Source organism: Argiope bruennichi, chromosome X1, assembly GCF_947563725.1.
Source record: "Argiope bruennichi chromosome X1, qqArgBrue1.1, whole genome shotgun sequence".
Classification (NCBI taxonomy): domain Eukaryota; kingdom Metazoa; phylum Arthropoda; class Arachnida; order Araneae; family Araneidae; genus Argiope; species Argiope bruennichi.
Window position 1 is genome coordinate 124,646,915 of NC_079162.1, and position 144,179 is coordinate 124,791,093.

The following is a 144,179-nucleotide window of genomic DNA, read 5'->3' on the forward strand; positions in this document are numbered from 1 at the left end:
TTTTCCCCACACGCCAAATGAGTATGGGTTCAGTTTTTTTTCCCAACAGTAATGAGGCTAGGCTTAAGATTTTTCGGCTGATTATTTCAAACGATTCTGTTTATTTTCTTAATATTTGAAGCATTTAAAATTAAACATTGTTAATAAATCGATCTTTCAGATTCCTTCTGAAGTACTTTTGAATTAAAATAAAACAGAATAAAGGAAACTAAAAATTTCTAATCTGCATAGCGTTACCCCAACTGGCGTAGAAAAACTCACGCATTTGCGTTACTGTAACTGGCGTTGAAAATTCACGCATACGCATTATGTTCTGATTGTTGACATGACAACCTTTATCAACGGATGATTTAAATTATTTTTAGATTAGTTGCATACTTTTGTAATTAAAGTGTATTTATGTTAGTTATATATTTTTTGTATATGCTTATAGTTTTAAGTACATCGTTTTTTAAGTAGTTTTTTTAACCTGTTTTCAACCGATTATTTTAAACGATTCGTTTTATTTTCTTAGTGTTTGATGCATTTAAAACTAAACATTGTTAATTAATCGATCTGGTAATGATGCATCTGAGAAAAGTTTGTTGACAAATTCTTGAAATATTACATATATTAAGAAAGATATTTTTAGTGCCCATAAAGTTTAAATGCTCAGTGACTGTTTTCAGTAATCATACTACAAAAAAAAATACTTTGTTTCAGTAAAAAAATTATTATATTAATTGCAGATTAATCCTTTTCACTTTAATTTAAAGTATAAATTCTACGGGAGCTAACAGAAAATTAGAGAGATACATATTACATTATGACTGAAGGCGTTTATAATATTATGAGTGAATTATATGACTATCAAAATTTGAAGTTTTAAAATATTTTGATGAAGAAGCTATTAAAGTTGGAATTGCATAAAATATTTAATTATTAAAATTTTAACGAACATTAAGATTGGCGAACCGGCTGGTCGCCAAAGGCGGCTAGTATTAAATAAAAATAGAATTTTTGAAGATTAAATAGATTAACTTTTTGATGAACCAAAATTTCTTCTTTATTAATAGCGCAGGCGTTTATGTACAGCTTAAAAATTGAAATGGTTTTTACAGAATAGGTTTTACATTGATAATGTCTTTTTCATATATTTTGATACGGAATTCAATGATTTCCTGGAATGGAAAAGGAGTCAATTGAACCGTATTTTTTTAAATTGTAACTATAGAAAGAAGAATAACATTTTTGTTGAATCAAGCTGAATTTCAATGACCGCATAAAATTTTCCTATCGCTCTTCATTTATTTGAGCTAATGCACACATACTATAACTTAATAGTATAGGTTTTAAGCACAATATTATTAACAGTGTAGCATACCCTCTAGATATGTACATCTTCTCGTCATTTTAGAAAAGACTTTTTCAATTCGAAGAAACCAAGGCACTTGTGATATATTTTGGTTAACACTGCGAAGGTGAATGCTTTTATAGAGTCTCTTTTAAAATGAAGGAGATCGAAAAATTGTTAATATATCCTTTTGGTTTCAGTACAAAACGCTCCTCGGCATTTACGTAAAGACATTTAAGTTCTGAAATATGCATTGTTCATGAAATAGTTCAAAAAGGTCATATTCTTTTTTGTAAAAAACTGTCGATATATGAGAATAATGCTACTATAAAAGACTGCCTCTGATTCTGTGAAATGTATGGCTAATGTTTAGTTTAGGTGGGGGGAAATGCTGCTTCAACAACAGTCACTTTTTTTTCCTTTCGCGTTTTTGAGCCTGCATATTTTACTTTATCGAAAGTTCTGTATTGCGAATTTATGCTCATGGTTATTTTGAGAAAATCGTTTTGAGCAGCGCGTTGCTAGGAACTCATGAATAACGTATTACCTTTCAGAGTTTACGCTTGCTTACGGCTTTTCTTCTGCAAACATTCAAATCTTCGAAGAGAAAATGTACAAATATTCAAATATTTTCCCCCGCGCGGAAATCACCAAAATAAGTTGTTCATGAAGCATGTGTTTCAGATTTCGGCTATGCAATTACCAAATGAGAGAAAGATTTTAATTGCAAATAAGCCAACAAATAAATGCAGGATGCACTTGGGACGAAATATCCATTCCAAGTAGAAATCGGGTGAAAAATATGAATTTTCAGTCTACAAGGGAAATGGAATAAATTCAACAACTCTCTCAAGCGCACTAAATCGAATTTTTTTAATGCGTTGTGCTAATATTATGAGAGTTAATTTGTGCTCGAACTTTGGAAACGAATGCTAGATAGCATAGCGTAAAATGAATGCTAGAATATTTTCATGGCTGATTTTTATTCATAGCGAGTTCGATATGGATTTCAATTAATCTAAAGGCTCAAACTAAAGCAGTCGCTTTGTATTTCTAATGATGTAAAGCTTTGAAAGTTTCCTAATTTTTTTTTTTTCAAAAGCGGATGAATTTATGAATTTTTTAAAAAGAACATTTTATTATAAAGAAGATATAAAGTAATTCAAGTAATTCTTTTGAACATGAGTTCTAACTGAAAAAAAAAATAAAATTCCTCAAATGATATAATTTTTCTTCCTTCTGCAGATCCAGAGAAAAACTATGAGATCTCTGAAAATTTTATTTGTCATGGTGAATTTCTTTGATTTTAAAGAGGAAAAAAATATTCCTTTCAGACAGAGACGATTATTCTTTCTTTACAATTAATGTCAACGATGAATATAGATAATGACTGATCCTAGTACTTTTCTGAAATGTCTTCTGAATACATATTGAATGTAGCAATTTTTAAAAAGAAATCACTAATAAATGATTTACTGTATCGCAGTTATTGAATCAGCTTTGAAATTGTGATTCAAATATGCATAAAAATTTCGTCATTTTTTTTTATTTTTTGCTTTTTAAAAGTACTTATCTCGTGAATCGTTATTGACCCAATAATTAGAGTAGAATCCATTCCTGAAGTGTTATTTTTTAAAATTAAGTACAAAATACGTATATTGTCCGAGTAAAATTGTGTATTCCGTTGATTATAGTGAAATTTAAAAGTTTAAACGATCAAATTAACAAAAATGAAATGTAACGGGAAAAGCGTTTTCCCCGCCGATTCTACGAAAAGAAAAGATATCACAAGAGCTTGAGTTATCTTTTAAAATTTCTCTGAAACTTCTGGGTATTTTGAAAAGTAATATTATACTTTTTCAATTTTCAAAAATTTAATCGATTGTTCATTTGATTCCTTTAGAAATTAATGAAATCCATGGTGTAAGGCGAAAATAATTTGTCATTTCGAATAGCATATACTTTTCTAGAAAAACAATTTCTTTTCACTGCTACCTTCTTCAAATAATCAGATCTTCTTTCATCAAATAAAATCCATTTATCTGATAGATAAAAAACATGATTCTTGAATCTTTTGACTGCATATTTGTTTTCCGGCTCACAGAGATTTCAATTAAATTCGTTGTTTCTTATTTTTATACTCTGCTGCATTTAGAAAATACATGAAGGTTGGACTGCATTTTTTGCATCTATTTTATAAGAAAAAATAATGCTCCCACGCAACATTTCAAGGAAATTCGATTAAAATACATTTGTCGAGATATGAAATATCGCATAAAATTAATTAAATTTTAAATAAGAATATCATCATTGACAAAAAAATTAAATCTACCACCATGTAAAAAAAATAAGTAAAATTAAAAATACCAATACGCACAGAGTTTTACCGAATAATAAAATTACAGAAAAATTTTTCATCTTTTTTTCTGAATGTTTACTAAGAGATCATTGAAATGATATACGACAAAACCAAATATTGTATACACTTTTGTAAATAATTAATTATTATTATTAATAATTATATTATAAATTATAATTAATTATTGTAAATAATTTGTATACACTCGTTATATTATAATATGTCAGATTTCTTAATATATTATAAATTAATTATTTTAGAATTAAAAAATCCCACTACGCATTATTTAAGAGTTCTATTTCCCTCCCAAAAATGAATAGTGATATAAATATTTATTTAAAAACTTAAACAATTGATATAATATGCATGACATCTGTGAACTTTCTTAAGAACATTTTCAATACTATCAACTTATTTTATATATGTTTCATTTTTTAAACATCTTATAACGGCATTCTTCAATATCGATTGTTTTATGATTAAATAGATTATGAAATTCTTGTAAACGTAATTTAAAAATCAAACGAATATTTATAATAAGGTTTTCTTTCAACTTAAAGCATACTAAAAATAATTTATTCAAATGAATTAAAATAATAATGAAAATCAAATGATTTTCATTCCCCTACAAACACATTCCATACAATTTTGTAAAACTACTTTTCAATTTTTTTTCTTTTTTCTTTTACTATCATAAATTTTGAATCATCTGGCGTCCTGGCATAGGGTTAGCGTGTCTCCCCCCTGATCTGGACGTCCCGGTTCGGACATGGTGGTTCTTCTGTTGTGTTCTATCTGTGAGGTGTGTGAATGTCCCCCCCCCCGTAAAAAGGGGTTGTGCAAGCGAATGTGACGCATGAAGTAGCTAAGTCATACTCTTGGCCCTAGTTGGCGCTACTGAAAAAACAAGAGAAGCTCACTCGGCTTAAATCTCTGACAGATAACTGTCAGCGGGCTTGTAAAGTGACATAAGTCACAACACAACAACATTTTGAATCAAATAGAGATCTTGTAACTTACAAAAATTAATTTAATGGCATACAATACTTCCCAACCTGAATATTATCACATCAAAATTTGAAACGAATTCAAGTTAAATGAAAGTTGATGACAAATCTGAAGTGAGTGCTAGCAAAGACAAAAAGTAAGCTTATTGGAAAATACTTAATTATATTTGTATTTCGAGACCTCTTTTGTGACTAATTTCCCACTTTGTGACAGATAAATGACCTTCAGCATTTTAAGAAATAGTAAAAGTCCATTTCAAATATAAGCAACTACATTTATTTCATAGAAGATTTTTTCATTTTTCCTGATATTTATTTTAATGTCAGCTTGCTTTGTATAGTAATAGAAAACGAGCCTGTTAAATCCCTATTTGGGTTACGAGACACGTCGATCTAAGTACATAACTGAGTGATTTTTTCAAGCATTGAACAAAATAGGAAACATTTTTAAACTGTAATGTAATTAAAATTATGTTATATCCCAATAATTTTCGTTAGTTGTCTTTCACCTGTTATCATTTGAGGATGTTAAACATATAGAAAGATTTAAAATGCGCCAGGAAGTCAAAAAAAGTTTCGCTGCTCTTTTTTTACTCAATGTTTACGAACTTGATGATTTCAGAGTGTTACTTTTAGCAAACTAGGTTTTCCATTGCTATTAAACTCGCAAAGAATAAATTTAATCAGAGGAAGAGAATCATAATTTTCTCCGAAATATTGCTTCTTAATTTCATAAATAGTAATACAAAAACTAATTCAGCTTTAAAGAAGTAATAATTGTTTTCACAGAGTTTGAACTACTTAAACGTGTGTCTCTCGAGAGAGAAACGATTAGAATAATCTTGTCAGAATTTTCCTCTAATAAAATGCAAAACATTTCAACTTGCATATTTATATGTTTACAAATGTATTTCTTTTGTATAAAAATATATAAAAAAATATGAAATGTATAAAAAAGATGTAAATAGAAATATTCGATTAAGATCTAACCTGTGATTAAAACTTGTTAAATAGCTTCCCATAAAGCATGAAAAATAATTCACAATCCTTGAAAGGAATTTATTGTGAACCTGTGTGAATAAAGAAAATGAAAACATCTTTTTTCGTGTATAAAAATAAAAACAGTTTTCAGGATTTTTATTAAATCTAATCACACTATAGGATGTTAGAAGAATAATGTGTTTACCTCGTATGTTCTAGTGGACAATTCTACGAAGTAGGTGAATTCTTCAGATATCAAAAATAGTGCTCATACATGTGTGTATGTATATATGTATAAGTATGTAATAATATCTCTCAATCTAATTTTAAGTTTTAATTAATATCCTAATTTTTAACCTAATTTAACCCATATTAACTTCATTCTAAAATGTGCTCGTATTTCCTGATCCAATTCCCACTTTTTATTTAATTAATTCTGCAAGCACTCTGAAAACTGCTGAATTCAGCTAGCTTTCATACTCCAAGTGAAGGGATAAAAATCCTTAATGCTTGCCTCATTCTTTTTAAATTTCCCTTTCTTAAATGGACAATATATATATAGGGCGTTAGTATACTCGATTATTACCAATGAGTTCAGAATTCTATCTTAGATACGTTCAATTATTTTTATAATTATTTCAAATTAAATTAATTTACAACAATTTTTAATTAATATAATATTTACTTTTTATACGAAAAACAAATTTAACAGTAAGATAAAATGAATTAAACAGTAAGATAAATATAAAAGTAACTTTAATATGACAAATATTATCTATAATTACTCACATCATAAGAAATTTTTTTAACTAATTCTCGAAATCATGTTCTACTTTTATGAAGTTTTAATAACATACAAGAACCAGAATGATAAGTGTCAAAAGATAATTGGAAACAAAATAAAATTTGACATCATGCACAGTTAGTAGGATTATTTAAAAGAGCAACCTTTCTTTAAGATATCTATTAGAAAAAAAAATCTTATTTACTTTCAAAAATATAATTATTTCATCAAAAATTTGGATAGTATATAAAGCAAATCGGATCATCTTATTCAAAATAGCGATGACAATTGATGATAAACAATTTTCTGTATTTTAATACAGCCTTCGCAATAACCTATTCTTGAGCAGTTCTAACAAATATACAGAATTCTGCTTAAGATTTACTCACCTGTCTGTAAAAATAAATGCCACATGGCATAAGAATTTCAGTCACTTTGTACCACTTCTTTACTATTTTCTTTCGATCAGTAAACGCGGGATTATCTGCTTAGGTATTTAATAAATTATCATCAGCTTTCCGCAATTTCCGGAATGAAAACGGTCTCTTGGAGTAAGAACGAATAATTTGTTACTTTTAAGAGCTAATAATTTAAATTTTGTGATGACTTTAAGATAAAAAAGTAATTTAAGTTGTTATTTATTAGCATTAAAGATGTATTTAATATTATTTAACCGTTCGGGTAAGGAGGAAATTTTAACTATAAAAAAAGTATCATATAAATAAGAATTTTTTTTGCTGAAAAAATGAGTAACATTTTAATATCGACTAATGATAAGGATGAAAGTGTGTGTAGATGTGTGTTAACTTTCTACAGGCTAGGCCGTTTGGCATACTGCTACTAAATTTGACTCATGTACACCTTCGCGGGTGGAAATGTGATCTCGGAACGATTTTTTTAACTTTTTAATTAGAATCTTAATTAATTAAAATAAAACTGAATTATGTCGTTTTCCATTTACTTTCTTCATAACATCCGGAAATATTATTGTACATATATTATTTTTACACAATTTTAAAGTTTTAAAAAATTGTCTTTTTAATTACATCAACTTAAAAGTCGCTTAAATTTTTAGTGAATTTTGGCAATATTTTAAGAAATATTTTTTTACCTAATTTCTAATAATAGATTACATTGTTGCCTTGAAATTCAAACCATTTTCATTGTTAACCACATATTAAATCACGTGTTTTTTCTTCTGTTGTTGAAAGCTAAAGTGAAGAGATTTTGTTTAATATCTATATAACTTATAAGACAAATAAAAATGATCAGTCACAATATCGAGAAATTTAGAAGATATATGAACCGAACAATTATGTTTTTAACAGCGCTATAACGTTATGGCATTTTCTCCTTTATAAAGTTCCTCGTGCGCTATAAACAGAGCTTAAGTAAGACAGTTAAAATAACATGGCTTTAATGTCAGATAACTTAGCGGAATCATGATCATGAAGTTTTATCTAAACGATTTATCTGAAATCAATTATAATCAATATCACCTGTAAACCAGCTGATTACCTGAGGCGATTTGTTAAAAATATTTGTAAATTCTTGATTTAATTTTGAAACAGTTATTAAAAGACGCATTTGGGATCAAACCACCTTGTCTTCCTGCTGAGTAGCTACCATTTCTGCTACTTAACTGCTGAGCAAAAGAGAACAATTATTCTTTTTCATGCCAGCTTAGGTGTCGTCTTCATCGTTTAGACGTGGTTCAAAATTACGAGGTCCATAGTAAAATAACGCTAGAGTTACTTTAAAAACGGGCCGTTAATATAATTCAACATCTACAATATTGCAGGTTTATCACTGTTCGGTATGTTACCTGAACTAAGTCATACCATGTTTAAAAGTTAGAATACATCTCGTATGAGCAACTCAAACTGGTTTCGATTTTTTTTCCTACGATTTCATTCTTTACTTCTTAACTATTTTGATTCCACTACTATCTAAGTAGATGACACTTTCCATTTCGGGGATGTGATGTCCTATAGTTCAACTAAAATCCCACCGAGCACCTTAAAGTGTATTTGGATTATTCATGATTTTTATAAGGAATTAAGACAACTTTGAATAATTGCCCAAATTCCATAACAAGGAAGAATAACAAGTTTAATACCATCGAAGAATAACAAGTTTAATACCATCGAAGAATAACAAGTTTAATACCATCGAAGAATAACAAGTTTAATACCATCGAAGAATAACACCATCGAAGAATAACACCATCGAAGAATAACAAGTTTAATACCATCGAAGAATAACAAGTTTAATACCATAGAAGAATAACAAGTTTAATACCATCGAAGAACAACAAGTTTAATACCATCGAAGAATAACACCATCGAAGAATAACAAGTTTAATACCATCGAAGAATAACAAGTTTAATACCATTGAAGAATAACAAGTTTAATATCATCGAAGAATAACAAGTTTAATACCATCGAAGAATAACAAGTTTAATACCATCGAAGAATAACAAGTTTAATACCATCGAAGAATAACAAGTTTAATACCATTGAAGAATAACAAGTTTAATACCATAGAAGAATAACAAGTTTAATACCATCGAAGAACAACAAGTTTAATACCATCGAAGAATAACACCATCGAAGAATAACAAGTTTAATACCATCGAAGAATAACAAGTTTAATACCATTGAAGAATAACAAGTTTAATATCATTGAAGAATAACAAGTTATACTTCGATGCACATATATTGCATAAGGTAGAATATTCACTACCATAAGCAACACCCAAGTGTCATACTTACATTCTGATTGTACCTAACAATCTATCTACTTAGAAGATCCCTTCTCTACTATAATTAAGATATAGCAAAGAACGGATCATCTAATTATGACAGGTGGTCCGAATATCTGACTTGAGCCGTGGCAATGAACGTGTTAAGGGGTTAATTTTAATAAAACGACAAAATAAAGTTATTACATATTACTATCAGCTCCTTCTTGGATAGCTAATTTTGAAAGTCAGCCGAAGACAAATAATGATTTGACAGATTTAATTGTTGCTTAATTTTCAGAGGATATAACTCCACTGCATGAAACAATAAAGGAATTGTTTCTCTGATAGGAAAAAAAAAACCAGGTAATAATTCAATCAAATAATATGAGTTTGTGGAAAATAAGTCCTATTCTGCTTTGTGGGAAGATCAGCTTGAGAAGGATTTTGTTATTCATAAATATCTTGTTTCCAGTCTAACTGGAATATATTTGTGCTCAAATGAAAAAATGCTATAAATCACTTTTGCTTCATAAAAATACTTAAAGCTTTATTTGATGGAAATTTTAAGATTAAGATGTCACGAAGAAACACATAAGCTGTTTTGTATGATCAAATAGATCAACAATGAGTAGATATCATTACCAATTAATCTTTGAACAATCGTTTCGATGTAAAAAGTTATTATGAATGCATTGGGAAAAAATTAGAAATATTAAAAATTATCTTTTGGCTTTTATGAATAATTTAATTAAAAAATATTTTGTAGGGTTAAATTCAATAAAATGCCAAACGTTTTCGACATGCATTTTTTTCTGTCTATTTCATGTTAAACAATAAATTACTGTCAATTTATATAATTTCTTATTTATTTTTAGTGAATTTTAAAATGAAGAAAAGAATAAAAATCGACTTACAAATGCCGAAAATAGCGTTTCAGTTAAATTATGTTTTATCGAAATATCTAAGCACGTTTAAAATAATGCATCTGGAACATATATGAATCTTTTGAATACTAATATTAATGAAACAAGATTCACATTTAACAATGTATGCGGACTTGCGCATTACTGCGTGCAAGCATTATGCGACTTCAGTTATGCAAATACTTCTCTTCATATACATCAAAGCTGTTGAATGCGTTCGTAGAACTTTGGCAACCACATATAAAAGGTTTATTTCTAATGCGACTTCATTTAAGCGACTACTTCTCTTCATATACATCAAAGCAGTTGAATGTGTTAGTAGAACTTTTGCAGCCACATATAAAAGGTTTATTTGTAAAGCGACTTCATTTATGCGAATACTTCTCTTCATATACATCAAAGCAGTTGAATGCGTTCGTAGAACTTTTGCAGTCACATATAAAAGGTTTATTTCTAAAAATGAGAGATTTTCTATTACTAGATGATTATTAAATTCAGCGGGAGTAGTAACCCCAAAGCCTTCTTGCATGCTTTCCGATAAATATTTTATCACCTCCCACCGCATAAAGTCTTGAACCGTGGGTAAGACCAGTAATATGTTACATGGCATTGATGAACGATAGTTACGAAATACAGATCTTTTACTAAATCTAGCATTTTTACTGGATCTATCTCGAGAATATGCGTTTTGGACGTCTTTTTGACAGCCAGTTGACACAAAAGTTTGACATGAATCTATAGTTGTAATCACAAGATAACAAAGAATTTCATTGATTTAAATCAGTGAGGTTTATGAGTTATGGCGTTTGCATAGGTGCGAAAGTACAGACAGATAGACAGTCAACCATTCGACGTGTTTCGTTCAAAATTTGATAAGTATTTATATTTTAGATGATAAATCTGTGCACCAAATTTTATTTATCTACCTGTTTGCGTTTTATAGTTATATAATTCAATTGTAGTGAAACAGCTGGACATACAGCTTACATATCAATGAATTTAGTTCAAAATTTGATTGAAATCAACAAATTTGGTCGTCAAGTCATATACCAAATTTTCGTCGTCTAGCTCAAAGCGTTTTTAAGTTATTGTGTTCACAGACACACAGGCAGGCATAGTGATAAAAATGTGTTTCTAGAACTCAAGAAGGTCTGAAATGTGGAGATTTTTAAAAATCTCACATTATTTTTTTTACGATTATAATACTTTCTGTATACTATGCACACAGTAAAGTTAAAAAGAACAGAAAACAACTAGTAACAACTAAAAAGTCTACAACAGCTAGCCAGAAAAACCACTGTATTTATTATGAAATTGATTTGTATATTTTAAAATTTATTTGAAACGTATATATATATACATATTTTTTTGTAATTTAGAGTGATTATTAAAGAATACCCAAAATATATTTAATAATCCAAGACAATGGCATCTATATCAATGTGAATTTAGCATCCAAGATAATATAATCTTTTAACGTAGCTTTTAATATTAAATTTATTTACATATTTTTTTTATATTACAATGAACAATATTAGTTAGTCTATATATATGCAGATTAAAAGCTTATTTTATGTTTATGTACAATATTTTGTTTACATATGAAAACATAATAATATTATCAAATATAAAATACTAGCTTAACTTTAAATGAAATATAATTTTAAAAATGACATATTTGCAATAGATTTAAAAATCTTTACAATTTAGAAGTTATTTATTTTATATATAAGATTAAGTTTTAAATACATAAAGTAAAAGAAAGCTAATTGTTTTAGAGTAAATCTCAGCAAACACTAAAGAAATTTTGTTCTCCAAAGAGTTGAAGTATATATGAAGTTCATGTACTATAAAATTCTTTAAAAAAATACGTTTGAAAATGCATTTTTGTTTTGAAACATGCTTCGAAAGTATAATTATTCATCAGTGAAACAAGAAATTTTAAAGATATTCGGGATTATTAAAGTCACCTTTTAAAAATTTTTCGAGCATAAAAATATTCCTAAGTTTAATTATTTATTTTACATGAACAGTTTCAGAATCTTAATTAAGAATTTCTTTGCTCTGAGAATTCAACTAATGGAAAAAGACTTTTTAATAAGTTTATTAAAAAAAAGCCTGAGTTTTAATTGAAATTCTTCTTAAGTATTAACTTTTCGCATATTTTCCTCATATTGATAAGAAGTAGCAGATTTACTTTTTTTAGCTATTCTTTTTTAAATTTTGTATTACTTCAAATTCAAAAAGAGCTGCCTGAATAATAAAAAAAAGTCATGGAATCTTTTCTTTTAGACTTGCATTGATACGTATTTTCTGAATCTGACTTTTTTTTTTCACTTTTGCGAATTCTCAGAATGGAACAATATTTATTAGCTTTCAAAATTTAATTTTTTTATAAGGGTAAATTATAATTTCGAATATTTTTTTTCTTTTAAAGAGCAGTAAACTTTATTTAAAAATGCATTTTTGTTTAAGTGAATATTTGGATGCATTATTATGAAGTCAGTAAAAACCTGTAAAAAAAATGTTAATTCCTTATAAGAGATTTCAAAACAGGCAAGAACAAATCAAATCGATTTTGAAACTACATTCTAACATTCATGGCTAGTTGAGAAGTTTTCTTTTCATAATTTAAATATTTCACATTTTTCTTTTAGTATCATGAACCATAAAAGCTAATGAATACAGAAAAAAAAACACTTAGTTCATTTTCTTATATATGATACAAATTAGAAGTATATTTTTCGCCCATCTTGTGATTTTGAAAAGGGTTTGAAGTCAGAAACGCTTATTTTTCAATGTATTCCTTTCAAAATGTTCGAATTTTGCCTTTGAATTGCATATGTTGAAGGGTCCATTAGTTTCATATATTATCAAAAAAATCCTGCATTTATAATAAGTTTGTTTATTTTTGCATATGCATGTACATGGAGTTCTTAATTAAAGAACTGGTTTTCAGATCTCTGCTACATAGAAAATACTGAACCAAGGGTGACATCCTTTCATATCCATTCTATTTTGAACCATGGGAAATAGGGAAAAAATATCCCTCTAGCAAGAGTAAAAATTTCGCAACAAGCTGAATTTGGATAGTAAAATAGACATAAAAACTAAGTACATGAATGTTTTATGCCGTTGATTACAATTTTACTGGGGAATTTAACCCAGAAAACATTTTTCTAGAAATTTTCTAGAAAAAATTACACAAGTCTTTTCAATGCCTACAACTTATCGTTTTTCTAAAAAAATTGTGAGATTTTTGAGGATGGAAATTTTTCTCAAATGCAGCTAACATCAGATATCTGTTATTTTAAATGGCTTGCATATTCCAGAAATGTGAATGATTTAGTTAGTCTACATAAGAGTCCATAAAACAATCCATTCCAGACAGATCGACAAATACATTCCACATATTGCAGTCGACAGTGTTATTTTGAGAATAATCAGGGTATAAAGTGAGCAAGGAACATATCGAAGACCTTTTGTGAACTAAACTATTAAAAAATATAAAATTATGGAAAATAATCTGGGAATCGAAAAGTCAGGAAATAAATTTCAATGTATAAAAATTCGGTTATATGTTGAAAATGAAATTACCTGCATAAAATTGATTTTTATTCAGAAATATCCACTAAATTTTATTAATCATATGAAACAAACTTTAATTTGTATACCTATTTTACTGCCCAAATCTATCTTGGATTATGGCCTTTGTGGGAAAAATAACATTTTTTAATATTATTATTGATCAATTTTATGTATGGAAATGATGATTTTTATTCATAGAATGTCTTTATATCTGAGGAATGTATTTGATACTCCTATTTTGAAATACCACTTGATTTTTCTCCTGCTCTGTTCTTTATATGGTAATCAATAATACAATTAAATATGCTGTAAAAATTTTGCCAGACACACCTTTTTAAATCAATAACTTATATCTGAATGGGTTAATAAAATTTAATTATGGTAATAAATTAACATAATATACAAATTTTACAAACTTTTTATTTGCTCTATGAAGAAATTGATATATTTAATATGTCTTTTGGTATTTTTAAGATTAAAAGTTACAACTTTTAAATTCATTAACGATTTTCTTAATTTTAGTGTGTTCTTTATAGTTATTCAATGGTTTTAAGACTTAATGTTGAAAGATTTTAAATACTTTGTCTGTTCTAAATGGTCTTCATATTAACTGTATACAAATTTTGCATTCATATTACATTTCTAATCGATCTTGAGCTTTGTTTCTTACAGCTTTTATTTTTGTGTGTTTTTATTCTAAGTGGTTTATTTTGTGTGTGTGTGTGTGTTCTTTCAAATAAATAATTAAATGAAATTTATCATTGCTTAAGTAGTTTATATACAAAATGGCGTTTCTTTACTTTAGTATTTTTTTGCAATTGAACTCTAAACATCTATAATTTAATTATGATTCCCCTCTTTATAATATATTTATTTAAATTTTTTACCTCATAAATACTGTATGCGTTTAGGATTTTAAGTATTATTATTCCCTCTTAACACATATCATAAGAAGAAAGTTAGGGTCCAAAGTAATGTGAAAAGTATAGAGATTGATTTCACAAATAAATGTCGAAAATAATTCATGTTAAAGGTACTTTGCATTTAAATTTTATTAGAATAGTGATATTACTTTATAATGACCTTTAAATTTCGGGTTGATTGCAATGCTTCATCAATGTTGTATGAATTTTTTCCAATGAAGTAGGAGAGTTCTTAGGAATAATAAACATTCGGAAATCTTTTAATTTCAATAATTCACAGACAAAATTTTAATTAAAGAAATTACAATAGCTTCTTGTACTATATCATTCTTTTATCAAATGAATTTATATTTTAGATTTTTACTATTTATTTAAGAATAATATTGATATTGAGGAGGAGCAGATTAAAAACAAAAAGAAGGATTACAACTGGCTCTTTTTGATAAATACAATTCTGTATTTAAAAAAATTAAAATCTCTCTCTCTCTCTCTCTCTCTATATATATATATATATATATATATATATATATATATATATATATACTGAAATTTTTAACTTCGATTTATTTCACTTCCGATGCATAATTTATACAATTAAAAAGCGGTAAGAGATACGTCAGTCTACATCACGACACAAAAACAGATTTTCCCTTCAATGGTTTTACTATGAGATTTTGATAGGGATTTCTTTGATACTTATCGATTTAGGCAAGGCCATTTTTAAAAAAATAAATGTCAAAAAAAATTTTTAAAAATATGGAAAGCATTAAGGATTTTTATCCCTTCGCTCAGAAGAAACGAGAACCTGCTGAATTCAGCAATTTTACAGAGAGTGTGCAGAATTAATTAAATAAAAAGTGGCAATATAATAATGAAAATATGAGTTAAATTAAGATAAAAATTAGACTTAAATTAGATTAGACACACACACACACACACATATATATATATATATATATAGAGAGAGAGAGAGAGAGGGAATAAAACGCAAACAAAAAAAGAAAAACCAAGTAAAATTTAACAACAGAAATAACAAATAAAGTAAAAACCCAAAATAAATCAGAATAATATATATATATATATATATGTGTGTGTGTGTGTGTGTGTGTGTGTAATCACAACTGTTTTTATCAAACACTCATGAATCCACATATCTCAACTGATTTTATCAATTTATATATTCAACAGCATAAAGATTATTTAACAAGCAATTCCATTCCTGTTTATCAGCACCGTATTCATCCGCCTCTACTAACAGAAATATTGCATGGTACAAAAACTGTGTTGTTTCGACAAGCTTTATTACTCCCTTTGAGTGAATCCAAGCGTTTAATGTAAGCTCCCGTTTCGTAGATCTCCGACGGAGCAGGTGCCAATGAAAATCATGTCATTAAACATAATTATTCAGGCTTTATCCGCAGTCAGTGTAGCGGGCTTTTCATAAGACCAGCGCCATTGTTTCTCACTGTATCGTTCCTTCTCCGTATCCATGCGACCTCGTAGCTTTATGCGCAACCTGCTCTCACTAGGAATGGCTTTATACAATGCATGGGGAAACCAGCAGGAGTAGTGTCCCGAAATCTTTTTCGCGTACTGTAATAAAGGACGCGTTTCTTCCCAACCAAATGAAACCAAAATTTGACACAGAACTAAAAGTATAGTCAGAAAATCACATACCAAATTTGACATATTAAAGTCATTTCGATTTTGAGTTACCACATTTGCATGCTTTTGAAAGCACTGACTGACGAACGTTCAAACTCTTCTCTTTGTTTATTTGTTCAACTCCTTGTTGGATTTGGCTCAAAATTGTACAGGTGTCTACAATGTAGATTTAAAATCTATGTACAAAAATACATTCGTCTAGCTCTCTTCGTTTTGTAGTTATCGTGTTAACTTTATTCGAATAGACGTACCTACAGACTTTCTGCTCAAAATTTGATAGAATTTTACACATTTGGTTTAAAGACCATATACCAAATTTCATCCGTCTAACTCAAACTGGTTTTGAGTTATCTTTGCCACAGAGAGACATAGTGAAAAAATGTGTTTTTCGAACACAGGAAACTGAACACAAGGAACACGTGGTGATTGTCAAAATCTCGAATTCGATTTATTTTATTATTTATTATTTATTTATTATTTTATACTTCTTATTCGAGAAAGTAAAAAAGATGAAATCATTAAGGCTTAGTTGAATTATTTGAAATCAAATTAATTTTATTCGCATTCATTAATTGAGTAAAGCTAATTTACAAAGTGTGCTCATTCATTAAAACGGCTCAGACAAATCTAGACACCAGTTGAAACGATAGCGCAATACAGAGCACAGTGCGATTGAGAAATGGAATAAAATACAAGAAAAGAAGTATAAAATGAAATCAAGTACAGAAATAGGAAATAAAAAAGGAGAAAATGTATTTTTTTGAATAATTTAATAATTCTAATCAAACATAAATTATCTTCATTTATATGGTGTGAGTGCATGTAAAAGAAGAGTATTAAAGTTTCCATGTCTTTGTAACTATGCTAAACATTTTTTTTTCACTTTCTCTTTTCATGACAAAAATAAAGTGAGCACTGAGAAAAGAAAACGTGTTTTCATGTTTTTATATTTTTTGCCTTGCAAATGCTTTAGTTATTTTCTGATTAATTTTTAAATCTTTATATAACGAATACAAAATTTTTCATCATGAGGAATGGAAACAAAATTCATTAAAATGAATAAGTCATTTTTTATATTTTTATAAGTAATTGTGATTTCTAATTTAAGGATGTATCTAAATAGAAGGTGAATTCGAATGCATTAATTGAACTTTACATTCAGGTATCTCTGACACATGCAACATTCTGAAAAAACAGGCAAGTTCCCTGGAAGATGAAATGCATCTCATTGTTTTAATTCATGTTAAAAAGATTATTTGAAATCTTAATTGCCTAGTTTAAACTTCCTTTCCATTCAATATAGAAAGATAATTTAAATTACTCGAATTATCGCCAAATCATAACGAACAACTTTTGTAGTAATAATTTTTCAATAACTGATATCTTAGAAGTTAAAGACTGAAACGTGATTTTCCATCTCAACTTCAATTATCTTTTAACCTTATCATGTGGAATCACAATGAGAAGCTCTCATCGATTCAATTTTTCCCACCCTCTTTCTTCCGCATAAATTTAACTCATATGAAATTACAGATAAAAATGGAGGAAGAGGTGCATTTTTCTTTTCCTGATATTTTCGGACAAAAAGAAACGATATTCACTCTCTAATTGGAAGACAGGAAATTTTTGAAGGAAATGATTTGAGATTAGTCAAAATATTCATTTCAATTTCGATATCCTCTTACATTTTTTTATATAATTTTTGCAATGCAACTTCTCTGATATAATTTTTATACCAGAAAGTATCTTTTTTTATACAAAAGTATGATTTTTCTGTTATAATTATTATTCCAATATCGATTTTTGAAACTGAATTATATCTCAGGAGATATAAATGTTATTGTTAATAAAAACATTATCATTTAAAACCGAATAAGAACCTAAATAGCTCAAATGCATTTTTGGAAACAAAGCATTGAGGACGAAAACAAAATTCCAGCTTTACTGAAAGTTTTATAAAATTTTACTTTAACTTTTAATTTACTAGACGTATCTCATTTATTTATAAATTTAAATTATTAGTAAATATATAGAAAAATTGTTTAAAATCCTTAGTGTTGCTTTGAAAATCTCTTTGGGACTTGCCTTTCATTTTTTCATTTGGTCCGAATCATTCTTACACTCCATATTGTTTGAAGCATTAAGCTGCCGGCAATTCTCCGGCAGTAATACGCTCATTTCCACGTATTTTAAAACTCAAATGGGCTCTAAAAACACTTATTTTTTTTAAGTGAAAGAAAGAAAAATAATAGTTGAAATAATAATGTTAAACAAAAGTTTTCTAACTTTATGTAACGAAAATACGTATCTATTTATAATAATAAAAAAATAATAATATTTTTCAGACTTACTATTGACTTATATCCGCCATACAGTTATCTCAAGCACGAGGATGGAATGTGGAATAGATAAGCTGGCTTCTATTTCCAGTTGGTTGCGCAATAGTGGAATTACAGCTGGTAAACATTTGACACCCCTTCCTTGTTAGGATCGATGCTCGTTGTTAAGCTCGTAATGGAGACTTCGTTGCAGTTCCTTTATCATGGTCTACAGCCGACCCGTCATTCAAGTGATATCCAAAGATTAGATGGGATAATTCTCTGTGGTTGCGTTGCACCTGCGTATGAAACGCAATCAGATGTGTGATGAATATCCTTCCAAAACCATTTAATTTAAGGCTTCTGAAACTGGGAGGTACCTCTCTTAGTATAATTTTGAAAATCTAAAAAGGTTCTTTTCTTCCCGATCCTTTAATATCTGAAAGTAAAGATAGTTAAGAAAAACATTTTTAAATATATTCTTTCATTAAAATTTACCAAATAGCTGGTTTTAACTGAATTTCCTTCGGTGAATCCGTCATTGAATCTGTCATTTTTCTTTTTTTTAACTGAAATCTTAGGACCACAAAACAGTTATCCTGATGTTTCAATTGCAACTTTAGAATAGCAACTCAGTTTTTCTGATGTTTCAATTGCAACTTTAGAATCACCACACAGGTTTACTGATGTTTCAATTGCAACTTTAGAATCACCACACAGGTTTACTGATGTTTCAATTGCAACTTTAGAATCACCACACAGGTTTACTGATGTTTCAATTGCAACTTTAGAATAGCAACTCAGTTTTTCTGATGTTTCAATTGCAACTTTAGGATCACAACACAATTATTCTGATGTTTCAATTGTAATTTTATGATCACAAAACAATTTTTCTGATGTTTCAATTGCAACTTCATGATCACAACACAGTTTTTCTGATGTTTCAATTGCAACTTTAGAATCACAACACAATTTTTCTGATGTTTCAATTGCAACTTTAGAATCACAACACAGTTTTTCTGATGAATATGGGGTCATAAAGATTTTATACACTCCAAAAGGGATCTCGATTTGATACTTTAGAAAGCATTTATTTAGAAAGATTTGTTAAAGCATTTGTGTGCCTAATTGTTACGATATACAGCCCCTAAAACTTTGTTATATATCATTTTGATTTAAAATTTTTCGGCAATAAGATATAATTTCATCTTTGGGTCTCCTGAATTTTCATAATTATAGTAAAAATGTGATACAAGAATGAAAACTATTTTAAAGAAATATTTTGACGGTATTTGGTGTTCTATCTATCCATTATCTAACATTTAAAATTAATTCTAAATAATTTAAATTTTTGAAGTCATTTAAGTTATTAAATTTGTATAAATTATTAATTAAATTAAAATTTAAATTTGATATGAGTTTTGATTACAAGACTTTTGCGGTATATTTTTGCTAAGCATGACTAAATTTAACAGGGGATTTGTTCATTCGATTATTCCACACTTTCTTCGTGATCCAACAATTCCCATCCCCATCTCTGTCTGAGTTTCCTTGTAGTTATCATTAATAAATCGATCCTTTTCCATTTTTAATTGCAAATTTAAGATTACAACAGAGATTTTCTGATGAATATGGAGTCATAAATATTTTATCCACTTCTAAAGGGATCTCGATTTGATTTATCTGAAAACATTTATTTAGAAAGATCTGTTAAAGCAGTTTATATCTAATAGTTAAGATTTACAGTCACTAAAATTTTGTTCTAAATTATTTCGATTTAAAAGTTTTCGGTAGTAAGATATAGTTCAGCTTTGGGTCTCCGGAATTTTCATAATCATAGTAAAAATGTGATATAGATGTAAAGTTGAAAGTGGAAAAGAATGAGAGCCATTTTAATGAAATATTTTAACTATATTTAATGTTCTATCTATCCATTATCTAACAAATATTTTTTTTTAATTCTGAAACATTAAAATTTTTGAAGTCATCTGTGTTATCAAGTTTGTCTACGTTATTAATTAAACTAAAATTTAAGTTTGATATGAGTCTTGAATACAAGACTTTTGAGATACATTTTTGCTAAGCATGCCTAAATTTAACAGAGGATTTGCTTATTCGATTATTCCACACTTTCTTCGTGATCCAACAATTTCCAGCCCCACCCCTTGTTGTCAGACGTAATAATGCGGATAGTGTAAAAAATGAGGTCCGATACGCATCTGATTTTTTTACCTGAAAAAAAATTGTGTTGCTGTTTCGAACTGACTCAACTGCTAAATGTTTCAACTCCAATTAAGTCAGGAGTAAATTTTTTAGCGGCCTCCGAAAGCAATGAAGAAACACGAAGCAAGAAAAAAAATCGACATTTTATCCCTTTTATAAGATACCATTCCCCTCTTTTTTTCCCTTCTTCATTATATTCAAATTAGCCCCCTTTCCCCTGGTTGCTATGGATGGAAACAATTTAGTAAGCACAAAAAGCCGTGCAAATCTGACCGTTATTATCGGAGTAGTAATTTCAGGGACTTAGAGGTAATTGCTTTCCAGGGAGGACTATTATTAGATCAAATGCTACTATATGAACGTTTGGGGCCTTTTTTAGTTTCCCCGATACTTTTTTGCATCCTTTGCTTTCTCAATTTTTTTAACTGTTTATTTTCCTTTGTTAGCAGTGCTGTCTGCGAAATTGCTTTTCCTGCCCGTGATTAATTTTGGGGTGCTTTTGAAGGGGGTGTAAACCCTCAGTAGCGACGACTTTTCACTTCCGAAAATCACGCATCCACATATATTCTTTTCGGTTTCATGTGAAAACTTGAAAATGTTACATTCGTCCCTGCAAAGAAAAATATATTTTAAAAGCTAAGAGAAGAAAATAATTTAAAGTAATTATTACGATGCAACATCGTAAAAATTCTTACGAGAATGTTCATGAAATATATTTTATTACTTAAGGTGAAATCGACCAGAGCTTACAGATTTAGTTTCTTGAAAATCTGTAATTAATGACTTTAGAGGGTAGTGTTAAACTGGAAGTTTATCTTGTGTTTTATGAAAGAAATTTCTTCCGCTGCATTTAACTAGAGAAAATTTTTTACTACAGTTTACAGGAGAAACCTTTTTGCAGCAATCTTTGAACATTTCTTTCTTTCTTTCATTAATTAACAATCTTTATTTAAGTATTAGGTGCTTGCATGTATTTTAAGCAGCGACATCTATTGGTAAACATGCGAAATATCTATATGAATGACAATGGTTTTGGGTTTTAACAATTTACTATTATTTTATTGTTATCATTTTAAAAGTTTTCGATTTAGTATTATTGAGTTATTCAATGTATAAAGACCCCAATTATGGAAAGCTCCAAATTGCATTTTCGACATTCATTGCTTTTTATTTGTTTGATTTAAAGAAATCTGCTGCCGAAGCCCCTCAGACACTTTTAGATACTTATGGTGAATGCTGCTCCGTCATATTTCAATTGTCGGTTTTGGTTTCAATGATTTAAAAGTGGTGATTTCGATGTCAATAACAAAGAACGGCCTGGAGAACCAAAAAAATTTCGAAAACCATCATTGCACAGCTTATTGGACGAAAATGGGAAAAAGTTGTAGAAAATGATGGAAAATATTTTGATTGATATATATTGTACCAATTGTTCTCAATAAATGCCTTTTTAAAGTGAAAAAATGATCAAAATACATGCAGGAACCTAATAATTAAATAAAGTCATATGTATAGAAAATTCTGTCTCTTAGCCGCATTGACTTGACATGAAAGATCATAAAATTGAGAATCATGCCTCATCCCCTGAGGAAATTTGTAAGTTTTATCGTCACTAACAAATCAGATCCATATTTTTTGCATGAAAAATAATGCTTAATAATGAACAATAATGCCTGTTTTTTTAATGATGCACCATGGGTAAAACGCAACCAATTTGAAACAAACAGGAAAATCTTTCACATGAACTCCTTAAGCTGCACTGTTTTAACCCTTTAAAGGGCCATTTTTTTCTAGTCATATTATGTTAAAATATTTTTAGGCTTGAAATTAGAATAAGAAAAGGGTTTCATTTAGCTTATTAGATAAATTTAATTTGATAAATTAATTAATTTGGGTAATTAATAATTAAGTAACAAATCAAGACACATCATTTTGTCTGAGATAAAGAACTGAAGCATCTAAGATTCTAACTTTCTAAAAAAATTTGTCAGAACTTATGCCAACCTACATAATTTCATACAAAGATTGATAAATTTGGTGGGAAACATACTTCCCACTGCCCTAGAAAGGGTTAAGTGGTGTTGTTTAACTTGACACTTGAGTAATAAAACGAAGTATATCCAATGACAAAAAGTATTATTGTTAAAAAAATGACTCAATATAGCTAGTTTAATACATAGTAATAAGAGTTATTAAAATTTCAAAACATTGATTGTAAAAGACTGATAAGAAATTTTTCTTCTATTTATGACTTATAAGTGCAGAGCACGGGTTTGGAAATTCAGTTTGGGACGAAACTTTGTATATTCATAGAATTTTTACGGTGTTTTCTTATAAAACATTCCAGTGTATAAGGAAGTGAGTGAATAATTGATAACATAATTCTGTCATTGGAAGCATAAAACAAATCATGTTTACTAAATATGTGTAGAAAATTTTTTAATTTTCCTTTATTCTTTTACATGCCAAATTCAGATAAAACTTTTTTAGGTAATTTTTATGGATATTTCACTTTCTAATGCTTAAATGTAAAGACAGCCATTATTTAAAAAATGAAACTTTTTATATATGGTTTTTATGACGTTCCCAGTTTCAATCATTGGCCACATCTGACTAAGCTCGTTACACTGGGCACAAAAATTGAATTTAGTCACAATCAGACTGAATAATAAGCAAGGTAATGGAAAAAATATTTTTATAACTAAGCACAGATATAATTTGAATTGAAAATTTATAATTCATAATTTTTAAAAAACATAATTTTGCAAAAAAATTCAAAAAATTAAATTTCATAATTTTACTTCAAGTTGCACTGAAAAATCTTTCAAATACAGCCTTTAATTACACGCACTACATTGTAGTCTAGTTTTCTTTTCTGTAGTATGCGTATATACCTTCAGTTGTTGCTACTACTACAGGGTAGGATTATCGCTCTCCCGCTTTGATGTAAAAAGTTCCCTCTTTATCCTGACTGATGTCTATCTTTGATCGTTCTGTATGGATAGGCATCAATACTATAGACATTTTGGATAAAGGAGACTGTACCTTTCAATAAAATTTCTAATAAGAGGTTGGCTATCTACGTTGCGAATGGCTGTACGTAATAGCCACCTGGCGACAACTGCCATGAATAATGATTTGTAAATAAATTTCATACGTCTTTTTATTGTGAAGTTATGACGATATATTCTGAACATCTCATGCAACTTATCAACTCCCTCCATATTAGAATTGTGCCCATGAATCAAATTTCCTAAATCTAGATATACTTTTCCTTTTGTGGCATGAGGATATATTTTATTTACTAAGATCGGAAGAAATGAAAGCTATAATTAACTTTACAAAATTATGTTTCAATAGTACGTAAATACTAATTCATCACATTTCAATCAGTTGCTTCAGTTTATTCAAGAAAATAAATCTTTTTCGCCTAAAGTAAGGATTTTTTTTAGAACAAAGGGGATTCCCCCTTCTGAAATATAGATTATTCTCATTTCTTATTCTTTTTGGTGGGAACTCGTAAGATAAGAAACTCTTTCTTTCACAGAATCATGAGAACTAGATAATGTTCCAAGCTGGGAATATGGAAGTTTAAAGCAATTATAATTTGTATTATTATATCTTAGGTTCTATTAATAATGTGATTTTTTTAATAATATTTAAAGTTTTTTAGAAATTTTAGAATGATTTTCAATTTTAAAAGAATTTTTATATGGAACTCAAGTAAAAACGTAAAAAAAAGCTATTTTTATTAACTTTAGCGCATTGAATATTTTACGGCTAAAACAAAATTTTGGTATCAAAAACTCAAGCTATTTTTCAAATATAAATAACCACTTTTTTAAATGAATATGAAAGAATTTCCATCTTTAAATAACTTTTTAATCTTATGTCTTCACAATTTTGATTCCCAGTCGGTTAATAAATAATTACTCAGGTACTTCTGCACTGATTCTTAATTAAGGAAATGCTTATGTGTTTGAATTTACATTTTTTTAACAAGAAAATATTTATTCTATAATATATTTTAATTTAAATATGATTGAATGTAATCATGTTATCATTTGCCAAAATTCTAACTTCTGTAATTAAAGGAAAACAATAATAAGTAGCCCAAAAGTTTATCCATGTTAAGTTCAGTGAAAAAAGTATCTATTTAATCCTTAATAGTGTACAATTTACATTGTTATTAGATGTGGGATATCTATGTTCTCTGTGGAATGTACTGAATCTAAAGAAACAATCTTTTCAAATGAATCATGTTCGAAGAAATAAAAAAGAATGATCGCTTTAAATGCAATTTGCATTTAATGAAACAATTCAGATCATAATTTGCTTTATTGCATAATAATCCTTATTAAATAGCTTTTTTAATAATTGAATGCAAACGGAAATACCCATGCATTAGACAAACGATTTTATTCCCAAGAACCATAAAATATCCTTACAAGTTATTATACTATTAGATGTTGGATATCTATGTTCTCTGTGGAACGTACTAAATCTATAGAAAAAATTTCACATGAATCATATTCAAAGAAATCAAAAAGAATGATTGCTTTAGATCCAATTTTCATTTAATGAAATAATTTAAATGATAATTTACTTTATTACATAATAATCCTTATAAAATATATTTTTTAATACCTGAAAGCAACCAGAAATATCCATGCATTAAATAAACGATTTTATTCCCAAGAACCATAAAATATCCTTACATGTTTGTTCGACTCTCTTTAATAACAAAACAATCAATATTCCTACCCACAATGCTTAGCAGAAAAGCTTTCAAATAACACTCTACATAACAACAATCTAAAGACGTATAATATAAAAACAGCAGGAATCATATCATCTAAGTCTCGTCGATAAGTTTTTCCAAGATATTGAAATTTCCCAACCAATAAAAAATTAATCATGGTATACGACTTTATCAGAAAAGCGGAAAAACAATACTCGGAAAAATAATCACAGCATCAGTAAGTGATCGCAACTACGAATGCTTTCCATTCAAAATCTTTTTCATGCTTGGCTAAATCCAACGCTAGGTCGGAACTTATAACTACTTTGTTACATATAAAAAGCAGTCACTCGAAAAATTATTGAATTCGATGTTGTGTTTACTCGGTTTCAAAAGATGGCAATTTTTTACTGTTTTTATTTCTCACTGCAATCTGTTAAGCGGTAGAATCGCAAGTAGAATTTTTATTACAAATAAGAATAAATTGAATGCAGGAATTCCGAAGCCTGCCCAAGTTATTCGTTTTCGCCGGTTTAGCATTTTGGTATTATTTGTTGCAAATAGAGGTCTAGTAATTTGACGATGTGTGAACTTTGGAAATTGTGAATCTATGAAGATATTAAAAACGTTGTTTCGATTCGTTATGAATTATTGCTAGTGTGAATTTGTAGATACCAATATTTCACCTGTTTGTTGCTTTAAAAAATGATATACAAATGAAATTTAATATAAAGTTTGGTAGCTAGTAATCTTTAATTTATAAACTTATTTATAATTAATTATTTAGAGAGTTTTATACATAACAACAGGGTGATATAACGCCGTACCTCTTCATTCTGAATGAATAACTATTTGATAACATCATGCATTTTTCTTATTTGGCTTGCATCATTTTTTCGGCACTTTTCCATTTCCAATTTTGAAAATGATTATTCCTACCCATAACATTATAAATTCTAACCCCACTCCCTTACGTTTTGTTTGTAAACACTACACAGTTTATTTAGTTATACATTATTTTGTTAATGCAGAAACTTGTACTTTGTCAATGCCATGTCAAGTTGCACTGATTACTTAGCAGGAATTTGAATTATTTCGATTTTAATTTTATTCAGTATTTTTTGGCATGAATAAAAATTGAAAAAATATTTTTGTTAAATATATCACAATTTTTAATATTTAGATGTAGAATAAAAACATTTTTAATAGCTCAGAAACGAGCAGAAAACAGATTGAAGAAGAAGAATATATTTTGCCTTTTCTAAAATGACACTTAAAATTTAATGTTATGACAATTAGATATCAGATACCTTTATGAAAAATTATACAGGGTAATTCAAAATTCCATTTTTAAACTATTCGAAATTATAAATTACAAATTAAATCACAAATGGCTGAAATCGATTACCCTTGAAGCTGAGTAAGAAAAAATGTGTTACAGAATAAATGAAGATGCAGAAGTTACAAGTCAATAAAGAAAAAAAAAAGCATTTTCGATTCTTTGTATTTGGACAGTAGGAATGCGCATAAGTCCAGTTTCAAAACAACTTCTAAAAGATTATATCATTCACAATTATGAAAGGTATAAGATTTACAGGATTTGAATTTTTTCTAACTTTTTTTCATAGCCATTTGAACTTACGATGCCATTTCCTAACATAAATAATCTTCTTAAAATACCTTTATTTTCTCATCTTTTATCCTCTTGGGTCAGTAAACCAAACATATTTTACGTGATCCTAAGCTGTAGATTTTGAAATGATCAATCATGATTTGAAGTACAACAATCGAAAAAAAAGGAGAAGGATAAAAGGAAAAAAAAATGTAGCATCAAAAGGAAATTGCAGATAGAGAAAAGAAAATGTCACTGAATCGCTAAACACCCATTCATTCAAACATTTCAGCACTGCATTTATCAATTTAGACAATTCTTGTTTTTATGAAACTGTTGAGAATGGCGTAAAATCAAATCCAAACACCAACAAGAATTTTTTTTCCTGATGCACTGGATAACTGGACTCTACTTATTTACTACCATAGTGAATTTTTTTCTTTCTTAATACGTTTTGGTGATCTGATAACAAAGGGGCAGGACCAATCCATCATTTTGTATGGCATTGATTGATCAGTTAGCTGTACATTTTGTCTGTATGCTTTTATATACGTATTTGTATAAGCTATTTTTGTGTAAGTGCATGATAATACCTAGTTGTTTTAAAAAAATCATGCTTTTTAAAATATCTTTACAAAAAGAAAAATACAATTTAAAGGAAAATTATGACATTAAAGCATATTGTAACAATTAAAAACAAATTTTCGACTTACTTAAAAAGGAATACAACTATATAAAATATAACTCATTCATCGTAGATTTTATTCCAGAGTATCCAGAAAAATATGTAAGAAAATATAAATGTTTCATCTTCAAACCAAAATTATAATTTTAATAAAAACATAATCTTTATACAATAAACAGATTATTTTAAATTTTCTTTCAGATGATTTTCTTTAATAATCATGCTTAATACCCTTAAGGGGAAAATGATTTTCAGAATACATAGTAAATATCCTTGCAATACAAAAACAATGTATTAGTGGCATCCGGATGTATCAATTGCAATGAAATCTTTATTGGAATTTTTATAGAGCTTATTTGTTTATCCTGCAGGAAGATACATCATATGAACATTAATGTGTGTATAAAATAAATACATTATAACACAATAATGAATATATAAAATAAATGCACTAATATCAATATACTGTAATACCCTAATCAATATATATTACTAGCAGTGTCTCATGTTTATGCGCTTGGCATGATAAATGTCAGCGAAATCAGAGCCATAATAATTTACACTAAAGCTATGGAAACGGGAAAAAAAATGATTTCATACTTTGATTTTTCTTCGCGATAATGATGGTACTTAGTGAATTAGAGACGATAAAAAGGACGAAATACAGATGATAAACAGATGAAGTAAATGACTGAAAATTAAAACGCTGGAATTAAAAAAGAGAGAGAGAATTAAATTAGAAAGCTTATTGCAAACGATACTATTGGAATTATATAAATTTTATAAAAATGATTTTCGTAATTCTTGAGCTTCTACAAATTGGCTTCGTGCCAAAATCAGGAAAGTAAGGCGGATCAGAAAAATAAAAATTTCTGCTTAAATTTTAAAAATTCGCGCGTTGAGACACATTGAGTTATCATTACGATTATTGGAGTGCCACATTTCATAACTGTAAGCACCGCAGATATAACTGGACTTCAAAAACACCACACACACACACACACACACACAAAAGCCCTTCATTTCATTAGGGTAGATTATAAAAAAATGTTTATTAATGGAGAAAAATAAATTAAGAAGCTTGAACTGAATGAAATTCTTTTGAAATCATACTGATTTCAGAATATGAAGATCAAATTTGTGGCACAATGATTCAAAATAAGTCTCACTTCAAAACAATTTTTTCATATGTTAATTTAATTTTATCTAAAAAAACAGTTTTATATTAAGTATACAGCTATGCGTGTAATTTAAACATAACTTTTGCTTAAAACTTATTTTCATAAAAAAAAAAGTTATTTTAATTATTTTTGAAAAAAAGATTAAAAAAAAGGTACATTAAAATAAGAAATTAAATATACTTCATATCTGAAGCATAATTCATTATATTACCTGTTTTAAAAATATTTTTAAATGTCATTGAATCCTTAGAAGTAGAATTGAATTAAAAGAAAGGAATTTTAGGAGAAGTTTTAATTTTTTTTTTTTTTGACAATCTAAAAAGGTAATTTTAAAATAATATTTCAAATAATAAAAGACTTCGATTTTAGTTTGACTTAAAATTTCTTTCAACAAGATTCCATTTAATAAGTTTTCCAATGAATCTGAAAGAAAAAATTTGATGTGGGTGTAAATTTTTTTATGAAATTAATTACGAAACTTGTAAATTGTACTTATTTGGCTTCACTATTTTAAGAAACAGTGAATTGAGGACACATGATTCAAAGGAACTAAGGACATGGTAATTATGTGGGGAAAATTTATAATTATTTTTTACTTATTAATTAGTAATTAATTATTAATAACTGAATAGAAAAAAGAACCAATTGTTCTATCTATCCATCAAATATGTATTCCCCAGTATTAACAGTAATTATTATTTTTAAGCTAGAAACAGTCACTTATCTTAGAAGTTATAGAAAGCATAGCGTAAGGTTGGTACATTATAAAACTAAAATTAACACGATAAACAAAAAATTATAAAACGATGCTTAAGTGAAAAATAATAAAATAGTGCACTAATTCATTATTAATATTCAAAGACACATTAATGAAAAATGATGAAGATGAACTCAAATGAAAGGTAGTAATGAGCTTGTGTATTATTCATCATTAACTTTCAACATTACATTACTAATATATATATATATATATTGGAATGAAAAGTACACATTTTTTGGACTTCAGATCACCAATTTTCAATACATTTCTGAAAAATTATGTAAGTATGATAAAATAAAAAGCAAGGAATTTATTTACTTATTCATAATTATATAATTATTGGTTTATAATTTAATTCCCAATATTGTCACTGCACATTTTAATGCTATGATTATATATATAGGATTTTTTTTTCAGTTTCGTCTATTTTTCAATTTTAATTTCGAATCTAAATTAATGTCCTGTTATTCATCAATAATACTCTGTCTGTGGGTTTAAACTACTTATTTTATTAAATATATATTCTGAAATATAGAATATTTAAAATCAGAAATTGCTTTATGACTTGGAAGCTCAATGAATTTTCTTCAGACGTGTGACTTGAAGTATTCTAACTTTCTTTCTCCCTTAATATCTTAAAAGAACTGTAACATGCAACATTCAGTCGATTTCTGTAGATGTTTCGAAATTTATGGACGATATTTTAAATTTAATTTAGTTTTAATGTTATTTCAGAAGTAAACCCCCGGGGGGAGAAACTCGAAATGAAGAAGAGAAGCTTCCGACATAGTGGTTGGTTCTCATCACCCTTGAGGGTATACGAAAAGGTGGAATTCTGGCTGCTCCCAAGCGATGACGGGGCGTAATTCCTTAGGGAAGGGTTATACCGTGGCCGGTGATGGTCATGGTCCTTGGGACTCTACAACAGTTCCTGCCAGTGTTCTGTAACGGCTGTACGGTCATTCAGTTTTTTATCCGTGTGTCTTAGGGCGAGTCAAAGAGTCAGTGATATGACTTGTTTGAGAAGTATGTGTGATTAAAAGCTAATAGTTTTAAAGTTTATTGAAGGCCATAAAAAGCATAAAATAAACACCGGTTAAATTATCTATAATCGCTCTTTCCTTTTCGGGGTAATAAAAATATATTTCTGAAAGTTTTTAATATTTTGGAATTATACACGATATTAAGTTCAAAAAGAACAATATGTGAAGTTAATGATATTTTTAAATCTTTAATTTCTTTTCAGCATATCTAAGCTTTTAGACTTTCTTTGCACGTTTTTATAATTTTCATAGTTTAGACACATCACTACCTTAACCTACAGAAAAATAGATTTAATTTTCAATGACCATGGGAAATGTCTTGTTTAAAAAAATCTTATTTAATAATAGATTAGCATACTATCTCTTCATGGCTGAAAACATTTTTCCATTATCGTCACTTTTCATGAATGCCTATTTGGCACTAGCTAATGAGCTTCTACTATCCGCCTGCAAAGATTAGACCACTTTTTAGATATGGTCATCTAGATAGTGAAATTAATTTTTTTACAAGGTAGAACATTTTTATTCTGTATCTCTTTAATTCAGAATTTCTGATCACCGAAGAGTGATTAAGGAAAAAAAAATCTGTTCACGCCGGTCATCTACCTTCTGGGTGCAAAGTTTTTGTGATCGTAGTTTAACATGTGACAATGAATTGACCTTAATAAGTTAAAAGTTAACTCCCTGAGCACACTAATTCTTTCAGGTCTCGATAACCGTTAACCAAATTAACATGCGCTTTTTATCTTTATAATTTTTTATATATAGATTTATCTAGATGTTTTTACAATAACTCAAGATATTATTAAGAATTATTCTAATTACTTTTAACTTAGAAAACAGCAGAGACTGTAATTCATAGATTATCTGAAAAGAGAGTTTTGTTTATTTGTAAATAAATTATTGATAACTGAAAAGAACAGAGACTGTAACTCATAGATTATCTGAATAGGCAGTTTTATTTATTTGTAAATAAATTATTGATAACTAAATAATATTTGAAATATTATACACTATTCGACTTAAAGAGATTTTAGTTTGTGTGCATAATGCAAGGACAAATTATATATTTTTAACATAGATATTTTTATACTATGTCTTTTTTTTTTAGAGAATTTAAAATTACATAAATTTTTTAGCCTTAATTTGCTAAAGAAATGTTATAAGCAGAAAAGATTGATTCTTGATTAAATTGAATAATGTAATTGGAAAACAAAAATAGAAAAAGAAAGCAGGATTTGATTTCTTTGAATTTTGTATTGCTGAGATGTGCCAGACTTAATATTTTTCAGAAGTTGTGAGCTAAAGCTATATTATAAATAGGTTATATCTTGTTAATATATTTTCGGACATTTCTCATATTTTCATATTTTCTGACAGAATTCTGTTCTAATTAGAATAATTTGAACTCTCTTTTTTCTAGTTTTAACGTATAATTTCAAATATTCTGTGACAACATTAAAGTCATTTCCAAAACCTGATTTTGGACTTAAATCTAGATTCACAACAAAGAAATCGATTGGTTACCTCCAAAAAACAGCTGAAATGTTTGTAAGACTTATATAGAGACAACATGTTGGAGGTTAGTTTTAATATACTGTCATAAACGGCAAAAACAATGTTAGCTGAAAATTCTTTCCTTGGGCCACCAGCACTCACCGTTTCAGGTCCCAAGACTAGCACTTTTGGAGGACAGTACTCCTCAAAGGGGTGATACGTAGTAAAATCAGCGCATTTCCGGAATTCTTTGACCTGATTTCTATCTCGTTAGATGCATTTTACTTCAGTTTTTATTCCACTTGTCGCGTTGAGTATAAATACATTAACGTCCCATTTTAAAGCGACGCTAGTGCTATTTTTGGACAGATCTCGTAATTTTGAGCAGCGGTCAGATGGCGAGGACGACACCTGAGCTGGCGCCCCCTTCTCCTAATTTCATCAGCACACCACACCTGGGGAAGGACGTTTGGCCCCGACGGATTTAATGTGCAATAGACCCGCTTACACGACAATTCTTCGGTGGTATCGGGTCTCGAACCTGAACCTCTCCGGTTTCGAAGCTGAGACCTTACTACCAGGCCATCGAGGCTCTTCTTGTCGGTTTGAATCTTACTATTTTTATTTTTATTTGAAATCAATGTAATTATTCCTCATATGACTAGTTCACATGACAATAAAGCGTCCAGGAAGTGTAAGAAGAATATTTTAGACATTGTTATTAATACTGGGATCGAGAAGCAGAAAGCAGGCAATTAATTATTCTGATATCACTTCCTACAATAGGTGCCAGTCAAATTGCCGGTATTTCTATTAACTCCATTAAAAAAATTGCTGAGAAGTAGGGGATGCGAATCCGAATTCTGCTTCTTCAGAAGAAAAAATCTAAAAAGTATATATTTGAAAATGCTTCTAATGATAAATTTAACCGAAGTACTATCAAGCGAATTATGCATATCTTTTATATTAAGAAAGAAAAAAACAAAGCATTTAAAAAAAGGCGAGAAAAAAAAGGGTGCTTTAATAATAAGAAAATGATACTTTTTGTAAAAAAAAACATGAATTAACTAATTTCAATCACAAAACTCTACTGTTTATTAAGATATAATTATACGTTTAGGCCATTTCCTGTACATGAAATTGTTCCAAAGCAGTTTTGTATAAATTTATTTTCTTTTCATACAATTTTCGGGTTATCCGTGGTCACTAACCTACTTAATTTACCAAATAATCTGATTTCACCTTATTGTTAAATGTAAACATCTCCTCCATTATCATTCTCGCCCCTAATTTGGCGAAATCAATTCTTTCTGTCACATGAGCAAAAGCGCAGGATGTTTTCGTACTTGATAATTGGCTGTAGAGTTTGAGTTTTACATTTTCCTGAAATTAGTCCTTAAATTATACATAAAAGCATATGATTTACGGTTATCCGGTTCGAAATAAAGAAGCAAGCCACATGATACAAACATATATCATTTTCAAAAATCATTGATATTATAGATAACATGTTAGTGTAGATATTTTAATAATTATTAAATTTAATTCATAAACATTTACCCGGTTTTTATTGATGTAGCAATAAAAACTGAACTAAAAATTTGAACAGTTCCTTTATGATCATCCCACACGATAATATATTGGGCTTACAAAAATAGATAACGAAGAGCTTTCTTATATGGACGCTTTGCTCACTTAAAATAAAAGAAAATCTTTTTACGATTTAAGAAATATCATTTGTCAGAAAATGCATGCTACCCAGTAAAAACGTTTGAAATTCAGCAACATTTCATATGTTAGCACAATTACAATGCCCATTCTTTGTACATAAGCAAAACGTTTTGTATTTTGTCAAAGGTTTGATACAAGCTTTTAAATCTTCAAGTTAATTCGTGATTACTCGGTACGATAATGTGATAAATTAGGATTAAACATATGATCAATTATTTGATATGGAAGCTGTATGAAGTTTAAAACAGGGAAAAGCATTCATTAAGATCCTATATTTTGTTAAAGCATGTACTTTAATGGAACTTAAAGAGAGACATACCAAATTTTGAGCAAAATCTTCTTCTAAGACTCGAAGTTAATACACATGCTACAGATCTCGGTCAAGATTTTTTATTATTTTCTGGAAAAAGTGAAGGGAAAGGTGCTTTTTAGAAAGTTCTTTTCATTTCAAAGGCAAGTGGAGAAATTATTAGCTACATTAAAAGTACATATGAAAAGATGAGAAATGTCAAAATAATTAAATACTTAACTAATACTTACAATTTCTTTCTTAAGCTTTCTTAAAGGCAAAATTAAACAATATTTTTTTTGGAAATAAATTTGGTTTCATAAATATCTCAGATATCTTCAATACATTTATTGAGAAGAAATTCTTTTATTTTATTCATGCAAAATTGATTCTTCTTTATTAGATGTCAATAATTATTTTATCGCGATGAATTTAATTTTTCTAGAAACAGCCCACGCTTTAAAAATCGATCACTACTTGTCTAACCAATGAAAAACATAATGCGAAAATATGAAAATTATCCATTGTGCCAGGACGATGAGCTAAATCCAGCATTAGCGGAGAAAAATATTGAAACAAATCTTTGCTCAGCTTTCTAAGGATCTTCCCATTTATCTTTGTTCAAACAGAGGAAACTCCAGTATGTTAGGCGCCATAAACAGAAAATGAAAAATTATCCATCCACCGAAACTTACTTATGCATGCGTTGGATGCGGTGAAGGTTTTTGTTCTTGTATTTATTCTGAATTCCAACCAGAAAAACTAAAGTTGTAGCACTGAAACGGAACATAAAGTTCTTTAACTGCTCTGCGCAAAAGTTAAGGAAAAGAAACAGTCGTTAAAACAGCAGAAAAAGTGTCCCAGACGCGAATGATTCATTCTCCAAACAAGCCATAGACTCCTCATTAACATATTCAAAGTGTTTCCAGAATTGATTTTACTTCCACTTTTATTTGCTCACTGTTTTTGTTGTTCGATTTTTTTTTCTGAATCTACCGATTCTCATCATGCTGATGGCATTTTCAGTAAAAGTGGCATGAATCCATTCATGATTAGAAGGTGAAAAGAAAAATTCGGCGAGTTGTTTCGAAAATGAGCTCTATCAGATACATTCTAATACTTATTCGGCAGCTTTTCTTAATTCTCTCTCAACTCCTTTTTTACATTTTGAAACAAAAAGAACTCTCTTGAGATAAGGTATTTAATTTATTTTAGAACTCATAAGGAATGATGGTATACTTAGGAATTTCGATACATTCAAGCAATAATTTTTATTTATATCTTACAAATGATATCCAAATATAATTTGAACTCAAAAACAATTTTAACTGAGTATTTGACAAAGTTAAATAAACATTTAGTTTTATTTTCTTTAAATTCTTTTCCGCAGTACTCTTCATTACTGTTCTAGAAATGTCTAACAGAAGAGAAGATCAAACAGGAATTGATTCTCAAGAAAATATTTAATAAAATACTTAGATCTTACACATTCTTGCTTTTTCAAGAAAAATTTTGATGATAGATATAAATTCTTTTCTAATCTCAATTAATTGCTTGACTTAACAAGACCAAACCTATTCTTTATTTCTTACAAAGGCTGAACAATTGGTTGACTTGCAAATTAAAAACTCCTCGGTTTAGACAAAAACAGTTAGCAAAACTTTCACAATCTAAATGACGTATACTTGAAATATAATATTTATGAAAATCTATTAATTTAACCATTTGAGTATTCAACAAGTGTTTCGGATTTATACCAAAAACCGGATATTAATTGCTCATACATGGAAAAAATAATAAAAGCAGTCATCTAATTAGAGCAATAAAATTAGAGTATCCAATTGGGTAATTTTATGGCTAATTTTCACATTTAATTAAATTGAATTGCATTTTTGACACAATACTAGAAGATCGCGATAGAGCTTTTTCCACTCAAAAAACAATATATTTCCTACAAAATGTAAACAATTAGTATTATGACTGTGAGTTAAAATACTCAGATGCATTAAGTATTTTAAATTAAATTAATTAAAATCGTTTCAAATCATGCAGTATGCATATAGCAAAAGCAATGTCAAGAAACTGGAAATTTTGAGGAAATGAAATATAAAACAGAAAAAATATTTGAAAAATACAATGAAACGTCTCGCTCATTCTCTATTAAAATTAATTATTACCAACATTTTTAATAAAATCAATTATAGCTCGAAGGAAAGAAAAAAATTGAAACAAAGAGATGACGTGATGTATTAAAAAATTGAGATCATTTAGGCAATGATTCCCAGCTCTTTATCATCCATTGTTCACCTTGATTAATCTTTTTAATTTTGAGCAATCCTAATAAAATATTATTAAATGATCACGACCCCCCCCCCCCTCTTCTACACAAAAGTGTTATAATTAATAACTTTAAAGTCTTGACTTAAATGTCAATCGATTGGATTGAATATATAAAATTAATCTGATTTATCTTCGATTATATATTTCATTCCAAAATCTGTAATAGTATTTTTTGATAATAATTGTGATTAATGCTAAGAATTGCTCAGGGTGATAATCAATTATTTATGTCTGTTTATAACCAGATTTTAAATAAAAATATCAAAACAAGAAGTTTCAAGAGAGTTCAGAATTTTTCTGGATAAAACTAACAGAAAAAGAGAAAAAGGTAAAAACATCCATGGTACCTACTGATAAAAACATCCATGAAGCTATACATTTCACCCATTTTCAGATGGTAAACGCATAGTCATGCAATATGACTGATGGAAAGTGGATTTGGTAACATCCAATTATACATTAATTACTAGGTCTTAATCATTTTCTTTCTTTTTCTAATTTCGAAATTAAGCTTTGCGAAATTTGAACAACTTTCTATTCGGACTTGGGGGGAAAATTATTTTATTATTATTTTAATCCCTCGACTTTTGAGTCTGCCACCGTTAGCAAATTCATTTCTGACTGCCTCTAACTGATCCACAGTGTACCTTCAATGGAACGTGTACCAAGTTTGGGCACATCTGATCTAGAGAACGGTGCAGAAAATTCTATTATTTAAATAATCTTTGCATTAAAATACAGTTCTCTCAAAAAGTGAATTCATCATACATGATATACATTTACTAAAAAATACTATTCATACATTTACAGGACTTTTTGTATGACCTCCTAATACACTCCAAAATGAGCATTTTATAATTTATTATTTCCAAAAAAAATGCATATTCAGAAACTATTTGTATGAAAAAAGGCGAAAAAGGGCGAGCTAACATAATATTTTGCAAGTAATTTTTAAAAATTTAAAAATGGACAAAATAAAATGAAAAAGATGTTTCTCATTTATATAAAAGTATCTTAAAAAATAAACACATATCTGTAATGCAGTTTGAGAGAATGTACATGTCATTTAGCCAATTTTAAGTTGCCAGTATAGGCCATACCAACACCCCTGAAACACAGTACAATAAATATCCAGAAAGCAGTGATATAATCCTATAACTTTATGCAAAAATAATCTATGATTTTTTTTATTTTTCTGTAATTTAACAAATTATAACCAAGTTTTTATTATTTTTATTTTCAGTATCAGAAAAACAATCTGTTTTTGAAATTTTTGTTCCATTTAAAAAAAGGAATAATGTTGCAAATTAATAGTTTTTCTCATACATGTTTTTAATTCTTTGAAAGATGAATTTCAAGAATGAAACGCTTTTATTGTTTTCTGGACTTTAAATTGAATTTCAATCTAATACAAAAGCATTTCAAAGAAATAATCCAGAAGAAAATATCAAATTTCTTTAACTGGAAAGGTTTTTATTTTTTTATATATTCCTGAAAAAACACTGCTTTGATGTTTTTCGAATCTTAAATTTATAAGTAGTAATTCAAACGAGTTTCGGATATGTAAAAACGAATTACCTGAGCATGCATTTTTTAATTTCGTTTGAGAAGCATTTATTTTTTTCTGTCTTTGTTATTCATTCGAGGAAAATTTCTTAATTCAAAGTGACTATTTCTAGGAATTCTCATTTAATTTTTCCTTGCACTCAGATTGAATTTAAAGAGATCGAATTGAAACAAAAGCTCATTTTTAATTGCTTTTCTGTATATTTCATCTCCTTATGTTTTAGCTTAAAGTTATTGATTATTAAAAGAAAAAGAAATAATATTATATACAATTTTTATGATGTTAGAAATATTGATCTCTTCTAAAATCATTGTTCTAGACATAAAAACTGAATATAGTGATGACAAATAAGTAAATAATAATAATGATATTTGTAAGCAAAATAATGACGATCTTATATTTATAACCAAGTACAAATATGAATTTCTTTACAAATTTATGAATTTGAATGAGTAAAAAAAGCATAATTTTTTACAAGCACGACAGAAAGTTCAACTTTCTTGCAATACCTACCCAATGGCGCTTTGAAAAGTCTTCCAAATGCAATACTTTTTTCTACACTCATTGTTTACTGTGCAGATTTACTATCAATTGTTGCTGTAAGGTAATGGTCATCTCTTTTCCGTTGCTTACACAAGCTTCATTGTCGTTTACAGGCAATTGCTTATTCACACAATTCCAGAAGTCCATCCGTAGATAAAAAATATTTATTCCAATTATGAACGCAATTGGGAACATTTCTCAGTAAATGAATTATAATGAATATATTTCTCAATTGTATTATTATTTATTTCATGTTATTAATAACACGGACTTTTTAAAATGTACTTTCCCATTTTTAGAAATTTTGGATTGTTTTCTAATTAAATATACATATATAGATAGATAGATAGATTTCGCACAAATTAAAATATAAAAAAGGCCGCAATTATGAATTTTTGTGCATCATGCACTTTATGACTGAAACATTATTTCTACATTAAAAAATCAAACTATCGTTCAATTATAAACTATCATTTTCAGGTAAATACGAAAAATCTTATTTTTAAATGAATTTTCAACTTAATGCTCCCGTTTGTGAATAGTTGCCTGGATAGTGTTAGATGCTATTAATATTTTTCTGGGGGGGGGGGGGGGGGGGGGTTCACACTCCAATTAATTATTGCGTTGAAATGAAGCGAATTCTAAAATATATCTGTAACTTGTAGGCCTATGTGAGTAAAATATAAGTAATCAGGCAATAAGTGTTTTTTTAAATATCAGTTTCTTTCCTGTAACATATATGGGTTCAAATCTGCCTTTAACATTAAAAATTAATTTTAAAACCCTTTAAGATCTAGACACACGGAATTATCTAAGGAATAAAAAGTCAAAGAGCAGTGATTGTGAAAGATTAATATTAATGACTTCAAAATATTAATTATTGCGTTGAAATGAAATGAATTCTAAAGTACATCTGTGTCATTTGTAGTCAGGATAGGCTTATGTGAGCAAAATATATGCACGGTAATTAAAACAACATTATGTTTTAATAAGCTGTTTTTCAAATATCAGTTCTTTAAGGGCAACATATTTGATCAAATCTGCCTTTAACATTGTAACTAATTTAACGAAATTTTCTAATGAATAAAGAGTTACAGAGCAGTGATTGTGAAAGATTAATTTTAATGACGTGAAAATATTTTGAAATTTGCTCCTATGGGTTTATTTTCTTTTTTCGGAAGTCACAGAAGTGTAACACTGAATTCGACAAAATAGGCACCTAAGCCTTCTACTTTACATTGATTAGAGCTGTAATTTGCAAATAATAATAATAATTTGTTGACAATTTTATATAATCAAAAAAATGAGAAAATTCTTCATAAAAATTAAACGATTTCATACAATCAAAAAATATAAAATGAGAAAAATAAAACAATTTTATACAATTAAAAATATAAAATGAGAAATGTCTTCAAAAAGCATCAAATATCATATTAATACGTTGTTCATTCAAAAGTATCGTCATTTCGTAGAGGGGCAAGGGTGTGACATTTTATTTCATTCTTTCTATTATTTACACAAGAAGCATTTTAGACTGAACTCTGAGATCTATAGTAACATTCGCATTCAAATTCTTGAATTTTATATGATTAGCATTACTTAAGGAGGCAGATTACTCTATTAGGCATTTTCGCAAATTTTCACTTAGAGTTATGAAATTGTTTAGGTATATGTATTAAAATATAAATAAAACAAATTTCTTTTTTTTTAAATCTAAAAGGAAATATTATTTTTTAAAAATAAAAAGATGTATAATTTTTTTAAAATTTCAAAATATTTCAGGAGGCTCATTTTTTATTTTTTTTTTATTTTCTATACTATCCACTATAAATTTATTTAAAATAAAATTGCGTATGATTTCGTAATAAAAACTAAATGCTAATTTACTAATGCTGAATTTTCCCAAGAAATTTATGTTTTTCGAAATTAAAATTGAATTTTAACGATCTAAAAAACCTCGAAATATAAAATTCATTTCTTATTTTCTTTTAATATTTAATAGAAATCTCTATGATCAATTCTATTTCATTTCTTCACATATTAAGACTCCTAGAACGTTTCAAAGATATTTAAATCTAATTAATTACAATATCATTTTGAGGAAAGTCATTAAAATGTGAATTTTAAATTTGGCTTTTGAAACATTCATTTTATTGAACAACATGCATTATACCCTTATTTTAGTTGAATATAAACATATAGTTTTGTGGGGAAACAATAAAAATAAAATGTCATGTTTCTGTCGATTTTTGCTTATTTCAAAGTCCACTGTCTCCTTAATAAAGAATCTTCTGAAACTTAGATACGGCGTTACAATATCTCGCTCAGTTTTATAATCAAACTAAACCATTCTGGCTTAAAGTTGCTTCTGTACACCTGTGACTTCATACTCCACTCGGTGGTATGAAATATAGTCAAATTATGCGGGACAATATTATCCTGACCTCCGCGGGTCGCTCATAGAATCCTAAGAGGTTAGAGTCGCTCTAGGTGGTTCGCGGAATTTACGACTCTGAACACCATAGAGGTCACCATTGTCGGGTGGGACTGCATAGATAACTACCTATGAAACCTCGTTGGTTGATTTCTTGTTTAATTTATCCCTCCCCCTTCCAGATCTCTCCTTGAGTTTTGGGATGTTAGAAGAAACATTGTTTTTGGCTGTTGGTACATGTTCACAGGGTCAGGGTGTCAACAGAACACAAGACGAGCCAATGAACTTCGCCGATCGCCCATCTTTCATAATCACGACTTGGGGGTGGCAGAATGATAGTCATCGTTTTCGGCTTTCTAAAAGTAGGAGATTTTATGAATACCTTATTAACAAAGCAACGGGGCAACTTGGTCAATTGAAATGGAAGTGTTAGGTCCTTCATTTGATTTGAAAGCAAAAGAAGACTAGCATCCCGCCTACCATGGCAGACAGGGGAGAAGAAAACAAGTAACCGAAAATACAACGAAGTAAATTATTTTTGTAGGTGGTGGTGGTATATGAGTATGTCGGTAGGGTGGGGGGATTGAAAACAGCACTATTAAAAGTTAAATATAATGAAATCCCTCTGGTAAGTGCTAATTGAATTAATTATCCTCCGTGCTAATCGAATTAAAGATAAGCCCATAGCAATTGATATTTCAGTAGATACTAAAGAGATTTTAAAAGCTTTTTTCAGAGAATAATATATTTACAAAATTATGAGTTAATTTCATATATAAAAAGTATTAATACTATAATTATATCCTCTTTAAAAACTATAATTATATCCTCTATATATCTCAATATTTTATTCTATACCACTTAAAATCTTGTTTTTTCAAATCCAGTACTATGCTTTTCTAAGAATTGAAAATATTTTATTAATGTTTCACGTTAATGAACATATCTTATTAGTTCTTCAAAACTTTAATTTGTTTTTTTTTCTTTTATCATGCTCCAAAATTGCAGAATTATGAAAATAGTAGCTACTATTGATTTCCTACAACTTAAGTACACATCACGAATAGACAATGAAACATATTTAAATTTTAATATCATTGAATCAGTTTGCAATCTTTTTATAATAATAATAATTATATATATATATATATATATATATATATATATATATATATATATATATATATATTTAAAACTTTTCAAATAATTACCTGCAATCAATTTATAAAAATATAAAATCAAATTTCAATACTAGTCAGAATTTTTTTTAATTTGATTTTCCTTTTTCCTTTGGACATATTTTTTGTAGGATCATAAATTTTCAGAATCTGAAGGCGATGCAGGAAAAACTTCCAGAAATTCGGAATAATTACATTGAATGTAATCGATATATATATATATATATATATATATATATATATATATATATATATATATATATATATATATATATATATATATATATATATATATATATAATAAAAATTCTTTGAGCTTTTACATTTTTGTGAGTAAATTTGAGGTATTTTGAGGGCATTAAAATATATAGCTATCTAGTAAAATAGTATTTATTATTTTTACATGTAAGCTGTGACAGACTCGTGGTAACATCTCAGCTTTGAAGTCCAAAAACCATAGTTAAAATATATGACCATAATTACCTTGTGTTAGAGATCAACTCACTTTCAATATGTCCTCTTATGTCTTTACTCTGCTTTGACGATCAAGTCCTAAGAGGTGGGTGCAGGTTCAAGCATCGTCCTCGTTATCTGATGGGAGATCAAAATTCATCTCAGAATAACTGTTACATATGTCTAAAGTGAGACGTTTATATAATTAAGCAATCTAATTTCTGTTTTCTACCCTTGAATTTCCTTTTCAAACGCATGACTATAAGGAAGATAATGAAAATTCATTTTTAATTTCAGTTTTAGAGTCTCTCCTAGTTATTTTTAATTCTTTCCCCTCTTCAAAAACAGCAGAACATTATTTTAAACAATATTTTTGTATTATATATTTTACATCATATTATGTTTTTTCACTTTCATTATCAGCAAGTTGGTCCTTCTATTTTATGAGGTATAAATAATGAAAAATAATTGACATCAGGAAATATATATATTTTTCTGAAAATGTGTGGTCTAGTCTGAATGCTCCATAGTTTCCTTTTCAATTCAACAGAGTGAAAAATGTACATAAATGTTTTTTTCTGAATGGTCAATGTAAAAATTGAAGTATGTTACTTAATTGTTTCATTTGATTAAAAAAAAAACCTAACATTATTCAATAATACTTCAGTCCGTGTTTATGGAATAAATCTAATTAGATCAGAGCCTAAAAGTAAATTAGTTTCATTTACAGAATCTCATGAATCTAACATAATAATATATTTTTCTTTTATTTTCAATAGAACTAACAAGTCGTTTATTTTGTCAAATATCCACATAGTTTACTTTCTGAAAGGACTAATTTTGTAAGAAAACTGACATCTATACTTTTATTAGAACATTACACAGGAAATATTTTCTTGACTGTCTCTCTATCTGCGTTAAAAAAAACCATGGACGATTGTTTTGTTTTTATATTAGTTTTAATTCCAAATAATTCATTTACCATTGAGTTAAGCAAGATTCCGGGAACGGTTTTTAGCAAAGAACTGAAAACCATTATTGCACAGTTTTAAAAATGTTATTTGGAAAATTTATATTAGATATTAAATATCAAGAGTGCTATTGATGGTAGTTTACTCTACTGTCTCATTATTTTTTTCAAATCAAATTCTTCACTTCGATTGCATGAGTCTGTGGTGGCCTGGAGGTAAGGTCTCGACCTCGGAACAGGGGGTAGGTTTCGAGACCCGATTCCATCGAAGAACCGTCTTGTAAGTGGGTCTGGTACACATTATATCCATCGGGGCCAAACTTCCTCCCACATGGTGTGGTAGGGAAATTTGGAAAGGGGGTGCAATCTCAGGTGTCATTCTCTACATCTGACCACGGTTTAAAATTCCGAGGTTTGTCCCAAAATAGCCCTAGTGTTGCTTTAAAAAGGGACGTTAATATAACTAAATTAAACTAAACACTTCGATTTCACAGAAAAGTGTTATACATAAAAAGTATGTTAATGCATTTTAGCACTTTTAATCTGCTAGAACGAGCATTATATCCTTTATTTAAACATTTGAAACATTATTAAATATTCTTTCGATTATTTAATCATAATTTTTCTTAAAAGAAACAGACAGAGCTCTATTGAATAGATTTAGAACATTTTTTAATCTAATCATTCTTCCCTCGTGTTGATGTGAACAGTTGTGGACAAAGTTGGCTTCTACCTGATGGGTTTGGTTTTTTTGACATTGTAAGGCGTCTAATCCAGCGCAAGCCAATTGGATCATTTCTTCCGATTCCACTTCTCTGCGGAGAAAAGTCATTAATCTGTCAAGAGAGCAGTTACTGTCTTGATCTTCCGACGATGAGTCAGTGCTCCTACATCTTTTCTAGGTACGTAAGATGGATTCAAGAAACGCAATCCACCAGTGATTCTAAAAAAATTGTTACATTTTCTTAGGTTCTGCATTGCAATTCAAATGCTTATGAATTTTTGAAAAGCAAACTGTAAAACTCAGAGAGCTCAAATTTAATTTTTTCGCATTTTAAATAGCTAATACGAGTAAGTTTTTGATATTAATTTGAATTAGAAAATATTCTCGCCCAAATCATTTTTTCACTTCTGTACAATTTCTTTTTATAGTTATCATCATGAGTGGAAAACTATTAATCATCCTAGCCGTTTTTGATCCAGTAACACAGGACTGAATTAAATATTGCATTTTATCCTCGTATGGAATATATGAATCACTGCGGATTTTCGGGAATTGCGATCAAAATTAAAAAAAGAAAAAGAGTGCTCCTATATCTTCGCTAGGTACGTAATATGGATTTGAGAAACGCGATTCCATCAGGGTTTCCATAAAATCGTCAAATTTTTCTAATGTTTTATCGTGCAATTCAAATGCTAATGAGTTTTTGAAAAGCAAACTGCAGGATTCAGAGACATCAAACTTAACTTTTCCACATTTTAAATAACTCATATGATTAAGTTTTTGATATTAATTTTAATGACGAAATCTTCTCGCCCAAATCATTTTTTCAATTGTACAATGTATTTTTAGTCATCATTAGTGGAAAACTATTTATCATCCTAGCCGTTTTTGATCCAGCAGCACAGGGTTGAATTAACTAATGCATTTTATCCTCATATGGAATATACGGACCAATGTGAATTTTCGAGAAGAGATCAATTTTTTTAAAGGGGGGGGGGTTTGGTTCACCAATAAATTTCTCCAGTTTCCATTTTGGCGTTTCTAATTTTCGAGTAGCCTTATGTGCAATCCCAGTTTCACTTTGCGGTATATTCACTCTCTGGTTGATTATATATTCTAATACTGCCAAAAATTGCTTCATTTATCTCGATATTTCCCTACTTTTGTAAAGTCACCATTAAAGTCATTACTCATGCTTGCTACAGAAGGCAATCGGAAACTTCTTCTAGAACGGTATCCAGTGTTGTGAATTGATCCATTAGCCATTTTTAAAGGTAGCATAAATCCATTAATGAAGCAGCATAATTTTTTGATGCTTCCTTGATGGAAGGGCAACATATGGTGAAACTTAATCGCTACGAGTTTCGCTTCACTTTCAGACTGTCTATGCCAGTGTTTATAAATCGCGGATCCTGGCAAAAATATAATTGTTGATAAATGATTGAGATAGCAATACTTTGAACTTAATAAGAAAGTTCTAGAAAATAGAGAAAGTCACTAAAAGTTTAATAAATGCGACAAACTTACTAAAAGCAGCATCTAAATCTAAACATTTTATGATCGCACATATACAAAGGAAAAAAAGAGGACAGCATAAAAACTGAAGCTACAATACGAAACTGAAACTGACACAGAATATAGTTAAGTCCCCTTAGTTAAGTGCAAAATATTTTTCTCATTTGTCAAGGTTGAAGTGGCTCAAGAAGCATAAATTGGAAAACAACACTCTGAAAAGACAGTGTATATATGTATTTTTCTTATAATCTTGTATACCCATAAATAAAATAATCTACTTTTGAGAATATTATTTATATTATATCGATCTAATTTTGAACAATAATTCATCTACGAAATTTAGATATATCTGTCATAATGAATATATAGAGATTGCAGATATCAAATTTAAATGTGGCTAAAAATGCATTAGGTTATTTTGTCAAAATCATTCAAAGATCGTGCGAATCAATGTGATTTCAATCTTACAAATGTTATTGTAAAAAACATTTTTTTTTTTTTTTTTGCGGTTATCAGTTTTATGTTTATTACCAATATTAACCTAGATAAGGAGCGAAACTTTTACTCAGAGAAATATAAAAATGTGAAAAAGATTTTTCTTCTTTCATTTTAATTCTAAAGAAAGACTTTATATCTTTCATTCTTTATTCAAATGTGGATGTTGCAACAAATGGACTTAAAGATTAATTAACTAACTCGGTCAAAATCCGATCATTTCATAAGTTCCCGTTGGGTATATGCTTTACTGAAGAAAGGAATCCAAATACGGAAGATGAATGAATACTAATGAGAAGAAAAGTCTTTATTTTCTATAATCTATATAAGAAATTGGATACTTAATAATCTTAATCTTTAACTTCTGTATAATATCTTAAAACTTAAAGGACCATTTTTTTCTAGTCATATTATGTTAAAATATGTTTTGGCTTCAAATTAGAATAAGGAAAGGGATTCATTTAATTTATTAGATAAATTTAATTTGATTAATTAATTAATTTGATTAATTAACAATTAAGTAACAAATCAAGACACGTCATTTTGTGTGAGACAAAGAACTGAAGCATCTAAGTTTCTGTCTTTCTAAAAAAATTTGTCAGAACTTATGCCAACTTACATAATTTCATACAAAGATTGATAAATTTGGTGGGAAGCATACTTCCCACGACCCTAGAAAGGGTTAAAACATAATCGAAAATTTACTCATTTAATGCAGAAGAAAGCATTTTTTTCTTTATGGAAGAATCTATTGCACAATGTATTAACATGATAATTTTAAATTTCGATTTTGCTTATTATTTTTTTCCATTAAAACACTTTTTACAGATTTCTGCACAAAAAAAGGGTAATTTTTGTTATTTTCTTCTTTAGAAATCCGCATTAGTTTTTCGTATTTTGTACTCAGAAAAAAAATAGGGAATGTCATTCTGTACATTTAGACAAAAGTTTAAAGGTAAATAATCTCAGTTTAAGACCGCGATATAATTACTTCAAATTTTTCAAAGCCACTTACTCTAGAATGTTCTGAGATTTTGCCACAAAATCTTAATTTTTTTCTTTAATTGATGAGAAGCAGTATTGTTTTTCCTTTTTTCTTCGGGAATCGGGAATCAACAGTTTATATTTTGTGGGAGATGCATTTTCTGCATTGCCTTGGTAGACTATCTTTCTTTAAATAGTCTTCTGTATAGATATTATTAATGATTTCAATTAAACTATAAAAATATGTTTTCTTTTTTTTTTCTGTAATTTACTTCTATATTTTCTAAATTTTCCTATTTTTATATATATTTTTTTCATGTCTGCTTGCATTGAAATCAAATGGATGAATATTTGTCAGGGAAGCGTCTGTTTTTCCTTTTACTGATCAGTTATCATACACTTCAACTGCTAATGTTCGTACTTTTTTTCTGACATGTTAATGCGAATGAGTACTCAATATCCTAAATTTAGCCACAATGTTTTAAATTCAAAAATTGTTGCTTCATTACAGCCTTCTAGAAACAGAGAATGTTTTTTGACGAATTATTTAGTTTCATTTCTTATTTTGATTTTTTTTTCTGTGTTTGGGAAAATAATAAAAGCTTAACGCTTTCTTTACGAGCTTGCGATTCTTTTGTCCTGATTAATACATTTTCGTATTAAAATGTCAGAGTAAGTTCATTCACTTGAAGCAGTTAATCTGCCGAATCTTTAAACCCCTGCCAATCATCTTACTCCCTCATAAAATAATATCGTCAGATGCACTATATAAATATTCATAGCTAATAAAGAGAAACTCCGGTGGTCGAAAGTGAACAAGAGAATTATTCTTAAATTCTTTGAAAAGTGAGAATGTTCTTTTCTGTCTTGTTCTCCGTTTAATCTCCCATCGATGACGGGCGTACTTCCTTAGGGAAGGGTTATACCGTGGCCGGTGATGGCCCTTAGGACTCAACCACAGTTCCCGCCAGCGTTGCTGTCGCGGTGGTCCGGTCGTTCAAACGTTTCCGTGTACCTTCCTGAGAGTCGGAGTAGTCAGTGTGTGATTGTGGTTGTTCTCTTTTTAAGAATAACATTTTGAAATTCCGATTCAATTTAACTATAAATAAAAATCAAATATTCAAATTTCTGTCCAGAGTAAACAGGTTGGTCTGGGGACTCATATACCTTATCGGATCTAATAGGATCACTTTTAATATATCAGGGATAAGAGAAAGGCAAAATTTCTAGCCTTTTCATAGTGAGCAATAATTTTCATGCACGATTTCATATTTATTATCTAACTTTAAACTTCAGTAATATTTTTCTGCCTATCTGATCTTTAAATTTTTCGGCAAACAGATTTTTCTCACATATTTGCAGATACATATAAATACTTTCATTCAACATTTTTTCACGCTTTCTCTAATTTTGGTACAATTCTTTACAATCCTTAAAAATTGCAAAAGTTTCACTAATATCGACCTGCCTCTACATTTATAAAGTGCCGACATCGAGAGAAATTTTATAGAGTAATCGATTAAATATCGATTGCATTTATAACTTATTTTGCGCAAAAGTTTCCTTATCTTTAAAGGTTTTGAGCGTCAAAGTTAAAAAGTCTCTTGGTCGTGAACCTCAGCATTTTACCTCTTTGTTGGTTTGTACTTGGCGATCCGGTTATTTTATCCGACGAAAATTTTAAAAAAGGAAAAAGAAAACTTAAAACTCTTAATTCAAATAGATACTTTCACTTTCCACTAAGCTTATCGGCTGATTTCAGCAGGGTGGAAAAAAATATATAAGATTTATTTCTTACTTTTGCTTTATTTTTTCACAAAGGCTAGAGCCATCTTGGCAACAAGATATACTCTTCGATAACAATGAACTTGCCGAAAGTTTCTGGTCAAAGATGAGAAAGCCAAGTAATCGACTGAACTAAGCTCACAGGTTTTTCACTCTTTCTCCTTTCTTTTTCTTTTTTAAAAAAATAGAAGTTAAGTACATCATTAATGTTCTCTAACACGTTTTAGCACATTAAGGTTCACAGATTGTATCACTTAAAGAGCTATTTTCGATTTTTCTTTGGTGTATCGGCAATATCTTCTCTCGCCATGTTTCTCAGAGAAGTATGATAAAGTAACAAAAAAATATATATATAAAAAAGAAATAAAGAAGAAAAGAAATCACTCGGCCGTTGAAGAGCCAATATTTTGAAGCATAATGCGAGCGAATTGAAAGGTAAAAAATTAGTTACATTCAAAGGAAAACATTGTCTGAACTAGTTGACCTTATCCCAGCGGGTTTTGCATTCAAACTTACCTACCGTTCGAATCTTAACAAGTAACATCCTTTCAGCCACTTCCCCACAGCCACCTGCATTGTTGATTCAAGTATCATACCTGTCACTTTTCTTTTTCTTTTCAAGTTTTATATACCAACATTGAAAATAATAAAAAGAAAAGTATATATCTGTAAAATTATAGCTCGCGTTTGATAGACAGTTTATTGGGCCTTACCTACCTGCCTGTCCACACCTTTTGACGAGGGGGTTAGTCGCCCTCCCCCCGTAGTTTTACGGCAGGGGCCGCGAGTGAAGCTGTCGGAAAAATGTGTTTCGCTTTTCTTTCTACTTTTTTTCAACTGTGGACCCACCCGTTTTTTTTACAACCCCTAGATTATAGGGAGGGGGATGCTGGATCGTGATGGTATGCTGGGTTATGGGAATGGGGGTTGGAGGAAAGCAGATGGTGTAATGCTGATTAACGCAAGTAACTTGTTCTAGAAATACCTGTTTTCTACCTACTGAGAAGACGTATTTCTCGGCGCCTTAGCTTTAAAACAAATGTTGGAATTATTTTAAAGCAATCACCTGTCTGTCACGATTATTAACGATGTAGGTGACGAAGGACTCGGCGAAATTTTTATTAAACCTGGGGCTAAAAAAGTTATCTGTGCCACCCATTTTTCAGCACTAGCTCTACAGCTATAAAGAAACGACAAAAGGGAAATGTGTTGATCCTCTTTTTTTAGTACAATCGGGTTCTCTACTTAAAGACGAGCAGGGTTTTTTTATTTGTTTTAAATTTCTCATGTAGGAGGATATAAATAATAACTCAGTTAGTGTTTTATGAGTATATAAGTTGTTAAAGTTTGTTGGACAACAAGAAGATATTAAAAGAAAAATGGTTATTATTTTCATTCTAAAGTAATGCCTCGTTAAATGCAATTCCATGCATATTAAATTAACTTCCGATTTAAAATGTATTCTAGCTCTTCTATTAAATAAAATTACTGTGCTTTTTCTTCAATACTGAAAAATTATAGTAGTAGCAACTTTTTTAAAAAGCAAAAGTATCTGCAAAAAATGGAGAGACTGAAAGAGAAGAAAATTTTTAAATGCATCACAGTTGATCACAGTTTTTCATTTTATTTGTGAAAGAAAACTAATTGTACCCTCTAAATATCCATGTAAAAATATAGAAAGCACTTAAGAAACTTCCGGAAGCCTGAAGGTCAAATCTGTCATCTTTTAATCTGTCAAAATTTTAAGCCATATATATTAATTTTAAAACAAAATCTATTCAAAATTTCCAGCATATTTTATTTACCATTTATGAATTCATAAAGATTAGTTCGATTATTATTAAAGAAAGATTTATTAGATTTATATTTTTATCACTTTGGTAATAAACTGACAATAAATTTTTCATTCAGAAATAACTCGTCATAGAAGGAATTTAATTTTTAATTTCAATCTTGGGTATAAGTTTGAAATAATTCAAAAATATTTAAAGCATTAAAATCAAAGAAATATGTATAACTTTAATATAAAACATGACATACTTTAATATGACTACTTTAACATAATAATACGACATATAAAACTTGAATATGCGGAAAAACTTTGATAACAAACACGACCATGTTTCATTAATATCAGTTTCATTTGATTCTAACAAATTCACGATCTTTTATGGAATGTGAAATGGAATTCGTCGACAGTTATCCTCCTACCCATCTATATAAAGAAAAAGGAAATGGAAAATGTTGCTATGTACTTTAATTTCTTTGAAAACTCCAATCATTATGCGGATAAGATTTCCATGTTTAAAAAGTATTCAGAAATTTGTCCTTACGAACAGAATAAATTTGGGATCTTTCCGCAATGTATAAAATACATTAAGCATTTATATAATTATTTTAAGAATTCAGTAAGTGATATTAAATTCTTATAATGCTTTTGTTCAGCACTCAATAATTTCAACTTGTTTACTAGCTAAAAACTTATCTTTATTTCAAATAATCTTTATTTAATTTTTTCATACTATTAGTTTTAAAGGAATACGATACTAATGATACGAATAAATGCAATATAAAAAAAAATTAATGTTTTCAAAATAAATATGAAAGGCAACGTATTTCTGGTTTCATCTGCTTTATCTGACTCTAAATCAATGAAAATGTTTTTTGTCGTGTTTGATTTAATTAAAGATGTTTCATCTTTCCTGGGTTGGTAAACAAATGAATTGCTAAAAATTATCGACCCGAACACAACTCCATCACTCCGAGAAACTGGAATAGAATTTGTTTTTATTTTGTCTCCCAAGGGACGTGGGTGTTATTTCTCTTAGAGTCTTGATTACACATTGGTTTGGTTTATATGACTTATTATGGCTCAAAAGTCTTTATTTCAATTAAATCGTGGTAAACAAAATTTTCTCATTAAATGTATACTGCATAGAGAACGAAATTTAAACATCGTTTGAAGTTCATTAAAGGCGGAAAAATATTAAAAAGAGGTGTGATTTGAAAATGCAATTACAAACCTTAAGACGCGAGTTAAATAACACAATAAAATATAATGAGATTTGAAGACAGACCTGTTGGTTTTTTCCTAGGAATGTAGAAAATTTAACAGAAGTTGTTTGTACAGATTGAATGTGTTGCATAAAGATATGAAAAAATAGCATCAAAAATAGTCGCTCGCGATTATATTATAAAAATTCATTCACCCTGTTTTAGTCATCCTAATTATACCTTGAAACTTATTTATAATTTGTGATAATTCTCCATAAGAGAAGAAATCAATTTTATCCGAATTATCTTGCCAAGATCAAATAAACAGTTAAAAAAGAAAAAAAGAAAGCCTTCACAAGCTAAAATAAAAAAATAAACATTTATCAAACCCAAGTATAGCTATACTACTGCAAAACTGTATCTACTCACTTTCTATTTCAAATTTTCATGCAAACATACAAAATTACAGATGATAAACACACACACACACACACACACACACACACACACACACACACACACACACACACACACACACACACACACACACACACATACACACGCACACGCACACACGCACACACACACACACACACACATACACACACACACGCGCACACACATACACACACACATACACACACACGCACACACATACACACACACATACATACACACACGCACACACATACACAAACGCACACGCACACACACATACACAAACGCACACGCACACACACACATACATACACACGCACACACACACATACAAACACACATACATACACACGCACACACATACACACACACACACGCACACACATACACACACGCACACACACACGCACACACACATGCACACACATATATATATATATGCAATGATATTTGAAAGTTTAATTCAAACTCAATTAATTTCCTAATTCTTAGTTCAATTCAGCACATATCAATTTATTTCTAAAATATTCTCTTATTTCCTGATCTCATTCCACTTTTTCTATTTAATTAATTCAACAGAAGCTTTCTAAAATTGCAGAATCGGCTAAAAGCTGACAAGTTTCCACACTCCGAGTGAAGGGATAAAATATTGCTGACTTACACAAATTCTTCTAAAGATCCCTATGATTCCCTTGCCTGTAATTGACACGTGATGGAAATCCCTATTAAAATATCACAGTATATATTCACAGGGAAAAAAATTTCATTAACTTTTCCTCATTTCGTGTTGTGTCGTTCTGTGTTGTGCTCGTCGAATCTGCTTGGGCAAAAAAATCATGGCACCCGGGACGAAAATAAAACAAAGTTAATATATATATATATATATATATATATATATATATATATATATATATATATATATATATATATATATATATGGGATATTGTCCTCAATCGAAAGAAGACTACACGTTTGTCTTTTCCATATTTTAATAAACGAACACAGGACTACACGAGCATTAAGCAAAAGAACAAAAGTATAGGGTTGGTTGCAGTTCAGGCGAACATAGCATGGCTGTTATCCTTCAACTTCAAAGCTCACACACTCTCGCACCAAGTGTCTCTCTTCTGCCGTTTGCCTCATTTATACTTCTAGTTGGAACACTACTGCCATCTGCCGGCGAGGTAGAGGGAGTAGCATAGGGGCTCATATATAGGGGCTATATATATATAGATATATATATTCAAAAGATTTGTAGCGCATAATTTTTCATATCGGATCAGAACTACGGTGAATAAAAACTCCTCATACTAGTGTTCAATGGAAAATTAGTGAGTAGAATATTTGTTATCCACTTTCAGCTTAAAATTTAATATCATTCTCTATAACACATATGAGAAGTTTAAAAAGAAATCAAATCTAGATTAATTAATTAAGAAGTATATAATTGTATTTATAAGTTTAAATTATTCAAGAAAATACTAAAAAAAGTGAACCATGAAAGAGCTAAAATTAAAAATAGCGGAAACTTATACAAAAAATTGGCACTAAGTGTGGGTATTCATCATTCCTCTCATAGAAAAAAAAACGTCAGAAAGTAAAGTAAAAACTTTCTAATGAGATTAATTTTACAAAATTATTGAGTCATTAAACGATCTTCAAGTTTAGCAGCTGAAATCTTCATTAAAAACTATAGCGGTTTAAGAATGAGTGACTACTAGGGATTGCAATACCAGTATACCGGGATACCGAATACCGGTATTTTGAGCCATTTCTACAATTTTGTAATACCGGTATTCACAAATTTAAATACCGGTTTTTCGGTATTTACTAGAAATTTTTTAAAATTGTCTCCACTATATGTTGAGGTATCGCGAACATAGCAATATAGCATACGTTTTTGTTTTTATGTCTCCCTAATGGACGAAATTAATTAGCTAATTAATGGCTTGATTAATTTCTTAAATCTAAATTAGCGAAACATGGATTATCCCCGAAAGAAAATATTGTATCCATAACGACTGATGGAGCAACAATTATGAAAAAAGTTGGAAAGTTGATTGGTGCGAATCAGCAGTTGTGCTATGCACACGCAATTCAATTAGGAGTAATAGATGTATTATGCCAAAAATATAAAGAACAGAAGAATAAAAATACTGAGGATATAGAAACTTCGGATTCCAACTATATTATATTGAAAAATCGCACAGATGAAAGGCATACTGAAATAGTAAATGTCTTACGGTATTTACATAATTCTAATGATTTTAAAAATGAAAATGAAAATAAAAGAAAATAAACAATTCAAATCTGTTTAAGTTAGAGTAAAGTTTCTCAAAAAATTTTTCCCACAAACCTATCCACATTCAGAACTCGGTTCAATTGTCGAAGATTATGATGTCACTACTGTCGATAGTGAAAAGGAATTGTCTCTTGAATAAAAATTAGAATTAGCAATAAATAAAAAAAATTTCAAAGAACCAAAATACAATACAGAAATCAGCTATATCCAATACCATCCGACGAGAAATCGATTTATTTGAAGATGAGGGATTTAGAGGTAAATACTTGGAAAAAGTACATCGCGCATTGCTAACAATACCACCAACTAGCGTAGATGCCGAAAGACCGTTTTCGACAGCTGGTAATTTTTGCACAAAATTACTTTTCAGGCTTAATGACAGTACAATTGATGCATTATGTTGTTTAAGATCACATTTCAAAAAGTTGTAATAGTACCCCAGACTGAATAGTGATATTTACACCTTTTTGTGATTTAAATAAATAAGATGTTTCTTTACTTTTTTGTGATTATATACTGTTATAATTTATAAGTTGCAAACTATTTTTTGTGATATTTACACTCTCTAACAAAACTGGCAAATAAAACGAAGAAACACCTGTGTTTTCTTTCTTTTTCCAAAATTTCTAATAGTATTAAGATTTAAAAAATACCGCATACCGGTATTGAAATTTTGGTCCGGTATTGCAATCCCTAGTGACTACGTATAATTTACATTTCAAAAATTTTCATTTCTTTCATTTTTAATTATAACAACAAAAAAACCGATTTCACTTTCAATTTCAGAAAAGACTCAAAAAATTAATAACAGCTTATCATATAACGCAGCATTCCACAAAAAATCCCTAGGTTTATGGATTCATAGTATTCTATTTGTTTCATAAAGATTGTTTTAGAATAAAAGAATTGCGATTGGAACAGGAGAAGGAAAAAGAAGTAAATTTTTATTACAAATTTCCAGGGAATTGTAAGTGAAAAAAGTATTACATTTTTGAATATCATATTTTTTTAATGATTTTTTGAAAGATATTTCCCGCTTTGATGATTTTTCTTTCAATTCGCAAAGGATTTTAATATTAATATTGATCAGAATACGAAGTTTATAAAATCATTTTAATCTTTCTGTGTAATCTCAAAAAATATCCAATTCTTTAAATTAATTGAATTTAAAAAATAAGAGAAAACTAATTAATTTTATTTTTCTGCGCTTTTTTTTTTAAGTTCTTTCTTTCTTTTTTTTTAAGTTTCTAGATGAAAATGAATGATGGAGAACAGGAATGCGATTCACCTAGGAATCAGAATCAAAGTAATTTTTTTAAAAAAAATTATAAAATAAAAGAGGAATTTTGCTTGCTCATCTTTTTCTTATTGCTCTCAAGGAAATAGATGGTTTATAGACAAAATAGATAGAAGATAGAATATATAGAAATGAAACAGATAGCAATTTTTATTAAGAAGCACATATATTCAATACTTTTTATTCAATAAATGTCCTATTTTAAAGATATGAGAGTTTAATGGTAGAAAAAGGGTAGCTCTGAACTGTTTTAGAACAATGAGGTATATACACCATATGTCTCCTGACAAGAAATTTGTTTTGTAGCATAGTCAAATACAAGATAAATAAGCATAATCAGATACAAAGGTACGGAACAGATACAAAGGTAGATCGAATGAAGGCGAACCTCAGACAACATTAAATAGAAAACACATGATTCTCCAAAGTTCTAGATTTTGTCACGTAATGTAATTTATTTAGGAAATCTGCTGCAATATAATATGGTTATTGTAATTTTGTTCTGCAAAAAAAAAAAAAAAAAAAAAATTGGCATAATGACGCAGTTTAAAACAGAACGCACCATCTATGTGACATGTTTCTTACAGCCAGACTGTATCCGCAGAGCACTCTAGAATCTGGCAGCGTCAAATTGAAATGAAACTGAAGCTGAAAGAGGATATACGTACTATTTTTCACTCTATTTATATAAGCCAGCGTTTCTCAACCTTTCAGTATTCGTGGCCCAAATTTCAATCATAATTTTCATCACGCCCCCAGCTTACAATAAAATTTATACAACAATAATACATATTGAGTATTTTGGATTCTGTTTTTAAACTATTTTTAACTAACTGCCAAAACAAGAGTAAAAGCGAGCCAACGTTGGCGAGAAACCACATCTTGCATTTTGGATAAGAGTTCGGTGAACAGATGAAGTGAATGAAAGTGGAGAAAATTTAAATATTATATTTGAAATGAAAGCCAAAAGGGAGATAACGTTAAAAGAATATGAAAGTAGAAAAAATCATCAATGAAAGTTAACCTAGACGGGGTGAGCTAAATTTAGAAACTGGGAATACATTTTTTCGAATAATAAAAGAAATAAAACAAAAGCATGACAAAACAAAAGTGAAAAAAATAGCAAGGTTTGTGGAAGGGAATGCACACGACCGATACCGTCTCGAGCATGCGCGGTGCAAATGTTTTCTCATAGGAAGAAGGAAAATATTCGATAAAGCAAGTTTCAATTCCAGCCAGTCTCATTCGAGTCGATCCTTTTATCGCTATCGCATCTATCGTGAATTTATATGCTATACATATTTTCGTGTTAACTGCAATTCACCATATTAAATATTCACGGCAGCAGATTTATGCAGGATCATGAATAAATTTTTAAGCGGAAGTAAGCAAGTATTACACGATAGTCAAGCATCAACAAGTACACAGACGAGCGTGGTTCCGAAAATAAAATCAAGGAAATATTCTCAAGAATACTTAAATTTTGGGTTTGCCAGTACTGAAGTAAATGAAGAAGAAAGGCCCCTGTGTATCATTTGCTCAAAAATGTTGGCCGCAGACAGCATGAAACCTAATAAACTTAAACGGCATTCGGAAACGCTTCATAGTGAGTACGTCAACGAACCCGGAGAATTCTTCGAATTAAAATTAAAATCATATAAAAAGCAAAAATCATTTTTTAAAGAAATTTTGTCTGTAAATAAAAAAAAGCTTTAATTGCATCTTACAAAGTTCATATAATTGTAGAAATCCTCACACCATTGGTGAAGAGCTTATTTTGCCAACAGCAATTGAGATTGTAGAAACTATGTTTAGAGATAATTTTTCAAAAAAATTGCAGTCCATACCTCTTTCAAATGATACTGTTGCCCGTCGAATTGGCGATATAGCTGAAAATGTACAGCGTCAACTTTTCTCGAAGTTTCGTGACAAATTGTTTAATACAGGTTGACGAAGCAATAGATAGTAATAAAGATGCTCATTTAATTGCCTATGTTCGAATTTGTGATAATATGTCAGTAGTAGAACTACTTTTCTGCAAACCAATAGAATTCAAAATATCAGAGCTCGCATTATTTGCTATTTTAAATGATTTTATGAACGAGGCAAACATATAATGGAAAAATTGCATCGGAATATGCGCAGATCGTGCTCGTTCAATGTCCGGAAGATTCCAAGGTATACAAGCACTTGTAAAACAAACGAATCTCAGTGCAACATTGCATGATCCACAGAGAACCTTTGGCTCCGAAAGAAATGAATCCTGGTTTGAATATTGTGTTAACTACGGTTGTAACCGTAGTAAATAAATGAGATCCCTGAAATGAGATATAAAAATGAGATCCCTGAAATCGAGAATCTTTTCCGTACTTTGTAAAGACATGGGTTCAGTACATTCAGCGTTACTATTTTATTGCGAGGCAAGATGGTCTTCACGTGGGAAGTTTTTGCAACGTGTTTATGAATTAAGAGAAGAAATCGCCATTTTCCTGGAAGAAGAAAACAGACAGGAGGCCGAGAATTTTCGCGATAGTTTATTTGTGATGAAATTGAGGTACTTGGTCGACATATTCTAGAAATTAAATAACTTGAATCTTCAACTCCAAGGAGCAAATACACATATGTTGGATACGAGTGATAAAGTTAATGCTTTTTGCAGAAAATTGGAATTGTGGATCAGAAATTTAAAGCAAAAAAACCTAACAATGTTTGTAAATGTGGATGATTGCACTAAAACTTACAAGGCTGAAGAAAAACATGTAAAAATTGTTTTTGTAACTATTGAAAATCATTTAGCCATGCTGGTAAAGAATTTTAAAAAGTATTTTCATGCTGACGACAAACTGATAGCAAGTTACGAGTGGATTAGGGATCCATTTCATAAGACTCCCGAAGGACTCTCAATTGATGAGGAAGAAAAATTCATAGACTTCACGACAAGTGGCGAAACTAATAATCAATTTTGTAATAAATCACTATTTGAATTTTGGGAAGGCGTAAAGTTGATTTTTGTGCACTAAAAACAAGGACATTTCACATTCTATTACCATTCAACACCCTACCTTTGTGAAACTGGATTTTCTGCTGTGGCTTCTTTGAAGACAAAATATAGAAACAGAACTGATAGTGGCTATTTCTAATTCTAAGCCTTTCTTCAAAAAACTTTGCTCTGCAAGACAGGCCCAAGGAAGTCATTAATAATTATTAAATTTATTTTAAATTTAGTATGTTTTGATTAAGTAAGTTGTTTTACTTTAAGAAGTTATTAAATATGTCGAAATGTATTTTGTTTTCTATGTGTATGTGTGCTTTCCTTTCAGTCAGTTAATCAATTTTTTAAAATAATATTTTCTCTTGGATATGCTTGCGCCCTCCCCTCTGGTGTGCTCGCGCCCCCCTAAGGGGGCGCGCCCCACAGGTTGAGAATCGCTGATATAAGCACTATTTTTCTTCTTCAGCGCTTTAAGTTCAGTAAAGTGAACCGTAGAAATGTATGCCATTAATTTTCAATATATTTTGTAGTTCAAAGGACCGTATTCAGCGTTTATGTGATAATGAAATTTAATCCTTTTAATGAAATTTAGTGCAGCCATCCTAAAGACCGCAGTGACCTAGGAGGCAGATATTGACCTCCGGATCGGAGTATACCAGGTCCAAATTTGACTCCATCTCTGATCTACAATCAATTATTAACCGCAAGCTGCGCTGTACCTGAATTGACGTAATCAGAATGTCGTGTATGTGTACATGGCTTATGCTAAATCTGATATCACGGACCAAACATCCCCCCATTGGAGTCCTGCGGAAGCCTTTAGAAGAGGGAGTCTGTCCCGGAATCGTCCTCAACATCTGAATGAGGCTCAAAATTACGTGGTCCATCACAAAACAATCTTAATGTTGCTTTCAAAAGGGATATTAATATAGCTAAACTAAACCAGTGTAAGCGGATGTTGAAGAATAATCAGAACTCCGGGGAAAGATAAAAATGGTAGGCCTATTTTGAGTTGAATATATTTGAATAATATGTCTGCTTATTCTGATGGGGATAAAAAGATGCTTAATACTTTACAAATGTAATATTTTACAAAAACTGACATTGCATATTATTTACAGAATTTTAAAAAAAATTTAAAAATTTTTTATATATAATTTTGTTTATAAACGATACTACAAATATACCAATGCTTTAATTGGTGGACACTTAGAAATTCAAAAATATTTCCCATAAAATCGGTTAGAAAAAATAGACTTTAATGATGTCTTGATACAAAAAAAAAAAAAAAAAATAAAATAAAATAAAAAAAAAAACCAGGAGTAACGTTCTAGTAACAACAGAGATAAATTTTTATATGAATTAAAACATTATAGAATATATTTCTTATAGAATAGTTTTTTTTATTATGCAATAATTTTTATTTTATTCCATGATACAGTAATAGAATAAATTTTGTTTTCAAAATCCCAAAACATCCTTGCAATAAATATGGGAACAAAATTTAATATCAGCCATTTTTTTTTTTTTTTGCTTTAGAACTATGATTTAAAATAAATGATACCATGCAAATAAAAATATTTACAATAGTATCTACAAAATATTATCCATGTATAAATGATAAGAATTAAAATCTTTTAGCTTTCTTTTTACATCTTAACAAACTAAATTATAGTACATCTGATACTGTTAATGAAGTACCGTTCTACAGTGAGGTGACAAGAGTCATCCTAATACCTCCTAATAATGTATCTAACCTCATTTTACCCGGCGAGGTGGAGTAACTCGACATGGCTTGGGCTCAACACGTCGCTGGAAATCACCTGCAGAAATATTGAGCCATGCTACCTCTATAGACTACATAATTGCCAAAATGCTGCCGGTGTAAAATTTTGTAAGCGAATTGACCACTCCATTATATCCGTTAAATGTTCGATAGAATTCATGTCAAGGAATCTAGGTGGTCAAATCATTCGTTGGAATTGCCTAGAATGCTCTTCAAACAAATCGCGAGCAATTATGGCCCGGTGACATGACGCATTGTCATACATAAAAATTCCATCTTTACATCTGTACAAGTAGATGGATGGATGAAAGGGATCTCCAAGTAGCTGAACGTAATCACTTCCAGCCAATCATTGGTTGAGTTGGACCAGAGGATCTAGTCCATTCCAGACAGAAACAGCCCACACCATTAAGAAGCCACCACTACCTTTCATATTGCTTTTTGACAACTTGGGTCCCTGACTTCGTGGGGTCTGCGCCACACTCGAACTCTACCATCAGCTCTCACCAGCTAAAATCGTGACTCATCTGACCAGGCCACAATTTTCCAGTCGTCTAGGGTTCAACCGTTATGGTCACGAACCCAGGAGAGGAACTGAAGGTGATGTCCTGCTGTTTGTAAAGACACTCGAGTTATGCTGTCAGAGTGCAGTAAAGTCCAATTTCGCTGCACTGTTCTCACACGTACGTTGCACATCCTACAATGATTCCAGTTATTATTTCACACAGTGTTGCATATCTGTTAACACTGACAATTCGAAGCAGACGCTGCTGGTCTCGGTCATTAAGTGAAGGCGGTCAGTCACTGCGTTTTCTATGGTGAGAGGTTATACCTGAAATTAGGTATTCTTGGCACACTCTTCACACTGTGGATCTTGGAATGTTGAATTTCATAACGATTTCTGTAATGGAATGTCCTATGTATTTATCTCCATTAAGGACTTTGGCTTTAATGTACTATGGTAGCAGAAGGTCGACTAGAGTGCCTTTGCAAACAGCACGACATAGCCTTCAACTCCTCTCCTGGGTTCATGATCATATCGGTTGAACCCTAAACGATTGTAAAGCAGTGGCATGGTTTGAGGAGTCACAATTTCAGTTGGTAAGGGCTCAAGGTAAGACTTGAATGTGGCGTAGATCGTCTTGGCTTGGACCCAAGTTGTCAAGAAGACACTGTGCACGCTATTAGTGGTTCCATGATGGTGTGGGCTGCTTTTACATGGAATGGACTGAGTTCTCGTGTCCAACTGAACCAATCACTGATTGGAAATGATGCTTACCTGACAAATTCTTTAGGTATATACTCAATATTGTAACTTCAAATGTTGTGTTTACCACATGAGAATTATATAATTAAAATATTCTGAAGACGTCATATTTGTTTTTAGCCCAATATACTTGTTAATATATACTTTAATATTTCTGTAAATATTATGGTAAGTTTGGTATGGTAATGGTAATGATACATTGCATCACATTTTTGCACTTTTAAAGTAGAAAGTAACTGGTGTATACTCCATTCTGAGACCCACTGTATATCGTGTTCATAAACCATATATAATATATACAGGGTGGTTATAATTAAACTTCCTCTATAAATAGCATCTCACAACGCAAAAAGGTGAACGGATTGTAAAGAAATTTGGTATATAGACTATACACGAGATGCGCTCACGGAATTTCGAAAAAAACTTTTAGTTCCAAAATGTCCACCAGAGGGCACCTTTTCCGGAAAAAAATTAATTTAAACAAAATAACCGACAAAGACAGAATATAGAAACAATATTAATTTTTATTGACTAGTTTCTGATCACCTTATCGAACAGTATTAAGTAAAGATAAGGACAAAAATAACAGCTGTTTGAGAAAAACAGGTCAGTTTGCAGAAACAGGAACAGATTTGGACAAAATTGCACAAGATGTTAGTTGCACAAGATTGCACAGTTGTTAATCATATCCAGGATGATGAAGGAAAGGTGCTCCATGTGACCACCTTCATTCACCTGCAAAATTTCAAGTCGATGAACAGTGCGTTCAACAGCAGATCGTCAGATCGTAACTGATCAGTTGTGATGCTTCTTACACAAAGCGTTATGGAGTTGTTTAAGTCATTCAATGTTGCAACAAGATGCCGTCATCGTTACAGCCGGAAACTTCGACATAAAACATGAAAATTACTGCAAACGTTTCTTATCCTAACCTTTTTTTCATAAAACTTCCTCTTCTCTGCAAGCTTGCAATTCTCGATATTTTTTTCCTAGAATTGACAGCTTTTCCTGGTTTTACATTTTATTACTCATAATTCTTCTTCTGAATTGTTAATATTGTTTCTGTATTCTGTTTTGGGCGTTTATGTATTAAAATTAATGTTTTTTCGGAAAATGCGCCCTCTAGTGGACATTTTTAAACTTTTTTTTTTTCGAAATTCCGTGAGCGAATCCCGTGTATAGCCTATATACCAAATTTCAGTGCAATCCTTTCATCCATTTGCGTTGTAGGATGCTGTTTATAGGGGAAGTTTAATTATAATCACTTGTGTTTTTTTTATATTGCCCCGTTTCATCTGATATTTTCTTTTCTAATTGAGATGCTTATCATTTCCCACTTCTGGAAATAAGGTCAGCTAGCTTTGATCACTTCCAATTCATTTTTGCGCATGCAACCATTTTATGTTAGTCCCGTAAATATACGGAGATATTTATTAAATTTCAGAGCTATTACCTTCTCTTTTTTTGATTTGGAAACGTAATAATGACTCGAGATCAAGATCCTCACTTCTACAGAAATATAATAGCTTAAGTGTCACATAAATGATTAATAACATTCGGCAACAGAATCTTTTATCAGCGAATTTTTTTATTAGAGAAGTATATAATTGAAGGAATTTTTCTAATTCGAATTCCTAATCGTTTTTAATAAAAACACTGAAAAGAAAAGTACCATATTTAATATCTTTTTCTGAATTAAGATATGTCACTTTTCAGTATTCATTGGCATATTTGGAAAAACCGAACGAAATAAAAGAACTGTTGTTAACCAATTTGCTTAATTTAACATGCATTACGACTCAATACGTTGATGGAACCTTTCCCATTATGGAATTTTAAATTAATACGAGAGCATTCTTAGGAGTGAAAGAAAAGTCTTTAAGATTGAGTGGCCAGCCTTGATCGGAACTTTATCACTTTATGACATTCTTCCCTATTACATCCAACTTCTTCCTTCGGTGTCGGAAACTACTTGCGCCTTTGTCAAATGGTTCTATATGTCTCGAGAAACAGGCCAAAATTGGGACCTATTTCAGACAGAAGAAGAAATATGTTTCCGACTCCGAGAGCCGTGAAGTGAAAGTATTTTATGAACTAGAAATTGTCGCCCAGATGGAAACAATATCCAACTTTTTTATTTATTCCATATATGCTGGTAGCCAAAATGGATGTGGGACTCATAAAGTGATATTTCTTTCCATTTTTTCTTTCTTTCTTTTTTCATTCCTTTTTTTAGTTTTCAATGCATCTAAATCATGGATTTTTTTTTTCACATTTTCGTTGGACCATTAAACATTTTGGAACTCAACAGCTTTCTTGCGTTTTTGGAGAATTTGAAGATTGGAAAGACAGCCGATGACTCTGTTCCCTTTCTTTTTATTTATTTAATATTTTGAATCGCAGCTGTAAAGCATGGCTTTGTTGCCAATGGATAGCTATTTCTATAGTGAAAAGCAAAAGACGAGAATAAGTTAATATTTAATGCCACTTCCAGAATAATGATATAAAGCCGCCTTAGGTTTATTAATTGCAAATGTGCTTAATACAGTTTGAAAAATGATTGCCTGCATTATCTTTTTAAATAATTGTATTTCAACAGCATCAGAAAAACATAAATTTCAACTTACAATTAAGGGGAATGGAAATGTATTTAATGCATTAATCGTAAAAGCTTTGCTAATTCGTTTATCCGCTCCTTCAGAATAAATTGATTATCCTCGCTTCAGCTTACAGCGCTTACAGCTTTCTTAGTAAATTTATAGACTATAGGTTATTTAGTTTGTCATAATTTAGTTTTATCATTAGAGAAATATAACGGAATTTGTCGAATAAATACTCAGGAGATAATCAAGAAATAATCGAGTTGAAAATTGTTCACTTCAACCTTTTTTCAATGACTCATTTGTCACTGAATTTATTGCAAAATCTTTTATATACATTTTAATGATTTTATATTTTAATAATGCTTAGTAATACAATATTTTTTATTCTTCATAGAATAAAACCGATCAAAAAATTCCCATTTTAGGAAAATAAGTATTAGTTTTTTTATTAAAATGTTTCAATCCGTTATCATCTTGATTTATCATAAAAAGCAAGTTATGCTACGAAACTACGAGCAGTTTCTGAAAAGAATTGTATTAAAAATCCAAAATTAGATGTCATTTAGTATTCTTATAGTATCTATCTCAGAAACTGCTAACTCAGAAACTGATTAAAGCAGTATTCATTGTAATCTTCAACATTTTCCACTTTTTCTGTAGTAGAAATTTTCTACTAATTCTGCCTTTATTTTACCGTATTTTTTAAAAATTATTTATAAAATTGTTCTTTATTTCTTCTTGATGTTATTGCTGATTCCACAAATTATAAGGAAATTAAAAGTTGAAATACTTTAAAGCATTCTTTTAAGTGTCTAATCTTAGAAATATTTTTTAACTTCAAAGTCTGTTTTTGCTTCCTAATTTCGTTTTCATGGATTTATCAAACGTGTTTGAACTATCCCTATTTTGCATTTGCTTCTGACCAAAAAAAATAGCACTGTGATTCTTGGTTGTGCATTCTACTTTGACATTTCTATTAATAATGTACACAGTTAGAAGGGTGTTAGCAGCAGAACCGAGATCTGATTCCGATTAAAATTCGCTGATGATGCAGAACTTGTTAACACTAAATTCTTCAGAAGCAAATATTCATCTGTCTTGTATTGGCTTCATTATCTCAGCAAATCCCAAAATTAGGAACGCGGCCCGAAAATAACAGACATTTCACTTAAAAAACACATTAAAGTAACATATATTGAATGATAAAAGTATATGAAAATTTTTGGATTCACGCCTTTTCTCTAAATTTCTCCAGAATGACTGAATAAACTCCTTCGAACTTTGACCAAATAATGATTATGCTTGAACTCATATTTTACAATTTATGCTCAGTCACAAGGACATATAACTCTCTCAATGCTGAAACTGCTCAAACGCCTATTAAACAAAATTACGGCGATCGCCCGAGATACTTGGCGATCACTGCAAAAATTCCTCCTCTTTCGCTAAGTGTGATTAATTGAGCACCAGAAGAGAGTACTTTTTTCGTTAAAAACGCTCGACCAAATGTGTTTGGGGAAAAGGAAGATTTTCTCAGAGCTCTCAAAACATGTCCGAGAGCACATTTGATTAACAGTAAAATTTTAAGTTGAGTTATAATGTCTATTCTTAATAAAATTTTAAAATAAATATAAACATTGAAATGTTTTATATATGTTTGTTTAAATTTTATAAAACTTTTAACTGAGTTCTGGAGCTTTTTTTTAATATGCGACTGACAAATGACGTCATAACATCTTTATATTGGACATTACGTGCTGTAGTAAATGGAGGGAAAGTACAAAGCAAAGAATGTAATAATAACTTCAATAAAAGTAATAATCATTAAGAGCGGGATCAAAATTAAAAATTAGAAAACATTAAGGAATTCTATTTTGAATGTACTTTTTCTATTCTTTCTCATAGCATGTTTATTGTCTCAATACAATAAAGCTCAAAATTTCCCTCTCGAGTCACTTTAAACTTTGCATGCGTTTTGTATTAGTTCACGAATTGAATATTTATTTTTCTGCCAGAGTGGGAGGAAAGCCAAACCTCTGTTTCAAATCCAGCTGTTCAGCTGAACCTTTATTTTTCACTCCGAATAAAAGAGTCTCATTGTTTACGATTTGTTAGAAACTGGACAAAGAAAGATAAACACTTACGAAAGCATTTTTCGAAATTTATTTTGTACCCTTGCGCTCAGTTTGGAACGTGCCTCGGCATGAATGAGAAAATACCTTTGATTCCCTCCCAAAATGAAAATAGCTAAAAACTCGGAATAAACTACTGAAAGGCTATTTTCAGCACTAAGAAGCACGTACGAGGACAGCATTCAGCACGGACGTGAGTCCGCATTAATAGATTTCAATGAATTGGAAATAGTTAATTTGAAAAGTGCTTAGAATTGAGAAAATGGCGCAGATTCTAATGGTAAGAATTTTAGATTTCAAAGCATAAAGAAGTAAATCATTAGAAGTGTTTTTGTATACAGTACAAAAGACAAATAGGGATAGATTTGTTGTTTCTTAAAACATTTGTTCACTTTTGGGAAGAATTTATGAGCAGGTCTTACCAAGCATTTGCTAAAAGTATTTAATGTTGTGAACATTTCAATTTGCAAACCTTTCAGAAATCTATTTATTTTATTATATCCAAAATAAAAAAAGTTCTACCGCTCCCTTTGAGAACTATTTAAAAAGAAACTGCTGTAAGAATTTTAACTTCTTATTGTATTGAGGAGAATAAACTATCGCGAAAGTTCAATAAAAAAATCCAAATAAAAAATAAAACTCCATTTCCATTTTAATTCCAAATAAATTACTCATCAGAAAAATACTGAAGAACATTTATTCTTTTAAGCAGTTTCAATCAAACCATTAAATTTAAAATAAGCACTAAAATTCTAAATGCTCATTAGTTAAAAAAAATTCTCTCTCCCGTATGCACCCATCAGTTCTTAAAATATGAAAAAGTTTTGGTATAAAAGTTCAAGCTAATACTACACTCATTAATTTCATTTAATTTTTGTAAGATAATTACATTATATATATATATATATATATATATATATATATATATATATATATATATATATATATATATATATATATATATATAATGTAATTGATTTATTAAAAATTTGTATGCTCTAATCAGATTGAAAGAAAATTCAAAATTTGATACTCTATCCAGTATCTGATACATAATTATTGACTCAACGGGAATTATATTACTGTATGGTGTACATAGATGTTTCATAACGTTATGTGACTATCTTTGATACATTAAAAATCAAATTTACATTATAAAAAGTACATTTGTTGTAGAAGTTTGAATAGTATGAGAAGTGAAAATTTAAAATAATGAATTTGAGCAGTAAGTGTTCCTGCACTCCGTTCTCAAAGCTATTTTATGTCATCGAGCTCATACTCTTTGAGTGAGATCTCCCATTGAAGATATCATCTTCTTTTAGGATTCTTTAGGAAAGTGTATATCGCAGTGGACAGACAACTCAATTTTTCACGAACCATTATTCAATTTGATTAAATTACTCCATTCAAATAATCCCTCCTACACACAGAAATTTAACAATTCTAGTTGTTGACTCAGCTCTGTCATTTGTTGCACATTTTTAAAAAGAATGCAGACACAACCCAGGGTTACCATGAAAGGATGACTAAGAAACTGAAGAACAATCAAACCGGCTCTCGCTTTCCTGGTTGTACAGCAAAATTGGGAGATCGAGTTACCTCCACTCCAATGACGGGCTGACCTACGTAAGGAGTTGGGCTGGGACCTTTAGGATTCTAAACTCATTTCTGTTGACATTTAGATCAGCCCCGATGCATAGGCATGTAGGAAGGAAATCAGTCCTAGTTATCAAGTATACCTTCAATCACGGATCTAAACATAATTCTCTGTTTCCATCTCCTGATGCTAAAGCGCTTCTTCTAAATTTTGATACATAATACTTTATTATAAATATCAATCACTGTAGAGAAATTACATTCGATAGTGAGTAATTAGAATTTCTTCCAACCTTTCCAGAATTCTGCAAAGCCTGGTGAAATGATTCGATTAATATTCCATAATATTCATTTATAAGGGGTATTTTAAGGGGGGGGTTAGGTGATATTTAATTGCATAAACTTTGTAAGGAAAGTAAGTAAGGTAAGTAGCATTCCAGCCCAAAAATGGCTCTTTTTCAAATTTTTCACTGATTCTAGAATTCAATTCATTATCATTATTTTAACTTTTAATTATCTTGCCCTAAAAAGGGCACCAACTGGTACACGTTCCTAAAGATTTGAAGTACATTAATTTTGAGAAAAGATTGGTATATTATGGATTTGGATTTACAACTAATGTATAAACAGTAGCATGGAAATTGTTTTTCGATATATATCATGGAATAAATATTCTTGTTCGGAATAAAACATTAGAATTATATCTTTCCGAATCACAATTTCTGAAAATTAAATATGTTCATGCATCTTATTCAAGAAAAAAGTTTTATTTGAAACATGAACAATGGCATCAAAATTCAGATTTGAACTACATAGAATTATTGATATTTTCAGCAGTCCTTATTAGACATTTCTTTCAAATCTTCATATGCGCGATCGATCATTGTGATCCTCTTACTAGATAAACATGTCATGCACGAATACCAATATTCATGTTTCCATCAAAGCTTTTCAGGATATATCCTCATACATTTCTTCTGCATACATTTTTCCGAGATAGTGAATTGCAAATCTGCACTTAATGGAATATGTTTTTTATATATTCCGAGCTAAGAGTATCACTGTGCAGAGTTCATACGGTATAACAAAACGCTATATATGTATATGATTGTTTTATGCCCGCGAGCATGAATTAAAGAGAAAGTTCTCTTTTCTTGCATCACGATATTTTTTGAAAAAATAAGTAATTTCGTAGCATAAAATATAATAATATTTTGTGCAAGAAATACGTATATTGTTACCCAAATATCCATCAATTTTCACGCAAAATAGTTTAACAAAAATTGAGGAAACCAAGCATCGTTAGAAGGAATATATATTTGACTGAAACAATTTCACGAAGTGCACTCTATGGTACCCAAAAATCGAATCTGAGTTTTTTAAAAAAAATGGGCTAAGAGATAGCGTTTTAGTTTTTCTTTAATAAATATTTCAAATCCATCTTTTCGTCTTTATTTCAACGAGTTTAAAAAAATAATAACCCTCGTATGTCTGAAAGGCCACTTTACTTCAAAACTAAGAAGCGTAATAATCAAAGAATCTAATAACGACCCAGTACGATAAAAATCGTTAAAAAAACCTATTAAAGGTGACCGATAATTACGGACAAGAGGCATTTTTCAGAATTTAATAAAGAGAAAATGTACACCGTTTCTTCTCCATGAGTGGCCATATCTATCGAATTCAAACATCTGTGATGCGTGAAAAAGGCGAAGAAAAAATATAGTAATAATCCGCTGCAGTATTGGATACTCCGCCATTTGTATCTGATTGAATATTCAAAAAACGAAAGATAGCCCTCATTATGTATGCACTTCTTGTTTTCTAACCGCCGGCATCCAACGATGCAAAAAGCGCAAAAAATTAAGAAAGAAATTCTACATTTCCCTTCTGAACAGCGCGAAAATTTTCACGCTTATAAGACTAAACCTATAATTATCCTTTCGGTGAAACGAGTAACACGTGGTTGTGATGGAAGGAAACAAAATTCTCAAGCACATTTAGTATGATCCTGCAGCTTTAAAGCGCATCAAACGATTTTTATCTCTCTGCTGTCTGAATTATTGTTTTAAATAGAATAAGCTGTGTTTCCAATTATACAGTTTAATTCTTTCAAATAACCATGCTTAATCATTATGCTTTAATCACTAAGCTTACAAACAGCTAAGATAAATAAAGCGTACAAGGGGAGGGCACGAGGTTGAAATCGGAGTTCTGGATGAGATTTAGTATAATGGTAGTTACGTTTAGAATGTTCATTCATGAAAATATTAAAACGCAATAACCAGTCAATTTCGAGAAAATGGTCCTCAAACTTTTGGTAAAGCTTATATATTGATAACTTGGCTCATTTCTGATTGATCCCATGGCGTGGTTGCCTAAGTAACCGTCTCGTATGTGCTAGGTCAAGGTTCGAACCTGAGTTTGAATTATTTTTTTAATAATTCTTATTCAATTAAAAATTTATAAATATTTTTCATTAATATGTTTTAAATTTTTTTATCCAAAAATAAATATTTATTATTGAAATACATAATAATAAAATTAAAATTTTAAAAGAAAAAATTATAAATACAGATGCATTTTTAAAAAAATTAAATTATTTAAATTTAATTTACGATTTACAGATAGTTTTAATTAATATGCTACTTATTACGCAAGGATAAATGTTTATTATTTTAATACTTAAATTGAAATTTAATATTTAAAAAATAGTAATAAATATAACATAAATGGTGATAGTTATTAATTATAAATACTCACATCGTAAAAAAAATTATTCAATATTTCTAAAAAATTATCTTATATAGATTTATTTTCGATTATATATAAGAATCAGAATGGTACGTATAGTAAAAACATTGGAAACAAAATATATTTCGACATCTTGCACAACTGATAAATGATGATTGTCCACAAGAGCAAGGTTTCTTTTATGGGAAAACAAACTCCATTTACATTTAAAAATATCTCTCTTTCATCAGAAAGTTGGGCAGCGTACCATGCATACCTTATCATCTTATTAAAAATTGGTGATGACAATTGATGGTGTACAGTTGATTGAATTTTTATACTATCTTCGCGATAATTTATTTCTTGATCATGTTCAATTAAAAAAGAAAATTTGGTATACGTTTAATAATATTTTTTATTTGTCTATAAAAATAAACTTCACAAGGTTGAACAAGGGGAGTGTGTTTTGGAGGAATAAATTAAGGAGTTAACTTTACAAATTTTGGAGGAATTAACTTTACAAGTTGGCATTTTCTGGTCATTTTGGAAGATTTAATCATATGATTCAGATTTTGCATGTCCTGTCCAAGAATCTATAATTAAAAGATATTGTTTTTTTTTCAACGTAAGATTTCAAACCATTTTTAAGTTATTCAATACATAATTCTGCTTTTAGTTTTACTGACTTTGAAGATTTAATAATCACATTTTTATATTTCTTAGAAAATTGATTTACTGTTTTTCAACAAGAGGACCAAAGTTGCCGGTTGCTTCCAGAAAGTATACAAATACTTTAGACAGTATTTTGCCAGATAATGTGAGCGCATATTGTGCTGTGTAAGATTGGGTAACTTTCTTCAAATCGTGTTTTCTGACAAATACAATTTTGCTTCCTTTTTCAGAAAGAGTTCTGTTATAAATAGATTGGTTCTGACATCCTTCAAAAGGGAGAATGACATGAGATATATAGGGCGGGCAAGTGTTAGATTGAAATTAAGGATCTATTTAAAAATTAATTGCATTAACTTACCTGTCTGGTCAGTATTAATAACATAGTCTTTGCTGAAATTATTTATAAGATTTAATGTCTGCATTCGAAAATTTGTTTCAGAAGCCAAGATTTCTGCAACTGTAACTGTTTCTTTTTTCGAGACAAATTCTGTTACTTTTCGTTGTCGAATGCTGTGCTTGTTTTTGAATTTCTTTACCCATCTTTCGGAAGCTTTGAATTCAAAATCTGCAAATTATCTAGCAGCAGCTAAAGCCCACTGCTGTAAATTCCTGGTAGTTACTTGTTGAAAATTCTCTCTCGCTTCAACGAAACGATCGTAAGTCCAAGAATCGATAATTGCATATTTATTAAATATATTTCCTCCCTTACTTACATCTTCCTCCCATTTGGATAAATAATCTTTCCTTTTTAAACGATTACATCCATTCTTTTGTAATGGCTGTAGATTCCCAGTAGGTTGTAGTCTTGCGATGTTGACGAATTTGATTTTATAATACAAAGAAATATATTCTATTTCTTTTTCCTTTTTTTTCTTCAGGTTCATACTCATCTGATGAAGAATTATCTTCAATATTTTCAAAAAGTTCTTCGTCACATCTGTCATTTGCATGAATATGTTCGTCTTCACATACAGTAATTCTTTCAGAGAGTATGCCAAGAGTATTTTGATAAATTTCTTTACCCAACAAAATTGCTTCTCTAGAATGTGAATCTGAATATTCCGATGCAATAAGATTATTTTCATCTAATAATCCTTGAAAATAAACAACTTCATCTTTTAATCTCAATTTTGACACTACAGTGTATAGTGATTCTAACGGGATTTCGTATTCAGTCTCCGATATATTGGCAGTATCCGTATTCACAGACATTTCAAAATATATCTATATTATTTTTAATTAATTAAAGGGCGATATAAGACTCACCAAAATCTCGAATTTAAATGATTATTAAATTTTCATCCATCTGCCTATACATTCAATAAATTAACACCTTCTCTCTACTATTTCTTTTGATTATTGTAGTTGAGACGTTTGCTTACATATTTAACAAATATCAGCAAGTATCTTAATTCTTGCCTGATCATGATCGTGAATTAGAAGTTCTATCTCTAATATTATTCTTGGAATTTCTAAGTTGAAAGCTAATATTACTAATCAATTACAATTTTATTACTTCTTATAATCTACATGAATAAATAGATAATAAAGAAATAATAAAAAAAATCAATAAATATAATAATATTTCTCACTCGATGCTGTTGAGTAACTGATCAATGAAAATGATAGGTAGATATTGTATTTTACATTATTTTAAAAGCATTATTTCTGGCAGTCAAAAACTTGAAGTACTGATATTTCGCTTTAAAGATTAACATTGGTTCTTCTTTTCTTTGTTTGAAAAATAATTCTACTAACAACATTTAAAATGTTTTTCGTAAATAGTTTTAAATAACAAATAAACTATTGGTTAGAATCAGGTATTGAATAACATCTTTCAGCACAACTCAAACCAATAATTCTAGCGAGAAAGCTCTAGAAAGACTATATTCAACTTTTATTGCTATTATTGCCGTACAGTTAAAGTATTCAGGCCATGTCAGGGGCTGTATTAAAGGCATTCGTAAAGTGTTCAATGACTAGAAATTTGCTTTAATTGGAAATCTTAGAGTATGTGAATTCGTTTGATCCTATACATCACCATAGCAAAGAGAATATACATAATATTTACTATTAATTTAATTACTTTCTCATTTTTATTTACATAACTTGAAACAGTATCCAAGATGTCTGGGATTACCTAATGACAAAAAATGTCTGCCTTGATTTCAAAGAATCACGATTTCGAGGTATTTGAAACTGAAGGTCTTATATATATTCATCGTATGTACGTTCCATATGATTTGGGTATAAAAACCTCACCATTTTATTATGTGAAAAACTAGAAAGCAGTTTACGGCTTACTCTTAAGAAATCTTTCGCAATAGTCTTTGCATAATACATCAAAAATATAATCTATAATCAAAAACAAACTACGATAAGCGCTCTTCAGATGATATTTTTCGGTTACTAAATTCAAATTTAAATTTAGTTCTTTCATGTCTTGTGACGAGTCGCTTATTTTACTTCATGCGCTTTAATATTTGTTTCTTAATGATGCGTTTGAAAATACAGTTTTATGAATATGCAAACCATTCAAAATATCACAGGAAAACCTAAGCACAGTTAATTTTAAAATAAAATGTATGAATTTTAAATCACATAAAGTAACCTTAAACTGGCCACTCCAATCCGCTGAAAGGCACATGGAAAAATCTGAATGACTGGACCGCCTTAATCTTATATTCTAAATATTGTACTCTATAGATTTATCAAATATTGTATCATTTAAGCTATAACTCTTTCAATTTAGTAAAGGGTTGGGATTTTTTCTTTGATAGGACAGTTTTGTTGCAGGAAAAGAAAGATTTTTAATTATATCCTATGTCCACTTTAAAAAGAGACACACAAAAAAAGTCAATTGTCATTTAAAATAAAGTCATATCACTGACTCTTCTACTTGTCTCAAAGGCACATGGATAAAAACTGAATGACTGGACCGTCACTACAGCGGGAACTGTGGTTGAGTCCTAATTGCCATCACCGGCCACGGTACAACCCTTCCTTTGGGCAGTGCGTCCGGTAATCCATGGGAGGAGCCAGCCCCCACCTTTTTCTGTATCCACCCATAAACCAACTACCATGCCGAAAGCCTCTCATTCTCAGTTATGAGGCTTCCCCGGGGGGAAATCGAATAAAGTAAAATTAACTTCATAGAAATAACTGCTTTCAAACAATTTGTTTTATTTCAGTTTTATTTTTGTACAACATGATTTTATAAATTTAATACAGTTTATCTGAAATTACAAAACATGATCACATTTAAAGGCATTTTATATCCTTTTCTGCGAAATGTGTGACTTTCTGTTTCAAATCAAACGATTTGTTAATTTTAAAAGGAATAAAACAATATTTTAAAAGAGCTATAATACTCATAATTGAAAAGATAAAATCAAACTCTAGTATTTTATACTTTCACCAGATTGACCCATTTAGGTTCAAATATCAGCGAATTAACAGATCGAATAGCAATTCAGAAGGCAGATTCTTTTTCTTCAGTTTTTCTGAATTTGTTTTTATTTATTTTCCCGACAAATTCATCAGAGCAGTTCTGGCCTGAAATGGTACCACCAATGTTTTGACAAGCCATTAGTTTCGTATTTAATGAGGGGAACAAAAAGTCGATCAATAGGTCTCCCAATTTTTACTGATGATAACTTTTCGGATATTATATATCAATATAAATTTATGTGTGTATTTTTATGGCCCTATTTTTGGTTTTCTTTCCAAAAATAAATGTGAGATTTTTTTTTTTAACTTTTGTTCCTTCCTTTTTATCAAAACATCACATAAGAGGAAAATACGATAAATAAATGTGTCAAACAGTGAGAGTTTCTGTAGATAATTTATTGTTTTGATTCAGCTTTTTAGAACCTTGCATGTTTCTTAATTTAAGGGGGCAGTGGACTTTGAAATAAGAAAAACTGGACAGAAACATGAAATTTTATTTTCAACGTTTCCTCACCAAAATATATGTTTATATTCAACTGAAATAGTGTTATGAGATGTATTATTCAATAAAACTAATATTTGAAAGGCCTAGAGAAAAAAGCACATTTTAATTACTTTTCTTAAAAAGATATTGTAATTAGATTTAAATATCTTTGAAATATTTCAGGTGTCTTAATTTTTGAAGAAATTAAACAGAATTGACAATAAAGATTTCGGTTGAACATTAAAAGAAAATAGGCATGCATTTTATGCTTAAAGTTTTTTGTAGATAGTGAAAAGTCAATTTTAGATCTGAAGAATATAAAATTCTTATGAAAATTCAATGTGTGCATAAAAATATTTCTAAAAAAATTGGCATTTAAATGGAATGACAAAATTATATACAATTTTATTCCAAATAATTTTATATCAGATACTAAGGAAAAATTAATAGAAAAAATTAAAAACTGAGTCGTCTGGAATATTTTAAAATCTTAGAAAGTTATAAATCTTTTGATTTTTTAAAAATAATATTTCACTTTAAAAGACTTTTTACAATTAATTTGAAGTATTTATATTTTAATAACCTATGCATGAAAAATTTCCCACCTTTAAGTGAATAATTCTCAAAAAGGCCCAATAGAATCCACCATCCATTAAGAAACTTATGATATATCATGAAATTTAATTAAATCAGCACAGATTTAGGGTGAAAAATTAGAATAGGATTGTCTGATCTTTGTCAAAAGATTCATTTCTCAACAAAAAACTACACTGTAGATTTGTATTTATTACCTTTTTTGGAAATAAGTGAAAAGAATCTTAATAACTTGCTTCCATGAAAAGTAGATATTTAATAGTAAATGCACGATGAAAAAGTAATTTTGCATATTATTCAACATAGCACTCCTCTTTATCCTATACATTTCCTCTTGTTTTCTTTATTACATTTCTTAAACCAAAACTTTTTTCAAAATTTTTTATAAACGTTAACTTACTGACTTGGAATGAAACACATTCTTTTCTCGATTTCTCGAAAGTTAAAAAAAACAGACTCTTTTTTTAACATTACATAATTATTAACGAAAATTTAAACTAAGGCTGGGAATTCTTTTCATCATTTAAATGAGAAATTTAATGGCACAGATTTATAACAGTCTAGAGAACAAGTGTAATAAAATAACCGTATTAAGAACAAATAATTCTGTGTTTCATTCGAAATATTTTTCGAAATGAGTTTCTGAAATTCAAACAAAACTTTCTTATAAAATTTTTATTCTATAGATGTTTTTATGCGAAGTTTTATATTAACGGAAAAGGATTAAAAACGCGTTCATTTATTTACCGTGCTTGAATTTACGACGAAAGAGTATATGAAATAAATATTTTACATGAAATATCTCCACTATTATTGGAACTGATGTTTTCAGTTCTTCCATATTTTTTACTAATTTATTTATGCATTAGTCCAAAGAGAAAAACGTTGCATTTTTGAGAAATATTTCATGCAATGAGATTTCTTCAAAAATATAGAAATGTTTTCTTCCTTATAATAACAAAAAAATTTCTATAGATTAATTTACATGAAATAAACATCAGGCAGCAATAAAACTACTAAAATATATTTGAATTGCATTTTGATAAAAACCGAATCTTAGATTTGATACTCTTTTAACTTAGAAACATTATCAGGACCAATTTTACTCTTAATCATATCAGCGTATAACATAAATGGGAAAAGTTTCTTTGCGAACAAGTAAAAGTAAACAATTTCTTTAAATAATCAAATAAAAAACTTAAAAATTCGAAGTGTCAGAATATAAAATTTTCTATCATACAACGGCATATAAAATTGCATTCTTTATCTTACTATAAATTATCTTATGAAATAAAAAAGTAACGTGTAGATCTGTCTGATGTTATAACGCTACAGTGAACTTAACCAACACTAACTTATCAAAATTTTATGAGCAAGAAAATCATGTTTTTGTTGCTTAAAAATTTATAAGCTAGTTCCTTTCCCAGAATCGTATGCTTGCATATTTAATACCAGGGCATGCAGAATAAAATCTACTTTCTTCACTTTTACTTTTCAACAAATAGAAGTTTGGAAAAATAACCGGGTTCAAAGATGTATCGTTTCGCGGTAGAAATTGGATATTTTTTATATTTTTTATACGCATTTATAATTATCAATTGAAGATGAGGTAGAAATTTTATTCGTATTTAATTTAAAATAATCTATAATTTAAATTGATTTAGATTTTCAGTTTGAGCTCCAACAAATAAATATGTTTAGATTTTTCCCAAAACTAATTTCGAAGCCATAACGAAATACAAGAAATTTAGATTGAAATGTTTGAAATAGAAAAATAAACACATTTTAAATAATAACAAAATGTGAGTGCAAACATATTGATTTCAAATTACAACACTCTCACCAGAATTCTGCAGGTTTTTATGTAATCTAAATAAAATAATTAAATAGAAAGATCATTTAACTAAACAAGAGCTACTCAATTTGATTTATCTTTTTGTTGGAGCAAATAAATAATTTTTTTGTGATCACGTAAAACTTATCAAAGAAGAATCTCAAAATGAGAATTTTTCTTTCGGAAACAGAGACATGGATGAAAAAAATGTTTCATAGTTCAAATGATCTCGTTCATTTTTCAAATTACAAGCAACAACACGATTCTTAGCTTCCTAAAAGATACAGACAGATAAGTGGTATGAGAAAACGTGTTGTACGCTACAAGAAAGGAGGTTAAAATGACGCCCTGAAACATACTAAATATTGTTTCTTATCATTAATATGAAGCATAGATAACTGAGGACAGTTTTTAACTGGATATTTTTATCCATTGAGCAATGGATCAGCATTATCTTGACTTTTATTCTTTATTATTTTTTTCACGTTATGTTGTTATTTTGGCTTACTTACCTTTAGCTGAGAAATTTTTGGACATTTCGTTACATGGTATTAAATACCTGCGGATTTTCTTTCTTTATTTTTTATTCTTATTAGTGGAAGAATTTTAATTTACAGAGGAAATAAATTTAAAATATGTGTCTAATTCGTATATGTTAGAATTGTTTAACTTCTCCATTCTCAGTTATGCTATCATTTGATGAATTATATATATAGTATCAAAATTCAAGATTTTCTCTGATTTTGGATTTTTATTCGAGCGATGTAGTATTCTAGCATGCAATACTGTATGAGGGTTTCCTCCATTTTAAATCCTTTTTATAAAAGCAGCGTTTAGTTCAGGAGTTAAGTACATTAATTTAAATCATTCTATGTAAATTAAGTATTAAAATGTAGTTGATTTCCTAAACAAAACCGCCAGAATTACAACTTTTAACAGTAGCATTTCAATTCCTCTATGTTTACACTGAAAAACAATAATAAGCTTTCCAGAAGTTCATATCCTTCTTCCGATGGTCTATAACTATATATCGTTTGCGGTTCCCCAAAGAATAAAATTCATGAACTTCGTGCATAAGCACGTGATGTCTTTAAATACCTCTATTATTTATCCAGATAATTTAAATAGGCAATTATCGTATCTAAATATCCGATATATTAAGAAAATATAAGATGACTTATAGCGATTTTCAATAATAAATAAACATTAAGGTTTTGAACTATATCTTATAGGTAATTCTTGCTTTGATCAACATTTCTGCTTCAGAAAATTGTAATAATGCAAAAAATAAACTAAATAAAGCTGTGTTCTAAGTTATTCAATATTTGAATATAATAAATAAAACAAGTTTTTAATCCATATTGAATTGAAAAATAAAACATCGAGGAATACGAAATTACTGATACAAAGTTTAGGGTATTCTTCTTTTTATATTGCCAAGCATTTCAAGCTGTTTTATGGGCAGAAAAAAGTGTTCCTAAATTTCGATTTTAAAACAACGTAAGATGAATCACTGTGGATAGAAAGAAAACTATGGATATTACTTCCCACCTTTGAAAATTCGAGTTCTTTCTGTGGAAAATATTTACACATTGCCTTCTTTTTTTATAGTTGCAGCTAAAAACATTTTTTTTTCCGATAAAATATTAAGCTACGGAATTTAACACTTATAAAGATAAACAATATTAACTGCACATAAAGTAATACTTTATCATGGAAATAAATAAGAATGAAATTCTAGAAATAAAATAAAGTCATTCATTTTCTTCAGTGTTTTGCATTCAATTTGAAGAATAGATAGAGTAGAAATATATGTTTCAGGGGAGGTAACATAGCATTTTAAAATTATTTCATTTTAATTCGTTGTCTATTTATTTGAAATAAATATATACATAATTATGACAAAATAATAAATCGCTAAGAAGATAGTTTCATACACAGATTTTAAATCTTTCTACTCAACCTAATATAAAAATAATAATGCACAAACAATTTATTGATGTTTTAATTCTTTGACAGATATAAAAGAAATAATTTTTATTTGATAGGTTTAAGTATTCATAAATACTTCCTACAATTTCACATTTCTAAATGAGCCGTAACCTTCGAAAAACATATTTTCATCAGTGTAAGTGACTTCTTGACTAACAGGTAATCTTCTAGAAACCTAATGCGCGTTCATTCTCGAGAGTCAAAGAAAAACCTTAGAATAATAGCCTCGATGATGGAGACCGGTTAAAAAAAGTGACCACGATAGGCTGTTTTATCGATCCGTAGATGGATCCAGTCAGACCTAAAAACCGAAGTGCAGCGTTCTGTCCTAAGCCTTTGCCCACACAAACTTCAAAGATTTTTATTGCCTTTCGAAGAGTTTTTCCTCCAAATAGTACTTTGGGAGAAAAACAATGTGTCCTTGTTTTTTTAGAAAGATCTTTCTGAAAATTCTTCAATCACACTAAACGAGAATAAAATATTAAAAGTTTCATTTTTCTTTCGGAATGCTTTATTTGAATATATTTAGGGATGTTTATTAGTGGGTGGTATGAAATTTTTTGTCCATCTTTGATTAAAAAAATAATCGAAATACTAATTTTTTGATTTATTCAAATTGCAGTTTGGAAAAAATATTAATGTCTTTCATACAAAGTACTAATGATGATTCGCTGGAGTAATTACTCAAAGTTGGTTGAGAAAACACTGTTCACGATCGGAATTGGAAAATTTTTTAAACAGTAAAAATTAAATAGCATTGGTCTCCGATTTTATAAGACGAAGGGATATAAAATAATATTGGTCCCATTTCAAAATCTTGTTTCAACCAACTTTATTGATTTCTGCATGGTAATTCCTTGTTATAAAATATCATATTCATGTTTTTGCAGAGAGATATTTCTCGAAAATTCTTCGATCACAATAAACAAGAATAAAATATTGAAAGTTTCCTTTTTTCCCGAGATGTTTTATTTCAATCTATTTATGGACATTTATTAGTTGTGGTATGAAACTTTCTCTCCATTTTTAATTTCCATTTCTCTCCATTATTAAATATTGAAGAAATAATCGAAATTCTAATTTTTGTGCCCATTCGAATTGCAGTTTGCATATGAAGCATCAAAAATATTCGTGTCTTTCATACAAAATACTAATGAGGATTCGCTGAAACAATTACTCAACGTTGATTGAGGAAACCACTGTTTGCAATCAGAATTGATATATTTTAGAAACAGTAAAAATTCAACTGCATTGATCTCCGATTTTATAAGACGAAGGGATATTAACCTTTGCACCTCTCACTCACCATTCAAAACGGGGCATCATTTGGACGTTTCATTTTTTTATTTTTCAATTTGGATTGTTGAAAATGCCTACAGAATGGTCAAAAGATGTAGATTCATTTTTCAGGGAGATTATATATTTATATTTCGGCAACAACAAACAAGCCTTTGTATTAGATGAATAATTATGTATCGGATTACTTTTCCAAGTGTAGATGTTTAATTGATACTGATCACTTTTCTAAATCTTGTTTCAACCGATTTTGTTGATTTCTTCATGGTAATTCCTTGTTATAAAATATCATGTTCTTTTATATGTTTATTTTGACTTCGAAATACCAAGTAAGCAATATAAAGAAAACTTGATATGGAGAAAAATTGTAACCACCATTAAAAAGTACCAAAAACTTGTCTTGCGATGTCATAATCTAGAATATATTTTAAGACAATTACGTATATTTCGAAAATAAATATCAAAAGGTTATGCATTTATTACTTGTGTGTTTCTCTTTTTTCCAAATAGACTTCTGCTGAAGAAAAAACAGTAAATCTGGAATTTCTAATGATCTGAGAATTTGCGACTGAAAATGAAAAGGGGGGGGGGGGAACTCTCGAAAGTTTTAAACATAATTAAAACTAGAAAATCCATGTTAGTTTGATTTCAGTGAAAATATATTTTTTATGTATATCGCTGTATTTCATTTTAGTTTCTGCTTAAATGCAGACCATAATATTATTTCTGTTTAATACATTTTCATGGTTGACCTTTTCAAAACAAATGAAAAGATCACTTCAAATAATAAAATTGTAATTCTGAGTATAGCTTACCGAAAGGACTTTTACGTAAAAGAGAAATTAATAAGGTTGCCTCGTTAATTAATAACGAAAAAAAATGTAAAATAATAAAAAAATTGAAATTAATAATGCTATATAGTAATTAAGAGAACCTCAAAACTGCTCACTTTAATTTAACGGTTCACTTTTTCAATACATAGGTACTTGATTATATTAGATTTTTCTTTCTTTTTTCTTAATTATCTTAGGTTTTTGCATAATAACTTGGCTCATGAAAGCTTAAAAATTTTTACCTCAACTTTTCTAAATAAAAAGTTTCTGCTTATATATACAATTTGAAGTTTTCAGCTATATATATCCAAACTATTTGAGACCCGTCATACTATCTTGAATTGATATTACATCCTCGCACGTTCTTACGGCGATAGAACCTGATTTTGTTTCAGACCGCTAATTAAATCCAAACTTATGTATTAAACATTGCTGTTAATTAATGGAAAAAAGATAATTATGCCTTTCATTTCCTTTTTCTCAACATTTTATAGACTAATAGGTCTAGAAGTGCTAAAATATATTAAATTAACAGCAGCTAAAATTGATTGATGGATTTTATATTTAAATTTCTTCTTATATAAAAATGCTAATTGAATAATTGCATTTATTTTTAACGAAAGTTGTATGTTTTAAGATTTGTGAACCCTAATAATATATGTTCCATGGATTTCAATATTTTGTTTCCTCCTTTTTTTCAGCAACTTTTTTACCATTTATGTAACCAAAAGGAATATTTTGAATAATTGAACGAATAATGAATAACGAGGTGGAGTAACTCGACATGGCTTGGGCTCAACACGTCGCTGGAAATCACCTGCAGAAATATTGAGCCATGCTACCTCTATAGACTACATAATTGCCAAAATGCTGCCGGTGTAAAATTTTGTAAGCGAATTGACCACTCCATTATATCCGTTAAATGTTCGATAGAATTCATGTCAAGGAATCTAGGTGGTCAAATCATTCGTTGGAATTGCCTAGAATGCTCTTCAAACAAATCGCGAGCAATTATGGCCCGGTGACATGACGCATTGTCATACATAAAAATTCCATCTTTACATCTGTACAAGTAGATGGATGGATGAAAGGGATCTCCAAGTAGCTGAACGTAATCACTTCCAGCCAATCATTGGTTGAGTTGGACCAGAGGATCTAGTCCATTCCAGACAGAAACAGCCCACACCATTAAGAAGCCACCACTACCTTTCATATTGCTTTTTGACAACTTGGGTCCCTGACTTCGTGGGGTCTGCGCCACACTCGAACTCTACCATCAGCTCTCACCAGCTAAAATCGTGACTCATCTGACCAGGCCACAATTTTCCAGTCGTCTAGGGTTCAACCGTTATGGTCACGAACCCAGGAGAGGAACTGAAGGTGATGTCCTGCTGTTTGTAAAGACACTCGAGTTATGCTGTCAGAGTGCAGTAAAGTCCAATTTCGCTGCACTGTTCTCACACGTACGTTGCACATCCTACAATGATTCCAGTTATTATTTCACACAGTGTTGCATATCTGTTAACACTGACAATTCGAAGCAGACGCTGCTGGTCTCGGTCATTAAGTGAAGGCGGTCAGTCACTGCGTTTTCTATGGTGAGAGGTTATACCTGAAATTAGGTATTCTTGGCACACTCTTCACACTGTGGATCTTGGAATGTTGAATTTCATAACGATTTCTGTAATGGAATGTCCTATGTATTTATCTCCATTAAGGACTTTGGCTTTAATGTACTATGGTAGCAGAAGGTCGACTAGAGTGCCTTTGCAAACAGCACGACATAGCCTTCAACTCCTCTCCTGGGTTCATGATCATATCGGTTGAACCCTAAACGATTGTAAAGCAGTGGCATGGTTTGAGGAGTCACAATTTCAGTTGGTAAGGGCTCAAGGTAAGACTTGAATGTGGCGTAGATCGTCTTGGCTTGGACCCAAGTTGTCAAGAAGACACTGTGCACGCTATTAGTGGTTCCATGATGGTGTGGGCTGCTTTTACATGGAATGGACTGAGTTCTCGTGTCCAACTGAACCAATCACTGATTGGAAATGATGCTTACCTGACAAATTCTTTAGGTATATACTCAATATTGTAACTTCAAATGTTGTGTTTACCACATGAGAATTATATAATTAAAATATTCTGAAGACGTCATATTTGTTTTTAGCCCAATATACTTGTTAATATATACTTTAATATTTCTGTAAATATTATGGTAAGTTTGGTATGGTAATGGTAATGATACATTGCATCACATTTTTGCACTTTTAAAGTAGAAAGTAACTGGTGTATACTCCATTCTGAGACCCACTGTATATCGTGTTCATAAACCATATATAATATATACAGGGTGGTTATAATTAAACTTCCTCTATAAATAGCATCTCACAACGCAAAAAGGTGAACGGATTGTAAAGAAATTTGGTATATAGACTATACACGAGATGCGCTCACGGAATTTCGAAAAAAACTTTTAGTTCCAAAATGTCCACCAGAGGGCACCTTTTCCGGAAAAAAATTAATTTAAACAAAATAACCGACAAAGACAGAATATAGAAACAATATTAATTTTTATTGACTAGTTTCTGATCACCTTATCGAACAGTATTAAGTAAAGATAAGGACAAAAATAACAGCTGTTTGAGAAAAACAGGTCAGTTTGCAGAAACAGGAACAGATTTGGACAAAATTGCACAAGATGTTAGTTGCACAAGATTGCACAGTTGTTAATCATATCCAGGATGATGAAGGAAAGGTGCTCCATGTGACCACCTTCATTCACCTGCAAAATTTCAAGTCGATGAACAGTGCGTTCAACAGCAGATCGTCAGATCGTAACTGATCAGTTGTGATGCTTCTTACACAAAGCGTTATGGAGTTGTTTAAGTCATTCAATGTTGCAACAAGATGCCGTCATCGTTACAGCCGGAAACTTCGACATAAAACATGAAAATTACTGCAAACGTTTCTTATCCTAACCTTTTTTTCATAAAACTTCCTCTTCTCTGCAAGCTTGCAATTCTCGATATTTTTTTCCTAGAATTGACAGCTTTTCCTGGTTTTACATTTTATTACTCATAATTCTTCTTCTGAATTGTTAATATTGTTTCTGTATTCTGTTTTGGGCGTTTATGTATTAAAATTAATGTTTTTTCGGAAAATGCGCCCTCTAGTGGACATTTTTAAACTTTTTTTTTTTCGAAATTCCGTGAGCGAATCCCGTGTATAGCCTATATACCAAATTTCAGTGCAATCCTTTCATCCATTTGCGTTGTAGGATGCTGTTTATAGGGGAAGTTTAATTATAATCACTTGTGTTTTTTTTATATTGCCCCGTTTCATCTGATATTTTCTTTTCTAATTGAGATGCTTATCATTTCCCACTTCTGGAAATAAGGTCAGCTAGCTTTGATCACTTCCAATTCATTTTTGCGCATGCAACCATTTTATGTTAGTCCCGTAAATATACGGAGATATTTATTAAATTTCAGAGCTATTACCTTCTCTTTTTTTGATTTGGAAACGTAATAATGACTCGAGATCAAGATCCTCACTTCTACAGAAATATAATAGCTTAAGTGTCACATAAATGATTAATAACATTCGGCAACAGAATCTTTTATCAGCGAATTTTTTTATTAGAGAAGTATATAATTGAAGGAATTTTTCTAATTCGAATTCCTAATCGTTTTTAATAAAAACACTGAAAAGAAAAGTACCATATTTAATATCTTTTTCTGAATTAAGATATGTCACTTTTCAGTATTCATTGGCATATTTGGAAAAACCGAACGAAATAAAAGAACTGTTGTTAACCAATTTGCTTAATTTAACATGCATTACGACTCAATACGTTGATGGAACCTTTCCCATTATGGAATTTTAAATTAATACGAGAGCATTCTTAGGAGTGAAAGAAAAGTCTTTAAGATTGAGTGGCCAGCCTTGATCGGAACTTTATCACTTTATGACATTCTTCCCTATTACATCCAACTTCTTCCTTCGGTGTCGGAAACTACTTGCGCCTTTGTCAAATGGTTCTATATGTCTCGAGAAACAGGCCAAAATTGGGACCTATTTCAGACAGAAGAAGAAATATGTTTCCGACTCCGAGAGCCGTGAAGTGAAAGTATTTTATGAACTAGAAATTGTCGCCCAGATGGAAACAATATCCAACTTTTTTATTTATTCCATATATGCTGGTAGCCAAAATGGATGTGGGACTCATAAAGTGATATTTCTTTCCATTTTTTCTTTCTTTCTTTTTTCATTCCTTTTTTTAGTTTTCAATGCATCTAAATCATGGATTTTTTTTTTCACATTTTCGTTGGACCATTAAACATTTTGGAACTCAACAGCTTTCTTGCGTTTTTGGAGAATTTGAAGATTGGAAAGACAGCCGATGACTCTGTTCCCTTTCTTTTTATTTATTTAATATTTTGAATCGCAGCTGTAAAGCATGGCTTTGTTGCCAATGGATAGCTATTTCTATAGTGAAAAGCAAAAGACGAGAATAAGTTAATATTTAATGCCACTTCCAGAATAATGATATAAAGCCGCCTTAGGTTTATTAATTGCAAATGTGCTTAATACAGTTTGAAAAATGATTGCCTGCATTATCTTTTTAAATAATTGTATTTCAACAGCATCAGAAAAACATAAATTTCAACTTACAATTAAGGGGAATGGAAATGTATTTAATGCATTAATCGTAAAAGCTTTGCTAATTCGTTTATCCGCTCCTTCAGAATAAATTGATTATCCTCGCTTCAGCTTACAGCGCTTACAGCTTTCTTAGTAAATTTATAGACTATAGGTTATTTAGTTTGTCATAATTTAGTTTTATCATTAGAGAAATATAACGGAATTTGTCGAATAAATACTCAGGAGATAATCAAGAAATAATCGAGTTGAAAATTGTTCACTTCAACCTTTTTTCAATGACTCATTTGTCACTGAATTTATTGCAAAATCTTTTATATACATTTTAATGATTTTATATTTTAATAATGCTTAGTAATACAATATTTTTTATTCTTCATAGAATAAAACCGATCAAAAAATTCCCATTTTAGGAAAATAAGTATTAGTTTTTTTATTAAAATGTTTCAATCCGTTATCATCTTGATTTATCATAAAAAGCAAGTTATGCTACGAAACTACGAGCAGTTTCTGAAAAGAATTGTATTAAAAATCCAAAATTAGATGTCATTTAGTATTCTTATAGTATCTATCTCAGAAACTGCTAACTCAGAAACTGATTAAAGCAGTATTCATTGTAATCTTCAACATTTTCCACTTTTTCTGTAGTAGAAATTTTCTACTAATTCTGCCTTTATTTTACCGTATTTTTTAAAAATTATTTATAAAATTGTTCTTTATTTCTTCTTGATGTTATTGCTGATTCCACAAATTATAAGGAAATTAAAAGTTGAAATACTTTAAAGCATTCTTTTAAGTGTCTAATCTTAGAAATATTTTTTAACTTCAAAGTCTGTTTTTGCTTCCTAATTTCGTTTTCATGGATTTATCAAACGTGTTTGAACTATCCCTATTTTGCATTTGCTTCTGACCAAAAAAAATAGCACTGTGATTCTTGGTTGTGCATTCTACTTTGACATTTCTATTAATAATGTACACAGTTAGAAGGGTGTTAGCAGCAGAACCGAGATCTGATTCCGATTAAAATTCGCTGATGATGCAGAACTTGTTAACACTAAATTCTTCAGAAGCAAATATTCATCTGTCTTGTATTGGCTTCATTATCTCAGCAAATCCCAAAATTAGGAACGCGGCCCGAAAATAACAGACATTTCACTTAAAAAACACATTAAAGTAACATATATTGAATGATAAAAGTATATGAAAATTTTTGGATTCACGCCTTTTCTCTAAATTTCTCCAGAATGACTGAATAAACTCCTTCGAACTTTGACCAAATAATGATTATGCTTGAACTCATATTTTACAATTTATGCTCAGTCACAAGGACATATAACTCTCTCAATGCTGAAACTGCTCAAACGCCTATTAAACAAAATTACGGCGATCGCCCGAGATACTTGGCGATCACTGCAAAAATTCCTCCTCTTTCGCTAAGTGTGATTAATTGAGCACCAGAAGAGAGTACTTTTTTCGTTAAAAACGCTCGACCAAATGTGTTTGGGGAAAAGGAAGATTTTCTCAGAGCTCTCAAAACATGTCCGAGAGCACATTTGATTAACAGTAAAATTTTAAGTTGAGTTATAATGTCTATTCTTAATAAAATTTTAAAATAAATATAAACATTGAAATGTTTTATATATGTTTGTTTAAATTTTATAAAACTTTTAACTGAGTTCTGGAGCTTTTTTTTAATATGCGACTGACAAATGACGTCATAACATCTTTATATTGGACATTACGTGCTGTAGTAAATGGAGGGAAAGTACAAAGCAAAGAATGTAATAATAACTTCAATAAAAGTAATAATCATTAAGAGCGGGATCAAAATTAAAAATTAGAAAACATTAAGGAATTCTATTTTGAATGTACTTTTTCTATTCTTTCTCATAGCATGTTTATTGTCTCAATACAATAAAGCTCAAAATTTCCCTCTCGAGTCACTTTAAACTTTGCATGCGTTTTGTATTAGTTCACGAATTGAATATTTATTTTTCTGCCAGAGTGGGAGGAAAGCCAAACCTCTGTTTCAAATCCAGCTGTTCAGCTGAACCTTTATTTTTCACTCCGAATAAAAGAGTCTCATTGTTTACGATTTGTTAGAAACTGGACAAAGAAAGATAAACACTTACGAAAGCATTTTTCGAAATTTATTTTGTACCCTTGCGCTCAGTTTGGAACGTGCCTCGGCATGAATGAGAAAATACCTTTGATTCCCTCCCAAAATGAAAATAGCTAAAAACTCGGAATAAACTACTGAAAGGCTATTTTCAGCACTAAGAAGCACGTACGAGGACAGCATTCAGCACGGACGTGAGTCCGCATTAATAGATTTCAATGAATTGGAAATAGTTAATTTGAAAAGTGCTTAGAATTGAGAAAATGGCGCAGATTCTAATGGTAAGAATTTTAGATTTCAAAGCATAAAGAAGTAAATCATTAGAAGTGTTTTTGTATACAGTACAAAAGACAAATAGGGATAGATTTGTTGTTTCTTAAAACATTTGTTCACTTTTGGGAAGAATTTATGAGCAGGTCTTACCAAGCATTTGCTAAAAGTATTTAATGTTGTGAACATTTCAATTTGCAAACCTTTCAGAAATCTATTTATTTTATTATATCCAAAATAAAAAAAGTTCTACCGCTCCCTTTGAGAACTATTTAAAAAGAAACTGCTGTAAGAATTTTAACTTCTTATTGTATTGAGGAGAATAAACTATCGCGAAAGTTCAATAAAAAAATCCAAATAAAAAATAAAACTCCATTTCCATTTTAATTCCAAATAAATTACTCATCAGAAAAATACTGAAGAACATTTATTCTTTTAAGCAGTTTCAATCAAACCATTAAATTTAAAATAAGCACTAAAATTCTAAATGCTCATTAGTTAAAAAAAATTCTCTCTCCCGTATGCACCCATCAGTTCTTAAAATATGAAAAAGTTTTGGTATAAAAGTTCAAGCTAATACTACACTCATTAATTTCATTTAATTTTTGTAAGATAATTACATTATATATATATATATATATATATATATATATATATATATATATATATATATATATATATATATATATATATATATAATGTAATTGATTTATTAAAAATTTGTATGCTCTAATCAGATTGAAAGAAAATTCAAAATTTGATACTCTATCCAGTATCTGATACATAATTATTGACTCAACGGGAATTATATTACTGTATGGTGTACATAGATGTTTCATAACGTTATGTGACTATCTTTGATACATTAAAAATCAAATTTACATTATAAAAAGTACATTTGTTGTAGAAGTTTGAATAGTATGAGAAGTGAAAATTTAAAATAATGAATTTGAGCAGTAAGTGTTCCTGCACTCCGTTCTCAAAGCTATTTTATGTCATCGAGCTCATACTCTTTGAGTGAGATCTCCCATTGAAGATATCATCTTCTTTTAGGATTCTTTAGGAAAGTGTATATCGCAGTGGACAGACAACTCAATTTTTCACGAACCATTATTCAATTTGATTAAATTACTCCATTCAAATAATCCCTCCTACACACAGAAATTTAACAATTCTAGTTGTTGACTCAGCTCTGTCATTTGTTGCACATTTTTAAAAAGAATGCAGACACAACCCAGGGTTACCATGAAAGGATGACTAAGAAACTGAAGAACAATCAAACCGGCTCTCGCTTTCCTGGTTGTACAGCAAAATTGGGAGATCGAGTTACCTCCACTCCAATGACGGGCTGACCTACGTAAGGAGTTGGGCTGGGACCTTTAGGATTCTAAACTCATTTCTGTTGACATTTAGATCAGCCCCGATGCATAGGCATGTAGGAAGGAAATCAGTCCTAGTTATCAAGTATACCTTCAATCACGGATCTAAACATAATTCTCTGTTTCCATCTCCTGATGCTAAAGCGCTTCTTCTAAATTTTGATACATAATACTTTATTATAAATATCAATCACTGTAGAGAAATTACATTCGATAGTGAGTAATTAGAATTTCTTCCAACCTTTCCAGAATTCTGCAAAGCCTGGTGAAATGATTCGATTAATATTCCATAATATTCATTTATAAGGGGTATTTTAAGGGGGGGGTTAGGTGATATTTAATTGCATAAACTTTGTAAGGAAAGTAAGTAAGGTAAGTAGCATTCCAGCCCAAAAATGGCTCTTTTTCAAATTTTTCACTGATTCTAGAATTCAATTCATTATCATTATTTTAACTTTTAATTATCTTGCCCTAAAAAGGGCACCAACTGGTACACGTTCCTAAAGATTTGAAGTACATTAATTTTGAGAAAAGATTGGTATATTATGGATTTGGATTTACAACTAATGTATAAACAGTAGCATGGAAATTGTTTTTCGATATATATCATGGAATAAATATTCTTGTTCGGAATAAAACATTAGAATTATATCTTTCCGAATCACAATTTCTGAAAATTAAATATGTTCATGCATCTTATTCAAGAAAAAAGTTTTATTTGAAACATGAACAATGGCATCAAAATTCAGATTTGAACTACATAGAATTATTGATATTTTCAGCAGTCCTTATTAGACATTTCTTTCAAATCTTCATATGCGCGATCGATCATTGTGATCCTCTTACTAGATAAACATGTCATGCACGAATACCAATATTCATGTTTCCATCAAAGCTTTTCAGGATATATCCTCATACATTTCTTCTGCATACATTTTTCCGAGATAGTGAATTGCAAATCTGCACTTAATGGAATATGTTTTTTATATATTCCGAGCTAAGAGTATCACTGTGCAGAGTTCATACGGTATAACAAAACGCTATATATGTATATGATTGTTTTATGCCCGCGAGCATGAATTAAAGAGAAAGTTCTCTTTTCTTGCATCACGATATTTTTTGAAAAAATAAGTAATTTCGTAGCATAAAATATAATAATATTTTGTGCAAGAAATACGTATATTGTTACCCAAATATCCATCAATTTTCACGCAAAATAGTTTAACAAAAATTGAGGAAACCAAGCATCGTTAGAAGGAATATATATTTGACTGAAACAATTTCACGAAGTGCACTCTATGGTACCCAAAAATCGAATCTGAGTTTTTTAAAAAAAATGGGCTAAGAGATAGCGTTTTAGTTTTTCTTTAATAAATATTTCAAATCCATCTTTTCGTCTTTATTTCAACGAGTTTAAAAAAATAATAACCCTCGTATGTCTGAAAGGCCACTTTACTTCAAAACTAAGAAGCGTAATAATCAAAGAATCTAATAACGACCCAGTACGATAAAAATCGTTAAAAAAACCTATTAAAGGTGACCGATAATTACGGACAAGAGGCATTTTTCAGAATTTAATAAAGAGAAAATGTACACCGTTTCTTCTCCATGAGTGGCCATATCTATCGAATTCAAACATCTGTGATGCGTGAAAAAGGCGAAGAAAAAATATAGTAATAATCCGCTGCAGTATTGGATACTCCGCCATTTGTATCTGATTGAATATTCAAAAAACGAAAGATAGCCCTCATTATGTATGCACTTCTTGTTTTCTAACCGCCGGCATCCAACGATGCAAAAAGCGCAAAAAATTAAGAAAGAAATTCTACATTTCCCTTCTGAACAGCGCGAAAATTTTCACGCTTATAAGACTAAACCTATAATTATCCTTTCGGTGAAACGAGTAACACGTGGTTGTGATGGAAGGAAACAAAATTCTCAAGCACATTTAGTATGATCCTGCAGCTTTAAAGCGCATCAAACGATTTTTATCTCTCTGCTGTCTGAATTATTGTTTTAAATAGAATAAGCTGTGTTTCCAATTATACAGTTTAATTCTTTCAAATAACCATGCTTAATCATTATGCTTTAATCACTAAGCTTACAAACAGCTAAGATAAATAAAGCGTACAAGGGGAGGGCACGAGGTTGAAATCGGAGTTCTGGATGAGATTTAGTATAATGGTAGTTACGTTTAGAATGTTCATTCATGAAAATATTAAAACGCAATAACCAGTCAATTTCGAGAAAATGGTCCTCAAACTTTTGGTAAAGCTTATATATTGATAACTTGGCTCATTTCTGATTGATCCCATGGCGTGGTTGCCTAAGTAACCGTCTCGTATGTGCTAGGTCAAGGTTCGAACCTGAGTTTGAATTATTTTTTTAATAATTCTTATTCAATTAAAAATTTATAAATATTTTTCATTAATATGTTTTAAATTTTTTTATCCAAAAATAAATATTTATTATTGAAATACATAATAATAAAATTAAAATTTTAAAAGAAAAAATTATAAATACAGATGCATTTTTAAAAAAATTAAATTATTTAAATTTAATTTACGATTTACAGATAGTTTTAATTAATATGCTACTTATTACGCAAGGATAAATGTTTATTATTTTAATACTTAAATTGAAATTTAATATTTAAAAAATAGTAATAAATATAACATAAATGGTGATAGTTATTAATTATAAATACTCACATCGTAAAAAAAATTATTCAATATTTCTAAAAAATTATCTTATATAGATTTATTTTCGATTATATATAAGAATCAGAATGGTACGTATAGTAAAAACATTGGAAACAAAATATATTTCGACATCTTGCACAACTGATAAATGATGATTGTCCACAAGAGCAAGGTTTCTTTTATGGGAAAACAAACTCCATTTACATTTAAAAATATCTCTCTTTCATCAGAAAGTTGGGCAGCGTACCATGCATACCTTATCATCTTATTAAAAATTGGTGATGACAATTGATGGTGTACAGTTGATTGAATTTTTATACTATCTTCGCGATAATTTATTTCTTGATCATGTTCAATTAAAAAAGAAAATTTGGTATACGTTTAATAATATTTTTTATTTGTCTATAAAAATAAACTTCACAAGGTTGAACAAGGGGAGTGTGTTTTGGAGGAATAAATTAAGGAGTTAACTTTACAAATTTTGGAGGAATTAACTTTACAAGTTGGCATTTTCTGGTCATTTTGGAAGATTTAATCATATGATTCAGATTTTGCATGTCCTGTCCAAGAATCTATAATTAAAAGATATTGTTTTTTTTTCAACGTAAGATTTCAAACCATTTTTAAGTTATTCAATACATAATTCTGCTTTTAGTTTTACTGACTTTGAAGATTTAATAATCACATTTTTATATTTCTTAGAAAATTGATTTACTGTTTTTCAACAAGAGGACCAAAGTTGCCGGTTGCTTCCAGAAAGTATACAAATACTTTAGACAGTATTTTGCCAGATAATGTGAGCGCATATTGTGCTGTGTAAGATTGGGTAACTTTCTTCAAATCGTGTTTTCTGACAAATACAATTTTGCTTCCTTTTTCAGAAAGAGTTCTGTTATAAATAGATTGGTTCTGACATCCTTCAAAAGGGAGAATGACATGAGATATATAGGGCGGGCAAGTGTTAGATTGAAATTAAGGATCTATTTAAAAATTAATTGCATTAACTTACCTGTCTGGTCAGTATTAATAACATAGTCTTTGCTGAAATTATTTATAAGATTTAATGTCTGCATTCGAAAATTTGTTTCAGAAGCCAAGATTTCTGCAACTGTAACTGTTTCTTTTTTCGAGACAAATTCTGTTACTTTTCGTTGTCGAATGCTGTGCTTGTTTTTGAATTTCTTTACCCATCTTTCGGAAGCTTTGAATTCAAAATCTGCAAATTATCTAGCAGCAGCTAAAGCCCACTGCTGTAAATTCCTGGTAGTTACTTGTTGAAAATTCTCTCTCGCTTCAACGAAACGATCGTAAGTCCAAGAATCGATAATTGCATATTTATTAAATATATTTCCTCCCTTACTTACATCTTCCTCCCATTTGGATAAATAATCTTTCCTTTTTAAACGATTACATCCATTCTTTTGTAATGGCTGTAGATTCCCAGTAGGTTGTAGTCTTGCGATGTTGACGAATTTGATTTTATAATACAAAGAAATATATTCTATTTCTTTTTCCTTTTTTTTCTTCAGGTTCATACTCATCTGATGAAGAATTATCTTCAATATTTTCAAAAAGTTCTTCGTCACATCTGTCATTTGCATGAATATGTTCGTCTTCACATACAGTAATTCTTTCAGAGAGTATGCCAAGAGTATTTTGATAAATTTCTTTACCCAACAAAATTGCTTCTCTAGAATGTGAATCTGAATATTCCGATGCAATAAGATTATTTTCATCTAATAATCCTTGAAAATAAACAACTTCATCTTTTAATCTCAATTTTGACACTACAGTGTATAGTGATTCTAACGGGATTTCGTATTCAGTCTCCGATATATTGGCAGTATCCGTATTCACAGACATTTCAAAATATATCTATATTATTTTTAATTAATTAAAGGGCGATATAAGACTCACCAAAATCTCGAATTTAAATGATTATTAAATTTTCATCCATCTGCCTATACATTCAATAAATTAACACCTTCTCTCTACTATTTCTTTTGATTATTGTAGTTGAGACGTTTGCTTACATATTTAACAAATATCAGCAAGTATCTTAATTCTTGCCTGATCATGATCGTGAATTAGAAGTTCTATCTCTAATATTATTCTTGGAATTTCTAAGTTGAAAGCTAATATTACTAATCAATTACAATTTTATTACTTCTTATAATCTACATGAATAAATAGATAATAAAGAAATAATAAAAAAAATCAATAAATATAATAATATTTCTCACTCGATGCTGTTGAGTAACTGATCAATGAAAATGATAGGTAGATATTGTATTTTACATTATTTTAAAAGCATTATTTCTGGCAGTCAAAAACTTGAAGTACTGATATTTCGCTTTAAAGATTAACATTGGTTCTTCTTTTCTTTGTTTGAAAAATAATTCTACTAACAACATTTAAAATGTTTTTCGTAAATAGTTTTAAATAACAAATAAACTATTGGTTAGAATCAGGTATTGAATAACATCTTTCAGCACAACTCAAACCAATAATTCTAGCGAGAAAGCTCTAGAAAGACTATATTCAACTTTTATTGCTATTATTGCCGTACAGTTAAAGTATTCAGGCCATGTCAGGGGCTGTATTAAAGGCATTCGTAAAGTGTTCAATGACTAGAAATTTGCTTTAATTGGAAATCTTAGAGTATGTGAATTCGTTTGATCCTATACATCACCATAGCAAAGAGAATATACATAATATTTACTATTAATTTAATTACTTTCTCATTTTTATTTACATAACTTGAAACAGTATCCAAGATGTCTGGGATTACCTAATGACAAAAAATGTCTGCCTTGATTTCAAAGAATCACGATTTCGAGGTATTTGAAACTGAAGGTCTTATATATATTCATCGTATGTACGTTCCATATGATTTGGGTATAAAAACCTCACCATTTTATTATGTGAAAAACTAGAAAGCAGTTTACGGCTTACTCTTAAGAAATCTTTCGCAATAGTCTTTGCATAATACATCAAAAATATAATCTATAATCAAAAACAAACTACGATAAGCGCTCTTCAGATGATATTTTTCGGTTACTAAATTCAAATTTAAATTTAGTTCTTTCATGTCTTGTGACGAGTCGCTTATTTTACTTCATGCGCTTTAATATTTGTTTCTTAATGATGCGTTTGAAAATACAGTTTTATGAATATGCAAACCATTCAAAATATCACAGGAAAACCTAAGCACAGTTAATTTTAAAATAAAATGTATGAATTTTAAATCACATAAAGTAACCTTAAACTGGCCACTCCAATCCGCTGAAAGGCACATGGAAAAATCTGAATGACTGGACCGCCTTAATCTTATATTCTAAATATTGTACTCTATAGATTTATCAAATATTGTATCATTTAAGCTATAACTCTTTCAATTTAGTAAAGGGTTGGGATTTTTTCTTTGATAGGACAGTTTTGTTGCAGGAAAAGAAAGATTTTTAATTATATCCTATGTCCACTTTAAAAAGAGACACACAAAAAAAGTCAATTGTCATTTAAAATAAAGTCATATCACTGACTCTTCTACTTGTCTCAAAGGCACATGGATAAAAACTGAATGACTGGACCGTCACTACAGCGGGAACTGTGGTTGAGTCCTAATTGCCATCACCGGCCACGGTACAACCCTTCCTTTGGGCAGTGCGTCCGGTAATCCATGGGAGGAGCCAGCCCCCACCTTTTTCTGTATCCACCCATAAACCAACTACCATGCCGAAAGCCTCTCATTCTCAGTTATGAGGCTTCCCCGGGGGGAAATCGAATAAAGTAAAATTAACTTCATAGAAATAACTGCTTTCAAACAATTTGTTTTATTTCAGTTTTATTTTTGTACAACATGATTTTATAAATTTAATACAGTTTATCTGAAATTACAAAACATGATCACATTTAAAGGCATTTTATATCCTTTTCTGCGAAATGTGTGACTTTCTGTTTCAAATCAAACGATTTGTTAATTTTAAAAGGAATAAAACAATATTTTAAAAGAGCTATAATACTCATAATTGAAAAGATAAAATCAAACTCTAGTATTTTATACTTTCACCAGATTGACCCATTTAGGTTCAAATATCAGCGAATTAACAGATCGAATAGCAATTCAGAAGGCAGATTCTTTTTCTTCAGTTTTTCTGAATTTGTTTTTATTTATTTTCCCGACAAATTCATCAGAGCAGTTCTGGCCTGAAATGGTACCACCAATGTTTTGACAAGCCATTAGTTTCGTATTTAATGAGGGGAACAAAAAGTCGATCAATAGGTCTCCCAATTTTTACTGATGATAACTTTTCGGATATTATATATCAATATAAATTTATGTGTGTATTTTTATGGCCCTATTTTTGGTTTTCTTTCCAAAAATAAATGTGAGATTTTTTTTTTTAACTTTTGTTCCTTCCTTTTTATCAAAACATCACATAAGAGGAAAATACGATAAATAAATGTGTCAAACAGTGAGAGTTTCTGTAGATAATTTATTGTTTTGATTCAGCTTTTTAGAACCTTGCATGTTTCTTAATTTAAGGGGGCAGTGGACTTTGAAATAAGAAAAACTGGACAGAAACATGAAATTTTATTTTCAACGTTTCCTCACCAAAATATATGTTTATATTCAACTGAAATAGTGTTATGAGATGTATTATTCAATAAAACTAATATTTGAAAGGCCTAGAGAAAAAAGCACATTTTAATTACTTTTCTTAAAAAGATATTGTAATTAGATTTAAATATCTTTGAAATATTTCAGGTGTCTTAATTTTTGAAGAAATTAAACAGAATTGACAATAAAGATTTCGGTTGAACATTAAAAGAAAATAGGCATGCATTTTATGCTTAAAGTTTTTTGTAGATAGTGAAAAGTCAATTTTAGATCTGAAGAATATAAAATTCTTATGAAAATTCAATGTGTGCATAAAAATATTTCTAAAAAAATTGGCATTTAAATGGAATGACAAAATTATATACAATTTTATTCCAAATAATTTTATATCAGATACTAAGGAAAAATTAATAGAAAAAATTAAAAACTGAGTCGTCTGGAATATTTTAAAATCTTAGAAAGTTATAAATCTTTTGATTTTTTAAAAATAATATTTCACTTTAAAAGACTTTTTACAATTAATTTGAAGTATTTATATTTTAATAACCTATGCATGAAAAATTTCCCACCTTTAAGTGAATAATTCTCAAAAAGGCCCAATAGAATCCACCATCCATTAAGAAACTTATGATATATCATGAAATTTAATTAAATCAGCACAGATTTAGGGTGAAAAATTAGAATAGGATTGTCTGATCTTTGTCAAAAGATTCATTTCTCAACAAAAAACTACACTGTAGATTTGTATTTATTACCTTTTTTGGAAATAAGTGAAAAGAATCTTAATAACTTGCTTCCATGAAAAGTAGATATTTAATAGTAAATGCACGATGAAAAAGTAATTTTGCATATTATTCAACATAGCACTCCTCTTTATCCTATACATTTCCTCTTGTTTTCTTTATTACATTTCTTAAACCAAAACTTTTTTCAAAATTTTTTATAAACGTTAACTTACTGACTTGGAATGAAACACATTCTTTTCTCGATTTCTCGAAAGTTAAAAAAAACAGACTCTTTTTTTAACATTACATAATTATTAACGAAAATTTAAACTAAGGCTGGGAATTCTTTTCATCATTTAAATGAGAAATTTAATGGCACAGATTTATAACAGTCTAGAGAACAAGTGTAATAAAATAACCGTATTAAGAACAAATAATTCTGTGTTTCATTCGAAATATTTTTCGAAATGAGTTTCTGAAATTCAAACAAAACTTTCTTATAAAATTTTTATTCTATAGATGTTTTTATGCGAAGTTTTATATTAACGGAAAAGGATTAAAAACGCGTTCATTTATTTACCGTGCTTGAATTTACGACGAAAGAGTATATGAAATAAATATTTTACATGAAATATCTCCACTATTATTGGAACTGATGTTTTCAGTTCTTCCATATTTTTTACTAATTTATTTATGCATTAGTCCAAAGAGAAAAACGTTGCATTTTTGAGAAATATTTCATGCAATGAGATTTCTTCAAAAATATAGAAATGTTTTCTTCCTTATAATAACAAAAAAATTTCTATAGATTAATTTACATGAAATAAACATCAGGCAGCAATAAAACTACTAAAATATATTTGAATTGCATTTTGATAAAAACCGAATCTTAGATTTGATACTCTTTTAACTTAGAAACATTATCAGGACCAATTTTACTCTTAATCATATCAGCGTATAACATAAATGGGAAAAGTTTCTTTGCGAACAAGTAAAAGTAAACAATTTCTTTAAATAATCAAATAAAAAACTTAAAAATTCGAAGTGTCAGAATATAAAATTTTCTATCATACAACGGCATATAAAATTGCATTCTTTATCTTACTATAAATTATCTTATGAAATAAAAAAGTAACGTGTAGATCTGTCTGATGTTATAACGCTACAGTGAACTTAACCAACACTAACTTATCAAAATTTTATGAGCAAGAAAATCATGTTTTTGTTGCTTAAAAATTTATAAGCTAGTTCCTTTCCCAGAATCGTATGCTTGCATATTTAATACCAGGGCATGCAGAATAAAATCTACTTTCTTCACTTTTACTTTTCAACAAATAGAAGTTTGGAAAAATAACCGGGTTCAAAGATGTATCGTTTCGCGGTAGAAATTGGATATTTTTTATATTTTTTATACGCATTTATAATTATCAATTGAAGATGAGGTAGAAATTTTATTCGTATTTAATTTAAAATAATCTATAATTTAAATTGATTTAGATTTTCAGTTTGAGCTCCAACAAATAAATATGTTTAGATTTTTCCCAAAACTAATTTCGAAGCCATAACGAAATACAAGAAATTTAGATTGAAATGTTTGAAATAGAAAAATAAACACATTTTAAATAATAACAAAATGTGAGTGCAAACATATTGATTTCAAATTACAACACTCTCACCAGAATTCTGCAGGTTTTTATGTAATCTAAATAAAATAATTAAATAGAAAGATCATTTAACTAAACAAGAGCTACTCAATTTGATTTATCTTTTTGTTGGAGCAAATAAATAATTTTTTTGTGATCACGTAAAACTTATCAAAGAAGAATCTCAAAATGAGAATTTTTCTTTCGGAAACAGAGACATGGATGAAAAAAATGTTTCATAGTTCAAATGATCTCGTTCATTTTTCAAATTACAAGCAACAACACGATTCTTAGCTTCCTAAAAGATACAGACAGATAAGTGGTATGAGAAAACGTGTTGTACGCTACAAGAAAGGAGGTTAAAATGACGCCCTGAAACATACTAAATATTGTTTCTTATCATTAATATGAAGCATAGATAACTGAGGACAGTTTTTAACTGGATATTTTTATCCATTGAGCAATGGATCAGCATTATCTTGACTTTTATTCTTTATTATTTTTTTCACGTTATGTTGTTATTTTGGCTTACTTACCTTTAGCTGAGAAATTTTTGGACATTTCGTTACATGGTATTAAATACCTGCGGATTTTCTTTCTTTATTTTTTATTCTTATTAGTGGAAGAATTTTAATTTACAGAGGAAATAAATTTAAAATATGTGTCTAATTCGTATATGTTAGAATTGTTTAACTTCTCCATTCTCAGTTATGCTATCATTTGATGAATTATATATATAGTATCAAAATTCAAGATTTTCTCTGATTTTGGATTTTTATTCGAGCGATGTAGTATTCTAGCATGCAATACTGTATGAGGGTTTCCTCCATTTTAAATCCTTTTTATAAAAGCAGCGTTTAGTTCAGGAGTTAAGTACATTAATTTAAATCATTCTATGTAAATTAAGTATTAAAATGTAGTTGATTTCCTAAACAAAACCGCCAGAATTACAACTTTTAACAGTAGCATTTCAATTCCTCTATGTTTACACTGAAAAACAATAATAAGCTTTCCAGAAGTTCATATCCTTCTTCCGATGGTCTATAACTATATATCGTTTGCGGTTCCCCAAAGAATAAAATTCATGAACTTCGTGCATAAGCACGTGATGTCTTTAAATACCTCTATTATTTATCCAGATAATTTAAATAGGCAATTATCGTATCTAAATATCCGATATATTAAGAAAATATAAGATGACTTATAGCGATTTTCAATAATAAATAAACATTAAGGTTTTGAACTATATCTTATAGGTAATTCTTGCTTTGATCAACATTTCTGCTTCAGAAAATTGTAATAATGCAAAAAATAAACTAAATAAAGCTGTGTTCTAAGTTATTCAATATTTGAATATAATAAATAAAACAAGTTTTTAATCCATATTGAATTGAAAAATAAAACATCGAGGAATACGAAATTACTGATACAAAGTTTAGGGTATTCTTCTTTTTATATTGCCAAGCATTTCAAGCTGTTTTATGGGCAGAAAAAAGTGTTCCTAAATTTCGATTTTAAAACAACGTAAGATGAATCACTGTGGATAGAAAGAAAACTATGGATATTACTTCCCACCTTTGAAAATTCGAGTTCTTTCTGTGGAAAATATTTACACATTGCCTTCTTTTTTTATAGTTGCAGCTAAAAACATTTTTTTTTCCGATAAAATATTAAGCTACGGAATTTAACACTTATAAAGATAAACAATATTAACTGCACATAAAGTAATACTTTATCATGGAAATAAATAAGAATGAAATTCTAGAAATAAAATAAAGTCATTCATTTTCTTCAGTGTTTTGCATTCAATTTGAAGAATAGATAGAGTAGAAATATATGTTTCAGGGGAGGTAACATAGCATTTTAAAATTATTTCATTTTAATTCGTTGTCTATTTATTTGAAATAAATATATACATAATTATGACAAAATAATAAATCGCTAAGAAGATAGTTTCATACACAGATTTTAAATCTTTCTACTCAACCTAATATAAAAATAATAATGCACAAACAATTTATTGATGTTTTAATTCTTTGACAGATATAAAAGAAATAATTTTTATTTGATAGGTTTAAGTATTCATAAATACTTCCTACAATTTCACATTTCTAAATGAGCCGTAACCTTCGAAAAACATATTTTCATCAGTGTAAGTGACTTCTTGACTAACAGGTAATCTTCTAGAAACCTAATGCGCGTTCATTCTCGAGAGTCAAAGAAAAACCTTAGAATAATAGCCTCGATGATGGAGACCGGTTAAAAAAAGTGACCACGATAGGCTGTTTTATCGATCCGTAGATGGATCCAGTCAGACCTAAAAACCGAAGTGCAGCGTTCTGTCCTAAGCCTTTGCCCACACAAACTTCAAAGATTTTTATTGCCTTTCGAAGAGTTTTTCCTCCAAATAGTACTTTGGGAGAAAAACAATGTGTCCTTGTTTTTTTAGAAAGATCTTTCTGAAAATTCTTCAATCACACTAAACGAGAATAAAATATTAAAAGTTTCATTTTTCTTTCGGAATGCTTTATTTGAATATATTTAGGGATGTTTATTAGTGGGTGGTATGAAATTTTTTGTCCATCTTTGATTAAAAAAATAATCGAAATACTAATTTTTTGATTTATTCAAATTGCAGTTTGGAAAAAATATTAATGTCTTTCATACAAAGTACTAATGATGATTCGCTGGAGTAATTACTCAAAGTTGGTTGAGAAAACACTGTTCACGATCGGAATTGGAAAATTTTTTAAACAGTAAAAATTAAATAGCATTGGTCTCCGATTTTATAAGACGAAGGGATATAAAATAATATTGGTCCCATTTCAAAATCTTGTTTCAACCAACTTTATTGATTTCTGCATGGTAATTCCTTGTTATAAAATATCATATTCATGTTTTTGCAGAGAGATATTTCTCGAAAATTCTTCGATCACAATAAACAAGAATAAAATATTGAAAGTTTCCTTTTTTCCCGAGATGTTTTATTTCAATCTATTTATGGACATTTATTAGTTGTGGTATGAAACTTTCTCTCCATTTTTAATTTCCATTTCTCTCCATTATTAAATATTGAAGAAATAATCGAAATTCTAATTTTTGTGCCCATTCGAATTGCAGTTTGCATATGAAGCATCAAAAATATTCGTGTCTTTCATACAAAATACTAATGAGGATTCGCTGAAACAATTACTCAACGTTGATTGAGGAAACCACTGTTTGCAATCAGAATTGATATATTTTAGAAACAGTAAAAATTCAACTGCATTGATCTCCGATTTTATAAGACGAAGGGATATTAACCTTTGCACCTCTCACTCACCATTCAAAACGGGGCATCATTTGGACGTTTCATTTTTTTATTTTTCAATTTGGATTGTTGAAAATGCCTACAGAATGGTCAAAAGATGTAGATTCATTTTTCAGGGAGATTATATATTTATATTTCGGCAACAACAAACAAGCCTTTGTATTAGATGAATAATTATGTATCGGATTACTTTTCCAAGTGTAGATGTTTAATTGATACTGATCACTTTTCTAAATCTTGTTTCAACCGATTTTGTTGATTTCTTCATGGTAATTCCTTGTTATAAAATATCATGTTCTTTTATATGTTTATTTTGACTTCGAAATACCAAGTAAGCAATATAAAGAAAACTTGATATGGAGAAAAATTGTAACCACCATTAAAAAGTACCAAAAACTTGTCTTGCGATGTCATAATCTAGAATATATTTTAAGACAATTACGTATATTTCGAAAATAAATATCAAAAGGTTATGCATTTATTACTTGTGTGTTTCTCTTTTTTCCAAATAGACTTCTGCTGAAGAAAAAACAGTAAATCTGGAATTTCTAATGATCTGAGAATTTGCGACTGAAAATGAAAAGGGGGGGGGGGGAACTCTCGAAAGTTTTAAACATAATTAAAACTAGAAAATCCATGTTAGTTTGATTTCAGTGAAAATATATTTTTTATGTATATCGCTGTATTTCATTTTAGTTTCTGCTTAAATGCAGACCATAATATTATTTCTGTTTAATACATTTTCATGGTTGACCTTTTCAAAACAAATGAAAAGATCACTTCAAATAATAAAATTGTAATTCTGAGTATAGCTTACCGAAAGGACTTTTACGTAAAAGAGAAATTAATAAGGTTGCCTCGTTAATTAATAACGAAAAAAAATGTAAAATAATAAAAAAATTGAAATTAATAATGCTATATAGTAATTAAGAGAACCTCAAAACTGCTCACTTTAATTTAACGGTTCACTTTTTCAATACATAGGTACTTGATTATATTAGATTTTTCTTTCTTTTTTCTTAATTATCTTAGGTTTTTGCATAATAACTTGGCTCATGAAAGCTTAAAAATTTTTACCTCAACTTTTCTAAATAAAAAGTTTCTGCTTATATATACAATTTGAAGTTTTCAGCTATATATATCCAAACTATTTGAGACCCGTCATACTATCTTGAATTGATATTACATCCTCGCACGTTCTTACGGCGATAGAACCTGATTTTGTTTCAGACCGCTAATTAAATCCAAACTTATGTATTAAACATTGCTGTTAATTAATGGAAAAAAGATAATTATGCCTTTCATTTCCTTTTTCTCAACATTTTATAGACTAATAGGTCTAGAAGTGCTAAAATATATTAAATTAACAGCAGCTAAAATTGATTGATGGATTTTATATTTAAATTTCTTCTTATATAAAAATGCTAATTGAATAATTGCATTTATTTTTAACGAAAGTTGTATGTTTTAAGATTTGTGAACCCTAATAATATATGTTCCATGGATTTCAATATTTTGTTTCCTCCTTTTTTTCAGCAACTTTTTTACCATTTATGTAACCAAAAGGAATATTTTGAATAATTGAACGAATAATGAATAACTGAATGAATAAAAAAAATGAATAGTATGTTGAAGCCAGTAACAGAATTTTAATATCTGAATGAAATGTTACTGTTAGAAAATATATAAGGCTTAAAAATGATAACATATTACGTAGAGAAAAATAAGAATAATTTCAAAAATGCCGTCTCAAAAAATGATGATTCGAAAATCTTGAAATAATCAAATGAAAAAGTGATAAAGAAAACATAACAAAAAGAACACATAACTATAAAAATAAATGTTAAGTTATTGTCCTTCTTTAATTTGCAATATATATATATATATATATATATAATAAGGAAAATTATACTTTTATAGAAATTGCTATTTGCAAGTAACTGTATTTACGAACGCAAGGTTACTTATCAGATTCCTTATTGTTCCCGTAGAAGTTCTGAAATATCGTTGAGATTATGAAATTTAATATTACAGAGCATGATTTATCCAACGTCTCGCTGGGGATATTCGATTCGTTTCATTTCCATTTCATCTGGCTTTGAGTGTCTCATACATTTGATTTAATTTCATGGAGAGCATATTTATTGAAAGCCTAAGAAATGAAAAAGTATCTTATTGAAAATTATAAATAAAAATAAAAAATTTCCAATCCTAAAAACCACCATAAATCTGAAAGATGCTCTGTTTATCATCTTGAAATTTCAAAAAAAAATTGTAACTATCAGAAATACGATATCACTTGTTTAAATCTGATCATAATCTACTTGAAATGTTGTTGAATTAAATGTCACCGAGAATTTTAATTTAATAATAATAATAATAATTAAAATTATCAATACTGCATTTATAATGTTAGCATTCATTTTTAAGTTACTTTAAACCAAGCTTAATCATTTGGAAATTTTCTGATGTTCTGCTCTGTTGAGACCTGAAATCCAAAAATAGGGACCGTAAAACACCAATTTTGAAAAAATGCTTTTGTATGATCTATGATGTCCCAGTATATATGTAAAAGCCTTAAAGAATATTTATGTTACAACTTTGGATTTCAAGAGGTTAATTAAAACCATGCTACATTTTCTTATAATTCACAGTTTCCATTTTTTTCTCTTAACGTCTCTGCTTTTATATTTTAAATGTGACATTAAAAATATTTCGATTAGGTTACAAGACTTTTTTTTTTTACTTTTGTTTTGTGTTTCATGTAAATATTCACATAAAACAAAAAAACATTTCACATAAAAGTTCAATAAAAAAATTAGCGAGTATCTTTTGAATTTAAAAGAGAGTTTCATATAATTAGTTTGGCTTGTAAGAGAACTAGAGTAACATATACTATTCGTTTCAGGATTCTGAAACTAGTACTTTTCGCATGTACTTCGCTAAGGGCTGATACGCAGTGGAGAGGTTCGATAATGATGACGGACCTTTTTTGTATTTTAAATATTTTATTGTTTCTCCGCTTTCGGGAGTTGGTTTGAGCCTTGCCTTTCGGCTTGCTGCTTCGTCGATGATGTTACAAAGACTGGTCGTTGTTAACATATACCGCTAGAGGGCGTTACAAGTGAGAGGTGGGGCAACATGCTTACGTAACAGGCAGAACGATGAACCATTATTACGAATATTAATTCCCCAATCATCTGAATTCACTCTTATTAAAAATAATCATCTCCTCTTTTCATCTTTTCTCCCACCCTTTCTTGACGAAATAAACAAGTCCACGGAAGAATGATTTTTTTCATTTTCAATCGAAGCAAAAACAACTGAAAGTGGAATTATTTCTTCCATAGGTTTTGTCAATGAAAGATAAGAATTTTTTTCTGACAGTTCAAAATTATTAAAATTCCAATTTTTTGACAAAACGTTTGGAAATATAAATTAAATAAAATTAAAACAGTTGAAAAACGCATCTCAATGAGGGATGGTCATGGATTCTAAGGAAAACAATAGGAGAAAATAAGCTGAAAGTCGTATCATAGAAACCATTTGAAATTAGTAAACTTCTTACAATGAATTTATCAAAAATAACAAAATGATTCCAAGGCTACATAGTTCTGTTAAGTCCATTTAATTGGTTAATTGAAAGGTTTGAACCATTTGAACAATGAGTGATCTTGGATTCTAAGGAACATGAAGTGCGTTGAAAGTCGTGTCTTGAAAACTATTGGAATTAATAGACTTCTTGTAATGAGCCTACATATAAATACAAAAAGATTCCAAAGCTCTACATTTCCGTTAAGTCTACTTAATCTGTTTAGAGTTCCTTCATTTTCAAGTAATACTATATATATCCAGCAGTTTAGAAATGTGAAGAACCACATATTGTATGAACTGTTTTCCACTAAAATATTGTTGCGGAACTTCCTCCATTAAATCTGTAAAGTCAACGGATTCGCTTGTAGAGGATGTGTTATGTAACACAATCAACAGGCTTAATAGCAAATGATGACGTTTATTTACACAAAGGTACGAATGTTCTAACAACAAAACACAGCCGAGACGTACTCAAGCAGATTGATTGAGACTGTTCTGTTTCCACCTGACTAGAAATTTAATAATTCGTTTAGTTGATTACCAAATTTACCCGGATTTCAAAGTCAGCCGTCAAAAATTATTTAAATTGCTTCCTGCAATTAAATGCTGGAAAACTTTATTGTAAATTCATAATATTTTTTCTATGTTTTAAAGAACAAAATATGAATAATTTCTTTTGTCTTTTTGCTTGATATGAATCACTTCTAACAATTATTTCTTTTTCCATAATTTTACCGTATGTAGCAAAGTTATGACAAAAAATGGTTTGAATCTATTCTCATATGACTATTAAGAGAAAGACAGCCTCACTATTTCATTGTTGCTCAAATTTATTTCAAATTTCATTGAAGCAGTTCTTTGAGTCTTTACCGCTTGTTTTATTTGATTAACTTTTGTTGCAACCCCTATTTTTCTGTATCCTTTATTTCTTGTATTTTTGGACAAATTCTAAACAACCAAATTTTGGGCCTGATCAAGATTTTTGATATGACGCTTCTTTAATAAATTCAGAAAATTTACATTTTGTACTGCTTTTATCTGGACCCTACCGTGAAATGTGACCTAACTCCGATTTTAGTATGGTATGTCTCTTTAGATAGTACTATATCAATTGGCCTAAAAAACCATGATGAACTATCTGCTGCAAGAATTAAATATTTGCGTGCTTTGGATCTAAGTCTCAATTATTTCTTCTCAATTATGCAAACAGAAGTGAAGATACACATTACCTTAATTACCTGGAGCATTTGATTAGCACTTAAGACAAGAGAATGCGAGAATGAAACGGGGAAAGGAATAAATTACCAGAGAACAAGACAGGTAATTACGGCAAGTGGTAATTTCATTTGACAAGAATGACTTTGAATGTAATTAAACCTACATGAAGTTGTTCACAAAATATATTTGCTTATGAATTTAGCATGACGCATAAAAAAAAAGAGAAAAATATTTCCAAATATTTCCGAAAGAACCATCCTCTTGCATATAAATTAATTGTTTAAGCCTCTCCCTCTTTCTTCAGTTTCTGTTATGACATTCTGAGAACCGCAAAAAAAGCAGATAAAACAACGATATATTCTTTTTAAAAATCAGGGAAATTTATCGGCCGAAAATTCGTTCTTTTTCATTAAATTTTTTTAAAAAAAAAATTACACGAATTCACTATGGATTTAGTTTATGAAAATGAAAAAAGAAAACTTTTTTTCTGGACGTAATCGAAAGAAGCTACAGCTGCTTTGCACGATATAAAAAATTTTCATTGCTACGTATTTCTAAATATAATTCCTCCGTTATAATTAGTCTGCTGTAAAAAAAAAAAAAAAAAAAAAAAGGGAATATTTTTTGCGGTTTGTGCAGTTCAATTTTGCACACCAAACTGTGAACAGTTTGTTAGAATTTTCTATAGTGAACGCAAAATCCATAAAATAGTACTTGTCCACCGATTTCATACTTACCTCTGATGTTACTGATGTTGTTAATCTGGTTTCCAATAATGAAACAAAAATAAGTCTGAGAATTACAAAAAATTAAACTTCAAATATTTTGTAATTTAAAAAAAAGTGTTTTTAAAGCCTAAAATTCAAACAAATGCTATAAAATTTAGTTTCTACAACCGACAAGCCCAAATTTTAGCCAAATTTGGTTTTAAGTATTGAAACAAAAACAAGTCTGAGAATTACGAAACATTTATCTTCAAATATTCTATAATATAAAAAAAAAAAAAATGTTTTCAAGGCCTAAAATGTAAACAAAAATTGTCTACCACCGACAAACCCAAACTTTAACGAAATTTATTTCCTTTCAAAATATACTAAATTCACATTTAAGCTTAAATTATACCTGTCTGACTGCATGAAACCTTTCGCGTGTTGCTACGGCACTTATAATAATTCAAACTACATTAAGTGATGAAGAACTGTAGACAGGTCTCTGCTGTATTCTTATTATCTTTCGAAAAATATTTCCAAATGACAAAAAAATTTGATTCTTTTGAAAAAACGAATTAAAAAATAAAGAAAGAATTCTTTCTTCCAAATGATGACATCTCGTATGTTAAGTCTCTGCTTCGGTGTCACGAATCCTGTTAGAAACGGAACTGTGATGATGTCACGAAAGATATTACGAGCCTGTGACAGTTCTTTTCCGCCTCTCAAAGATTTTTCCTTCGTTAGAGACAGATGAAATTGAAGTTTATAGGAATTTAGAAGTCTGGTTTGTCTGGAAAGAAATTCTTGTTGAAAAGTTATTATTCTTCTCAGATGCGGGCGCTGTTTTCTGTGTCTGATATTTGATTGAAAAAATTGTCAGATAATTTTTTTAAATGATCACTGGTTGTTTTTCCTTAACTTTTAGTGTTTTTAAAATCATTCCAATGAAATAAGGATTATTTCAGTTGTATAATTTAAAAGCATTGATGATGACGAATATTACTTATACATTCATATGTATGTATTATCATCAGTAGCATGCGTAGATATACTGAGATTCTTATTCATTTAGAATTTAAAAACTTGGCTAACTTTTGCATTTTAGCACTTTAAAAGTAATGGTGACTAATATTACTCATACATTCATTTTTATGTATTACATGTAGTAACTTATGTAGAAATGCTGACATTTTTAATTATTTTGAATTTGCAAAATAACCTTTGTACTTTAGCACTTTCAAAGCAATGATGACGAATATTATTCATACATTCATATTTATATATAATATTCAATAACTTGTGTAGATATTTATTTACATAATTAGATAATTATTTACATTATGTAGATAATTATTTACACATTTGACATTTTTATTTACTTTGAATTTGCAAAAGTAGCTAGCTTTTGCACTTCAGCCTTTTAAAAGCAATGGTGACTAATATTACTCATACATTCATTTTTATGTATTACATGTAGTAACTTATGTAGATATGCTAACATTTTAATTTAATTTGAATTTGCAAAAGTAGCTAGCTTTTGCCTTTTAGCATTTTAAAAGCAATGATGACGAATATTACTCATATAATCATATTTATGTATTACATTCAGTAAGTTGTGTAGATATGCTAACATTCTTATTTATTTTGAATTTACTAATTGGATTAGTTTTTGCATTTTTAGCACTTTTTTCAATACTTTTACATTAGTTAAAATTAGCACAGTCGTTGTTATTTTCAGATAAATCAATGTTATCTGTAACAAATTTCTAAACACCCCGAGGGGCAGAGATAATGCTTTCCAGCACTGTACGAGGAGGAATAACTTTTAAGGAAATTTACAAAACTGACAATTCTTTGTAGCTAGTTGTATTACAACTTTAAGAACCGTTTCCATAACATGCATTCTATCTATAAATTTTCTAAATAACATTAACTTTAAATAACTCCAAAAGAAATCCAAAATCTCCTATTATGACTAAAATTTTAACGACGAAGCAAAAAAGTATTTTCATCTATTATAGGGATTTGAAGATAAGATCTGTGTCTCTTCAGATGGCCTGTATTTTTTTTTTCTTCCGTTATTTGTAATTAACACTTTATCACGTTTTTAATGGTATCATTGGACAAAGGAGTAACATAATCTCAAATGTGTTTAGGATCCTAACAATTTAGTAAAGGGAAGGGAACGAAATCCTAATGGCTTAATGATCAAGTTCCTGAAAATGTATCCGAATACTTTTTATTGCTTACTGTTTACAAATATTAAAATCTAACAAAATATGTCGTTTGACTCAGTAACGTTTCTTTTTTTAAATCCATGTAAATCGTGTTTTCGTAGAAAGATGTCTTCATACCGATTTTCATAACATCTTCACATTTTCCAAGAGCAACCTCATTTGTATTCCTTTACACGATAGCTCGGATTGAAAATTCTTCGAATAAGAAATTTCATGCAAAATATCTGAGACTAAAAAAACAGGTATAGGAGGTTGTTTTGATAAACAGAAACGTTGAAATAGGTCATTTTTATGAATTATTCTTTTACTTTTTTTGCATTTCTTTGGCTGATTCGATCTATTGACACTGATCCTTCTTATTTTTCATAAAGGTTTGCATGGAAAGAAAAATCTTAAAATATTTATCAAAATATGAATCCAAAGTGACGGATTCTTAGTTTCAAGTTCATTTATGTAAAGAAAATGAGAGAAAAAAGTAATACTAATACTTTTATTTTCATATCTTTGTTCCTAAAATTTTGACGTTCGCGCATTTATCCTAGATCTTTAAAATCAGATTTATGAATACCTTATGAATCGACATTTTAATATATCGTTCCTTATATGCTATTCAATTAATAAAAATTATCAAATATTCGGAAAGATTTAAATAGTTATTATGAAACAAAATTTTTTTAATCAGAATTATGTTAAGATGAGATAAAAATGACAACTAGATGGATGTTGTGAAAAATTTCTTTTTTAATGTAATAAAAATTTAATTATATTTTTGCCAAGATAAAATTTTGCGAAAATTTTTGATGTGGCAATTACATTCAATACTTTTCAACAGAAAAATTTTTAAATAAAAAATGATCTATACAGCTTTAAATTTCTATATTAATCTATATAGAATCTATCGAATGCTGCTATGAAAATTAATGGCAGCATTTTATTCATTCATAACTTTCCTATTTTATTTCATAAATGTATTAATGTATGTATGTATGTATTTTATTTCATAATGCTTTTAAGTAAAACTATATATAAGTTAAGTATATCACTCGCATTTCATTGAATCATTTTAAAACAAGTTTTATTACCATTTTATAAATTTAAAATTTCTCAGAAATTTCTGCAATCCTAAGCAATTACCATATCTTCTGATTTGTTGTGTATACAACTATTCAGTTCAAATGGTAACAAATTCAATATATTTTTTGAATTGATTGTCCATTTTCTCTCTGATTATTTATATGCGATGATACATTTGAAAAGAAATCATTAGTTAATTATGCCTTAATATTTATTATTAGCATCAGATAATGATATCTTAGTATCCAAAAATCTACTTTATTTTCCATTTCATTTTTGCTATATTTTTCTTCCGGTTAATAAATATATTAAATCACGATAATTCCTCGAAAACAGTGAAAATGACGGTATTAGTAAGTTATATATCTGAAATTTACTAAACAAAAGTAGCTGATTTGTGACCAGCGATGTTTTACTTACAGTTTTAGAAATACGTATTATATCTTTTTTTCTTCAAAACGGGCAATAAGTCAAGCTCAACGAAGAGAAATGTCATCACCAGTGTATGTGCATAAGTGCACACATGTATATGAATTTAAGAGCAATGGAGACACTGGGGAAAGCAGCATTTTATTACTCTGCAACATCACATTATAATTTTTGTATTTAAATACTAAAAAGAGTGACTCACCTCTTGAATTGCTTGTCAAAACCTCTCTAGCATGATTCGGGCTCTCTTTAAAAAAAATCTCTTATCATGCTGGATAACACGTTTACAGCCACGACTGTCATCTGATTATCAGACCATCTATCTAATTACACGCCGGCGTCCTTGCATAGGGGTAGCGCATCTTCCCCACGATCTAGGCGTCCCGGGTTCGAATCCCGGTTCGGGCATGGTTGTTCTTCAGCTATATGTGAGGTGTGCGAATGTGCCCCCCCCATAAAAAGGGGTTGTGAAAGCGAATGTGTCAGTTTTATCTTCATATGAGCTAGAAGTCAGGAATCTGGCCTCGGGTGCTCAAGGGTCTTTATCCTCAGAAGCTACTGCATCCCTTTCCGTGACAACGCGGATACGACATCATCATCATCTGATTAGACGATCCCTTCTTTACTGTCTCGTAACTATAGTAGAGAAGGGTCATCTAATTAGAGAGAAGGCTTGAATCACACGGGACTCACATGGCTGTCAGCGTGATAAACATACTCTGTACAGTTCTTGGACTTCCACTGGCTACAATTGCAAATGCTTATACGATTTTCAAATTCACTTCCCAAATTGCACTAACTGAAACAAGATTCAATAGATGAAACTTGCTTCAATTACATGTATTTTCAAAGCAAGCGGAGCTGCGATTGTATTGCATTTAAAAACACACGCTTGATTTTTTCGCTGCCATGAACTATTAGATAGTATGTCATGGTATAAACTCTACACTGTCACATACTGCCATATGCTATTAAACAGTATGTCATGATATAAACTCTACAGTATCATTTACTTCCATATGCTATTAGACAGTATGTCATGGTATAGACTCTACAGTATCATTTACTGCCATATGCTATTAGACAGTATGTCATGGTATAGACTCTACAGTATCATTTACTGCCATATGCTATTAGACAGTATGTCATGGTATAGACTCTACAGTATCATTTACTGCCATATGCTATTAGACAGTATGTCATGGTATAGACTCCACAGTATCATTTACTGCCATATGCTATTAGACAGTATGTCATGGTATAGACTCCACAGTATCATTTACTGCCATATGCTATTAGACAGTATGTCATGGTATAGACTCTACAGTATCATTTACTGCTGTATACCAGTATGTGGCACTCTAAAGCGAGAAATTTTAAAAGTCTTTACAACTTCAATGCCAACTAACTTAATCTTGGGTAATTCGCAGTCTGTAACTGATCCGATGGCTATCATCTTGTTTTTTAACATTTTGAGGGGTGTTCAGAAATCCAACTGACCATAAGAATCACTATGTAAATTATTTACCTGATAAAGTGATGTCAAAGCCACTTATAAAGGTGCGTTCTGTTATTACACGATGAATGGCATTTAAGTGCAATTAAACATATACTTGAATTTCATTTCATTTATATGCACAAATGCTTTTGTTCCTAAAGTGAGCAGATCACCTTCTAGGTATGGAGAATTCATTAGAAAAGAACTCCTGGTTTTAATCATCCATCCTATCTTTTGGCTGAAAACAGTGATTGAATAAAAGATGTTAAGCCCAGCTGACCAAAACGGTTTGATTGTAGTCAAGAGAAAAAATAAAATATAACTAAGTGACTTGTAGATCATTTATTTCCACACAACTGCCATTAATTCTTTCATCCGACATTTTGCCGTTCGGAATCACTTGTAGTGCTTTCTCGTTTGCTTCTTGATGGATCTGAATCTCCGATTTGCTTGAAGCCAGTACCTTGACAAATAGATTTACCTGGGGATCACTCAATAGATTTCATTCGATCACTTATGTTCCTCCATTAACCTACATAGTTTTTTTAAACGTAATGCATCACTTAAAGCGTAAATGAATTTTATTCTTGTACATAAGGCAAAGTCAGCGTAATTTGAAAATATTAACTCTGCAAACTTCACAAATTTTGCCTCAACAGAAGGCATTAGAACAAATCAATAAACTATCACTATGAAGACAGAATCTTTGATCATTTCGAAAAGTAAGTTTTGAAGAATATTAACATTCGGACAATGATACGAAACTTTTATTTTATTATTTTTTCAGTAAAACCGAGACAGTAGTCTGAAAGGGGGGAGGATAAGTAATCATACAATAAACTAATAATATTTCAAACGAAAGATTTAAATATGGGTTTATTACTTAATCAAAGCAACTCCTATTAAAATCAATAAAAATGACTCCACCATGGGCCAACTTTAGTTTCTGTTTTTGAAAAAGAAAGATAAAAAAAATAGCGAAATGTAGTTTGAATTTAGTTATAATGTGCATTAATGCTCTTTTGTGAGAGACCTCGTAATTTTTAGTCGTGGTTAGATGACGAGTACGGCGTCTGAGCCATTGAATCCCTCTAAAAGTTTTTGCATCACTGCAGCTGCAGACATTTTATTTCATCGAATTTAAATATAGCAGGCCTAACTACATAGCCGCTCTTCCGAGTAATATGAAATGAAACTCGAGACACTGCTAGGAGGTCACTATGGCCGAAAAGAAATTAAATAAAATGTAAATGGCAGATTTTCTGAGCAAAAATTCAAATAGTAGCAAAAAAAAATGAATATATTATTAAGAAGAGTAATATTTTACATTTTCATTTCAATTTTGATAATAAACAATTTTGACATATTTTGTTTTGTACTGTTTCATGTAAATATTCTAACAATTACATACTATTCAATTTTTAGCCATTGATTAAAATAGTAATGAAAATGCATTGTTAATATATTATATTACTGAATGTGCAACTTACCGCCTAAATTTACAGAACAAACTCTTCACAGCATATTTCGTCCTTTTTTTTATTTCTAAGAAAATTATTTTAAAAACATTTTGTAAGAAAGTGTTTTAGTTTTAAAACTCAAAATACACGTACATTTTAAACATTCTAAAAAACTCTAATATTTCTAATAAGGATATTTAGTTTGAATTATGGTTTTCCGTTTTAACTTTCACAAAATTCAGTACGTATGGAGGAATTTGAATCTTCAATATTAAAATATTGGGTTTTTAATCTACCAACTGAAACAAAAAGAAAATCCATCATATTTCTATTAAAGATCCAATATTTCTAATAAAGATCTAACATTTCTAATAAAGATATTTAGTTTAGATTATGGTTTTCCATTTAATCCTTCACAAAATGACATATATATGGAGAACTTTGAATCTTCAATTTTAAAAAACTGTTGTTTTTTTTTATTATTATTATTATTCTACCAACTGAAATAGAAAGAAAATCCATTCTTATTTCTAATAAAGATCTAACAATTCTAATAAAGATATTTAGTTTAGATTATGGTTTTCCATTTTGTCCTTCAAAAAATTCCGTACTTATGGAGGACTTTGAATCTTCAATAAAAAGAAAATCCATCCATTAAAAAACGGATCTTTTCCTGAAATAAAAATATTCAACCAACATATTATGTATTATAATCTAACTTACTAAGATCGGAATATAACTATTAAACAGATGATGTATCGGGGAACTGAAGTTGACGCCCGCTCTCTCTCTAGATAAGGAGCGAGGAAAAAAGCATTTCTGACCTTTATGATCGCCAATTTTACTACAAAGAAAAAACACAAAAATAAATTCCTGTTAGTTATCTGTGTAGAGATAGGTAAAAATCGTGAAGAAGTTTGAAGTCACGATCCTGAAATCTCTTCACTTCTTCCGAGAGTAGCACTCCCCCTTTTTTCTTTTTCAACCATAAAATCTGATTTGAAGTGCAGATAGAGCGATTATTATATTCCGAATTCTATCCAATTTATTTATGAAGGTGCAGAAGTTTCTTTTTTTTTTTCTTCCTCCTTTTTCCTGGCGTTCTTTTGCTGATTCTAACAAAAAGTGTATCTTTGAGATCTGAACTGTCTAATACTTAAAGGTGGAGCTTTTCTTTTTATACTCTTTTTCACAACAATGTTGTTCTTGTTAAGATAATTTTTTTCACTTGATAATCAGATGGGGAAGAAAAATTACAGTTTTAAACCTTTTTGAAAAGAAGACGGTGATGTTTCTTACTGAATGCGATTCAAGATTTTCAAATTAATTTTTCTCTAAATTGCTATTTTTACTGTCATTTGTTTCGGCGGATTATATTTTTATCATTTCTGCTTACCGCGCTTCCTTAATTACACGCTTTAATGATTCCTAAATACATATTATTAATTCCTGTTACACAATTTTTTGATTAGAAATTTGCATCAGAATTAAATTTCAGATCTTAACTGTAGCTTCTAACAATACTTCATACGACACATAAATTTGTTAATATTTTTAACTAGTTTTTAGATTAAAAAAATATCTTTGATGCTTCATTTGCTATTAGGATTTTGAAAAACAATTATCCTTTGAACAACAATCCTTTTCATCCTTTATACTTATAAAAGTATCCTTTAAGCTAAAATAAAATCCTATTTTTTTATTTTCTTTTGTTTCATTACTATATTACTATACTATTACTTATATTTATTTTATATTTACTTTATTTTCTTTTTTATTCTATTATAATATGAAAATATGTATTTGTAATATTTTTGTAAATTATATTATTTATATTATTTGATTTGGTGAGATATCTTCTATGGTTTATTAATCATTTGCATTTTCTGGATGTTTTCAGACATTTCATTTCAGTATAGGCAACAAATTCATGACTTGTGATAAGTGAGTGGTTCTCATGATTCATTGAATCATTTTATTTTTTGGGTATTTATTTATTTATAATTTTTATTATTTATTTATTTATTATTTTTAATATTATTTTTTATTTGTTTTCATTTTTTTTATTATTTTTTATTTATTTACTTATTATTTTTATTCATTTTATTAATTAAATGATTGATTTTTATTTTATTTTATTTATTTATTTGCATTTCAAAATAGTCTAAGTGCTGAAATATAAATTATCTATGAAACAGCTGCTGAAAATTAAGAAATAATAAAAAATATATTTATGTTTAATGAAAATATTTTTTACATCATTTATCCTTATGAAAATATCCTTTAAACTTTAAATTTTAAATTTTTTTTAATCCATTCTGTTTTGTTTTATTACCAGATAGAGGAATACACATTTGACACAAATGCTATTAAATGGTGTAGCATTGTAAGCAAAGCTTTCAAATTTGAATTTCATATTATAGGTTCAGAGTCAAATGACATGAAAGTAAGTCATTTGGCAACACAATATGAAAGTCTATTTTTGATAAGGCTTTATGTTGCAACTCTTTTTAATGATACAACAAATTGAGCCTTGCTTTCAATCTAAATCTATACTTATAATAAAGCTCAGTGTGTGTGTGTGTGTGTTGGCGCTCTACAGGCCAGGTCATTTGACATACAGCTATCAAATTTGGTACATGTATACCTTAGAGGTCGGGAATGTGCACCTTGGGCTTCCTTTTTTTGAATTTTTAATTAGAATTTTAATTATTAATTAAAAACTAACTTTCCCGCCAAAAAAATCTTCCATTTTCTCCACAGCCAAATGAATAAGGCTTCAGTTCTTTTTTCTCCCAACAGTAATGAGGCTAGGGTTAACATTTTTCGGCCGATTATTTCAAACGATTCTGTTTATTTTCTTAATGTTTTATGCATTTAAAATTAAACATTGTTAATTAATCCATGTTTCAGATTCATTCTGAAGTACTTTTGAATTAAAATAACACAGAATAAAGGAAATTAAAAATGTATAATCTGCATAGTATTACCCCAACTGGCGTAGAAAAATTCACGCATTTGCGTTACCTAACTGGCGAAGAAAATTCACGCATGCGCATTGTTCTGATTGTTGTCATGACAACCACTATCAACGGATGATTTAAATTATTTTTAGGTTAGTTGCATGCTTTTGTAAGTAAATTGTATTTATGTTATATATTTTTTTGTATATGCTTATAGTTTTATGTACATCGTTTTTTAAGTAGTTTTTTAAAACCTGTTTTAGACCGATTATTTTAAACGATTCATTTTATTTTCTTAGGGTTTGATGCATTTAAAATGAAACATTGTTAATTAATCGATCTGTTCATGATGAATCTGAGAAAATTTTGTTGACAAATTCTTGAGATATTACATAAATTAAGAAAAATATTCTTTAGTGCCCATAAAGTTTAAACGCTCAGTGACTCTATTATCTATAATCATATTATTAAAAAAAATGCTTTGTTTCAGTAAAAAATATTATTATATTAATTGCAGATTAATCATTTGCACTTTAATTTAAAGCATAAATTCTACGAGGAGTAACAGAAAATTAGAGAGATACATATCATGTTATGACTGAAGGCCTTTATAATATTATGAGTGAATTATATGACTATCAAAATTTGAAGTTTTAAAATATTTTGCTGAAGAATCTATTAAAGTTGGAATTGCATAAAATATTTAATTATTAAAATTTTAACGAACATTAAGATTGGCGAACCGGCTGGTCGCCAAAGGCGGCTAGTTATTAATAAAGTAACACCTCAGTAGTGGTACTTTCATATTTTCCTGTATGACAATATATTTTAATCCAGTTTAATAGATTTCTTTCATATAATGAAATCGCTGTTTCTAGTACGCAATAAAGATAACAGTAGACTTTATACCAGTCGCTCGTGTCTAGTTGCCAATGGGAATAGAAGCCGTATGGCAGTGTGCATTCGCTTCAATGATCAGTTTATTTAGAAAATGAATAACTATCATTCAGATTCCTATAAGGTGTGGTCACATCTAAATTCAAAGGTGTTCGTGAATTAGAAATATTAATTGGATGTCCCTGAATTGAATTCTCTTTAAGTATTTAGAATTTAATTCAAATTCAATGATTAAAGCTAGATCTTAATCACTTAACCGGTTAATTGACCCACGTATTTCCATCTGCAGTTTTCTGAAGTTTCAATTCATTTCTTTTGTTTGAGATTTCTTTGCGTAAACAAATGTTTATCGTCAGCACTAAAGTGCAATTGAATTTTGATTTGTTCTAAAAATATTTCAACTGAATTTCTATATTGATATCATTAGTTATAAAACTTTAACGCTTTAAACTTTAAACTTTTTTTAACATTTCAAATTTTTAACAAAATTTAACATCGATTAACATTTAAAAAATTTATTTTACGAAATATGACATCCAATGCTGATTGGAAAAGTGGAAAATATTTTGGAAAAATTGTATATCGTTATTAGTTATTGAATTTATATTCTGTAATATACTTTAAACTTTAGTTTGAAATAAATTTTCGGCGTATTTTTAACACGTTACCGCATACATTTGATTTGGGGATCATAATAAGAAACACATTTTTCTCAATTGTTTTTGATTACCATATGAAACTGGGCGTCAGTCGTATGTTTGGAAGTGAAAATTATCACATTTTGTCACAGTTTTTTCATGAAATCTCCCAACGGCTATAAACATCATTTGCTCATCACAGCATTTCTTTTCTCTTCCCAGAGCAAATGACCAATATAATCTTCATTATATTGGTCATACATAATGCCAAAAATCGGACGTTATAGCCGTCATTTGTGGCAACGTGTTAAACAGCAATTTTATAAAATCTTTAAATATTTCATAGCCTATTTCTTTACTTTGAATTCTCTTTAGGCAAAATTATCAAAATGCTCATAGATAAACTTACTTTTTTGGTGGTAGAAATACGAGTTTTAAGCAACCGTGTTCATGCACTGATATAGGAATAGAGGAAGCAATGTCTACGTGTTTGTCTAAATTTACATTTTGGCTCTCCTTTTTAAGTAGCAATATTATAACTAATTTCAATTTCTAAAGTTTTCGGATTCTTTTCTAGTCATTATCAATATGTTTAAAGATAAAAAAAAACTATGTACCAATAATGATCGTATTAAATTTTATTAGACTCGCAATGCAAGAAATATCAAAATATTTTGCTTTTGGTGTTCAGTCTGAAAATCTTTTTATAATGGTATCGATTTCTGAATGAAATGAAAATAATATATATTTGATTTATTTTTATTTGATTTTGAAGAATATATCCTAGGATTTATTGATCATTTGACAATCTGTGGATTTTTCAGACATTTCATTTCAGTGTACGTAATAAATTAATTGATCACTTGTGATACTTAAGAAACTTTGGCATATTCATTGAAGCTTTTTTTTATAATGCAAGAAAGCATTAAACCATCAGTTTTCTATAAATCACCAGCTGAACAGAACGAAGTAATGAAAGATAATATATAGGAATAAGTTAAGAAGTTAACGTTCTATGAGTTCAAGTATCAGACAGAAAGTTTTTCCATAAATTCCTCTTTTTTATTTATTTTTTCACCTATTAATCGAATTATTAAGGTTTATTGAGAGTTTTATGTTATTTAATCACATTTATTCATCGGATATTATTTCATGATTGAAAATACTGATTTTAAAATAGTACAAAAATTATAAATAAATCAAAATTTTGAGTATAAAATTAATAAATTGTGTATAAATTAGTTAATTCAGTTATTGAAGTTAGTTAGGAGTTAATTAATTAAAGCAGTTTCATTTCAACATTGAAAAGGGGACTCTGTTAACTAATCTGAATAAAGTCTGATGTGATTTTGAAATTGAGACAAATTTCATTTTGTTATTTATTCTTTTCTCAAAAATAGTATGTTTCATACAGTTTCATGGAATTTTTCTAAAAACCTTTGATGTTTAGTCCTTCAGTAATAAAATTTTTGTTTGAGGCATTATTCGATAATTTCATTTTTAACCTTGATGAAAAAATATTTCTTTCTTTCTAAAGGTAGAATGATGCATGACTAGGTAGAATGATGAGGTAGAATGGGTCTAGTGAGGTAGAATGATGCATGACTAGGTAGAATGATGAGGTAGAATGGGTCTAGTGAGGTAGAATGATGCATGACTTGGTAGAATGATGAGGTAGAATGGGTCTAGTGAGGTAGAATGATGCATGACTAGGTAGAATGATGAGGTAGAATGGGTCTAGTGAGGTAGAATGATGCATGACTACCGTCTTACAAATAGTTAATGCGTGTAAAAATGCCTCAATACAAAATACAAGTTTCTGTCTTTTGGTTGGTGAACAAAATACAACTTTATGGGAAACATATTCATCTATCTTATTTCTTCACAACAACCGCATATTTTAAAAAGTGGTGCTCCCGTTGATTATAAATTAAATTTCTTCCAGTGTATAATATTTGGAACAGATGTTTATTCATTTTTGCTCACACCTCTGCTAAAGTAAGTTGATTTCTCCAGACAGTTTTCGAAATTTTTTCCTCTCGTTAAGGGGTCAACTCATTTCAGCCATTATTTAAAGAACGTAACTTTTCAATACAAATCAAATAACACCACTTAAGTTATTGTTTGGCAGAATTAAGAGTCACCCTAAATGACACACGAGAAAAGAGATCAGAAAAGACGCCGAATCACGTGAGTGTAAAACACAGTTTTGAAAATGCCTCAATACAAAATACAAATTTCTATCTTTTAGTAAACAAAACACAACTTTTTGGGAAACATAATCATCTATATTTTTTCTTCATAACAGCCGCATATTTTAGAAATCGGTGCTCTCGTTGATTATAAATTAAATTTCTTCCAGTGTATAATACTTGGAACAGAGCTTTATTCATTTTTGCTCGCAACACTGATAAAGCAAGTTGATTCATCCGGACAGTTTTCGAAATTTTTCCTCTCGTTAAGGGGTTAGCTCATTTCATCCATTGCCTAAAGAACGAAACTTTTCAATACAAATCAAATAACATCGCATAAGTTATTGTTTGGCAAAATAAAGAGTTCACCCTAAATGACACACCAGAGACGAGATCAGAAAAGAAAGACGTGAAATCACGTGAGTGTAAAACACAATTTTAATAGGGAGTAGGCGTGGAGTTTCGATTTTCCACAAAGCAAACACAACTTCAGTATTTAAAACATTCGTATACTTTATTTGCACATAACCCCTTTCTCCGTATAGAGACATATTTTCTCTAGCACTAATGCACTCATAAACTCTAAATTAACTTTCTCACAAAATTGCAAATTTAGCTTATGAATAATTTATATCTTCGACGAGCAAAGTAAGAAAGGATGCAAGGCTGGGGGAGAGGAGTCGGATGCAGAAAGTAGAAAAGGGACGTTTTCCTCCGAACTTTGTTAAGCATAATCAACGGACTTGAATTAATCAAGCCTAGGTACACCACATTCTACAGAATTGACCTCTTTTGTACTTGAAAGAATTCCGGTTTGAATAGTTTGCTTAGCTCTCAGGGGTTTGCTAGGAGAGAAGCAAGAGTATTGGCGTCGATAATTATCTAAAATGTGTCAGAATCTGCAAAGAGAAGTTAATATAGTTACCCAAGTTAATCAGATGAGATGAGAAGCATGACATGGTCTTGTTGATAAGGGAATTTGCTCAACAGCTAACATCGGTCACCTGCGAGAATATGTAAATAAGGAAGGTGAAACATACTTAGCTTGAAATTAGAAAGCGATAGTCTAATTGAAATATCCAAATATTTCCGAAACAATACGAGGTAGCATTCGAGCCAAAATTTAAGGTAATGGATAAATTTGATCATCAGATAAGCAAAAATAACAACAGTTGGTATCTAACGCATGAACTTGTCTTATAACACTGAAATACGTTTGGTGAAGACAGGTTTTGTTTTAAATCAGAAATAGATAGCCAATACAACTTATTGTAAGCAGAATAGTAAGTTTTTCAATAATACAAAATATGCTGCTTTAAAAATCTGAATTTGTAACTACTTTTATGCACTTACTTATTTAATAAGTATGTTTTTCCAATCTTTGTAATATTGGATTTCAGAAAAAAATAAAATTAATTAGAAATTATATAAGAACAGAAAATTAATGTTGAAATATAATAATCATGAATAATTGGTTGGTGTTAAATTCAAAATCGAGTTTCAAGGCTGTTGTGTGCGTAATTCGATTCGAAACAATTTAATTTACACCATTTTGAATCGAATACTTTCAATTCTCCAAATCAACACAACAAATAACATTTTTTGAAACATCATTACAATTACAATAGAACAGGTAAGTGCTCATCTGAAAAAAAGCCTTATATAATTTGTAGCATTAACGGCATGCGTTTGAAAATGACAGCGCATTATGTATTTAATTCTACTAGCATTCATACCCAAGAACATTTGAAACTGAAAGAGAATGATAATTGGTTACCGTACTGAGATAAATCAACATTCTGGTTTCGAGCCAATGATCTTTCTGGGTCGACACTACTAATAGATCAATAAGACCCTACATTTTAGATAAATTAAAGTGTTTCTTAATTAATAAAAAATGTAGTTTTCCTTTCAAATACTAGGTACATACATAGTTTCGTAAGTCTGATAAATTTCTCCAATACTTGAAATGTACGATTGATAACAGTTTTCTCAATATTATTCAAGAAAATTATTAAAAATACAAAAATATACTTGCAATATTGATACTCAGAGGCTCTATTTATTTTTGTTTTAGATTTTAAATGACTAAGAATTTTTATATATAAAAACCAAATGTCAAAGCAAATGCTTTTTAGCAAGATAAGACATACAGAAACTGACAGAAATCCTTCGGTATTCCCAAGGCAATATTGACACAATTATATCACTGAGATATTATTTAGATAATCAGTAAAATACAATACTCGCACATTTCGTCAAACTCTTATTCACTGAAGTATGACATAGAAAATAAAACTTAATGATTTTTTATTTCTAAAAATTGAAACAACTGCTTATCTCTACAAACATATGGCATACAAAAATTATCAGGAAATTTGAAAAATAATGATACAAAAAAAAACGAATCAAATTGCTAAAATGAGACTACTTTTACTAGCAATATTTCAAAATTAAAATTTGTGATCGACTACCACAATATCCACATGAATTTTTTCCAGCTTAATAATGGATTGGCAATATGTTAAAAGCCTTTTTGTAGATTTATTATCAAGAATTATAAATGTAGAAATATTTCTAAAGCTTCCTGAATAGCTTGGTTGGTTGGTTGAGAGTTTTAGTGGTGCAAGAGCCAACCTTGGCTAAACTGCGTCAGTCGTATGGTTAGAATATTGACGATCGTGGAATAGAAACAACGTTAAAATAATTGTATCAAAAGATTTTTAAAAGAATTGCATTAAAATATTGAATTCCACACGGTATCCTGAATGGCATATATTAATGATCAAAAAACCAAGACAAGAAATATAAAGAAGCATACCACTAGAACATTTCTGAAAAATAGTAACTCTTTCCAAACATTGAAAAATCCAAGATTCAGTTGATTCCAAATGCAAAAATAATAAATTATTATTCTTTTAGTACTTGAAAATGCGTTCTTTAACTATACAATTGAAAATTATATTGAATACAGTGTTCAGGTGTTCAGTGGTTTTTCTAACAAATTGTTAAGGTAATGTAATTAAAAATAATCTAGAAATAATTAATTTCATGAACCGTAGCTCTAATGCACATTTATTGTTTAATTTACTATTATGATAAGTTCAAAAAGAATTTAGAAAAACTAATTAATTCAAAATTTCAAATTAATTAAAAATGATTTCTTCCAAATGAAAAAGATTTCTAAAATAATTAATAATTATAAATATGCTGTACAAAGAGAATTATCTGCTTAGCAGCTTTGTACACATCATATTAATTCATATCCTTTCAATAAAGCGCTTCATTTCTATTTTTTTATGTTTTAATTGAACAAGGTATGTTAATATTTTAATGCCTTGATTGAGAATTCTCGAGCGTTGAAATAATTCATTTTAATTATATTTTAAAAGGAGGCAACTCGATGCTTTTCGATGCAACAAAACAATATCTACTTAATCCCCGAAAGAATAATTAACAGCCAATGTAAATAATTAAAGCAAGTGTTAAAAAATCGGAATATGTTTTAATTAGATATAATTCTTAACTCATTATAGAATCTGTTCTCGAGAAGTTTTTAAATGCATTTACTCCATCAGTGTGTTTCCCTTTTATAAAACTCTAAGGCACAAAAAGATTCATCTTCGCAGATTATTAATTAAACATTAGCAGAGGAAAAAATTGAAACATGATACGGGAAAGAAGTTACTTCATTTTTAAAAATAAATTACTTATTATTTATTAATTAAGTATTCATGATAATTAATAATAATATATTCTTTCATAATTTCGAATAAACAAACATCATTATCTTGAAATTTCGCCTCCGTTCGAAGGAGAATTTCTCAAAATATTTTTCAGCTAAACCCATTTTTTTAAGGTAAGATTTTTCGATGAATATTATAGAAACAGAAGAGCAGATAGGAAGTCATTAATTAGTGCTAAATGTTATTCATTTTAGTTTATTTCTAAATGTTTATTTCTAAATTTTTTTAAGTTGTACTATTTTTAAGGGTGATTTATAGATCGAGACACCCATTAATAAAGCAAAAATTCGGAAAATCAATGAACTTTTTAGGCAGTTCAGCCCTTCATTGATATCTGAGGAATTAAATAAAACAAAGCTCTAAATGTGTTCTATCAACAGACATTCAATAAGTATGAAACATGGAACTATTTTTTATGTTGTAATTTCTAATAACTTAGTTAAATAGAAAAAAAAACTCTTTCTTTCATTCAAGGCAAGATGTATGAAAATTATTCCCTCAACTATTCTACCCGATAGTGCTTTATGTTATTACTTTCATACTTTGTTTTACTTGAACGCATATAAATATTTTTGTAATGAAATTTTCTTATCTTCGACTATTTTCCAAAGCAAAATTTTGATTAAAATCTGCCCAGACGGAAAAACATTTACTGACTATATTATTGTTTTCGAATTGGTAAACGGAAAACATTTTACAAATAAATAAGACATTGGACATGATGCACCGATAAACAAAACGTCTTTTTAGGATTAAATGAGCATTTATTAAATAAAGCTGATTTCCATGTGCTCCATATGTCCATTGAACTAGAAATATTATGATATATATAAATAATATTGCTGTTTTCTTAAACTATATTGCTTCAATTTACATACCAGAATTCAAATAAGTTATTTTATCTGTATCTTAAAAGGAAAACTTATGTTCTGTTGTTTTCGAAATGAAGTAGCTGTAAAAGGCAGTATCACACGCTTGGAAGCTGTTTCCTAAAGCAAAATGAGTGGGAAGTCACATCATTTAAAAACATCAAATTTAACAGCAGACATGGATCTCTTCATCTTGAAAACTACACGTTCGTGACATTTCACTTTATATAGCTTTTGATAAGAAAATTCAGGAATTTCTAGGAATTCTGTTTTCATGATTTTTATATTTCATTTCGTTTCCGCTCCTGAATGGTATTCTACATGGTCTGTCTCATTTTAATTCAAACTTCTATCAATTTCTTTCAGCGTTTATGATTATACTAGTACAACTATTATGTTGATCTTTAAAAGAATCATCCAGAAACAAAAATAAAAAGGCTGATCGGTCTCGGCAAGGGCTGTTCAGAAAAAAATAAATTTGTTACAAAAATTTGATGAGTTTTTTTATTGTTACAAACTGCTTGTTTTGTAATTGAAAATTGTTATAAAAGAAAATATTCTTACAGTCTTTCCACTCATAATCGCAATATAAGAATCAAAGTGGTAAGCGAGATGTTTTATTGCTACAAACTGCTTGTTTTGTAATTGAAAATTGTCATAAAAGAAAAATATGCTTACAGTCTTTCCCCTCATAATCGTAAGATAAGAATCAAAGTGGTAAGCGACGTAAACACCATCAAAAAAAATTCCAACGCTGTTTCTCACCTTAAAGTGTGCAATGCTTTAAAATGTAGTAAACGTAAGAAGAATCCAATCCATTAATTTTCTTAATAGGTCAAGAGACCATTTAAATTAATCACAGATTGATTCATTTATTTATTTTAAGTTTTCAGAGCATATTTACTTTTAGACACCTACTTTTTTCACTTTTGGTTCACGATAATATTCAATGCCAGAATTTTGCTAAAATGCTTGCAAACTATGCAATAAAGGAACTTAGCAAACATGATTTCATTCAAAAATAACCATTTTCAAGTTTGGATTCGTAATTCAGTACATTATTCGATACTTCTAATAATTTTAGATTCTAATATTCATTAAACAAGATTTAAAAATATGCATTTGTTACAATTTACGGGGCCTCTAAATCACGGAAATAATTTTATTTCAGAAATATATAAAAATCAAATAGCAAAATATCTGTATATACAAAAATAATACATTGCGCCTTCTAATAAATAAAAAAAAAATCATTAAACTAAACGCGGGTATGAAAATTTAAAAAAAAAAATGTATAAATGTGCGATTAGTGTTAAAAACACACATTAAAAAATTTATTACTTCAGTGCTTTGGAATTTAAATAGAAAGAGATATCTTGAATTATATGGTGTTTTTAAATTTAATGAATTTTGTTTTTATATTGAACTGAGAATTATTTTTTTCTTTCACATAACTATACTCTCATTGTTTTAACATATCAATTAAAAATACTGATTTTTTTAAGCAAAATTTTTAATTGTGTTCTTTTTAGGTAAGATTGTTTTTTAAGAGCGTTAAAATCAAATCAAGACTAAAAAGGTGTGAGGGGATGAAAATTAACATTTGAAATAACTCTACGTTAGAGGGGTTCGTATTTTTATAAGTTGATATTTAAAAATTTTAATTTTTATAAATTGAATATATTAAGAAAAAAATAGCATTTATTCGAGAAAAAAATATGCGTCTGAGGATTTTGCAGTTCATTCGTATACATTTAGAACAACTAAAAAGACATAGTATAGATAGAAGATGGAATACAAAGTATAACAATAAAAAAGCAGAAAAAAGAAGTTCAGTTCACAGTTAAACGCTTTTCAAACCTTATGCAAAGAAGTTTAGTTTAATTTAACTTCAGATAACGAAGACGATATCTGAGCTAGAACCCGTTCTCAAAACTTTTACACCACACCGGCATGAGAACATTTGGCCCCGATAAATTTAACATGCACCAGACACGCTCAGACGAAGGTTCTTCGGTGGAAATTCGGTCCCCGAAGAAGAGGTCTTACCACCGAGCCACCGCGGCTTCTTTATACGAAGAAAGGACACAAATATGGCGTTTTAATCAAAATAAATAGTAATAATATAAATATCTTTTTCTATCTGTAAGCAATTTTTCAAAACAAAAATCTATAGAAATAATCTATGCCAACATAGTAAATTGGCTAATGCTAATGCTTATCAACTGTGTAGCGATAAGCATCTTCAAAGTATAATAATAATTTTTAACGACGAAAGATGTTTAGAACTGAAACACCAAAAGCTAAGGTAAATAAAAATCACATATTAATAGACATTCGGAAAAATCTTAAATTGGAAATTTCTGACCAAACTTGCGATTCGTTTTTTTTTTTTTTTTTTTTTTTTTTTTTTTAAGCACAACCTTTCTTGTTTTCGCAACCTCTTACACATGCTAATAAATTTTGTCACTCTAGAACACCAAAATATAAACAACAGGAAACAATGAAGATGTATTGATGAAAACAACAAAGCAGACGAAGACGGAAGCAACTAAACAAAGGAAAACTATAAATGATGAGTCAGAAATTCGCCACTAAAGAAGTTTTCTGAGTGTAAATTGCTGTATATGTTTGTTTTTTCAGTTTGCCTTTTGCGCTTGGTTTCATTACTTTATTCCTTTAAAAATTATATATATATATATATATATATATATATATATATAAGATTTAAGAATAATTTATGGTATATATTTATAAATATAAAATATTTTACTGTAGAATAATTCATTTAAATATTACTACTTTAATTTTATCCATTTTTGTACGTTATCACGAAAATAAATGAGCGCTAATAATGAATTCAGCTTTTAAATATATAGATATTATAATAGGTTTAAATTCTAAAGATTTTACTTTAATATGTGGCTGCATTTACACTGGTGAACTTCAATAACTAAAAGCTGGAAAAACAATAATAAATATCTTTCTTGATTTAACAATTGACAGCACCAATGAATTGAAATTCAATATAAATTCAAAATAAATGTACTTTCAATATCTTTTCATTTTAAAATTCAAGAATTTAAAAAAGGATTAGTGAAATCACAATAATAAATCGATTACCTAGGATTAAAAACATCTGCAACAGTAAAGTTTCAACAAAGTATAACTTTTTTGAAACAGCTTTAAGTCACATAATATTTCTGAATCTTTCCATTTACCAATTTTTTACAGATGCAAAATGCAAATAAGAAATTGCCTCTGAAAATGTTGTTGGCGTAGAAATGAATGCTACAAAAACGTTTCCAAAACCAAAAATATGTTATTTGAATGCTAAAATATCACTTTTTAAAGCATTTTTAGCCATTATTATACTGTAAAATGTTTGTTTAAAAATTAATATTTATATTATATACATTACATTTCCACATGCACACAAATGCAAAATGAAAAACAAAGCATAATAGTGCCTTTCAAAACATTTTTTCTGTGGAAATGACGAACACTCATTTCGCACGATTTAAAAATGATTAAGATCCCAAAAATTTGGCAAATAATTTTTGAAATAAAAATTAAATTATAAAGAAAAACAATGAAAATAAAAAAGCACTAACGTACTGAATATCTAAATTTACCATCTAACAAAGTAGAGATAATTATTCGCAAATAATTAAGTAATATATTTTGAGCATAAAACTAAAAACGGAAGAAAAAAAATAGTTATAAGATCATGACAACATAGCAATTGAAAAATCACCACCGCATTTATTTATTTTACTCTGATATTGTTAGTGAAGGTTAAAGAAGTGGATCCAGTGCAGTAGTGAAAGATTTAAAAAATCTAGAAGTTACTAGACCAGAAAAAAATTAGTAAATAGCTATTTCTTAATAATTTAAATTCACTAAAAAAAAGCGTAGATCTGCTTCCTTATTTTGGCTATGATCTTTCATTTGTAGACAAATGATAGAAGTGCTATAATCTGTTTATCGAAATATTATTATTTTTTAAAAGATACAATTTTAACCCAGATTTTGAGCGTTTAAATATAAATTGTTCTATCTGTTGACGTAACAGCACTAATATAAAATAAATATTTCACGATTTCTTGTTTATTAGACGCCTTACAATAAAATTCTTTTTTCAAAACATCTTCCAATAGTCATATATCTTGATATAAATTAAATAACTTAAAGATCTTTCTTTTCTTTTGTCATATAAAAAATATATTTAAAAGATCGACATTTAGTAAATCTTTTCAGTTTCCTTTTTTTTTAATGCTGTTCTTAAAGAAAGATAATCGAATTCTCTATGATTCCTGACATTGATATGAACTTTCTAAAATCTTAAATGCTACCTGTCTTATGTTTAAAAATAAATTGGTATTCTTCGGCTTAGTATTCATATTTAACCTATAATACCAATGAAAAAAAAAGCACAAATAAGAAAGGATGCGTAATTAAGTAACAAAAGAAATATGATAATATATATAGTGGCTAAATGTCAGCTTTAAAGATTATGCCATCTTTAATTATTCCTCTAAAAAGCATTCTTATTTGGATTTAATGATTAGAATTTGCATTAAAAATCGAATAAGTTATATAGTGTCGGTAATCATTTAACCATTGCTTAGCAAATAAAGGAATGATGTTTAAAGCATGATTGCACAAGTTAATAAATTTAATTAATCATTCCCTAAATATACACACTTATTAGAGCACTAAAAAGTTACTTTTTATTTTAATTATTTTCTTTTTTTAAATCTTTAATTTATAATTCATTATTATAAATATTATGAAATCTTGAAATTATTTTTTTCTCACATTTAATAACAATTGGAATCAAATCATTATAGAATCTAATGAATAAATCAATCAATAAATTGATAATTAGCATTAAATAGTGCATTAAATTAACATTAAATAGTGCATTAAATAGCCACATTAAAATAGTGCATTGTCATCGAGAAACAAAATTTCTAATACGGCAATAAGTGAGTTTAAATTGATTACATCTTCAGAAACATGAAACAAGTCAAGTTAGTGTAAAGTGCATAAAATCCAAGTTTTATTTCTAAATTCACTTTTTTTAAAGCCACCAAAAATGCTTTTTTCTGAGAATAAGAATTTGTCTTTACGGTAATAAAAAAAATGTAGGGAATAATTAAATGGACTCAAATATTCACTTGTATTGTTTCATTAGTGTCGAATGTAAATGTAGTTTAATGAAACATCAGCGACTGTTATTGCAGTAATAAGCCATGTCGAATATTATATCTAGATTGACATTAATTTGAGCATTTCTCTTTTTCACGACAGAACGAATATATATTATATCTTAGCTAAATATCTTTAAATTATCAATAAATTGCAAAAAATACACTTACTAAATTCATTCTGATGCTAAATATCGAGAAAAAATACCGGATTATGTTTGGATAGAGTTTCGAATCGAAACCCTATCCATTTTTACTGAATAAATTCTTTCAACAAAATTTTTTAAAATAGGATACAACCGTTGTAAATTTCCATTCAAATATTGGCAGATTTAACTCTCTAATGCGTTTTATAACTCAAACATGCCAATAACAAATCACAAAAGGATTTCACAACAAAGTATAAACAACTTGGCTTAAAAATAGTTTTTGCCATTTTCAACGAATCAAATTTTAGATTTTTTTTAAGAATTTCTAGTACATTAATTCTTTATTCTAGTACATTAGTTCTCAATAATTCTCATTACAAAACTTCATAAACACTGTCCTTTAGAAAATGTACTTGATTTGCATTCTAGACTAAAACAAATAAAATCTCGAAAAAATGCAATACCCACATGAAATTTCAGGGAATTTTAAACTGTGCCTTCCACAAATAGATTAATTAAATAAACAATGCCGTCTAAAGTCTAAGAATCTTAAAAATAAATCATGATTTCAAAATGAATTATTAAAAATATTCTGAGAATACACCTACAATTAGCAGCTATTCTACGAAGAACGAAATAAAAGCAATAGTTAGTTTTCGGATGCGGGTTCGCTGATTTCTCTTTTTATTATTTATGTTCCGAAAAGAAAAAATTATTCAACCGGACAGTGAACCATTTATTTTTCCTCCTCGGACCGGAATAAAAAAACATTGTTACTCCCCGAAAAACAATAAGTCATTCTGGAAAAGAACTCTCCTCACCACACCCCCTCATGTGATCACTACACCGAATATCCTTTTGAAAAGGAAGCAAACATGCTCGATTGGTTCAAATCCGCTTTTTCTGCTCAAAAATAAAAGACTTTTTTCTTAAACCAACTCCTCTACTTAAACCTTATTTGCATAATTTAGGAAGCCTAATTAGCTTCTCTCCGCATGCTGCCGCGACCCCCAGTGGGGTGGAAGTTCAAAGAAGCTCAATTCGTAGATAATGAACAAAAGATACCGTTGTTTTTTATCTATGGATTAGCAACTCCTAAACAATCATTGTGGGTTCTACAAGAACAGCGTCCATAACGTGGCTTTGTAGATAAAAGTGTAATTAATCAGTGGGATTGTGATAATGCGTCCATTTGAAATGAACAGGTGGCCATTTTTAAAATTGATGGTAAATATTTAAGTGGTATATGAAAATTCGTTTGCAAGTCAGTGAACCCGAGTTGCATGTTTTGTGAGGTAATGCTGATGCCCGTCGAGAAATCCGGGGACCTCTCTCTGCGGGGTTTGAAACCGATTTCCGGTATAATGATTCTACACAAACAGCTAATTGTTTGTAAATAGATTTATGCTTCATTTGAGAAAAGTATTGAAACTTCTCATCGTATAATATACCGTAGCTGAACCATAATATTTTAAAGATTTATATGAACTATAAGAACCGAAAAGTTTTTTTAAGATACTTTGTCAACCTTTATTAATTTTTCAAACGATTTGTTAAAGATATCTAAAGCAGGGAAAATATGGCAAAAAAAAAAAATAAAGATGTATGCTGTTTTTACAATACTGATTTCATTTGCTATATGAATAAGCATTTGCATTCCTTATGCATTATCAATAATTCGTTTTGTGATGTGATGTATATATTATAGATGACTGTGTTTCAAAAACTGCAATCTCAGTTGAAACTAAAATACATTTAATGGACGTTTTTTTGGAAATTTTCTACACTCAAATTTAAAGAATATGGATACAAAATGCTAAACAACTCAAATCTTTGGTTTGGTAAGAAAAATATGAATTGTCCTTTTCTTCTTCTTTTTTTTAATTACCACTTTAAGGCTTGAAACTGACATTAAAAATATCACGAGCAGGTGATTTCTAGCTTATATATTGATGAATATTACAAGATCGTCTCACATATCGTCGGTACACTTTTAAAAGTGACCATGTCAAGGAAAAAGAAAACTCAGTTAAGAGATTCATGATGTCGCTGCTGTCATCTCTATAAAAGAAAAAAAATCTTTAATACCATTATCTGCACTGTTATAATAATTTAATAATACTACCAATAGTAACAAAGAATAGTGAAAAATAACTTAATGAGCTTGGCCATTTCCATTTAATAGTAAATGGGAAATGACAGACTCATTTAATAGTAAATGGGGAATGACAGACTCCATGACTATCTAAACTTAATCACTTTTATGGTAGATAACTAGTTGATTGCTGTGGAAGATGATTGCATGACTGTCTAAGCTCAATCACTTTTATGGTAAATAACTGGTTGATTGCTGTGGAAGATGACTTAATATCTTTTTTTCGGCTCGCTATTGACTTGATGGAAATAACACTAGCTCCAGCTGTGTTGCCAAACAATTGAACAATTGAAGGTAATTTTTCATAAGTACAATCATATAGGTACAGAATTTCTCAAATTTTTTGTCATTGGCGTATCTGAATAATAACGGCAATTTTAATAAAACTATACTTCTAAATGATTTTCCAGACTGAAAGGGTCGATCTCCTTCAACTCGCTGTGTATTTGAAACGTAATCGTGGAAACATTTCATGCACAGCTAAAGTCACTTCTACTGGATCAAAAAATGGTGGACCATGTTTCAGAAATTCCTTTTTGTACTAAATTTGAAAAATTGGTTTGAATGAGATGAATTCTATAGGATGATGATCTATATTTCGTAACTATAGTTCGCCAAAGTCAGATAATCTTCACTAATGCCATGTCGCATCCTTACTTAAGGTCCACAATTTTATGTGGAGTGAGGGGAATAATTTATTATTATTATTTATTATTAATTATTTAAGAATATGTGAGAAAATTTAAAGGAGATCACGTCCTCTTGTTAATCCAATAGAAGTTACTGATTTAAAACTGTATATTATTTATAAAATTAATTATTTATAATTATTTTCTATGAAATTCCGTTCTTTATTAGAACGGAAGCATATTCATAGGTACTTTTGTCTTTAGATAACGATAAAAAGCGGGAGTGTTTACCCCTCTATTATCTAGTGCATTTACATAATAAGGCACAATTCGTACTTTGTAATTTATTAAAATCCAAATTTTTATATAGATTTACAATTATTAAAATTATGTGGAAATATGTTTTAAATTTCATCTATGTAGCTTATGGTATTTTGAGTTGTCACACTTCATTTTGTCACATTCACACACTTACAGATGGACAAATAGACACATTTAACGAAAATGGATTTCGTCCAGATATTGAAAAAAATATTTTGGTGTAAATATGGCCCACCAACTTTCAATCGTCTTGCTTGTTGCATTCTAGAGTTACAGAGTTCACCAAGAGATTGACATAATTCTAAATAAGTTTCTGCATGTTCATATGTTTCATTTGTTAATTCCGAGGCCTAGATAGCCTGGTTGGTAGGGCGTTGAATTCGAATACCTTGGGTTGTGAGTTCGAACCCACCAGCCGAAGACTCTCTGTGTGTGGTTGTGGCTGGCGCAAGTATAACTCTGTGGTGCTTATAAAGACCTCCGTGTAGACAGAAATACCACTGGGGGTACGGCATCAGAAGTGGTCGTTCTCTGGTTAAGGTCTAAACTACGATTTGTAGTTGAATGAATGAAATGCATGAATAAAGTCCGACCCGTAAAAAGGATTGTGACGAGTGAGTAGCTAAGTTGTACTCTTGTCCCTAGGTGACGCTACTGAAAAACAAGAGACTCAAAAATTTCGGCTTAAATTCGCTGACTTAGTCAGCGGGCTTGTCTACGACAAGTGCCTTCTGAAACAACAACAACATATGTTAATTCCAAATACGGAAAATTCATCAAAATCCCCCCCTATGAATATTTTTTTATTATTATTATACTTTCTTCGTATACAAAAAAAGCATAAATACGGTAGTTATTTTATATTAAAATATATTAATTATCGAGAGAAAAACTTTCATTCCTTCCAAGTTCCCTAAACATTAAAAAAATGTCTGTGATACTTCAAACGCAAAGGAAAATATTTTTATGTGAAAAAAATTTTTCAATCGCCGGTTATTTCCATTTTCTAACAAATTACATTCTTTTATCATTTTTGTCAGTTTACAAATATTTATCATAACTTTCTTTCAATGCTTAGCTTGGGTTTAGTTGTGCGAATATCCATCAGAATCAACGTTCTTAAATTACCCAAACTGGAAATGCCAAGAGAAATTTTTGTTTTATGGTATGTTAACTATGAATTAGCTTCTTATCTACATTGTATTATCTTGGTTCCTTGAGAATTATTTTATACGAAACATCTCTTCCGTCGGGGAGGGAGAGTATCTCAGGAATGAAATGAGAAGTTTCCGATATGCTGGTTGGTTCTCTCCACCCTGGTGGGTATCGGCTACCGTCTACCGATGAGGGGACGCTCTTCCCACGGGAAAGGTTGTAACGTGCCCGGTGATGGCCCATAGGACTCAACCGCAGTTACCATCAGTGGGGCTGTCGCGGCGGTCTGGTCATTTTCCGTGTGCCTTCGGAAGCCGGTTAAGGTTATATAAAACATCTAGATAAGTATGTAAATTTCAAGAAAATTTTTCTAGGTTTAAAATGTTAATAATTGATATAAAAGAATATAAATATTTTTTTTTGTTCTTTCTTGTATTCCAGTATCAATAACTTGACATTTACACAGAAAAAGGCAAAGTAACAATAAAACGAATAGCTTGTTACCAGTTCTCAATTTAAAAATTAGGAATAGAAAGTAATATAATTTCATTTTGAAAATGCAAGTTCTCATCTGACTAATTAAACACCATCCGGGAAGCTCCTTATCTAACTATATGGCAAACTTTAATTCTATTCGTGTTTTTTCTTTTAACCCAAATATAATACTTTTTAATGACGCACATTTTTCCCTCTTCTGTTAAAATTTTGATGAATTTAATTATCCTTGATCAGCGTCCATTTAACCGAGTTAAATGGATTCAATTTCAACCTTTTTAAACCTTCAAGTACCTGTTCTAAGACGGGGAAATGTAATTTGCAGACCTCCGTTCATTCTTTGCAGTAGATGTTGATTATCAACATGTTCCATTTATCAACTTCATCCCAATCAAAGGTTGATAATCTTTAAAACGACTAACTATATTCCTCCGATAAGTCAGTAGTGGATCGTTAGAGAGTATTCTTTCACATGAGTTTTCCTCGCCGTAATTTCATTAATAGCCTGAGAAAGAGATGTTGAAAGAAAGATATCAATAAAAAGAGGTTGGGTGGTTTCTCTTCTGATGCATCTAACTTGCCGACACAAAATTGCTTTCATCGTAATCATTTGAATTAAATTAATATATGGTCCCAAAATTATATAATCTTCGAAACAATTCCCTCCAGAACTGGCTGCATTAGAAAAACAGGTTTCAGGCGTTTCGGGGGGGAAATTACCCAGAGAGTTGATTAATGGTAGACTATATCTGTCTCTACACTTCTATAGCTCTAAAGTGTGTTATAATAACCTCCACGACGCCTCCCATGCGCAAATGCCTTTAGCTTCATTGAAGTTTCTTGTCATTTAGATCAGGTAGGGTAGGGCGCTCTGTGAATCAAAGATTTTTTTTTCTTTAGAGACACGTTGAATTAAGGTATTATCCCTTAGGTTATTTATCTTATTCAATTGTTTAATCTGTTGAGTGTCGAGAACACACCTCCTCTGTTTGGTTAATAAAGACGAGCCAGAACCATCATTTCTAATATATAATATTACATTCAAGTTTTTTTTTCTTTTCATTTTTTAAATAAAAGTTGAATAATTTATAAAGAGAAAAACTCAAGTTATTAAAAATGTCTTTGCTCAGTCTATTTACAAAAAAATATTGCTTTACAACATTGTTATAATTTTTTACATGCGTTGTTTATGCATATTTTCCTTACTGAATTTTGAAGTTTTGACATTTAATGCAAATTGGATCGGAAATTTCGCAACTCATATTTATTTTGTAAACACACAAAATAAGGATATTCATGCTGCTTTTTTGTTTTATTATGTCGTGCGTGAACTTAATCTGATTTAGTTTTTGAACTCACAGTCTATTTAATAAAGAAGCTGTCAACTACGAAAATGAATAGATTATGAATACCCTTCAATATTTTTTTCGTTTCTGCGTTATAAATTTCACAGAACAAACAAAATATATTTTAAAAGAATATTTGTAGTAGAATTAGGTAAAGAATGATATATGGTTTTGATAATTTTATTTAGTTCACCTATAAAGAGTAAATATACAAAATAAGGATATTCATGCTACTTATTTTTTGTTTGTTGTTATTGTTGTTTGATTATGTAGCTTGTGAACTTAATATGATTTAGTTTAAGGTTTAAACTCACAGTCTATTTAATAAAGAAGCTGTCAGCTACGAAAATGAATAGATTTTGAATCCCCTTCAATGTTTTTTGTTTTTTTTCATTTCTGCGTCATAAATTTTACAAAGCAAACAAAATATATTTTAAAAGGATATTTGTAGTAGAACTTGGTAAAGAATGATATATGATTTTTATAATTTTAATTAGTTCACCTATAAAGAGTAAATATACAAAATAAGGATATCCATGCTACTTATTTTTTGTTGTTTTATTATGTCGCTTGTGAACTTAATATGATTAAGTTTAAGGTTTAAACTCACTGTCTATTTAATAAAGAAACTGTCAGCTAAGAAAAAAAAACACCCTTCAATGTTTTTTTTTTTTGTTTTTTTTTTTTCGTTTCTGAGTCATAAATTTTACAGAGCAAACAAAATATATTTTAAAAGGATATTTGTAGTAGAACCAGGTAAAGAATGATATATGATTTTTATAATTTTATTTAGTTCACCTATAAAGAGTAAATATACAAAATAAGGATATTCATGCTACTTATTTTTTTGTTGTTATTGTTGTTTCATTTTGTCGCTTGTGAACTTAATATGATTTAGTTTAAGGTTTAAACTCACAGTCTATTTACTGAAGGAACTGTCAGCTACGAAAATGAATAGATTTTGAATATCCTTCAATGTTTTTTTTTTTTTTTTTTCGTTTCTGCGTCGTAAATTTTACAGAGTAAACAAAGTATAATTTAAAAGGATATTTGTTGTAGAACTTGGTAAAGTATGATATATGATTTTTATCATTTTATTTAGTTCTCTTATAAAGAGTGAATAAAATGTTGAAGTCTTGAAAATTTTCATTTCATAAACATTGGCCAATGTGTGTTTTATTTCCAGGACTTTTCAGCCTTGGATAATCATAAAAGAGAGTGTCGTGTTCTGCCAATATTTAACTACTGTTAAATACATTCGAAAACTGCGTGTCAATTAATTTTAATAGTTTTCCTTTAACGTTTGTCGTTAATTAATTTTCACGGTTATTTGAAAATAAACCTAAGATTAATTAAAATGGTTCAAATAGCACTTTTCGGTTATATTAGATTAAAGAAATTTAGTCTTTATCAAAGGACATGGAATGATCTACACATATCAACTACCTTTAATAGAATGATCTGAGAGCCGTAGATCTCAAGTGTATGTCTTTAGCTGTAAATAGAAAATTAATTAATTGCAATTATAAAAATTAAGTATTCTTTAGAAAAGTAGCTTTTCCGCAAAAAACATTATTTTAAATGACCAACAAGGCTTAAAATTTGATCAAAGGGATTTTTGAAGAATTGAAATTTTGAATACCTGTTTACAAACAATCAGTAGCATTGAATCAAGACGTAAAACTTTATTTGAACGTAAACAAAAAATTTGATTAAATTGTATCCGGAATTTCAAAGCAAATCATAGAAAAATATATTTTAATCAAATATCTTGATTATACAACATTCAACAATATTTATTTAGACTACAAAATAAAAAATTGAATTTTAAAAAATATATTTTAATCCCTCAAACATGCTTTTTCACCCAAATTATTATCATAAAGGCAGACAAGCAATTAAATATATATTATGATGCTTTTGATTGTTTCGACTCAGAATCTCAAGGGAAACATTTCACAGAAATTCTGACTGAAAAATTAGTAAATATATTTTTGTTTAAAATTAGTTTTGACATTATAAAGCTTAATCAGTTATTTATGAATATTGTTTTTATGACATATATTGTGACGTGTTATGAAATTACAATACTCTAATATCCTGCCACAAAATTACGAATGAATAAATAACCAGAAATATTAATTTACTTTATCTTTTAATATCTTATTCTAAATGACCTTGTTAGATATTTATAAAAAATTACTTCGTAACCGTCTAGACTCTTTTATGGCTTGATATTTCATAGGTTACATTTTTTTTCCCTTCACAGAAAACCAAACATTCAGAATAATAAAATTATACATCTAAAAATAACGTCAGTGGAATCACCATTTAAATTATTACCTCTAAAAGAAAATTGGTACTATGAGAAGTTTGTAACTGCAGAAAATAATGTTTTCGTAAAAAAGCTAATTTTCAATTAAGAAAATTATTTTCTATTCGTATTGAAATAAGAATAAACTATAAAGCATAGAAATTAAATGAAAACTAAAATAATTCCATTTATTGTTATACTAGCCAAGTCATAGTAAGTAGACATCTTGCAAGATGAAAAACGACGCATAAGATAACATGATATAAAATGTTAGATAACATACATAGTTATTTTTTCTATGTTATTGTTACCTTGAAATGCGGTGATGATTAATTGCCGGATAAAAATGCGATTTCTGGCTTCGCTAAAGAGTACATTGATGGTGGTATTGCTATTGACGGTCGTCGCATGTGCTGCTCTTAATAGGGATGATTACGGAGGAGCCAAAGAACTTGCAGAATTAAAAATAATGTTCATAAATAAATTATATGAACTCCATCAAAATCTTTATGATATAGTTGCTAAAAGTATTTTATTTCAGTTTCCAAATTATTTTTCTGGTTACAAAAAATTTAGAAACTTATATTATTACAGCAAAATGAGGGCAAATAGAAAATCTTTTATAGAAAGATATACACGTGGATTTCAAGCTTCCTTTTCTTCATTCTTAAGTGTCTTCATTGCAGCTCGCTTCACGTCTATGGAATTTGAAGTCACATGGAACCTTATCAGGGGTATAGGTTGATTTTAAAACCGCCTAAATGTGATGTTTTAACAAGAAATTTAGTACCAGAGGGCATCAATAAACTGGCGCGTTATTGTGATGCAGTACCAATGATTTGTTCGCTTCTGTCTCACAAAATCATATAGTTATTTAATAGAATATATTCTGAAATATCAGCAACTGTTGTTTAAGATTTTTTAGCAATAGTTATTTATTCATCCGTCGTTAGAACCATGGTTGTTTTGATCTCTCAACATTATCGATACGCTCACGACACTTTTTAAAACGCCGACGCCTCACATAAACTCTAGCATGTCTTATTGTTGCTTAGCTGTTATCTGAATGAATCTGAATAAAATCATAATCTGTAATCTGAATAAAATCATACAGTTTATTTTTTCGCTGAAATTTGGAGGATGGTAGTCTGGGACGTTCAAAACGGTGCTTCTAAATTTATTTATTTTCAAACATAAGCAGACATCGTTTAACACGAACTTTCTATATGGTGTTTTTGTTTTTTTTTAAAGATTGAAAAATTTTGGAAAGTTCTTGTACAACGTATCAGGGGCCGCAGTGGCCTGATGGTAATATCTTGGATTTGGAAGCTGTGGATTTCAGGTTTGAGACCCGATTCCCCAAAAAGATCGTCGTGTAAGCGGGTCCGGTGCACTCTAAATCCGACGGGGCCAAATGTCCTCCCGCTGGTATGTTATAGAAGCTTGGAGAGAAGGGTGACAGCTCAGGTGTCGCCCTCGTCATAATAAAAGTTTTTAAGAGGAAAAATTGCCTGATTTAAAATTTTTCGTTAGCTCTGAAATTTGATTGCATAATATTTTTATTTTTGAGAATCATTTTGTAGCTTTGAACTACTGAATCGTTATTTAAATTTATTTCTTAAAAAGCTCTTCTAATGAAAGAAACAGAATTTCAGAGAGAACTTTGTAAATTTTTCTTTACAGGTAACGAAAAATGGAGGGCCTCTCATTCAAAAAGTAAATGTTTACTAAAAATACAAATAGAAATGAAAATAACTCCGAAAAAAATTTATTGCTTGGAAATATTTTACTAATAAGGCCTTCGGCTAAAGATATCTAATAGTAAAAGCTAAGAGAATAATATATAACAAGTACTGATATATTATAATTTTGCTGAAAATAGATTAAATAGTTATTTCTCTTAATACTAAAAATACAAAAGTATTTTGTAACCCAACCATCTTTCCTGCTCTAATTCATTGTTTCGTATAGCAAGGAATCTCATGCCATTTCGATTGTTTTTTAGGAGCCTAAACGTGGTCTGAATATTATTCTTTTCTACTCTCATCAGTGCTGAAAATATTACCACCACTGTACTACACAATAACTTTTGCTGCAAAATAACATATTGTGACAAAAGCAATAACTTTTGGTATGGGAATATGAAATCCTATAATTATCCCAATATTTCTTAAAGCAACCTAGAACAAATTGCTTACAACGTCCATGCTTCGTTTCGATATCTTGTGATGTAACATAAAGTGGTGCATACTGTACCTTTGTTTTTTGATCGTTGTGAGGTACATGACTTTGGTCACAACCACAATTAGTCTGTTACATTGAAGGGTTGATTAGATCATCATTTATCATAGTGATATTAACATATGCGAAGTTGCTTCAACTGAAAAAAATCTAGCTCTAATAATCTATGAACAACGACGTCGCAAAACAACGGCATCCTAGAATACAACTAGATAATAGGATTTTAACTTGAACTTCAAATCACATGACAAAATGTGTTTTTACATTATTTTAAATAACGTAATCCAATTCTTATTTATATCCAAACAGAATTTGTTTCTAACATGATTCGCCAGTATTTACAAACAAAGCATTTCCAATATATAGTTTTGATTTTTTATTAAAACAATTTATTGCAGTTTTCTCAAAAAAAATGAATACAGGAGAATTATGTATCTTAAACAGATTCTCGATCTTAATCTTTTTATTGACTTCCTTTAGAATGCTTCTATTCTGTTGAGAATGTTGAGCTTAATTTTGTTTACGGTGGGG